This window comes from Takifugu flavidus, chromosome 16 (assembly GCF_003711565.1).
Source record: "Takifugu flavidus isolate HTHZ2018 chromosome 16, ASM371156v2, whole genome shotgun sequence".
NCBI lineage: Eukaryota > Metazoa > Chordata > Actinopteri > Tetraodontiformes > Tetraodontidae > Takifugu > Takifugu flavidus.
Genome location: NC_079535.1, coordinates 1,727,901 through 1,872,079, shown reverse-complemented (window position 1 = coordinate 1,872,079; position 144,179 = coordinate 1,727,901). Strand labels below are relative to the sequence as shown.

Genomic DNA, 144,179 nt, shown 5'->3' with positions numbered 1-144,179 from the left:
CATGAAAACCAGACTTATTGTCATTGTACTCAGCCCAACCTGGTAGGCACCTTGGTGGCCAAGCTATAAATAGATATATGTAGACTAGATGTCTTACGAATGAATAAAGGCTTTGACTTCAATATGCTAATATGTGCATAGCTTTTAGGTGTTTTTTAGAGAAAAAAAGAGATGATCTGATGTTAAGTCTTCATCTAAAGATAATGTAAAAAGGTCCCTTACATGATGTTGCTGGAGTGAACTGGAGTCATTAGTTGACTGTAGCAACGAAAATACCTCCACCTTAACCGATGGCAGGCGCGGTGAGGTGGTGATATCCCAGCAGATAAGGTCCACTGTCAGTCATGGCGACCCCGGGGACATTGTGACATTTGGTGAGAGGCGCAGCGAAACAGCTGCTTTTCTGACCTTTCACCAAAGCTTCTGTGACTCCATATCCATGGTGAATCTCTTTCTCGAACTCATTTTAGGCTCTGATTACAAGTTGAACAAGGTGCTTGGGATCGGACTTTTTTTTTTCTTTACTTAATACCTACACATTGCCGAGAATATTTCATTTTGACAGAGAAGTCTGTCAAATGGATGGCGGTGTTTTTATTTTGTGAATCGTGAATGTTAAAATATAGTGTTATATCCTATATTCATGTTATTTATTATGTTATCGGGTAACAAATGGTGTTTCTAATTGTACTATTATAATAAATTAGAGAAGAGAAAATTAACTTTATTGTAATGTGAGAACCAGATACTCATGACAGGGGCCCCTTTTCTAACACTGCCATCTAGTGCTAATTGAAATTACGGCACCACCTTTCCAGCAACTTTAGGTTCCAGTTGATGCATAATTAAACCAATGAGTGTCTCACTTAGAAGTCAACATCTATACACATATAAGCCCTCAACAATGTAGAATTGATTATTAAATCCAAATAATAAAATGAGTTCAAATCGCACTATTAAGATGCAGAGCGAGTATCCCTGAAGCCTTCATGCACTGAGTGAGTCCAAAGTCGAGAGAAGTGTGTACTCTCTCGAAGCTGGCAGCATGGCTAACGTGAACACATGTACGCATGTCTCTAGAATGTTTGGTGGCCTTGGGGCTGAGATTTAGGTCATTAATTTTGATTCACTGTTCCTTCTTTGTTCTGCTCACTCTCCAAACGCCGTTTCCTTTACTGTAGTCACTGAAGGAAATGAACGATCACTCGAGTGTGTGTGTGTATGTGTGTGTGTGTGTGTTAGAGAGAGTAGCGAGAGAGAGAGAAAGAGAGAATAATAATAATGCTGTCACTGCAGCAACAATGGGGAGGATGATTATCTGAACTGACTGTGCATAAAATACCTCAAATGTTCTTCCTGTTTGCACAATACATTGGAGATTAGACATGACAGAGGCTTCGGAGGAACCTTGTGGGCTCGTTCATAATAAAGTTTTGAATAGAATGATGCAGCCCTGAGGTTTATTCATGCCTGCAGTGTTCATATGGTTCCTAGAGATAATTTTTTCTGACCTTGTTCGGACTAGACAATGCTTTGTATCATGTAGAATGAACCATAATTACTACTAGTGTTGAGTAGTAGGTAACACAAAAAGATAAATCACACAGCAGCAGTTTAGTCAAATAGTAGATGAAACTCTTCTGCTGGACACTCAGCCAGGCCTTAATCGTCTCCTCTCCCCTAATCTTCTTCTGTAGGTGACAGGAGCCATATTTTAGAGACACTGACTGACATTCAGCCCAGACCACAAAGATGTATTTGAAAGACCCTTTTTAGCCACAGTGACTCACCACTCATTTGTAAAGTTCAGGCTGGGCAGAAAACCTAAACCTCAAGGACCTACCTTTAACTCCTGCACAAACTCTGGTCATTTGGCTGATGATAATGATGATGATGATGAATGATGATGATGACGATAAGTAAAAAAGTGTCTGTGGATGCTTCTGCATTATAAATAATGCCGTACTGAAACAGCTGCGGTGTCACACATTAGATTGTGCAGACCTCTTCTGTAATAAGTGCAGCACATTGACAAATCGCAGCTGCAGCAGCAGCCAGCACTGCATAAATAAATAAATAAATAAACCAAAGGAAGACACTGCAGCTACGCTCATGTTGAATTCAGGGAGAAGAAGACAAAGGGGCAGTTCAGCAGTGCTGAGATAGAAGAGAGACATGGAGGCTATCCCAGCTGCCTCTGGTGATAGACAGACGCCCAGACATGTTGGCAGCTCATCGCTGGGCTCATCGCAAAGCACACCCTGACGTGTCAACGTTGACATGGCAACCTGTGCTTTCAGGTATAAAGTGAATCACAAATGGCTCTTTGAGGTATAAATTTGCATGTTTTTTTCTCCCGATGTGGCTCTGTGGGGTCGATATTGTCGCCAGAATGTGAACCTAAGTGTGAATTGGTGGAAGCAAACTTCTAATAAGGCTGCAGCAGCTTAAAGTGGACACAAAATGTCAGTGGCCTCTTAAGTGCTGCAACGCTCTCTGAGTTCAGTTCACAGCTAACTAGTTCTAGATAGCGCTGGGGATTTGCTCCCACTAATAAAGTCATGGGTTTACAATTAAAATTCATCTTTTTCCCAGAGCCCGCTTTCCTTTTCTTTTAGATTGCCAATTAAGCGGCGCTACACAACTATATGTGAGCCAAGTCTAACAATAGTGCTAGCAGGCTGTAGGAAATGTCCCCAAACAGCTTTTGTAGAAGGAAAAAATGAATCAGGAGGTAATAAAACAATTTCAATGTTTAGGCTCCAGGTTTATGTGAACTTGGTCTTTTTAGTCTTCTTAGTCTTTAGTCTTCTTTTTCAGTCCTGGAATGTGTCATAAATACAGTTTTCACAAAGAATGATTCCCATGAGCCATATGATCCAGATTGGGGGGGTAACTAATCATCCCCCGTGTGTAGCTGACTCTTTCCTTGCCCCTGAACCTCCAGTCTCCTTCCACCACCATCAGCAGTTCCCAGTAAATGCTCATCTTTTCCAGAATGTTTCTGTTCCTTCTGCTTGGAACTGGAGAACACAGCAAAGTGTTCCAATTTCTCAGTAAATCTGTTCGGGTGGATTGATTATTTGGAAGGTGTCTCAGATTTGTGATGTACGCCATTCACACAGCTGAAATGGGCTCTTTCCTAGTTACAGTGAAAGCACCATGCAGTAAAAATATGGATTTTTGACTGAACAAGCTGTATAAGATTTAAGAAAAGATGGGACTGTATCCAGCCAATAACAAAGAGCAACTTATTTGGGAACCTCTTTTTCATTTTTTCCCCCTGCTCTTAACATCTTTCATAAAAAGGACAAAGCTGTTTTTTTACTGTGTGTTAGATCTAAAGTGGACAGCAAGCAGATTATGAATGGGTTTCTTTTTCCCCCCATAATATTGTATCAATTTGACAGGTCAGTGATTAGCCTTCAGTGGGTGGGGTATTGGGCAGCAAGTCAGCAATTTGCTGTCAACGTTGACATTTTGACAGTGGCAAAAAAATAAGTGCAAAGAATCAGAGTTTGGGATTTTGACAAATTATGCTGGCCAGACCACTGACTCAACTATATTTGTCCCAGAAGGCCAGCTAGGTTTGCGGAGCAGAGCACAACCTGCTATGGATTAGTTCAAACAGGCACAGGAAACAGCCAACTAGCTCTTAGAAGGTTTATTTTAAATGAGAGAAGCTTCAAAAGCTGCAAGGAGGGCGGGGGGGAGGTATGGTGTCCTTGAGAGTGAAGCTAAGAACAAAAACACGACTACAAAATCTCAAAGGTCATAAGAAACGAATCTCAGAGTCCATATTTGCCACTAAACTGATGGAACGATCAGACACTGGTGAACAGGAGTCATTGGTAATTAACAGCAGGTGTAACTGTCACCAGTGCCAGCTGTGTGAAAGAGGCTCTACCACGCCCCCTGGAGGCAGGACCGAGTAGGAACAGGGAAAACAATCCAAAGAAACCCAAAACAAACACCCAGGACCCGAACACAACCAAACATGAAATCAAGGGTCACTCAGAGAACCAAGGCCTCATATTCCCAAATATTGTGACTTGCATGTCTTGCATGTAGCGTAGCATGTATAGCATATAAGCAGTCTTAATACAAGGTTATATAACGTAGTAGGTTGCGTTATAATCAAAGGTGCTTGGCTTTGAACTTTGGAAGATCAAAAGACCCTTCAGACTCTGGAACATCATCCAAATTTAATCATTTGCTTCTTCGCCTTTTATCAACACTTCTTGAAAATGTCGTTAAAATCCGTTGATAACTTTTGGAGTTATTTTGCTATCAGGGAGAAACAGGCTGGCACATAACCTCCTGGGCAATGGTAGCACCCCAGTGCAAAGAAGACAAAAATAAAAATGGCAAATTTTACAGCGCGCCCAGTTTATGTGACATTAAATGTAACAGAAGCTGTTTTCTTTTCAGTACAAATTATTTAATCATTACTGTTATATTAGAAGATAAAAATAAAATCAGAATCCTGTATTAAATATTAAAACTCTTCAGATTCGCCTCATTATCCCTGCATGATGTCCATAATATTTACTGTGCAGCAGATATTTAACGCAATCTGTCTACTGAGAATTCATCAAAATCAAATATTGAACCGGCAGCTAATGATGTTAAGTTAAACAATGATTAATCAATGTTTTCATCCGACTGGTCTCTAGTGAAATTAGGACAAAAGCTTCAAGACAAATAGACTCCACGTTGCTAGGCAGCACTTTCCCACATATCCTTCTCTGACATCATACACAGTGTCCTGAAATCTGTCACAGGTTGGAAAGGAATGATTCGTGCACACATGGAACATGTGAACGCGAACACATGCTGTGGAGGCATCATTGTTCTGCGTTGTTAGTTGCTCATTAGTGTTACACGGGCGCCGTGTCACCGTGTCGGATGTCGGGGGCTCAAACTCCTCAACACTTTAGAGTCGTGGCTCGCATCCTTCCGTGGCAGCTGCAGCGGAGAAGCCCTCTCAATCTTTCACCCGAGGGTTTCACACATTAGGATAGAAGGGCACGGTAACATTAAAAGACCTCCCCTACAACTGCTTGCAACACCCAAACTGTTGGGCCTGTTGGACACGTTTCCAGCAGGGGTTCAAAATTCTTTAGACTGTACAAAGTGCATCTTGCATAGAAGATCGAGTTCTAGGCGAGAGCCTTGTGCTTCAACTTGCCTCTAATGGGAGCTCCTCTTGCTTTTCAATTCAGTTAAAGGCAACGCTTATTCGCGGGATTACCCACAGGAATTACTGTGCCTTCAGGTATATTATTGTTAGAAGTTTTGATATACGACTTTTGATATTAGTTCGTGGTTCTTGGTGAGAGTAAATCAATGACACTGCATTCAGGACAGGTGGAGTTTGTAGAAAACTGTTTTTAACGCAGATTGTAGCTATGGGGGGAAGAACGGACCCTGGGTGTGTGTACATTTGCATTTGTTTACAATAAATATGTAATTTATTCCACACGCCTCTGTGACTGAGAATGTAGAACACATCAAGATGATAAATCCTGATTTTCCATCCGCGGCACAATAGCTTAAAATGGTTCATTGTGCTGGGAGACAAATGGTGAATTGCACTTCTGCTGCTTTTTGGCAGCGCAATCAACCGCCTCAAGGATAACCATGCCTTGCACCCGTGTGGAAGGAGAGGGCGGGGATCTTAAATTAAGATGTCCAATAAAGAGAAAAGGTGCTGTTTGAACAGCTGCAACAATGAGGAAACCCTCCAATTCTAATGCAATCAATGGTGCCAGCTTGATGATGTCATTGTGTCATTCGTTTAAGGAGAGCAAAGAACTGACCATCAGGCCAGTAGGTCTTTTTTTAAAAGGTTTCTGTAATAAACACGTAAATACTTTAAGGGTGGTCAGTAGTAATAATATCTGTACTGGTGGATGATTTAAAGGTGACACAGTTTCAAGTTAAGCAGCCAACAAAGCTGAGAATGTACAGATACACAATTACAGTGTGTCGACTCTAAACCCGTTCTATAAATAGAAATATTGGAGGTGTTCAAGTTTAGGCAGGCTTCTGGGGGACATTGTGCAATCTTTTTAAGCAGTTGTGTCAGATTTGAGAACATATGAGTATAACTAGAAATAACGGCATACTAATTAAAAAACTGAAGGTGAATGGAGGAATGAGATCAATTATATATGTGCCAACCTGTTGTGTATAATCATAATCTTGCACAGGATTCAGGGTGACAAATTGCTTTTGTCAATTCTTGTTGCATTAACATACCAACTCATCCGTTTTCAAATGTTCTCCTGCGTGCCGGGCCAGGAATAATGGCTTGTTTATTTTCCAATCCCTCGCTGAGTGAGTATATTGACCTCGTTTCCATTTTTGTGCATATTTCCAACACTATTCTAAATAAACTTTAACATGATTTGGATTTAAATATTTCCAGGTGATGTTTATTACGCAGCTCTGTCGAATTTATCTGGGCGTGGTCACCAAAGAATCAGTTTTGTTGCAAATAGTCAAGAACCGGAAATGTGCTGAGGCAAAAATAGAGCACAAATTTAACTTGAAGCTACCAAGATGGTATTAATAGTCTAGCTAGAGCTTCCAGCAGTATGAGGTAATACCGTGTAGGTAAGGAGGGCCGGAACAGGAGGCCTCCATGAACAAGAGTCATTGGGCAATGACACACCTGAAGACACATTCTGGATTGGACCCATGGCTGGAGCACAACCAGGCACAAAGGTCCATTTTGAGTCATTTTGAGTCAGACCTGCTCACCAGGTTGCTCGCTGACTTTGGTGACTTTATTGAGATTGTTGTCTGTAGCTGAGCAACAGCACTGCTAGGTATTGTACCAAAGCCCTTTCGGGGTCACAGGGATGGCGCACACATGGGCGAAGGCAGGGTCCACCCCTGAATGGGTCACCAGTTCTTCGGAGGGCCCTATGTGAGCATTTGTGGGTTCGGTACCTTGCTCTGTGGCATCTTCCCCACTACCAGAACACCACCATGTTCCATGTTCTGTTCGCAGTGGTCTCAAACCAAGAACGCTCCACTTCATATGTCTCTTTTCTTTTCATGCTATTAGATGCATTACTGTTCAGTAATTAGCTGAGTTCTCTCCCTGGGACTACTTCTATGTTTACACTTTTATTAGTTTTGTGTTAACAACTAGATATACTTTTTTTAATAACTGAAACCAAAACAACTCTTTGTGAGAGGGTTCATCACTGAATTATGAACACAATAAAATGATAAAGTGAGCACCACCTCTACACATGTAGTCATTTGATGCAGTTTTATTTGGATGTACAGTATATCTCGGTGCCACCAAAACAAACAAATAAAGCCATCAATAAAACAAATACACTTAGAAACATTAGTAGGTAATTACCAGGTTTTAGTTTCCAGTCTTTGGATTCCAAAATTTGTGTGAAAATGCTTCCTAAATTTATGTGTATCTATCCTACCATTTATTTGACATATTTCTCATTCATATGAGGCTGTTTCTGTTCAACTCAGCCATTTAAAGTAGGCCAAAGCAGTTTTTTCTACATGACTCTTTTGGCAGTGGCATGTGCCACCTCTAGCCGCTGTCCTTCTTTCTCATTTATTTTCTCATTTCCTTTCATTCAATTCAGGAGACATAACACAGCAGCAAGATTGATATTTGGAACTGGACTATTTATGATCTGTTCTGTAATGCTCTGCCAATACACAACTCATTTGGGTCAGTAAAAGAACATGTGGACGAGGTCTCGACACCGGTTTGTCTCACTCCGTCCAAGTCTACTCATCCTCACTGGGATCCGTTATAGTCTATTGAATATCAGACCGGATGAGTTTGCTCCTGGCATCTCTCATTGGACTTAGCCTCTCCCGAGTCAGCCAGCCCGGTTATTCCTCCTCATAAGTTGTGTCTTTCTCATACAACCGTTAGGCCTCCTGTAATACGCTTAAACCCTATAATAATGTGAGTGTAAATTCTACCCACAAGCTGAGGTGGTGGATAAAATAATATAAAATAAGGGCTTGCTCAGATGTGCAATCCCTGAGCTGTAAGGATTTGCAGAAATCCCAATTGTGCAGGTTGCAGACTTCCTTTAATTATTTAAATGAGTTTAAAATATTTTTGAGGTAGAGACTTTGGGCATGCTCGTTTCTGTCCAGAACACCATTCTCCCTACTTCTAAAAAAGGTCTATTTCATATTGACGAGGAGTCTGTAGGAAAAGGAAATATACTTTCTTATACATATGGTGCCAGACATTCCTTGTATTAGAGATTATCGGATTCTGTCCTTGTAATTATGTCTGCGGCTGAAATAGTGGAGCATAAATGGAGCATTTAATTGTTCTAAATTCCCCCATAGAGGTCTGTCTTTTTTAGTCGAGAAAAAGGATGCTTCCTGGTAGAGCCTCATTAGGCGGTCTCGGGGTTTTCATTTCACATTTCACTTTCGCTTGCCGTCTTGTTGTGGTCATAATGAGCCCATGATTCGCTTTGATTCAATTATACGATGCAGCTCAATGCATCCGTCGCATCCTCACTTTTTCATTAACTAACTAATAGAAATAGATCACCTTGATATTTTTTTAGTAATATGAAATGGTAAGTATCATTTAATTGCACTCCAATAATATAACCAATTCTTTGGACTCTGAACAAAAAGAAAATGGCCTTGCCTTGTTCACAACAGAATCGAACATGGTTGCTACACAACTAGCTTCTCTTATTAAATCCATCATTGGTCTCAATGTACAACAGCAATCATTTGCTGGGATGGGTTCTTGACCCATGGTTCCAGGGTCTGTAGCAGGTAGCGTATTCTGACATTCTGGACGATGCTGTAAGGCCTTAATGCTGTAAATCCTTGGCTATGAAGGCTCTGATACATTAGGTGGTCTTCTAGGCTCTCTTAGATGGAGATGACAATTACTCATTGTGGACTCTGGGTTGGGCGTTAGCTCAGAGGGCCACCATTTAATATGGTTCTGCATATTAGTTATGATTATGAAGTATTTCATCTTTGCATGAACACCTTTACAATTAGTGTGGGTCTTGTCCAGCTGTCATTTTTGGGGGCCCTTGAAAAAACCAAATTGTTGCTACCGTAGATATCTGCTTTTAAATTATGTGCATTTTTTAATACACTGGCTACTGCTGCCATGCTGCATATGCGTGTCATTCGCCCACATTGCTTTGCCTGAAATTTACCACTTTACTGTCCATCAGAAGTGGGAAACAGAAAATCAACCTTCGACATTGTTTTATGTTCATTTAAAAATCCGTTATGTGACCCAGCTGCATTGTTTCAGAATCACCCTATTAGGAATCTCAGTGCATCCTCAAAACATTTGTTTTTGGCATCCTTATTTAAAGAGAGCACCAGTTTTGTTTCTAAGTGCCTCTAATGTTGAACAGCTTCCTTGGCTTTCAGCTGACTGGCCAGTAGCTGGTGGCTTTTTCTATAGCTAATCTAGTCTGCTTTTTTTGTGAGTATAGTATTTAGTTTATATTTGGTTGACACTTTGGAGCCTATTATTGGGATAAATTCTTAACACACCTTAAACCAACACTATAATCATATAAGACAATCTAATAAGACACAAGATAATCGGCGATTGTCATCCTTGGTCAGGAAGGAGGGGGGTTATCACGAGGAAGAACAACCTAATTATCATTATGTGTGTTCCCCACTTTACTTTAGTGACATCATCAACCACCTTCTGTACCTGTAGTTACTGGCCCTGATTCATGTTGTGAGTTTTGTTTAATATTTTGTCCCCCTCTTGTGTTGCTGACATGTTGCTAACTGTCACAGCTCTTTTAGCTTCAGTTAACTTAAGGTGGTGCTTATAGTAATTCATCCATCTTCATACCCCTATTGTACCCCTTACGGAGATTTCTTGAACTCTCCATATGTTTTACCTTTCAGACCCGAGTATCATTTCACATAAAGTTATCCATTCAACCTATATTATTTGACAAATATAGTTGGAGCTTGGCAGCCTCTCACTGGATCCACTTATTTAATTTTACATGATGTTTAAAGAGATTTCCAGTGATGCCCCTGTACAACCAGGGATGAAGGCCCTGAAGACAGCCTGCTATACAGATTAAATAATTCATTTCCAATTATCTAACTAGTTTTGTCTTCCCGCCTCACCTTGAAAATGGCAGTTGTACTGCTCAAGGCCCAAGTGCATACCCCTATTTGAACACACATCATGGTAATATTAATAGACTTAAAGTGACAAACCCTAAAGGGCTCCACAGAGTAGCTTTCATGACTCAGAGAGGAAAGACAGGGAAACAGAAACAGAGAAAAGAGTTTCTTTGTCATTTTACATCGTAAAGTAAGCTGGGGAATAATTGTGCTGCACCACGGCCGAGGTTTGGACAGGAGCAGAGGAGATATTGCCTTTATATCACTGAGCACAGCATTAATATTTTAAAGAAGGCTGTCCACTTTCTCTGACAATGCTTATTGAGTTAAATTTACATTAGTGAGAAGCACAGTGTAGATTTTGGGCCCTGTAATAAAGCTGTCAGACTTAAAGAAGCTGTTTACTTTGTTTACTGTTAATGTTGTTTTGTGAAACAGACCCCTGGTTACACATATATTACTTTCACTTAAATTGTTGACAGGTTTTTCAACTTTACATTATCCCATCAGCTCGCTCCGCTGTGATTCTGTCCCTGTGGTCTATAATAAAAATGACTTTTTGAACACTGTTGAGGCTTGTTAATGTGGATCGTTTATGGCTCATTTCTGTTGAAACTTAGAATTATTGTTACTATTACAGCTAAACATTTGATTTGGTTGTGATCTAAAGGAGAGAGTTGGGTTGCGATCTGTACCCAGACCTGGATTGTTAATAACTAATGATATTCTCATTTTAAAAGTGTCGCGTCAGCCTTTAAATAATGTTGATGTTTACATTTTGTGTTTTGGTCTGTGGCTTCGCCCTCCACGTGTTTCCCAAGGCGGCAACATTTTGGCATCCAGGTTTGCAAATGTCTGACAATAATAAAACCTAAACAACCTTGTTCCAACTCACAAACATGTTGTGAGAAAGGCAGGAACCAAACCACGAACTGTAAAGGACAAATCAGATTTAGCAAACTTAAGAGACAGAGACATTTCAAATATTCTCTACAGTCGAAACACTATATATGCATGTTTGTTCATAGCATGCTAGCCCATGCCTAACTAGCAGCCTTTACTGTATGTGTGTGTGTGTATGTGTGTGTGTGTATGTGTGTGTGTGTGTGTGTGTTTGGGGGGGATTGGGAGTCCATGCTTGTGATGTGATTGCAGTACCAGTTCTGGCCACAAACACTGTAGTTTCACCCTACATTGGGAACTTTTCTAAGTACTTCAAAGCTTAATCAATGTTTACAACATTTCCAGCAGTTTCTCATTTATTTTCAAACCATTTGAAGGCAAATTAAAACTGTGACAACTGTAAATGGAGAAAGGAAATGCCTATATGCTGCTAGGCTGTTATGGCATCCGACCGAAACTCTTTCACGGCAACTTCAACTGCAGCAAGCTTATATTTAAACAAGATTTTCATCTCTGCAGGTTCAACCATTTGTAAATCCAGTATTTGCTGCAGATTAACTTGTTTGTGTGTTCAACGAGTAGTTTTCCAAGTCTTTATTGAGGTTAATGTAATGTTGATGTTCATCAGTTGATGATATCAACAGGCCTTCAGGGAATTTTAAATTTCTCTGAGTCATAAAGGCCATTCTGCCAGTAATGAAATCAGTTCAGCAATTAGGTTGGAAGGAGCAGGTAGCCACCACCACACTGAAACTCTTTACTCTGAGTTAATTAGTTGCTTGAGGAGCAATGACCTCTGGAAGAAATGTCCAGAAAGTTGTGTTTGTGTATTCGAATGTTGCATCATCTCTGTAAACTACCCTACCATGTAATCTCATGGTTAATTTCAAAGATTCCTTTGATCTGAAAGAAGTGAAATTACAAAGAAAACACTTACAGGCAACTCCCATGCATATTAAAAGCTATCAAGTGGCTGCACATAGTAAACTTGTAATGAGGTGAAAATGTAGTTCCTCGCCTTTTATGGCCTTAACAAGTAAAACTATGTCGTTTCTTTTTCTTATCACATGAAACAAGTGCTAGTACCTTTGTAATTAAGGTAATAATCCGTTACTCTATCTGAAATTGCCACTTAGATTTTATGCTTATTGATTGGTCAGTTAAATGGGACCGGCATAAAGTCAAACTTAAAGCATCGAGAGCCCACAGAGACTGTTCCCACTTGAGTCAATACAGAATTTTATTTCCCTTCTTGCAGATAAAATAGAATATACCTTCAACATCGTCTGTCCAAAGGGGAAACTTGCAAAGAAACATGCATATACAAAGACACATTTACCCACAATATTCCAAACAAACCACACTTTTATATATGCACTAGCAATGTGCATGGCAGTGTCATACATAATGTTCATGAAACACACATACAGCTTATCAGTGCTACAGCGCTTTGACTCACCCATGTGAGACCAGCTATGACCATGACGGACTGCAAAGCTGAGGGAGAGAAGTGTGCGCCACTTCAATGGCCCCCGAGAGGGTAATCATTGGCGTGTGTGAGCTCCACCGCTTGTGTATGCAGTCCCCGAAGAGAGGGCCATCACTTTCAGGGCTGTGGCCTCAACACGGTGGTCGGTGTCGGCATGTGACTGCTCAAGGACCATGGAGCATCTGCCAACAACAGTTCACTGATAACACCTGCAACTTCCACATTTTTGCTACCCTGTTTCTTACAATGTGCAGTGGGATTTGTGTATTTGAATTGAAAGCAAAAATTAATGTTTCTTTCCTTGGCCTTTCCTCTTTCTACATTTTATTTGTATTTAAGTTTATCCAGCACATCTCCAAACAGAGGGAAGAAATTGAGTGATCACACATACAATCATATCTGTGGTCAGTTTGTGTTTTTGCTCGTGTAAAGTTCCATCTAGTTAAACATTCCTGCACACCCCTATGCAGAGTTAAAGAGACTGTGACAGTGATGCTCGTTCTCCCTAAGATTCTTTCCTCACATTCAATTTTAATATTTTGAATATTCGTGAAGATATTCAGGTGTTGCTCCACAGCCACAAGAAAGTTTTGTTGAATGCAACACTGAAACAGACTTTAAATATGATGGAACCTTTGCTTAAGTGTTATGGATACAAGAGTGTGGTCAGTGACCTCCAGTTATTGCTTGAAGATGACACCTCGTCTTACTTGGCTTACGATCATTGGGAAGCAAAATATTGGATGGATGGATGGATGGATGGATGGATGGATGGATGGATGGATGGATGGATGATGGATGGATGGATGGATGGATGGATGGATGATGGATGGATGGATGGATGGATGGATGGATGGATGGATGGATGGATGGATGGATGGATGGATGGATGGATCTATCTTACTCCCCTTCTGGGAGTATAGCACGTGTCCAGGACACCAAAATAGATGCAAGATTCATTCATCAGTCTCTTACAAAAACTATTGCAACTAATCATGGCAAAGACTGAAATAATTTAAAAAAACAATCGCTCCAATCACTTCCAAATGGATGAGAAGAACATGGATGCTTGTACAACAGAGGGAACAAAAATAACCACCAGGATGAACTGTATAGCAGCAGGAGCCTGAAGATAATGAGGACCAAAAGGTTATGTTGGGGAAGCCAATAGAACCGAGTCCTACAAAGGAATTACTGCCTACAAATAAATGATTGAGTCAACATCAAGAAATTTTACCAGTGGCTAAAATAGCGTAGCCTAAATGACAGTCCAGTGTCTCTGATTAGGGCAGTGAAGAGCTTCTTGATCAAAAGAAGCAGGGACCTTAAACAGGAACAAATATTCAAGGTACATCTGTAGACAAATACACTCTAGAGATCCAGCAAGAAGCAGCGGGTTGTCAGATGTGATCTGCTAGTCAGGCATCATCAAGATGTTGAGATGAGGAGGGGAGAATATAGAATAATAAATTAGAACAGAGCAAAGGCCGTGTGAGACTCCAAGTTGCAGACTAATGTGAAACGACTGTCTAATGAGGCAAACAGAGTGATAGTTCACAAGGAGCAGAAGAAAGTGGCAGATGTTCTGATCCCATCTGTCACTGACACCAGGAAGTAGGAATATTTTGCAGAATACACAGGCTCACGAAGGCTAGAATATATGTGGGAATTGCAAAAAACATGTGATTACAGAGGTGACTGAAAGCAGCTGCATCTCTTCTGAAATGAGGGAATTCTGACTTCCCAGTTCGATATAAAACCCAAGGATATGCAGCTTCCCCGCTGAAGATGGTGTGTACCGCTGACCTGTCAGGTCAAGGCATTTCTGAGGAATCTCCTGTTGAAAATAGTGTTCTGTAAAGGCTCTTTGGCAATGCGCCCTCAGTATTTGTGGTTCATTGATAAATTCATGAATGCCCTGTTTGATTGGGAAATCTGAATTCTGGGCCTGTTAAAGCATTGTGCAGTTTATCTTGCTGGGGAGGGTTGTTGGCAACTGTGATTTATAACCTGAGTCCATGGATGGATGGATGGATGGATGGATGGATGGATGGATGGATGGATGGATGGATGGATGGATGGATGGATGGATGGATGGATGGATGGATGGATGGATGGATGGATGGATGGATGGATGGATGGATGGATGGATGGATGGATGGATGGATGGATGGATGGATGGATGGATGGATGTCCCCCCAACATTCAACATTTAATCCTGAAATACCTTCAGGATTAAATCAAACTTGAAAGTCAGCTTCCAAACTTAATAGAACAGGAGCAAAGAACCGTGTACAGAGTGACTCTGAACATTTAGGGGGAAGCGGCCATAGATGCTGTCTACAGGCTCACTTTGGAGCTGGTTCTGTGTCTCTGTCTCTGGTCTAACAATGGTCCCCTCAAAAGAAAAACACCCCTCTGACTTTCCTGTCAAGCGCAAGAAGAAGAGGAACAGCTGCTTAGAGACGTTTGAGGACAACATGGACTCAGTGAAAACACAGTGCTCTTGAAGTGAGTACTTGTTGTGTAGCCGCTTGACTGTTTCGTGATACCAAGACACGGCTGTAGAGGGATCACATGTTTCAATTCTCCGATGTCTCATTCAGAATCTCGACATCTTTAAAACAGAACTCCTTGTAAGGATAAATGGAGGGTGTCTCTCACTCCTCACTGAGCACTCTGTCACTCCACTAGTAACCTCCAGGATCAGTGTTGTGTCATGTAGGAGTTAATCATAGGTTCAGGTTGGGTTTGATTGACTGATTGGTTGATTGATTGATTGATTGACTAATCCAGCCTGCACCTTTAACATAAGAAGAAAACAGGAAGCGGCTGACATTTAATTCAAAATGCCAACATGTGGTTGTTATGCGTCATTTTGGCACATTAGAGATCCTTTTTAAAGTCTGAGTGCAGCAACATTACTTTTATTTGGAAAGCCTTTTGTTTTAAATTTTAGTTATGTCCGGTGAAGCATGTGCTGTAATGAACCCGTGACACTGGAATTACAAAGAATTCAGGAGGAATTACTTTGTGCTGCGCAACAATTGTTATTAATTCTGCAAAACAAGGAAAGTGTTACTGTCACATCAGCCTGATTGTATTTATGTGTGACGAATCTACAATCGCCACAGTCTTTAAAGCTTTTAAAGCCTCATATAATCATCCTCCTATTTGCATGTGGCACATTCCCATCATAGGACAAGATTTGCTTCATTTCCCACTGGAAAGGTTTACACTTTTCCTGACATCCAGCAGGTTTGTGCCACTGAGATTAGCTTTTTATTCTGGTGCTGAGTTGTTGTTGTTTTTTGGGGGGTTTTCTTTTACTGTTCCTTTGTGCATCCAGAGCACATCCTGTCCTTATAAACGGAGTCAGCAGAGGGGAAAGTGAAGGAGAGCGATGATGCCCTGTAGGAGGAAAGAGGGGTGACTGATGATCCATCCCTGCTACACAGTCGGTTGTCAGTGTATAAATGGCTTCAGCCTCGCAGCCATTCAATCTAAACTATAGCGAGCGAGCAGGATCTCGCTTCAATTCTTAATGCCGTGCAGTCGCGTATGTCGACTTTCAGCAGAATCCAAATGACAGATGTCGACAGCAGGCCTGATATATGTTTCCCATCACCTCCACTTGCTGATTGAACTGATATTACATTTCCCACCGTCTGCTTTGATATAAATAGAGTTTGTTTAAAACCAGCCCTGCCCATAATGCAGCAAGTACCTACAGTATACACGCCATGGCCCAATTCATTTCTCTGAATGCTTTGAAATATTTATTTCCATATTCTCATAATGCATTAATTGGCCTGCAAAGGCGTCCATACATTTTGCACAGTCCATTTGTTGTTTGGTTGTTGTTTGGACAAGACAGCACAAAAGGAGGAGTATGAAGGGGGGAGGCAGTGAGGAAAAAAGAAAAAAGCAGCGGCTGAAACTGTACATGGAGCTCATTAAAACCATAAAATAAATCACTGAAATCAGCTCAGTGTGACAGCGAGGGCCCAACAAAACTGTGCCATTGTCTAAATAGCTGCAGCTCAATGTTACTGATGTTACAATGTTACAGATTCATGTGAAAACGCTGCATCAAATGGGGCCTGTGGCCACCAGGTCACATGACTCCCTATTTGGATTACCAACAACAACATCCTGTCAGCCTGACACCACCCATACTTGCACCAGTGGAATCCAGCAGAAAGGATCGCCATAGCAACTATTTGTACACTGGTATATCAAGGCATGCGCAGGCACACAGTCTGTTTGCCAGAGTAGCAGCACTGGGACAACAGCCCTCGATCCTCTATTAAGGAAGAGGTTTGAGAGGAACCTGACAGCAGATGAAATGATAATGCAACCCCTGAAGGATCCCACAGGATCTTCAGTCAGAGAGTTTGCAGCCATTTAGTTGGAAAATCACCCCAAACCCACTATGGAGCCATGCAGCAATTCACTGTGGCTGAAGCAGATAACTGCATTTTTCCGTCATTATTCCGCTCTCAGCCACCTGACAGGATGGACCACCTCCCAGAACAGGCTGAGTGGTGAAATAAGGCGTTTCCACAGAAATCTGTGGAGGGGGAAAAGGTTTTTAGAAAGGCTGTCATGTCTAATACCGTCTCAAACAGTGTCACAGCAACAGGTCAACCATCACCGCGCAGTTTAACAAGCATGCACGAAGACGAGGAGCCATCAGATCTGGACATGTGGGAGGTGGAAATTTATTTGCTGTTGAATTACTACATAAGGAGGCAGATGATTAAGTGACAACGTAGGCACAGAAACTAACTACGCAAATCCAAATCTTCCAACCCCATAGCCTGTTTTCCTTCCCTTTCCGGTTTAATAAATGACATTATTCCCTCCTCCCTTAGCTTCAGCCTTCTTCCCTCATCCTTCAAAACAGGTGCAATCACACATATACTCTAAAACACCAACCCCCACATCCTGAGTAACACTGGGGAACAATTTGTAAAATAAAAAATAATTCTGTTGAGTTAGTGTTAGGTTCAAATGACCTAAAACATGAGAGAAACAAATGAGGCAAAGACAACAGCTTTAAGTTTTAGTTGCAGCAAGGAGGACGGAGAGATGTGCTCAGTTACAGATCTCCAGCACGTCCTGAGGCACAACTTCCGCCATCCTTCTTTTATTGAAAATAGGAGGTCCCTAGTTACACAGAATTCACATATGTTTAAGGGAGGGGGAAAACACAAGATAGCAGGTCCCAAACAAAGCAAAAGACTGTAAATCATAATGGTGAGATTATACGTAGGTCTTCACTGATTTGATTAGCTTAGCTCGCACACAGCACATTCTTCCATATCAGACAGATTAAAAGAACACCTCCTGGGTCATTGTCAGGCCCTAACCTTAACCCACCTCCTGGGTCAGGCCCTGCAGCTCTATCTCCAGTCAATGTCACTTCCTTACAGCAGCTGCATTTCTGTCGCCCTTGACCAGAGAAGTACGAGTTCACACATCAAGCATCATGAACATTAAGCATTAGCAAATAATAAGAAACATTAAGTAATGAGAAACAATATAACACAAATAAAGAATATAACAAGGTAAAAGCAAATAAGAGATAACTTTGATATAATGGACCTAACCGTTAGATTTTGATGCTGATGAAAACTAAAACTAGCATGCTGATTCCAAAATTGAACTCTGTGTTTTTCAAGCATGTCAAGCTTCCTCTCCAGATAAGCAAAATTCCAGTGATTAGTTGTTTTAAGAATTGCCAGCTGATAATGATTGGACTCATCTACAGTTACGTGGCATCTTGTTTGTGCAGTTACAATAGAAACAGTGCGGTTAGAGCTGTGTGCAGCTCCCAGTAGGTCAGTACTATTAATATCCTATAGGGGATACTTTTAACTATATAGATCAAAAACTTGACATGATAGAGGAAAACTGAGATCGGTTTTCGATTCCGCACCCAAAAATTAGTTGAAAACAGCTGTCAGACCCAACTCTCCAGTGTTCTACAGTGTCATTTTTGTCCAATTTCAAATGCACCAAACATCTCCAAGACTGCGGCAGGCCAGGTTCAACAATCTCAGTCTGGTTTCCGCCCCTCACACAGTGCAGAGACGGCGTTGATCCAAATCACAAATGGTCTACAGCAGCTGATTCTGTGTTTTTAACCAAACTCATTCCTCTTGGTCTGACTGCAGCATTTGTCATTCCACACTCTATCCTTCTTGACAGATTAGCTTCCATTGGGTCCACTGGCACTATCAGTGTCCCCCAGGGTTCTGTCGTGGGCCCCCTTCCTATTCCTTATCTCCCTCTTACCCTCGCTCACATCTTTGGGAAACTTGACGTGTAATCTCATTTTTACGCAGATGACACCCAGCTCTGCCTGTCCTCCAAACTAACTTCCCCTTCCCTTTCTATCTGCCTACTTGAAATAAAAAAACAACTGGTTCTCCTTCAACATTTTAAAAACTTAACAGTGACTGAGGTTCTTCTCGTTGGCTCTAAATCTACTCTGGCCAAACCTGTCGATCCCACTCTAACCACTGACGGCTCTACATTCACCCCATCCCCCAACGTTAAGATCCTGGGTGTTCTTGATAGCACTTTATACGTTGAAGCCCACATCAATAACATCACATGGTCCGCCTTTTCCCCCTCCATAATATAAATCATCTTCACCTTCTCCTTACAGCCAGCGGGACCACTATTTCCACCCATGTTCTGGTAATATCCTGTATTGATTATTGTAATTCCATCCTCTTTGTCCTTGAGCTTCAACTGGTCCAACATTCCACCGTCCTCATCATCTCCAGAACTCCTTCATCTCATCGTATCACTCAAGCCCTTCAACAACTTCAGTGGCTCCTCATTAAACACCGTATTAGCTAAAAACAACCCTGCTATTCACCTTTAACACCCTTCACAATCTTGCACCCTCTATTTTCTGAACTCCTTCACATCTACACTCCCTCTCCTCCTCTGCCCTTCAACTCATCACCCACCCTCCCGCCTGCCTGTCTACTGTGGACTCTCAAGCTTTCTGTCATTCTGGCCCCCATATGTGGAACTCTCTTCCACAAGACCTCTGTCTTTCTCTCTCCCATTAAAAAATCCAGTTTTAAACATCAACCTTGTAAAATAGTGTGTATCTTTGACTCTGTACAGTTTCCTGAACTGCTTTTACAGGCACCCATAAATCTGTGTTGTTATTATTATTATTATCATTGTTATTATTATTATTATTATTATTATTATTATTATTATTATTATTATTATTAAATGTTAATCACGTTTTAATTAATGTATTAATATTAAATAGAATAACTGAAGCAGCTGAGAAGTTAGAGGATAAGCTCAATGAACAAACACACCTTATTCACAGATTAAACTAGAAAATGATTTAATGATGATTTATATATGCAATATATAGGGTACACAGACAGAGAGGCAGGCAGGCAGACGCCTGCTGTCCTTGGCAGAGGTAACTATTTGAATTCCACCCCAGCTTCTCCATCATTCCAGTACAGATGGTTAACTGCTTACAGGTACATTAAACATTGATGTTGACCCGCAACACCCTGTTTCTGCTTAAAAAGCATCCAGATGGCAGTTTGGGCAGAACAGGACTGAAGCTATGTGCCTATTGAGAGGATGACTGTACAAGAGGCTTCAAGTAAAACTAAATATGATTGAAGTTGGCAAAGATAACTAACACTCCCAACACAACCTGGGATTTGAATAGTTTGAATACCCAAACCGGGAAAACTGGACTAAGACGGATGGACGAAGAGGTTTACCTGTGGAGAAGATTTCTTCAGATTAAAATGTCATACCGTCACCTTCAGAAGGAATTATAGTATTCATGAACATTCAGATGTTGAAAAGGCTACAAAAAGACACCCGGCTCATTTCATAATAAATAATAACCCATTGGACAACATATTTCACCCCTTGCCCCTTAATCTAACGTTTACTATCACAGCTTGATGCTAACCCCTTATGCTAAACTAATCCTAAACAATCAAAGGGTTTTAAAGGATTTAAAGTTGTGAAGACCAGTGGAAATGTTCAGATGTTCCAAAAATGTCCTGAATTTGTTATTTTTGTATTTGCGGTACGTGAAGGAGCGCATAAACGCACAACACACTGAAATACATCTGACATGACACAATAGAGCTGCAAAATCTGCATTTTTCTGCAAGTTATTCAATGACACTCCAGCCTGAAAGGGTCAAGAGGATTATTTTATCATGCCTACTTTGGTTCTTCTTCACTTTACAGAGCTTTTCAGATCATTTTCCCGTGTGTGGTCACCGTGTTTCCAGCTCATCTCACCTGTCCTCTTCTTCCAGGGATGGGACATCTGCACTGTTAGCCTATCATCCTGCTGTCCTGATTAAACAGTGTTGCTGCTGGGATGCACAATCACTGGCCGAGGTTGTTTCATTAGCCTCGTGAGCACCAATCAACCATTCTTCATCCAGCGCCACCTGCTCAGGACTGCTGCACCATTTTCACTTGATCTCCTGGATTCTGTCAACAACTGAGACTTCTGATCTCACAGTATTTTTAGACGATGCCTCTATGATACGGAGCATCGTTGAATAGATCATTGTATCAATTGTATCGATAAATCTTTCTGCAGTGTCAGAAGTGCCTGATTTTAGTATTTAACCTTAGCCACAATGCTAATATGGCCACGTTGTGCATTTCAAGTTTGCTTTTGCTCTAGTGCATTTGATAAATGTGCTGCTTTGTTCTGTAAAAAAAGAAAGATGTTTAGGTTTATATTGCTCCTACATAAACACAGTATATAAAAATGTGTCAATATATTCTCCATTCCAAAACCCCTTTGTTTTATATTTTCAATTTTCTAGCTCAGTGATTCCACCTTGTGTTCTGTAAATGCCCTTGGCATACTCATGGTTGGGAAATATAGATTTGAATATCACCGTCGGCTGTAACTTTTAACAGAGGAAATAAGGTACAAAGTTTAAAGCATTAAATGTGCCGTTTGCATGGTGCTGTGCAGCCTCCATGAAGAGTGCATCTAAACTACAATAATAGATCCAAGAAGGAAGGTTAGAGACTTGAAAAACCTTTATTTTCTTAAACTTTTGCAGCTTCCATTGCCAGGCCGTACAAACTTAATTGAACCGAACGCTGACCTGAACACAAACAAGAAAAGAGTTTGTGCAAAGGCTTACCTCGGACGTGCTACATTCATTACATGAAAGATAGCGTTTTAATAGAAAAGCCTAATAAAACTGGTCAGGGCATAGAGTTGGCTGAGGTTAATTTCATTTTCTTCCCTCTCCGCTGGCAGAGCATTATCTCCACTGGTACATTTAAAAGGAGCCCTAATTGAATCATTTGTATGGCGGAGGCATCGGAAAGGCCACATGATTTAAAACCAAAGAGCATCAAAGAGAACATCTCAGTAACACAGGCTTCCAATGAACTGCACTTTAAAGGAGAATTGGAGTTAATAGAGCTGAGAGTGACGATTAGCACTTTTATATTAAGGACATTCAGGATAATTAGTCAGCATTTATAGGGATAGAGTCAAAGTAATAATTAACTGAGCATTACAACACAATTGTTTCACATTTAAATGAACTGTGAGAAATTTATCAACAGAGAAAGAGTGCAGAATAGGCACCATTAACATTATTTTATTTAGACTAACTCTAACTGGTCTTTTAGAACGCATCAAAACTGATGGGTTGGTCCTTAAAAAGGGCCCCTGACTCAATATTACACAGGTTAAAGCCACAGTTTAAACATCGGCACAACTCCTCAATTTAGAAATCCATGTGTTATTTCCAGATATTGGGATTAAATTTGTTAAGGGGACAATAAAACTGAGGTTAACCACAAATGGATGCAGTTCACTTGTGAATGAACATGTGGACATTGTGGATCCACAATGTTTGTTTCCTTTTCAGGTGCTTCCACACAGTTTCCTTCCCTCCATGTATGGAGGACCAGGCTGGAACAGCAGAAAAGTAATTGAAAATGTAAATATAATTCTGTGGGGAGAGAAAAAAATTTGTGTGCAATAAAACAAACGCAATATATATAAAACTTAACTTTCCTATCACATGTGTGACAATCCTTCCCTTTTATAAATGACTGATTCAGAATCAATCTGTCACAGTGGCTGTAAATATACATCAAATGTAGTCAGTCATCATTCTGTTAAAAATATCTTTAGTGGAGTATTTTTGCATGCGTTTTCTAACCTATATTTTTCCACCGGCTGCATTTACTTTTACCTAAATCTGCATGAGATGTGCCATTTTTAAGGAATTATTTGTTTAGCTTGTCTGCGTGGTCCAGGTCATGTCTCCGGGTGGGAAATGTCTTCCTCTGGAATGCCAAGCAGCTGCCGCAGCATGTTGGTTACAAATGTTTGTCACCGATGGGAAAGTTTGTTTCAATGTCACCAGTGAAACTGAAGCGGGATTCATCCAGAGAGGGGAAAGAGAAGACGGCAAGGTTAACCAGACAAAGTGCAGCGCTTTCCTTTCAGTTTGCGGCTGTCTAGAACGGTTGAAGCAACAATCGGTGAGATGGGAGTAGAGAACTGAGCAGATGAAGACAGAACGATAAGGATGTGGTGGGAAAATGAAGTGGGTTAGCTTAGCAACTAAAGCACCAGCGCCTTCTTTGACCTCGCTAAGAGTGGACGTCACGGAAAAGCAGGAAATATAATGTATGTTTCTGTTCGGCGTACATGGGTGAGCACTTGAAGCTCACAGTAACATTTCTGCTTCTTTGTTTTCTCTCAGGGTGCCTCCGAATCCCAATTTGATCTCCAAATTCAGCTCCATATCAGCAGTTTGGTGGTGGTTGAACTGTATACAGAGCATCAGGATCTCTCCTGTCAGCTGCTGTGGCTGCTGCTGCTGCTCACACATGGTTTTCAGAACAACCTCCAGAGTTTTGACAGTTTGGGGAGAATGTGCCGACAGCTTGCAGAAAGAGATGGGATGGTGTCACATTCTCCGGATAAGCACATTGGCACCGACTGCTCACGGTAGGCATCACAGTTTCACACTGGCAGTGTGATAAACGAGCACATCCTCTGCGGCCTGTTCCAGGAACTAAAGTGACCTAATGATCGTTCTCCTCTGCGATGGAGAAGATTGAGGACATTTCAAACTGTAAGGAGTTCTCAACTGCCATCTGAGTGCTCTGGTTGATCCCACTGCGATGTTCTTTGCTGCGTTACTAAAGGATGACGTCAGAGCAAAGTACAGAAAGCAAAGCTAATTCATCCAGAAGGTGGATGCAGGTGGGCTGCTTGGCCCTGGAGGGCCTGGAAGGGTTAGAGGGTTTTGGTCTTTCATCTGTGTAAAGGTAAAGTCATTAAACCTAAAAGCTGACCCAGTTTATTAAATGGAAACCCCACAAGCTCATTCTCTACGGCTGATTAGTTATTTTATCAGCGCCATCAACTAAGGTGCTTTCACTGTTTGAATTTAACATAACAGCGGCCATAATTTCCATCACAGTAGGACGGGAGGAGAACATGACTCGCCTCTAACCACCATTCACACCCTTCATAATTGGTTACCCTAGAGCAGCAAAAACAGATGTAAGAAATCCCGATTTGACAAGTGACTGACAAGCAATTAAGGATGATGTTTTTTTCCCTCCCTCCCTCCCTCCTCTGCTTCTTCTTCTTCTTTTTTTTTTTTCTTTTTATGTGTTTTACCCTTGTCCTGTCCAGCAGGGAGGCAGCAGCTTTGGCCTTTTTTGTGTTGGATGGATTTTGCAGAATGAGCTTGTTGAACTCATCCTGGGTCATGATTATATTAAAAATGACCCAGATAAGATTATGAATGAATATTGGAGCTGACCACAGGAAACCCCACAAACTAACAATCACAGCAAAACAACAAAACAATGACAGCAGAAAAGCAGAAACAAAGGAAACAACTTCTACCAAAACAACTAATGACTTAAGAAACTAAGAATAGAAAAGAAGAAGAAAAAGGGGAAAATAGACAGGGCAATGGATGAACAATACATATTTATACATGCATTAACTCATATATGTAAACATATACGTCCACACACACATACACACTCATTGCATTTACAGAAATGCAAAGGTGTTGGAATCAATCTGTTGCTTCTTATTCAGTGTATTCATTGTGTTGTGGTCCACTGCTACTAAAGTTTCATTTTTTTATTTTTAATGCATTACAACTATGCCTTGAGTTGGATATTGCTCACTGCTTAAGAACCTAAACTTCTGAATTTGAGGCCACTCCAGATCCACCTCCACTTGTCTGCGGCATAATACTGACCTCAGGTGGACACACGAGGAACTGCACCTGTTAAGAAGGCTTCCATGAAATCAAGGTAAAGATTAATGCAATTACATCATCATCAACAACAACAACTTTATTTATAAACTGCTTTAAAAACAACCACAGCTGGAACAAAGTCCTGTACATAGATAAGAATAGAACATTTCAGCCATTCATCTTTCTCATTTGTGTCATGAAATTATTATTTCTTTCAGACCATTAACTAAATTTTATAATTTTGCATCACCATGTAGCACCCTGCTTAGAGTTTGGAGACCTAGCTACAATATATATTTGTGCTATCCTCAAAAGAAAGAAGCAAAGGAAGCCGAGGATGGCATGGCCCCAGGCTGACAAGGAAAATATCAACTATTAACAGGTGCTGTCTAATCAATCCTCAAAAGTGCTAAATATTATTTTAAAAAATATTGGTTTCTCTCATCTTTTCTCCTATTCACTGTGTCCAGTTAAGATGTGGAATTCTTTATTTAACCTGATGAAGAACACAATTGCTCTGAAAACACTGTATTTAAACTCTTAAAATAAACCGGTTGTGCAGAGATTCTATGAGGATGCACAAAAGCTTGACAAGACCGATTCGTTTTCCAAATTAAATTAATTACTTTGCAGATCCAATAAGAGAGAAATTAATCTTTTTTTTTAAATAAGTGATGCACTCTTACATGAATCAGACACTTGCTCCAAAACACATTTTGATAATTGCATAGTTCCAGGTCCAAATGTGGTTTGGACCTGCATTTTCTTCATAAGTTTAATAAGATTTTTATTACTATTTTTGGTATTTTGGCGTTCCTCCGGAATCAACATTTGGTCACGTCTTGTTCTCTGAACCCTCTTAATACCTGAGCTACATAGAATTGATGTAGACGCTGAATGTAGACGTGCTGTTTTGATCACAGGACATAAATTGTGTGCACAATTATGAGCAAGTTCTATTTTTGAGGATTAGTTTTGTTACTGTACAACTAGAGTGCTCTGATCCAAAATGGTAACAAACCCTCAAACCTGAACATTTAAGTAGTAGAAGTGAAATTATGGCTTTCTTAAGAGAATATCTATATACTGTACAAGCAATTATTAGGCAACTATCAGTGTGCACAATTATTATGCAACTAAATGAACCACACAGATTTTCCTATCTTATGTGTTTATTTTCACCTCTTTAAGTGAGAATAATAAACCAACTCAAAATTTACAAATAAACATTTCTAAAATCTAAAAATGTCTTCAGGTATTTTTTGGCCCATTCTTGACGTTTCGACTTATGTGTCTTGTCCAGAGGGGGTCGGGTTTCAGCCTTTCTTCCCTCTACCATGTCTCTGAAAACTGAACACCTCACACTTCTTGACACTCTGGGAAGGTTGTAGTTGTGGAATATGGCAGCACTGGAGGATAATGGTTCCTGGTAGCTTCGTGTTTGATTCTTCTCCAATATTTTGCGCCCATCTCTTTTGAAAATTCTGAGGAGAAAGAAAACACAGTGCCTCAGTGATTCCCAGAACCAGAACAGTATCACAGACCACAGAACTAGATCAGGGTGTCATTGCTCAGGCAGAAATGTAGATAAAAATAATAAAATCCTGTTACCCAAACAAGTGCAAGAACCACAGTCACAAATCAAGAAAAGGTCAAATTTACTAATAAAATAAAATAAAATAAGAACAATAGCACATCAGCATAAAAACAAATATACATAAAGCTGGAGCCTGAGGACAATGTATCCAAAATTGTACAAACACACAATAACTATTACTCATATAATTCCGAGGACAAAAGACACAAAATCCTCAATGATTCATGAAACTGTTTCACAGATCACAGAACTATATGAAGGTGTCTCATGCAGCACTTTGAGTGAGGTTGGATTGTTTATTTGACTCCTGATACCTGGCATCTCTTAGCTTCCACCAGTGCAACAATATCAGGCGTCACCTTCTAAGTGACAGCAAACATCAGGACAAGTGGCTGTGCGTGAGCCTTGAACGCAGCTTTGTTTAATTAATGCTCATTACAGAGAAAATCTGCCTACAAAGATAGGACATGGACAACAGCTTTGCAGTAAGGGCTGTCAAGGTAACCTGGCAAGAGGTTCTGATCAAGTGTGTCCAGGTATTATAGGGTGTTGAGCTCCTTAGGCCACGCCCCCTCATTACTTACATACACACATACATACACACACACACACACACACACACACATACATACATACATACATACATACATACATACACATACACACACACACACACACACACACACACACACACACATACACGCATACATACATAATACATACATACATACATACATACAGTACATACTCACTCTGCTTATCCGGGGTCGGGTCGCGGGGGCAGCAGCCCAAGAAGAGAAGCCCAGACTTCCCTCTCCCCAGCTACTTCTTCCAGCTCATCCGGGGGGATCCCCAGGCGTTCCCAGACCAGTCGAGAGACATAGTCTCTCCAACGTGTCCTGGGTCTCCCCGGGGGTCTCCTACCAGAGGGACATGCCCTGAACACCTCACCAGGGAGGCGTCCGGGGGGCATCCTAACTAGATGCCCAAGCCACCTCATCTGGCTCCTCTCAACGCGGAGGAGCAGCAGCTCTACTCCGAGCTCCTCCCGGATGGCAGAGCTTCTCACCCTATCTCTAAGGGAGAGCCCAGCCACCCTACGGAGGAAGCTCATTTCGGCCGCTTGTACCCGTGATCTTGTTCTTTCGTTCATTACCCAAAGCTCAGGACCATAGGTGAGGGTAGGAACGAAGGAACACATATACACATCACCTGATACATCCAATAAGTGTTCATGTTTATACAGCGTGGAGTTGGAAATTATGGATAAAATGATGATATGGTCAAAATATTCACTTGTCTTATAAGTGTGCACACAGTGTGAAGTAAAATGTATATGTATTGAGCAGGTTAAACTTGTCATGTGATGAAAGAATTATAGATTAAAACTGTTTAAAAAGCATTTATCAACACTTTCAGTTATGAAGACAATGCGTCCTTATGACCAGGAAACATTCTTAAACAAATATGTTCTCCTGCTCACTTTAGCATATAGAATTATGTACGCCATAATTAATTTATCATTAAGGCTTGATTGATGTTGACTCTAGGAAGCAGGCAACAAAGTCATAATTGCCTCTGGTGTTGTGTTTCTACGGCTTTGCCTCATTACTGGAACAGATGCTGACTTCAGAAGGTGCATGTCTCCATGTGGATCATTGGCCTGTGTTTGACTGCTGACAGAACAGCTGCAAAATAAGTGGAAATTATAGCTTCACTTCCAAAATATGCTGCTTGATGAGCAGTAAAATACACATTACATTGTTTGCTGCAGCATCTTTGGTTTATAACACACAGCAATGAGTGTTTGAGAAGAACAGGAAATAAAGATTGTGAAAACCCTTTATTAATAATGGATACATGGATGGGATGAATAATAAAAGCCCTTTAATAATTAATGTTAACTATATCAGATGATTAATGTACTCAAGTCACTGTTGACTGTGTACAAAGATTTTGATGTTAACCTCCTAGTTATTTATTACATTATTGATTGAAAATAAAGTGAGCACATTTGATTGATACAAATTATTAAACATAAATGACATAGATGTTTAAACTACAATAAAAGGTAAAAAAAAACAACACATTTTTTGAACCTCAGTTTCCTTTTCAGAATAAATATGTCGAGTCCAGAAACGCCGCCTCAGACCTTCTTCATCCGTTTTTTGGGTCTTTGGTTGAAGACTGGCGACGACCCCATTAGGGAGTCAGGCGAATGGGAGGCGTAGCTGCCATCCGATGCTGCGCCCCCGGGAGAGTGCGCCATGGCACCTCCTGAATCACTCATGGTGGACATGGGGCCGCCTTCCTCAAACACGTCTCCACCCAAGACACTGTGATGGTGGTGGTGGTGATGGTGGTGGTGATGGTGGCCAGCAGCCTGGCTCTCCTCCCCCTCCTGCGGTTCCATTTTGACATGTGGCCACAGAGGTGAGTTATTGGCTCCGCCCCCACCTTGTAAGACAAGATAAGTCTATTAGAAAAGAATATAATAATCTAATAAATGATATGATCCATTTAGGTACTCAGGGATCTCCCCCTTTTTTTTAAACATCTGTATTAAAACCAAAAGTTCAGTTCATCTTATGATACACTGAATTCGGATTAGAACAAATAACTGGTAAAAACGTGGTATACTGAAAAGTACGGAAGCTCAAATTCAACTGCAGTTATTATGACCTTTGTTGCAGTTGGACTCTGTTTACTTAAACACAAAATGCAAGCTGGGAAACACTGATAGGCTGCGTTTGTACAGAGGCGATAAGGTCTCCACACCCCGTAAAAGGCTTTTCTCAGACCTTTTCCCAGTTTTAATGTGACCTATTAACAGTTGAATACAAAGTGAAAACTGAAATTTCAGAAAAACCTACAGTAACCTGGTTGCATAAATATGATCAAACTGTCCAGGTCCAGTCATCGAGAGCCCCCGATCCAGACGGGTTTTCCATCTGGCTAGTGAAAAAAATGCTTCCATCAAGGAACCGGGTGACAGACTGTCATTCTTGGTAGGACAAAAATCCTGGCTGAGATGTGGCCCTCGAGGACTGGGTCTGGACAGCAGGCAGACTGTTTGGGTTAGAGCGTTTCAGCATGGCGCCTCGTTATTTGCCCATTTCTCTCAGCAGAAGCACTCCAGATCAGTCAGAAAGCCTCAGATCTCCTCACAGATGTTCAATTTGGATTTGGGTCTGACGGTGGACGATGATGCAGAGCTAGCCTCGTATAAGCACCTGCTCCCAGCTGAGCAAAATCTTGACTTCTTCAGACAGAACACAGTCTCCCACAGGCTTTAGGGAGACTTCGCGTTCCAGTTTTAACGAGACATCATCTGCTGACTGTTTTCACTGTGTTCTATGGCATCTACTGTCTTCTGGCTGACTGATCTCTTTAAATGAATCCCTCTGATGCTTGGGCAGCTCTTTATGAAGCACAATTTTTTCCTTATAAAATGCAACTAAGAAAATGGCCAGAAAATACTACTAAAATGGTTTAACTTTATTTTGGATTAATTAGAGCAATCTGAGATTATGAAATTGAAACCTTTACTGTTAGCTACAAGGATCAACATAACAAAATAACCATGTTAATCTGCCTATCAATGGTAGAAATGCAATGCTTAACTATAAAAGCAAAAGCATTATGTACCATTGAACTAATGTAAAAACCTCACACTTGCTTTAAAATTATGGTCTCTTTTTAAAACCCAATTTAATCATACAGTAGCCTATCATCTATAAATTATATATTTAATGTTGTATTACTTACTCTATCATATTACCAAGCCCAGGCTTATGACTGGGTCATAATAGGCTTGACTGACATTCCACTAATGAGTAAAGTCATAATGACTGGTACTCAAAATTAAGCTTGGACTGTCTCACCTGAGGTATGAGGAGAATTGTCACCATCCAGGCCTGATGTCAGTCTCTCATTGTGGGTACAAAGGACCCCCATGGGTAAGGCTTGGTCCCCAGAGGCCAGATCAGCCTCAGGCTCCTCGCTTACTGGGAAAGAAATATCACTCATGGGCTCCTCCTTGATCCTAATAGGTTTGGAGTCTTCTAGAGCCTTCTCAGGGTTCACCAAATGCTCATACTCCTCAGACAGATCCTTGCACACCTACAAGTGGAAAACTACAGGTAGCCACATTTCACTAGTGAAAGCCATCAGATAAGAAGTCAGATATGTTGCATCTATAATTATTGTTTTAGTTTCCAAAAACAAATGAAGACATCTAAAAAAATGTAACAGGAGAGAGAAACGTGGACTAAATGATGCGTCAATGCAATTGTGTCACGCCAAATTCACCTGGAGCATATAGCTGTGGTAGTCTTTAATCCTGACTTGCCAGAAACGTTGCAGGGCCAGCACGCTGCCGATGCCCACCTCGTGGAAAACTTGCTCCACTACATCCGGAAAGGGACTGGCTCCCAGTCGAGCCTCTCGGTCTACCGCCACACGCAACAGGCGGGTGATGTGCAAGTAATGTTCATGGACCACATCAGTCAGGGTTTCCAGCACACTCTCCTGGGCCAACTCAAAGCCGGCATGTGCCAAGACTGTAGCCACTGATTGATACAAAAGCTGCCTACAGGAGGGCCAACTGAGTTCTATGACAGGCTCACCTTTGCCTCTAATGATTGGAAGAAAAACAGATGAGAAAGTAAATGTTGATTGGATGTTAAACTGACATAAAATAATGCATAAAATAATGACCAAATATGCCACTGAAGATCAACAGAACCAGATTGGTGAATTGGATATAAACCTCTGACAGAGGAATATTTGTGAGAAGTTACTGGAGCACTTCTGAACAAATAAAAGACAGATGGATTTACTTGTAAAAGTCACTTTCAGGGTCACTGTGACAGAGCTGAAAGGGCTGCCGGGGGCCTTTGCAGTCCGCAGGGAGCAGATCGTCTGGTAGAACAGGAGGAGTTGGAGGATGCAGGGGCAGGTTGACATCACCGTCTTCCGACCTGCTGCCACCTTCAGAGGACACCGAGCTGTGCCCCTGAGCCTGGGCCTGGGCTGCTGTCAGGAGCCCCCGTAGACGATGTGCATGCTGGCACAGCTGCACAGTGTGAATAGTCAGACTGCAGGGCTCCGAGGGGATGTCCAGCATCGTGGTGGGTCGTGGGCGCTGGGCTGAGGGCTGGTGCAGCGGAGGGTCCTGCATCTCTACTGAACGGAACTCTCGCTGAAGTAATTCAAAGGAACTTCGACTGGAGGGAACCCCCGCGGGCCCAGGGATCTCACCCCAATAACGCATCATGATGAGTTGATTTAGTCTGAAATCCAGGAAAGTTAAAATGTTTATTGCCGAACAACTGTATACAATGTTAAAACTTTAAAACATCATTGCTTTACTTACAATTATTTTACATTACATTATTAGTACTGTTTTTAATAAAATAATTATTATAATTATAACAAAAAATATATTCGTGTTTGAAGTGCATATTCCATTCAAGGTGTATGATAGTAATATGTCAAATAATTTCTTTAAGGAGATGCATATTTTAAATATTTGTAATCACAATTTTATCGCAATTGCCTGTACTGCTTAGATGGTTGAAATGGTTGGGGGAACATCATTGATATATTAAAGAAGTTCAGTGTGTTTCAAACATAGAAAAAAGAAATCCAGGCGAGTGGAGCACAGCGACAGCGTTATCACATGTCTACGCAGTACACAATGCAACAAATCTCATTTGTTTGGTTAGTAACTTTTAGGATCAGGAAAACTTCCTCAGGGACTCACTGTGAACAAAACTGGCGAAATATTTTATTCTCGTATGCATCCAAAACCAAAGCAGCTCCAGGTCCTCGCTGTTTGTACACTGCGCATGCTCGAAACTGGACCCGTCAGTGAAAGAAGGTTCCCGTGGATGTGCCTGCTTAAATGTGTTGCTGTTTATTATTATTATTATTATTATTATTATTATTATTATTATTATTATTATTATTATTATTATTATTATTATTGCTGCTCCTATTTTCAGGACCTGAACTCAAAGCTGAGTGCGTGTTGAGCCGCATTTTGTAATAACGGTGCATTTTGTAATAGACGTCCCAAATGTAATAACTTTTTTCATTTTATTTTGTAATAAAGCCGCATTTTGTAATAAATTGCCCCAACGCATTTTGTAATAAATTTTGCCGCATTATGTAATAAGTTATTACATTTTGAGAAGATTATTACAAAATGCACTTGCAACTTTTTTATTCTCTAGAAAATGTAATAACATGGTGCATTATGTAATAATACCTATTATTGTTGTTTGTTAAACAATGAATTTATACAAGAGTGACTTTTGCTGTTTTTTATGCAATTTCCCTTAGCGCTATGTAGCCCAATAAATCTATGTATGACAGAATACTCCAAATATAACTTTAGTTGCCTATTTGAAGTTTTGAATTATATAGGCCAATAACTTGTGGCCAAATTCAAAGCTCTACATGGTCTGTCACTCAGCCAGGGAGGGGAGGGCAGCTGTAATCTGATTGGCTACTGCATCAGTTCTACAAAGATCATGGGCTGCTTGCATGCTTAATTGAGACAGCCAACATAGTTCAATATGATGCCAGGTATGAAAAAACTGTGCCAAATATTATCTGTGCAATTGAATATATGGAAGTATAAAGACATTTTGCAGTTGATCTAAAGTTATGTAGACGTTTTGCCCTTGATAAGAAATTATATGACTGAATTTAAACCTGCATTGTCCAAGTTATGCTCACTGCATTAAATCTATGCCTCTCAAGTTAATAATAAAGTTAATAACTTAAAGCAGAACACATCTGAAGGAAAACTGTGCATGTGCAAAAAAACTACACCGCATATGGTCTTACACTGGGTAGAACCCTTCATTTTTTATTATTTTGAGTGTACATTATAGGGTTTTTTATCAGAAGGAATAAATAAAACTGCCAATAAAACTTTGGGGTTGAACTTTTTTTTGTCATTGTAAGAACATCAACTGTATTTTGCAGATCTTAATTAATTTGGATAACAAATAACTTAATAGCTGTTTTGCTCTAAAATGGCTTAAGATGAATGCCAAACTTTACAGTTCCAAGCTGTTTCAAAGTTTGCCTCTGTTCACCCCTCTCATGTTTTATTCTGTGGGCAGATCTTCATTGTGAACAACAGCTTTGATAGTTGTGCTTCGCCCTTCACTGTAAGTCTAATTACGTAGTTTAATTTACTAATTCACTTCTTCCTAATTTAGCCATATGGAGAATATTGGATAAGAGAGCAATACCTTCCCTGTGTGAAGTCACTGAAAACCATTGGCTGAATGAGTGAAGCTGAATACCTAACATTCCATGCAATGAATTAAAACAGTCATAAATAGTAAGCATTGAAATAGCTATTAAAAGGCTAAAAATGTTATAACAGGTGTGAAAACAATAAATTTGTTAAAACCTTGTTTTTCAGTATTCCTACAAAAGTAGTGTCCTCTTTAATGATAGCATCCTTTATTGAGACAAATCTAGGGCTATAACATAAGATCAACATTCATAAAGCAATTTGAATTATGGTACTGTGATGCCGCAGGTGGGTGGGGGGTTATCAAAATAATTAAAAAATAATAAAAAATAATCAATATACCTTCTTAAATATTAATTCAAACACAAAAATGGTTCTTCATGTCGGATATAACTAGTGCGACCCGGCTGCGAAAAAAGACACATTCTAAAAAATCCAAGACAGCACCATCAAAGAGAGGCCTAAACCCACTTTTGTTTCAGTACACACACACACAGACAGACTAGAGGAATTTATGTCCATGGAGTTAAGCATTCGATAAGACCTTGACCCAGATGGAAATTGTCAGTTTGCAGACATGGCTGACCAGCTATCCACCCTTGGAATATTTAGATCACCAGAAAGCTTCAGAGATGAAATTGTCCAAGACCTCAGGAATTATCCATACATTGGAAATGGAACACTCTTGATCAACTTTGTCGATGGCAATGACTGGGATGGATACTTGGAAAGAATGGCCAAAACTGGAACCTATGGTGACCACATTACACTGCAAAGAGCATCTGAAATTTTCCAGGTCCAGTTTCTTGTAATTTCCTCTCTGGGAATCAATGCCTCAACTATTGTATCAGAGTCAAACGTCCCCTAGAACTTGTCCCTTAATGTGCACTCGTCTCTTCACATAAAATGTCCCAGGCGTCTTTTTTTTTACCCAAGAAAACTGCGGCGCGCGACCTTTTCCAGGCAAATGCAGAGCTGCAGGGAAATGAGGTTTTTTTGGCTTTACAGTCAATCAAACGGAGCCGCACGACTGAGCCTCCTTCTCGTGACCCGGGGAAAAAAAAGGAAAACACAGAAACAATCACTTCAGTTAACGCAGCTCACGCTTTTCTAATGCAGTTGTTATGTAAGATATTATTAATTTGAGTGGCTCCAGGTAAAAAATGGGCTGCGTTTGAACTTTACAACAGGTCGCTGCAGCGCTTGTTTTGACGTGTGTGTATGCGCTCACATTTACCACATATCGAGTACCACAACCATCCTACAATCATGTCTCATTCTACCGGTTCCAAATTTTATAGCGTTTTATAACGTTTTGAATCAGTTACGGTGGCCGAGAAGTGCGAAGCACTTTTATGAAGCCGGAGACAAATTTACATTTTAGAAAATGCTTTTACAAACAAACATTTTTGCAAATGCCGAGACAAAATTACAAGTGACGGAACACTTTTACAAGCGGCTGGAACACTTTTACAAGTAACTTTTTCAACCGGAAAGGGAATGTATCAACTGTCGAATAGAACTGGAAGTGATAAAAACGTTCATTGTGACATTGTGAGGCCAAAGTAGATAAAAGGCTTTAATTCAAAGCCATTGAGCTTTGATCATAAATTGCTTAAAATAAAAATTGAAACAAAAACAGACAATAACCATTATAGGTTAAGCTGAAAAACCACCATTACCTGAAGACAACTCATTTCTCTCCAGTCGCATAGATTTTTTGATTCAGAATCAGATCAGCCTCATTCTTCGATCACTCAACCGAGCATCACCCTCTAAGATAGATAAGGTACGTACTGACGTGCACACTGGTTAAAGTTAGAAAGGTAAGTGATTGGGAGTTGATGATTGGGATCAAGTTGAGCTCTGCTGGCAACTCGACCAAATTCTAAGTTAGGTTGGTTTAATGCAAGTCACAGTGGTGGGGGCGAGGCTTGTGTTCCTTGTGCCGGGCCCTCTGAAACTGTAGCCTAACTCGGCCTTGCTCACGCCGTAATGATTGGCAGGGGCGTGAGCCTCTCACCTGTGCTATTCTTGGCTGGGGAGGGGGCTGGAGCAGCGAACGGATCTGTCAATAACTTTGTTTAAGTTTGAGTGGTCATGGCAGTGGCTTTTTTTTGTTTCTGATTCAGGCTTCAGAAGATGGGGTGCTGCTTTAGTGGGGAGAGTACTACAGGCGAGTGTAGTGAAAGCATCAGTCTGCCAGACTCCCCGTCCTACGGTGGACGGAGCAAGATAACGGTGGAGCTCAAGCAGCCCAAGCTTGCATGCCCACAGCATGCAAGCTTGGATGAAGAGGTTACAGGAGACAGCAGTAAGAAAGAAACTGAGGTTTTTGGGAATCCTGATATCGTCTCTAATCTTACCACGGTGAAGACACACGAAAAGAAGCCGGACCAACACACAATTATGGATCCTGAGCCCAGCGTGACACGTGGTGTCGGGCCCATCCTTGAATCGCATCCCTGTGTGGCGCTGCCCAGACTGAGCACAGGCGAGAACAACACTCCAGATGGGTCAAAGCCGTCCAAGCCGGTCCGGTCAACCTTCGTTGGGCCACCGTCCGTTGCCGTCATGGTGAATGAGGCGTCAGGTGACCAGAAGAGGCCGACGGTAGATCCAAAATCTCAATGTGACGATAAGGACGAGGAGGAGGTGCGTGTTGAAATACCAACACTTCCACCTGGACCAGACACTGGTTCAATACCAACACCTCCTCCTGGACCAGACACTGGTTCACGACCAACATTTCCACCTGGACCAGACACTGGTTCACTAACAACACCTCCTCCTGGACCAGACACTGGTTCAATACCAACACCTCCTCCTGAACCAGACACTGGTTCACGACCAACACTTCCACCTGGACCAGACACTGGTTCACTAACAACACCTCCTCCTGAACCAGACACTGGTTCACGACCAACACTTCCTCCTGGACCAGACACTGGTTCACGACCAACACTTCCACCTGGACCACACTGGTTCACTAACAACAGTTCCTCCTGGACCAGACACTGGTTCACTACCAACACTTCCTCCTGGACCAGACACTGGTTCACTAACAACAGTTCCTCCTGGACCAGACACTGGTTCACTAACAACACCTCCTCCTGGACCAGACACTGGTTCAATACCAACACCTCCTCCTGAACCAGACACTGGTTCACGACCAACACTTCCACCTGGACCAGACACTGGTTCACTAACAACACCTCCTCCTGAACCAGACACTGGTTCACGACCAACACTTCCTCCTGGACCAGACACTGGTTCACGACCAACACTTCCACCTGGACCAGACACTGGTTCACTAACAACAGTTCCTCCTGGACCAGACACTGGTTCACTACCAACACTTCCTCCTGGACCAGACACTGGTTCACTGGATACTGATGTCAGGACCTCAGGATCTCAAAATGTCAAAAATCTTATTAAATTGTATGGTCAAGAACATCGCCCTGGATCCACCAAGTCTGACTGGCAGGACAATGCAGCTCTCAAACGCCCGTGGCTTCCAGATAATTCACGTGTATGTAAAATCCCGAATTTACGGAAAAACCTAATTTCGGCTCAAGATGCACCTGAAGACCTTCCTCCTGGACTAGACACTGGTTCACCGGATAGGACTTCGTCTCAAAATGTCAAAAATCTTATAAAATTGTACAGTCAAGAACATCGCCCTGGATCCACCAAGTCTGACTGGCAGGACAATGCAGCTCTCAAATGCCCGTGGCTTCCAGATAATTCACGTGTATGTAAAATCCTGAATTTATGGAAAAACCTCATTTCAGCTGAAGACGCACCTGAAGACCTTCCTCCTGGACTAGACACTGGTTCACCGGATAGGACCTCGTCTCAAAATGTCAAAAATCTTATAAAATTGTACAGTCAAGAACATCGCCCTGGATCCACCAAGTCTGACTGGCAGGACAATGCAGCTCTCAAATGCCCGTGGCTTCCAGATAATTCACGTGTATGTAAAATCCTGAATTTATGGAAAAACCTCATTTCGGCTGAAGACGCACCTGAAGACCTTCCTCCTGGACCAGACACTGGTTCACCAGATCCTGATTTCAAGACTTTGTCTCAAAATGTCAAAAATCTTATAAAATTGTACGGTCAGGAATATCGCCCCGGATCCACCAAGTCTGACTGGCAGGACAATGCAGCTCTCAAATGCCAAAACGTCATTTCGGCTCAAGACGCACCTGAAGACCTCGGTACCCCTTGAACTGGCCATCAGCACGGTGGCACTCGATCTTTCCATCCATTACCTTAATTAAGAATTCAGACATGGTTTTGGGGGGGGTGTTAAAATTGGGTTTAGGTTAGAAATGTGAGGATGTCTGTATATGTGTAACACACATATCGCCAGTTTTGTGAAATGATTAAAAATGTAAAATTTGCAGCCTGAGCCTGAATAAGGGGATCAAAGGTGAACATCCTTCTTTCACTCTCTCACTCACTCATTTGCTACCGCTTGTTCCTCCACTGAGGGTCGCGGGGGGACTGGAGCCTATCCCAGCACAATGGGCGGAGGCAGGGTACACCCTGGACTGGACGCCAGTCAATCGCAGGGCTAACACTCACTCACTCTCACTCATTTTCTACCGCTGTTCCTCCACTGAGGGTCGCGGGGGGCTGGAGCCTATCCCAGCTCAATGGGCGGAGGCAGGGTACACCCTGGATTGGTCGCCAGTCAATCGCAGGGCTAACACATACAGACACACAACCATTCACTCTCACACTCACACCTACGGGCAATTTAGAGTTTCCAATTAGCCTAATCCCCAATCATGCATGTCTTTGGACTGTGGGAGGAAGCCGGAGTACCTGGAGAGAACCCACGCAAGCACAGGGAGAACATGCAAACTCCACACAGAAAGTCCCCAATCAATCCCAACCGGGGATCGAACCCGGGCCTTCTTGCTGTGAGGCAACAGTGCTAACCACCACACCACCGTGCCGCCCGACATCCTTCTTTCTTTATCTAAAACCTCATTCAGCAGTCCGTCTTCCCAAGGATGCCTCTAATGGGGTAAAATGGCCACATGGTCTATTCAAACAGATTTTCAAATAAAGCCAATTTACCAGTGAGAGGAGTGTTGAGCCGCATTTTGTAATAACGGTGCATTTTGTAATAAACGTCCAAAACGTGTTAACTTTTTCATTTCACTTTGTAATAAACTGCCGCATTTTGTAATAAACTGCCCCAACGCATTTTGTAATAAATTTTGCTGCATTATGTAACAAGTTATTACATTTGAGAAGATTATTACAAAATGCACTTGCACTTGCAAACATAGATTGTCACCTTTTAGAAAACGCTTTTACAAAAAAACGCTTTTACAAACAAACATTTTTGCAAATGCCGAGACAAATTACAAGTGACGGAACACTTTTACAAGCGGCTGGAACACTTTTACAAGTAACTTTTTCAACCGGAAAGGGAATGTATCAACTGTCGAATAGAACTGGAAGTGATAAAAACGTTCATTGTGACATTGTGAGGCCAAAGTAGATAAAAGGCTTTAATTCAAAGCCATTGAGCTTTGATCATAAATTGCTTAAAATAAAAATTGAAACAAAAACAGACAATAACCATTATAGGTTAAGCTGAAAAACCACCATTACCTGAAGACAACTCATTTCTCTCCAGTCGCATAGATTTTTTGATTCAGAATCAGATCAGCCTCATTCTTCGATCACTCAACCGAGCATCACCCTCTAAGATAGATAAGGTACGTACTGACATGCACACTGGTTAAAGTTAGAAAGGTAAGTGATTGGGAGTTGATGATTGGATCAAGTTGAGCTCTGCTGGCAACTCGACCAAATTCTAAGTTAGGCTGGTTTAATGCAAGTCACAGTGGTGGGGGCGAGGCTTGTGTTCCTTGTGCCGGGCCCTCTGAAACTGTAGCCTAACTCGGCCTCTCTCACGCCGTAATGATTGGCAGGGGCGTGAGCCTCTCACCTGTGCTATTCTTGGCTGGGGAGGGGGCTGGAGCAGCGAACGGATCTGTCAATAACTTTGTTTAGGTTTGAGTGGTCATGGCAGTGGCTTTTTTTGTTTCTGATTCAGGCTTCAGAAGATGGGGTGCTGCTTTAGTGGGGAGAGTACTACAGGCGAGTGTAGTGAAAGCATCAGTCTGCCAGACTCCCCGTCCTACGGTGGACGGAGCAAGATAACGGTGGAGCTCAAGCAGCCCAAGCTTGCATGCCCACAGCATGCAAGCTTGGATGAAGAGGTTACAGGAGACAGCAGTAAGAAAGAAACTGAGGTTTTTGGGAATCCTGATATCGTCTCTAATCTTACCACGGTGAAGACACACGAAAGAAGCCGGACCAACACACAATTATGGATCCTGAGCCCAGCGTGACACGTGGTGTCGGGCCCATCCTTGAATCGCATCCCTGTGTGGCGCTGCCCAGACTGAGCACAGGCGAGAACAACACTCCAGATGGGTCAAAGCCGTCCCAGCCGGTCCGGTCAACCTTCGTTGGGCCACCGTCCGTTGCCGTCATGTGAATGAGGCGTCAGGTGACCAGAAGAGGCCGACGGTAGATCCAAAATCTCAATGTGACGATAAGGACGAGGAGGAGGTGCGTGTTGAAATACCAACACTTCCACCTGGACCAGACACTGGTTCAATACCAACACCTCCTCCTGAACCAGACACTGGTTCACGACCAACACTTCCACCTGGACCAGACACTGGTTCACAACAACAGTTCCTCCTGGACCAGACACTGGTTCAATACCAACACCTCCTCCTGAACCAGACACTGGTTCACCAACACTTCCTCCTGGACCAGACACTGGTTCACGACCAACACTTCCACCTGGACCAGACACTGGTTCACTAACAACAGTTCCTCCTGGACCAGACACTGGTTCAATACCAACACCTCCTCCTGAACCAGACACTGGTTCACTACCAACACCTCCTCCTGAACCAGACACTGGTTCACGACCACACTTCCACCTGACCAGACACTGGTTCACTAACAACAGTTCCTCCTGGACCAGACACTGGTTCACTACCAACACTTCCTCCTGGACCAGACACTGGTTCACTACCAACACCTCCTCCTGAACCAGACACTGGTTCACGACCAACACTTCCACCTGGACCAGACACTGGTTCACTAACAACACCTCCTCCTGGACCAGACACTGGTTCAATACCAACACCTCCTCCTGAACCAGACACTGGTTCACGACCAACACTTCCACCTGGACCAGACACTGGTTCACTAACACAGTTCCTCCTGGACCAGACACTGGTTCAATACCAACACCTCCTCCTGAACCAGACACTGGTTCACGACCCACACTTCCACCTGGACCAGACACTGGTTCACTAACAACAGTTCCTCCTGGACCAGACACTGGTTCAATACCAACACCTCCTCCTGGACCAGACACTGGTTCACGACCAACACTTCCACCTGACCAGACACTGGTTCACTAACAACAGTTCCTCCTGGACCAGACACTGGTTCAATACCAACACCTCCTGAACCAGACACTGGTTCACTACCAACACTTCCTCCTGGACCAGACACTGGTTCACGACCAACACTTCCACCTGGACCAGACAGGTTCACTAACAACAGTTCCTCCTGGACCAGACACTGGTTCACTACAAACAGTTCCTCCTGGACCAGACACTGGTTCAATACCAACACCTCCTCCTGAACCAGACACTGGTTCACTACCAACACCTCCTCCTGAACCAGACACTGGTTCACGACCAACACTTCCACCTGGACCAGACACTGGTTCACTAACAACAGTTCCTCCTGGACCAGACACTGGTTCACTACCACACTTCCTCCTGGACCAGACACTGGTTCACTACCACCTTCCTCCTGGACCAGACACTGGTTCACTGGATACTGATGTCAGGACCTCAGGATCTCAAAATGTCAAAAATCTTATTAAATTGTATGGTCAGAACATCGCCCTGGATCCACCAAGTCTGACTGGCAGGACATGCAGCTCTCAAACGCCCGTGGCTTCCAGATAATTCACGTGTATGTAAAATCCCGAATTTACGGAAAACCTAATTTCGGCTCAAGATGCACCTGAAGACCTTCCTCCTGGACTAGACACTGGTTCACCGGATAGGACCTCGTCTCAAAATGTCAAAAATCTTATAAAAATGTACAGTCAAGAACATCGCCCTGGATCCACCAAGTCTGACTGGCAGGACAATGCAGCTCTCAAATGCCCGTGGCTTCCAGATAATTCACGTGTATGTAAAATCCTGAATTTATGGAAAAACCTCATTTCGGCTGAAGACGCACCTGAAGACCTTCCTCCTGGACCAGACACTGGTTCACCAGATCCTGATTTCAAGACTTTGTCTCAAAATGTCAAAAATCTTATAAAATTGTACGGTCAGGAATATCGCCCCGGATCCACCAAGTCTGACTGGCAGGACAATGCAGCTCTCAAATGCCAAAACGTCATTTCGGCTCAAGACGCAGCCAGAAGGTACCGGCTCAAGACGCACTGAACTGGCCATGGACATCAGCAGGTGGCACTCGATTTTCCATACTTAATTCCATCCATTACCTTAATTAGAATTCAGACATGGTTTTGGGGGGGGGGGGGGGGGGGGTGTTAAAATTGGGTTTAGGTTAGAAATGTGAGGATGTCTGTATATGTGTAACACAAATATCGCCAGTTTTGTGAAATGATTAAAAATGTAAAATTTGCAGCCTGAGCCTGAATAAGGGGATCAAAGGTGAACATCCTTCTTTCACTCTCTCACTCACTCATTTGCTACCGCTTGTTCCTCCACTGAGGGTCGCGGGGGGACTGGAGCCTATCCCAGCACAATGGGCGGAGGCAGGGTACACCCTGGACTGGACGCCAGTCAATCGCAGGGCTAACACTCACTCACTCTCACTCATTTTCTACCGCTTGTTCCTCCACTGAGGGTCGCGGGGGGGCTGGAGCCTATCCCAGCTCAATGGGCGGAGGCAGGGTACACCCTGGATTGGTCGCCAGTCAATCGCAGGGCTAACACATACAGACACACAACCATTCACTCTCACACTCACACCTACGGGCAATTTAGAGTTTCCAATTAGCCTAATCCCCAATCATGCATGTCTTTGGACTGTGGGAGGAAGCCGGAGTACCCGGAGAGAACCCACGCAAGCACAGGGAGAACATGCAAACTCCACACAGAAAGTCCCCAATCAATCCCAACCGGGGATCGAACCCGGGGCCTTCTTGCTGTGAGGCAACAGTGCTAACCACCACACCACCGTGCCGCCCGACATCCTTCTTTCTTTATCTAAAACCTCATTCAGCAGTCCGTCTTCGGAAGGATGCCTCTAATGGGGTAAAATGGCCACATGGTCTATTCAAACAGATTTTCAAATAAAGCCAATTTACCAGTGAGAGGAGTGTTGAGCCGCATTTTGTAATAACGGTGCATTTTGTAATAAACGTCCAAAACGTGTTAACTTTTTCATTTCACTTTGTAATAAACTGCCGCATTTTGTAATAAACTGCCCCAACGCATTTTGTAATAAATTTTGCTGCATTATGTAACAAGTTATTACATTTTGAGAAGATTATTACAAAATGCACTTGCACTTGCAAACATAGATTGTCACCTTTTAGAAAACGCTTTTACAAAAAAACGCTTTTACAAACAAACATTTTTGCAAATGCCGAGACAATTACAAGTGACGGAACACTTTTACAAGCGGCTGGAACACTTTTACAAGTAACTTTTTCAACCAGAAAGGGAATGTATCAACTGTCGAATAGAACTGGAAGTGATAAAAACGTTCATTGTGACATTGTGAGGCCAAAGTAGATAAAAGGCTTTAATTCAAAGCCATTGAGCTTTGATCATAAATTGCTTAAAATAAAAATTGAAACAAAAACAGACAATAACCATTATAGGTTAAGCTGAAAACCACCATTACCTGAAGACAACTCATTTCTCTCCAGTCGCATAGATTTTTTGATTCAGAATCAGATCAGCCTCATTCTTCGATCACTCAACCGAGCATCACCCTCTAAGATAGATAAGGTACGTACTGACGTGCACACTGGTTAAAGTTAGAAAGGTAAGTGATTGGGAGTTGATGATTGGGATCAAGTTGAGCTCTGCTGGCAACTCGACCAAATTCTAAGTTAGGCTGGTTTAATGCAAGTCACAGTGGTGGGGGTGAGGCTTGTGTTCCTTGTGCCGGGCCCTCTGAAACTGTAGCCTAACTCGGCCTTGCTCACGCCGTAATGATTGGCAGGGGCGTGAGCCTCTCACCTGTGCTATTCTTGGCTGGGGAGGGGGCTGGAGCAGCGAACGGATCTGTCAATAACTTTGTTTAGGTTTGAGTGGTCATGGCAGTGGCTTTTTTTTGTTTCTGATTCAGGCTTCAGAAGATGGGGTGCTGCTTTAGTGGGGAGAGTACTACAGGCGAGTGTAGTGAAAGCATCAGTCTGCCAGACTCCCCGTCCTACGGTGGACGGAGCAAGATAACGGTGGAGCTCAAGCAGCCCAAGCTTGCATGCCCACAGCATGCAAGCTTGGATGAAGAGGTTACAGGAGACAGCAGTAAGAAAGAAACTGAGGTTTTTGGGAATCCTGATATCGTCTCTAATCTTACCACGGTGAAGACACACGAAAAGAAGCCGGACCAACACACAATTATGGATCCTGAGCCCAGCGTGACACGTGGTGTCGGGCCCATCCTTGAATCGCATCCCTGTGTGGCGCTGCCCAGACTGAGCACAGGCGAGAACAACACTCCAGATGGGTCAAAGCCATCCAAGCCGGTCCGGTCAACCTTCGTTGGGCCACCGTCCGTTGCCGTCATGGTGAATGAGGCGTCAGGTGACCAGAAGAGGCCGACGGTAGATCCAAAATCTCAATGTGACGATAAGGACGAGGAGGAGGTGCGTGTTGAAATACCAACACTTCCACCTGGACCAGACACTGGTTCAATACCAACACCTCCTCCTGAACCAGACACTGGTTCACGACCAACACTTCCACCTGGACCAGACACTGGTTCACTAACAACACCTCCTCCTGGACCAGACACTGGTTCAATACCAACACCTCCTCCTGAACCAGACACTGGTTCACGACCAACACTTCCACCTGGACCAGACACTGGTTCACTAACAACACCTCCTCCTGGACCAGACACTGGTTCAATACCAACACCTCCTCCTGAACCAGACACTGGTTCACTACCAACACTTCCTCCTGGACCAGACACTGGTTCACGACCAACAGTTCCTCCTGGACCAGACACTGGTTCACTAACAACAGTTCCTCCTGGACCAGACACTGGTTCACTACCAACAGTTCCTCCTGGACCAGACACTGGTTCAATACCAACACCTCCTCCTGAACCAGACACTGGTTCACTACCAACACCTCCTCCTGAACCAGACACTGGTTCACTACCAACATTTACACCTGGACCAGACACTGGTTCACTAACAACAGTTCCTCCTGGACCAGACACTGGTTCACTACCAACACTTCCTCCTGGACCAGACACTGGTTCACTACCAACACTTCCTCCTGGACCAGACACTGGTTCACTGGATACTGATGTCAGGACCTCAGGATCTCAAAATGTCAAAAATCTTATTAAATTGTATGGTCAAGAACATCGCCCTGGATCCACCAAGTCTGACTGGCAGGACAATGCAGCTCTCAAACGCCCGTGGCTTCCAGATAATTCACGTGTATGTAAAATCCCGAATTTACGGAAAAACCTAATTTCGGCTCAAGATGCACCTGAAGACCTTCCTCCTGGACTAGACACTGGTTCACCGGATAGGACTTCGTCTCAAAATGTCAAAAATCTTATAAAATTGTACAGTCAAGAACATCGCCCTGGATCCACCAAGTCTGACTGGCAGGACAATGCAGCTCTCAAATGCCCGTGGCTTCCAGATAATTCACGTGTATGTAAAATCCTGAATTTATGGAAAAACCTCATTTCGGCTGAAGACGCACCTGAAGACCTTCCTCCTGGACTAGACACTGGTTCACCGGATAGGACCTCGTCTCAAAATGTCAAAAATCTTATAAAATTGTACAGTCAAGAACATCGCCCTGGATCCACCAAGTCTGACTGGCAGGACAATGCAGCTCTCAAATGCCCGTGGCTTCCAGATAATTCACGTGTATGTAAAATCCTGAATTTATGGAAAAACCTCATTTCGGCTGAAGAGAAGACGCACCTGAAGACCTTCCTCCTGGACCAGACACTGGTTCACCAGATCCTGATTTCAAGACTTTGTCTCAAAATGTCAAAAATCTTATAAAATTGTACGGTCAGGAATATCGCCCCGGATCCACCAAGTCTGACTGGCAGGACAATGCAGCTCTCAAATGCCAAAACGTCATTTCGGCTCAAGACGCACCTGAAGACCTCGGTACCCCTTGAACTGGCCATCAGCACGGTGGCACTCGATCTTTCCATCCATTACCTTAATTAAGAATTCAGACATGGTTTTGGGGGGGGGGGGGGGTTAAAATTGGGTTTAGGTTAGAAATGTGAGGATGTCTGTATATGTGTAACACAAATATCGCCAGTTTTGTGAAATGATTAAAAATGTAAAATTTGCAGCCTGAGCCTGAATAAGGGGCGATCAAAGATGAACATCCTTCTTCCTTTATCTAAAACCTCATTCAGCAGTCCGTCTTCCGAAGGATGCCTCTAATAGGGGTAAAATGGCCACATGGTCTATTCAAACAGATTTTCAAATAAAGCCAATTTACCAGTGAGAGGAGTGTTGAGCCGCATTTTGTAATAACGGTACATTTTGTAATAAACGTCCAAAATGTGTTCACTTTTTCATTTCACTTTGTAATAAACTGCCGCATTTTGTAATAAACTGCCCCAACGCATTTTGTAATAAGTTTTGCTGCATTATGTAACAAGTTATTACATTTTGAGAAGATTATTACAAAATGCACTTGCAAACATATATTGTCACAACAATCCAGTGCTTGTACTTGGTCATGTGGCAGAGGGGCATGGAGAACATTATCTGAGTTTGGAGGGACCAGTCACACCATTTATAGAGCAAGTTTTGGATGCTCAAGCAGGACAGTTATATGACGACAACAACACACTCACCACTGCAGCCTGCCTCACCAGATGAATCTGACCCACCTATCCAGCCTGCCTCACCAGATGAGTCTGACCCACCTATCCAGCCTGATGAGCCTGAGGACCGTGTTCTGACTACACCCCCTGTTCAACCTGTCCTACCAACTGAAATGTTTCAGTCTATTATCAAAATGACCCTTGAGGATGACATGTCAATGTTTGGGACGTTTAACAGAGTGTCTCAACATTTTAAAGACATTGCAGATCGATTCCAGGGAAACATTAAGCCAAAGCCTTGGGTTGGACGTCGTTGGAAAGCACACATGTAGTGTACAAAGGTTGTACAAAGCAGCAGGGCGCTTTGGTGGTGTGGCATTAAAACTCAAGGAGCTGTTTGGGAAACATTCCAAGTGGTTTATGGCTTGGCTGGTAATTAGACATATTAGACATGGACAATTTGAAATTACAGATATATTTTGGAAATAGAAATTTTGTTGTTTGTTTAGCCTTTTGAGGCAATTTCATATTTGTTTAAAATTAATCTTAGTGGAGAAATTTGCTGGTAACAGCAGCTCTCTAAACAAGCAGAAGACACTTACGTCCCTGGTTCTGCCTTGTCTACCAAGTTTTCAGGTCCCTATGTTCTGGAGAAGAAGGTTTAATGACACCAACTTCATCATTCAAACTCCGGACCGCAGGCGCTGAAATAGGTTGTGTCATGTGAACATGATGAAACCTTACTACTCGCCTGGGAAGGATGGGGGAAGCGACCCGGTTTCAACTACAAGTGATGTGGGCTTGCCGGTATCATCAGTTGACACGGTGAGCTGCCCTGAAGAAGATGGGTTGGTTATGCGTGGTGCTACACCCCCAGGGGTCCCACTAAAGAATTCAGAGTTGCTTTCTGATTCGTCTCACTTTTTGTCCCACCTCTCAAGTGACCGTAGTAATGATATTAGAGAGCTGATATCCAATTTCCCCAGTTTGTTTAATGACATTCCTACTCAGACTTCGCTAACCCTTAACCTTCCTAAATGTGAGTTTGGAAGAGGTTCTGCCTTGTACCTTGGTCAGCAGGTTGGCGGAGGACAGGTGCGCCCTTCTGATCTAAAGATTGCAGCCATTACTGTGTTTCCTGCCCCAACAACCAGGCGGGAGTTGCGCTGATTCCTTGGTATGGCTGGATTCTACCGTAGGTTTTGGAAGAATTTTTCCATCGTGGCAGCCCCATTGACTACACTAAGCAGTCCTCAAAAGCCATTTGCTTGGTCCAGGGAGTGCCAACAGTTGTTTGAGGATCTCAAGATTCTCCTTAGCTGTAACCCCGTCGTGTCCGCTCCCAATTTTTCATTGCCATTGAAGTTGGAAGTAGATGCCAGTGCTGTCGGGGCTGGAGCCGTTCTTCTACAAGAGGATCCCCAAAGTGTTGACCATCCTGTAGCCTACTTCTCAAGGAAGTTCAACAAACATCAGCTCCGGTACTTGACAATCGAAAAGGAGACGCTTGCACTGTTGTATGCTCTGCAACATTTTGAGGTCTATCTTGCCTCTAGCACAAAACCTATAAAGGTTTTTACAGACCATAACCCTCTTATTTTTCTCTCAAGGATGTATAATAATAACCATCGATTAATGCGTTGGTCTTTAATCGCCCAGAATTACAATTTAGAAATTAATCACAAAAAGGGGTCCAAAAACATTCTTGCGGATGCGCTGTCTCGGGCACTGTAGGCAGAATATAAAATTGTCCAACCTTGGGAGGGGATGTTACGTGTCAGGGGAGTTTTTGGTGTTTCTTCTTTGTGTTCTTTGTTTCCGGTGACCTCCCAGAGTGGCGCCATCTAGAGGCTGAGAGAACTGGTGGAACACCAAAAGGCAGGCAGTGCTGGTGATGAGGAAGATTGACACCACCTGTGGACTCCCAGGGTATCTTAGGATTGGCTCCCCTGTGTCTATCTGACCAATCACCAGTGGAGTCCTGCTTTTAAAGGCTCTCCTCCCTTATTTCATGGGGGCTTTCTCTCTCGCTCACGGTTGGACAGGAAGAGTTTGTGGAGGGCAGGTGGGACTAGGTAAGGACGGGGTACCCCATACATTGCCGCACGTTGACATTCTGTTTGTTATTTACACTAGGTTATGGGCTGTGGCCACCGTTGTGTTTTTGATGTTTTAAGATGCCCTGTTTTTTGACTTTTATTTTGGCACAGACCCGTTTGTTCCACCTCTCCCTCCACTCCTGATATATGCATGTGTTTACTGTTAAGAAATAAAGCACTATCTTGACAAGCTGTATCAGTCTTTCCCTGGTGGTCTGTTAGTCTTTACGTTAACCCCCCCCAAAAGGGTTGAACGTAACAAGGACGATGACACTAACTTGGCTGTCCCCACCACCTCAGGTACCAAAAAGCACAATGTAACCCTGCATTAATCTGCTGCACGTGTCCAGTCGATGTGTCGGCGGCACACTGTAAACATCAAAGCGGAAGGTTCGCTGACCTTTGTCATGTCCCTGAGAGCAGCACGCTTCAGCTGAGGCGGCTCTTTTATGTAATTGTCCATGGTAAGGTCAGATTTATTTTGTCTCCCTTGGCTGTGTGTTGACACGTGTGCTTATGGGTGGTTTAGAGACACATCAGCTAGACACTAGTCTGGTTCACCTCCAGTGCTTGTTTTTGGCCCGGACCAACCCATAGTAAGTTTTGAATGACTTTGGACACAACATCCATTTTCACCCTCAGTTGTTCATCCACTAAGCAGCCTGAGGGAATCTTGGAATGAAAGCTTCTGCCAATCAGCAGCTTCCACCCTATGTGTGGATTTTTTTGCCTGCCCACAGGCTGCATCGTCACCAGCAATTAATCCAATGAAATACTGGTACATAACCTTTTCAAGCAAGTCAGACGCTAGCTGTTAGCTAATATAAAACATAAGTGTGAAAAAGTATTGACTTAACAGTTACAGGATAACCATAACATTTTACCCAAAATTTTCTGGCCTGGTCACCGTTTTACAATGACTGATGGCATAACAGATGTAGGCCATGTGGGGCTAGCAGAAAAAAGGCTAACAGAGACCAACAAAAATAGTTTTGTCCAAGAATCAATTTTATTTAATGGAAACCTTGGGTTGGAAGGAAAAAAACAATATTAGAGATATTCTACCTCCAATAGGGGTATGTTAACATTTTGGGTTGTCACTAGCCTCTATTGCACGTGCTGCAGTCATAACTTGGTATATGGGCCAACGGTAACAACACAACTAAATAAAAACATTTGCACCATGTCCACTTCACTACTGGCAACCCACAGAAACAGGATGCTTTAGAAGCCTCTAGTAGCTCATCAGTAGAAGCAAGGTCACCTTATATAACCTCAGATGTATCCAATTGATTCCCCTCATACTCACAATGATGTCATCAATATTCATTACAGGCACGTCTACAGCGTCCCTGAAGAGGCGGCTTGAGCATTTTGTGACCACCCTGAAAGGGTCGTTGCATGAGGACGACTCCTTTGCTGCCCATCTCCACTTGCCCACAGAAAGGAGAAGCCACTGGGCGTCAGTGTTCCTCTCCCCCATCTCAACTTGACAGCTGCAGCAGGACAATGATTTTTAATCTGTTGTGTGTCTCTTATCTCAAGTAGGTAAAACAACTTTCGCAGCAGTGCCAAAGAGTGAAAATGTCCAAGTTTAGACAATTCATAATGTGAATTAATAAATGTACTGTATCATCCTCTTAATCACTTTATTCCCTGGATGAGTTGCCAATTCATCACAGGGCCCTATTTGGTACCTTGCTCAAGGGTACTTTGGCAGTGTTCTTAAGGTGTTTTGGCACCTTCCCCTACTACCAGAACACCTCCTGCACTTGGCTTGAACCAAGAACCCTCCTCTTCTCAGCCCAGTTCCCAACAGACTGAGCTACCACCACCAATAAATGTATTATTATAAATATTTGTTATTGTATCATTACACGTAATGTTCATTTGCACATCAGCCATTGTTCTAATTCTTAATTTTAAGTTTATATTGACTGTTACAGTCACATTTTTTACACCAACTGGTGTAAAACTGCACATTTCAGAGGCCTTTAACTGTGGGCATCCTAAAGCTCACCTGTGCAATAATTATGCTGTCAGATCATCATGAAACACATTGGTGAGGTGAATGGATGATTTCAGCAAAGGGCAATTGCTCATTAACAGATTTAAAGATTTGACAATATTTGACAGGAACACCTTTTGTGCACATTAAGTCTTAGATCTTTGACTTCAGCTCATGAAAAATGATGTCCATCTTCCAATCTCCAATAAGATATTACTCTATTACACACTAAAACACACGCTCTACCCCATAAACCCCGGCTAATTAGATGGAAAATGGAATGGAATACAATGGAAAATCCCATGAGGATCATGATCAGCCTGACGGGCAAAAGATTGTAGCCAGGATAGCAGCGTGACATGTGAGTGAACCTTTTACAGAAGCTGGTGTCTCTGATTAAGGAGGTTTTTAAAAAAAGGTTTTCTCCAAAGTGTTTCCAAATCAAAGCCATGGCTTTGATGTAGTCAATCATCATAGCAACATTTTATATTGTCCTTTATTAAACTAACTCAGACTGAGGAGCTAGTCAAAGCAGCACAATTAACAGCGAAAGGACGACAACTCCAACGTAAAATGACAGAACCAAACGTATTAGAGGGATTGTCGATGCACGAGCTGAAGCAGCGCATCCAGCAGCAGCAGGCCATTATCGATTCCCGGCAAGATGAGAACATGCGTCTCGATTCAGAGTATGAGGCGTACAAACAAGCCCGGGACACACTGAAAATACAAATATCTGTTCTCCAAAAGAAGATCAAGAATGCAATACTGCCCTGTATAAGTTATGACACGTTTCGGTTACAGCGGAAGACTGAACAAATAAATGAAGAAGCAGAGGAGCACAAGACAATCCGCCTTGAGATGGAAGAAATGATTCCGAGAAAAACAGAGGACAACGAAAATGAGGTAAAGAGAAATCAGCAGCTCCTCAAGGAGGTGGAGAAGTCCAAAACGGATTGGGACATGTTGGAGCTGGTGGCTGAAATGACCACGAAGTTTGAAGACGGGCAGGGCGTTATGAGGCACGTGGAGGTTCTTGACCAGATAAAAACAAAATACAAAGAGAGGCTGTCTGCAGCATTTGAGAAGGCTCAACAGCTGAGAGAGGGCCTCAAGATGGTGGAGAACAAACATAATTTGGAAGCATCACAGATGGGCATGAAGATGTCTGATCTCAAAGTAGAGAAGCTTCAACTGCAAGTGACAGAAGAAACCATAGACACAGAGTATGACGATGTGTTGGATAGAAAAGAAGAGTATTTTGGACCGACGCAGATTGAAATGGCAATCGTCAACATCCACGACATGGTGACACCCCATTCAAACAAGAATGACGCAAGTGACCTGAAGAGCATGCTGGAAACAATCCAAGAATTCATCACAGATAACTATGAGATACTGGAGCAATACAAAAAACAATATGGAAGCCTGGGAAAAGACAAATGAAGGATTAACCATCGTTTAAAACAAATAAGCAATGATTTATCTGTCAAAGTTGGCTTCCCAAAGGGCATCCATCATCTGGAAATAACGTCTTTAAATTTCCTTGACTTCTTCCACCTGAAGTACGCTTCCCCGTTTAAAGACCCCGTCATCACGACTCAGACAAGAGCTCCGGTCAACAGGGAGCCCGCCGCAACATCCTCACACAGCCAGCTACTCTTTCATGCCCTGTTGACAGTGTAAAGGCCTGGGATGTAAATGTTTAGCTTTAATTCATAAAAAAATCCCAAAAATGTATCATACAGACTGTATCTATGAGTGCTTGAATAAATGCATCAGCTCTATAAATTTAAACTTTGAGATTCTGTGCAGAAGAAAGGAATGTCCAGTATAACCTATGGAGGTATCAACACCAAGCCGTGCAGCCTATCAATTAGCTCCTGCATTTGCAGCCGATTGGCAAGTCTATGTCTCAGCTTTCTGTCCCACAGCAGAGTCTTTGTGCACTGAAGCAGCTGCTGAGCCTCAGATATCGGCAGCTCATCTGGAAGTCTGCGCTCTCTGGTCGCATTCTCTGCTGGGCGGTTGCTAGAGTTCACACTTTTGAGTCTGGGTCGGTAGACCTGGAGGAAGGAAGGTACTGACAGGAGTGGGAAGAGCAGAGGAGGAAGAAAGGGGCCGTCTGCTCTCCCTGAGAACTTCACACCTTGTCCACTGTCCTCTGGCTTCTCCCTGTTCCTCCTCTCTTGTGTCTGAGATGAAAGGAATATCATTTAGACCCAGTTTTGAAAAATAAAAGTCTGCACCGTCCAAAATAGATTTTTAGTATCAAATAGGTAGCATTCAAAAATCAGCAAAACCAACTTTCTTTAAAACATCGTTTAAAAAGACATCTAACTTTCATAAAAAGCTTTAAAAATACAACAAAAAAAGTTTCCACAGATACTGCAACTTATAAAAGAGGGTAAAGTACAAAGTCAAAAATCACATTTAAACACAAACACAAAAATTAAAATGGTCAAAACAATAACCGGAGAGAACGCGTTGGCGTGCTGCACACCTGTACTCTGGGCAGTGTTAACAGCATTTCCTCCAGAGTTTCCAGCCCTCGCTTTCCATGATAACACTCTCTTCTTCCATCAGGCACACACGGCAGCTTCTCGACCAGTGGATCTGTCAAACTGGAGTCGAACACACTGTCCTAAGCACACACCCGACAAAAAACCAAACGCTTTAATCAGCAATAAACATGCTGCAAAAATATAAACCAAATCACGACCTCTGGTCCTAGCAAATGTCCAGTGAGGTGGGTGACACATCAAAGCCCTTTGATTACTTTGTGGAATCCGTATTCTTTCATTACTTTTGCATTCAGAAATTCTGCTTTACTGTGAATTCTCCACAAAATGAGAAGAACATCATGATAAAATGAAGAACATTTTCATTTTTAACTAAAGTTGGGATGAAGATAATTCACAATATAATTTGTTTTTGCTTCTTTTGTGTGCCCATGTGATCGTATGTTTTTCAAAAACATAAAGTACCTAAAATAGCCAGCACTGCAAATGACTCTTGCCACATTTGTAAAGTCACTTTTTATCTTAGTGTCTTTGAAACCTACCATCCAGGTCCAGAAAATGGTCTCTGCTTTTTTCCAGGACAGGTATGCTTCAAGGAGGTCACAGAGCTGCCAAATGCACATGCAATCCTGTAACACACACACACACACACACACACACACACCACACACACACACACACACACGCACACAGACACAGACTGTTTACTACAAGATAAATGATGAAATGATGCAATTAGGATGGTGCAGCACTGACTGGTCAGCTCGTCACATGAATTTTTAACATAATAGTGTTTCTAAATTGATGTAAAAAATTGTATTACCTCCTTTATCAGTGGTGAGCTTTGATTGCAAAAAGATATGGAGGAAGGGAGAAGGCCCAACACAACCTTAAAGAAAACACATATTATAGACAGTCTGCTAATGGGTTAAAGTTAAGTTCTTAGCTTCATGCATTAATTGGTTTATTATGATCTTGACATTGGAAATAGAGACTTGAATATTTTTAAATGGAGTGCAACAAAATTCCATCAATATTTATTACTAAATTATTCAGATGTGAATGTCTTGAAAAGTGCTGATAAGTTCCTGGTATCTTTACGTTAGTTATATTGGTGGGAGTGAAATAAATGTTCTCACTGCGTGAAGCAAATGAGCTCTTTCTTCCTGCATGGACAGTAAACTCCAACCCTGGTGTCTCAAACAGCCAGTCAGCCACTGAAGTCTCCTCAGGGATGCAGGGTCAAAATGAAGCTCGCTGGAGAGCTGAAGACTGGCCTAATAGACACACACACATGCACGGACAGAGTTCATAACACCAGCATTCCCCACATTTATATTTGATCTATTTAAATCAGTGCATACGTGTGTAGGCGTGAGCAGCATTTTGTCCAACTGCTGGACTCTCTTTGTGAGCAGTTTCTCCAATGATCCTGTAGCGATGAGCCAACCCAGTGCCAGGAGCAGGTCTCTGCTGGTCGACCTCTCTCCTCCGTGCCCTTTGTCCCCCGACCCTTTATACATCCAATCACCATAGTATCCAGTCTGCCAGAGGCCGGCAATGACCTGTTTTCTGAGTTCACCTGTGCAAAAAAGAAATATAAGGAATTACATTTCACTTTAATGATACGTTTTATCCATTCCATCAAAAGGTCACTGACCACCTTCCATGCCGTCCTTACAGGAAACAGTCCCAAATGTTTGCAGGATCTCCATGAGGAGCTGCAGCAACTGACCTTCCTGGAGAGAAGAACACTTTCTTTGCATCATGTCATTTTGATTAGCACAACAAAGTTTCCTCTGAGATGTTCGCTTTTATAGCAAGACCAGGAATGTTTCAAAGTGCACGGACCACTAATAAGCGTGAACTCATCAAAATAATAATGACTGTACCACATCAGGTCCACCGCCAAATTTAGCCCGCCTGAAGGTCTCCGGTGGGGGCACAACTTCCAGTCCAGCGGCTGTCAGCAGTCTGCACAGAGCCGCGATCACCTGCTTCATTTCCACGCTTGCTGCGGATTTACCTCGCTTCATTATTTACTCCGCATCTGTTTTTAATCCAAACCGAGAAATCTACACGAGAGTCAACGTTCCAAGTCGACTTCAGACACGTTTCTTCCCCAGAAACAACATTGTTGTTACTCGACAAACAACAATTTCCGGGTTGGATGTCGTTGTCAAGGAAGTAATAAGAAGATGTGATTGACATCTGTGTTGACAAATCAGAGATGTGGTTTTGGGCGGGTCTTATTTTTTCCGTGAATCATTGCTTTACACTCGGAGGGGATGACTGTTGGTAAATGAATTGATAAAAACATACATTTTGGTCAATTTAAATTTAATTTTGGACTATTTATGTATATATATTTATATTCATTGTATGTGAATTTGTTTATTTATGTATTTCTGTATAAGTTTTGGCTGACGGTGCTGAACTTGTAGGATTGGAATAGAGATTACACAGAAATAAAAATAAATAAGGAAATGAGAAAATACAGAAATACATAAATGAAGAAATGTGTACATCTTCTAGTACTAATTATCATCATTACACTTTTGAAGTGAACCTTTATTTACAGCTCATCACACACACATCAGCAGAAGATGTGACTTGTAACTGAAACCTTGAGTTTGACTCCACAGCTCATTTCCTGTTTGCTCTGTTCCGACATTGGCCAGTAGTTCCACTCTGATGTATCCGATATCCTCAGTATCCCTCAAGGCTCATACGATCAGGGCCAGGGAAACTGAGCAGAACTCCAAATGGAAGACCTTAACATTTGTGCCAGTGTCATTAAATAAAAGATAAATAACAACCTCTGTATGTCTGATCCCTCAATTTAGGAGACAGTTGGTTTGTCGAAACAGAAATACAGCTGAGGAGACAAACAGCTGGTGTAGTTTATTGGTTCCATTGTGATCTTTTGGGGTTTTTTTTAGACTTTAGTTTTGTTCTTTAAGTACAAAGGTAATCCCATTAATACCACTGGCAATCCGAGGCCCAGAAAATGTTTATCCTTCTTTTTCAGTCCTACACACAATTTTGCCTCAACTTGCTTGCAAATTCAAACTGATTATACTGACCTTTTGTACATACGTAGATCACACAGACAAATTTCATATCTCACTCTTAAAAAACAGGTTTTTCAGTCCGACTAACTGATGTTTTAGGACCAGGCTGTAGTGACAGTGATTCATGCCTTCCATTAACTGAAGCCTCACAGGTAATGTTACAGATCAAGTGTCTCAGAGTGTGCATGCGTTTGTGTGTGTGTGTGTGTGTGTGTGTGTGTGTGTGTGTGTGTGTGTGTGTGTGTGTGTGTGTGCGCGCGTGTGCATGTGTGTGTGTGTGTGTGTGTGTGTGTGTGTGTGTGTGTGAGACAGCATAAAGGACAGGAAAGTGGCCCCATGTGAATCAGTGATGGGATCCTTTGCCAAGAAGAGGACAAAACTATGAAAGGTTCTTTTGCCCGAAATGACTTGGACAGACTTGGACGATGGAGACTCAATGTCAAGAAGAGGAAAAGTCAAAAATTAGACCCCTGCGTCCATTGGATGGAGAGCAAATTAGCTGAAGATATGAAAATACGGCCACCAGCGCAGATGAAGACGGCTGCAAAGTTCCCCAACACAGCCTACATCCTGAGCAGATCTTTAAATAACCCTCAACGGACGACAGGCCTCTCTCTACCTCCAATCAGTGGATCCAGAAGTTCAGCTGATCCTGCTTCAGTGCACAGACTGGAGTCAGTCAAACCACAAACCTCTCATGGAAGCGGGTTGACAGGAACGTCCATGTTTGGTGTGTTTGGAAGTCAAGGTAAGACAGTTATTCTGCAATCAGAGCCATGCAATAAAACCCATGTGGCCCTTGGAGGAGCAAACAAGGCAGTAATCTGGCCAGCCAGTCAGCTCCGTCAACCACCTCCCTCAGTACCTGTTGATTCTGCAATACGGCCCAAGAAGGGCTTTAGTGGCCCTGGTTCTGACCGCAGAGGGGGTGAACATGATGCCAGGCTCTCAGATCCTAAACAACAAAAGAACTTGTGCTCCAGTGATTCAGCTGTTGAAACCGAATCGGAGGGCTCTTCAAACAAAGATGGACCGCAGACGCAGACGCTGAAGGAGGGCAGCGATGATGACTACTACAATGACCAAAGGATCGGTGAATGGATCCTGAAAGTCAACTCCAGCCTTTTCTCGACGGGGAATAAGGAGATAACAGAGCCAACACATGCACGGGAGCATGACATCGCAACTATAAAGATAACGTACATTGGAGAGTGAACCAAGCTTTGTTAATTAACTTCATTCTAAAGGTTTACAGTGGTTAGGATGGTCCTGGGTTCAAATCCCCTGTGCAGCCAGGCACTTTTCTGTGTGGCGTTTATATGTTCTCCCTGTGTGCATCTGGGTACAACAAAGCTTCACAGTGGACTCTGCATTTAATCAGTGGACTTGCATAAGCCAGATACTGCTGAACCTTTACCATTTGTAGCATCACCATTGAATCTGTGTGAGGTGTATAGAGACAGACAACCAATACAGAATATAACAGGAAATCCCAATAAAACAATTCTGTTTGATTCTCTATAACTGCCTGCAGCACAGCCATTAAATGAACAGACCTAATTCACCTCATCTTCTTATCCACTTTATCCCTTTCAGGGTCACAGGGAGGGTACACATGGGCAAAAGCAGGATGAGTTGCTAGTTTCTGCTATAAAGGTGTTCTGGCTCCTTCTCCTACTGTCAGAACACCTTCCAGATTTTGTCTGCATTGGAGCTCAAACTGAGAAGCCTCCCCTTCTCAGCCCAGTTCCCAACAGACTGAACTAGCATCACCCAATGATAATGTTAACAGTGACCAATGGAAAAAACAAAAATGACACCTTTAACATTTTGCAAATTTGTTATTTGGTGCTTCATAAAGCTTTATGTTAATGTAAGTTGAACTGAAACATTTTTTTTCATTGTAATTGTTTGTTGTTTTTTTTTTAAATTCTGCTGATAATGGGCCCTTCAGTGAGTCCAGACTTTTAGTCAGATGAGCTGATTTGATACAAGGGCGTCCTCTGCTGGAAATCTGTCGTTGGCTACAAAAGTTGGGCATGACGAACAAACACACTATATTTTGTTGTCTCTGTATCTTGTTTCTCTCTTAGTAAATTATGTTGCCTCTTAAGTCACTTGTAAAGTATAATGTAAAGGTAACACAACATTTCTGTGCCAGATTACGGCTTCGCGCATTTAGACAGTAAGAAGACAAATGAAAAATGACATCATGGAGATTGCAGGAAAATATTCAGAATGTATCAGCCTATGTGAAACAAAAGAAAAACAAATGAACCAAAAAAACATTTCAAGTCCACAGCTGAACAGTTTTGAAGTGCAGATAGCCTCTTCTGGGGGTGCTGCTCTAATCCTGTCCTCCAGGGGACGAAAGAAGACAGGAGTTTTCTAACGTTTAAATGCCTTTTATTGATATTTCAGAACTTTTCTGCCACAATGGACAGCTGTATTTTGATTTAACAGATAGGGAAGATTGCATTAGACTTAGCATTTTTTAAATGCAGCAGGGAATTTACAAAAGTTGTAAAATGTTAAAACAAGATTCTTTTGCTTTTTAAAGAAAATATATCCTTAAACATTCTGCACATCTGTGCATTAAGAATAAAAACATTAGCTCTCACATTGGTAAATCTGTGTGAAAGGTTTTGTCCACAAAGGGAGAGAGCGTTGGACTTTGAAATGTGTGTGTGTGTGTCTGTTTGAGTGTGTGTGTGTGTGTGTGTGTGTGTGTGTGTGTGTGTGTGTGTGTGTGTGTGTGTGTGTAAACATTAACAATAGTCAAACAAAACATCAACCATCTTTCCCCCCTAATACTATTGATTAGACCTGGTGAGATAAACTATGTTGTTTAATTCGACATCTCCATTTTCATGGTTTCAGATTTAGACACGGGGTTTTAAAAGTGTGACCCTCTTTTTTACATTCTGCACGTTTTTATTTGTTTTATCTATAAGATTCCCTTCACTGGAGAACACGCGTCTTTGGCAACATTTCACTGACACTGTGGGCTTTACTGCATTAGCATTTCCTAATTCATGTTTAATGTCCTAAATTACTTTTTTGTGACTGTGATTCCTGTAAATTCCAAGTTTGAGGAACTAACAAAACATCAACATGTTTGGCCCCCAAACCTTGATGGCCAGGGTCAAAATGATGGGGGGAAGGTGTCATGATGATTTGTGATGTGATTCCATCATGAGAATCCAAACATTTAATAAACATGATCACAACTCTCTGTTGATCCCAGACTCGTTTTGTTCCTCTGACTGCAGACTGATCCATTCTGGCCAGCTGGCTTTCCAGATTTCCCTGATTTGTTCGAACCTTTCTGCTGATTGGTTTGATTTTATCATTAGTTTTGGATGGTTTCCCATCTTCTCCCTTATTTGCCGTCGCTCCGTCCGTTATAAATAAATGGTGCGTTCACGTTCCCAGGTTTCCAACTTCGCTCTGCGTCCACACTTTGGTCGCGTCTGCCTCTTCGCTCCGTTTGACGCTTTCTGACATTTATTCCAGCAGAGGACAGGCGCGCACACACACACACGCACACGTACACACACGCACTCCTCCTCCTCCAGAGGCGCAGCAGCAGCAGCAGCAGCGCTGCCCTGTTTCTATGTATGTGCCGGCTCAGTACCGACAGAGGTTGTAAACATGGCGGCGGACGGGATGGTGCTCACCAACCACGACCATCAGACACGGGTGGGGATTCTCACAGGTAAGGCGGCCTTTTGAGATCGAACCGAAGCGAATCCCGGTGCGGGTCGTGCGCCCGTGTGGCGTTAACGTCGCTGTCACGATGCGAGCCGTTTTCAGTGCCGAGGCTAGCTGCTGGTGCTGCTCCATGCTAAGCTAACCGGTTGCTAACGCCAACTGCATTTTGACAGCCCCGACAGATGTGCAGCACGTCTCCAAACGCTCTGGTCTGGCTTCTAAGGTCCCACAGCTTCCAAAGTCTTGGACAACGACGTTGTCCTTAACGTCCAATGGTCGGTCGGGGTATTTAAATCGGCGTTAAGTGGACAGCAGGAAAGAAAAGTCCTCGAAAAGATTTTCAAAATGAAGGACTTGTTTTATCATCTAGCGGTTGCTTTCTGGTTTTGAGGTTAACGCAGGTTTGCTTCATTTTTGGGGTCTTTTGGTGGTGCGGCGTGTCGCTACCTTGCCACAATTAAATATATATTTCCCCCAGTGTGGCGTTACAGAGCCTACATCAGCTGCATTATTCATGTCTCTTTGCAGATCCGATACGTTGGCCTCTAGCGGGGATGCGCTTTTATTTATATTCCTTATCGGATCCTGGCTCATTCGCTCTTATATGGGCGTAACGTGTCTTGATTTTATACCCTATTATTTTATTTACTAATGAGTCGTGGTTGTGTTAGCCCGACCTTATAGCTGTTATTTGGTGGGGGGGGGGACTCGGCGTCAAATCGACATGAATTCGGCTTTGCAGGTTTCAGGTTTGCAGCTTTAGTAATGACCTCGGCTAATGCTGGATGGTGGTGTAAGAGGAGAAAATGGAGCAGCGTTCGGTTTTGCAGCCACCATTCCAAAAGCTGCTACCTGCTTCCCGAGCGTCAGTGGACGTGAGAGTCATGTCAAAACGGTCGCGGCTAGCAGCGACTAGCATCCCGGCTAACAGCCGCTAACCTTCCACCCAGCTGACAAACACAAGCTTCCATCTAAAGTGTGTAAGAGCTTAATGCACACCTACTGCAGACGACAACTGTCAAAGGCCAAGAATTAGAAGGCATTTGCCGATTTATTATTGCAAATAGGAACTGTTGACAGGGCTTTAGTCTCCACACCGAATGCGGGTCAAAAGAATCCCCACAGTGGAACAATTAAACTCATTGGTTTGTCAGATGAGTGACTAGAAAGGCCTTGTGAGCACTGACAAGCATGTTGTGTTTGGATGTTTCATGGGAATTGTTGCCAGTGAGACCACGTGACTGGGAAGACCAGATTGGACCAAGTTGACTTGAAGCAGGATTTGCTGATCCAGATCCGTGTGATCCAGGACCCACAATGAATCTGAATGTTGCGTTAGACCTGGTTTTATGACAGCTGTGCTGTCAGGAAGAGAACATGTATGCACATATGTACGGTTTCCGTCATTTGTACTCTTAGTTTTAGGCTCAGCACTTTAGATTTGTGGTTCTTCCGGCACCGTTGATAGATGCCACGCTGCTTCTGCTGCGTACTCACTATTCTCTCTGTAAATTGTGTCACGTCACTGTCTTTCCTTCCAATTTTTAAGGTCCTGCACATCTATTTTGTCCTCATCCTATCAGACATTGTAAACATTGAGTCATAGCTGTTATTTTTAACATGCTATTTTGTGTTCAATCAGGTCTCCAAATACACTTGAGACAACCAGGGAAACCCTGGATTTGAAGTTTGAGGACATTGTATTACTTCAAACAAGAGTTTTCTTTTTCCCTCATAGAGCTATGAAGCGTAAAAGCCTCAGCTCGGATTTAGCCCCAGTTATTGAATATTTGTGGATTCGTATGAGAGTTTGCTGCACTTTCCTATTTGATTCTGTTGTTTTTGCAGGCCACTCATGTGTTTGGCCTCCATTAGCATATTTGTATTCCACCAGTTTGTTTCCAGTCCCGCTGAACTAAGCTAACAGCCATGTTGTCTCAAGGTTATCATCTGGACAGTCATCCAACAAAGTATTTAAATCTTTCAGGACAAGAATCTGCTGTCTGACCAGTTCAGGTTAAAGATGCACATTTACAACCCCAACTTTTAACACAACACCTCCGATTATCCTGATGAAGAAGGGGGCTGTCTCAATTACTGGACAAATTTCCTTTCTTCTCTGTGTAGAAACCACTCAAACTTCTTAATTTCTATATATTTTCCCCACATCTGTCTTGAGTTTCATTCGGAAGTTATGAATACCACCTTAAAGGTCGTGTGTTGGGTTTTCTTTCAGTCAGTGACAGTTGCTTCAGGAACCTGGCTGAGGACAGAAGTGGAGTCAATTTAAAGGACCTGGTCCATGATCCCTCACTGTGAGTAGATCTGTGTCTTATTGTCTGAGCCTCTGAGTAATAGAAGGATTACCCAGTATTCAAAACAAAGCAGGCTGATTCTCCCATCAGGGTCTGGCTTTGAAATGGAATATAAATGAAATGGAAGGAGTTGTCTTGAAATGGGCTCTGAAAATAAACAATCCCAGCACCTGTTGCACTGTTGTCAGCTCCTCTCGTTGCTGCTCCCTAGGATTGTTAGCTGCAGCAGGCTGGTCGACAAGGCAACCCTGGAGCTGTGGGTAGATCCAGGTCCAGCTCTGTATGCCTTCACAGTGTTAGTGTCTGGGCATCGGCTGTGTGTTCTTTGGTTGACGATTAAAATACGCTGGATAGACATGACTTCCTCTTGAATAAATGAAATAATTATCAATTGGGTGTATTTCCTCCCAGCCCAAACTCACATGAACAAAGCATGAACTGAAACCTTCAAACACAGGTTGGTGCAACACTGTAGTATTATGCATTAAAAAAACAGGGGAATGTTTCTGTTCTCTGTTTAGTTTAATCAAGTCATTTTGAAATCATTTTCTGTGAATCCCATAAGAGCCTCGAGGATCTTTGGAAAGCCTGATGATCTGCTCCAACATAACATTCAGGTGTTCTTTGTGTTACCGCTGCAGATTAGGGGGCGTCATCGTAGCCTACAAGATAGTTCCAGATGAGATTGATGAAATTAAGGTAACGGAGACCCTCTAATATGCCACATGTGGACTCTACCACTTGTGTATTGATGTATCAGAGCTTGTGTGTGTTTTACACGGATGCAGGAAACTCTTTTAGAGTGGTGTGACGACCTTGAGTTGAATCTTATTCTCACTACTGGAGGAACTGGATTCGCGCCACGTGACGTCACCCCTGAGGTACGAGTGCCTGGATTTTACAACTTTATTGTGAACTGTGCATGTGCAGAACACATACCAGCAATAAAGCCGGTGATATAGGAAACGGTCCATATTTCTGACAAGTAATTTGTGGAGATGCAGTAACCGGGCAGACGAGCTGTTTAAATATTGCAACTAAAAGCGGACGATTGCGTCCCAGGCAACCAAAGAGGTGATCGAGAGAGAGGCTCCTGGAATGGCTCTGGCCATGCTGATGGGCTCGCTGAATGTCACTCCTCTGGGCATGCTGTCCAGGTAATGATCTTTTGGTGTCTCCTTTAATAGTTATTCAGACATGCTGCCCACAGCAGGAGGTGCACCTCTGTTTTCTGCTCAGTGTGGATCAGCTCCTCTCCTGGTCTAATCTCTGTTTTACTGCCATTTCTTCAGGCCTGTGTGTGGAATCCGTGGTAAAACTCTGATCATCAACCTGCCAGGGAGCAAGAAGGGCTCTCAGGTACAATTCTTTTGGGTTTCATCTCACAAGACTTAAACAAACTGGGAAACGTGGGTCATTGAGGTGAAGTTCATGACAGAAATTGGTTCAAGCTCAGTGGGGCCGCTTTGTCTGTATAAAATGGTCTGTTTACGGTGTTGCTTTTAAATGAAAAATAATTGTTTTATGTATGAACACTCAAACCAAAAGCCATATACTCAGTGTGTTGTGCAGCAACACAGAATAGTGGAGGTGGTTTTAAACGCTGTCAAAGACTATATCAAACAGGTGTTCATGGACGCCTGAAAGCTTTAAATGTTCAGGCTGTGACATCATAAGAATCTGAAGCAACGGATGTGAAGACAAGTGGGACAGCATCATTTAGAAGCGCTGCCACGTCTCCTTTTGATGTTGAGCCGTCTTATCTTTGAGTTTGACAGGCTTTTTGAATGGGTCTCCGGCGTTGTTGTCTCGCAGGAGTGTTTCCAGTTCATTCTTCCCGCTCTGCCGCACGCCATCGACCTGCTGCGCGAGGCAACAGTTGGGGTGAAAGCCACGCACGCCGCCCTGCAGCAGCTGCCCTCCTCCTCCCCGCCGCTGAGCAACGCGCACAGCAACGCGCACTCCAACACACACACCATGGAACGCGGCACCCAGTGCGAGGAAGAGGAGGACGAGGAGGACGACAGGAGGAGAAGCCGACACGCGCACAACCACCACCATCACCAGCACGGCTCCTCGCACATCACCGCAGCGGCGATCGCTGCCAAGGTAACGGCGAGACAGGGCCGTTCTCATTTGTGACGTCATAATGGAGTCATTTCATCTCATTCACCTGTCTGTGTGTGGGGACATCCCTCCCTCTGTCTGTCTGTCCTTTTTGGATATCCCTGCATGCATGTGTGTTCATCAGACGAGCCATGCTGTGATCATGGCTAAAGGGGGTCCCTACCTGCCCGGACACACACCTGCCCCTCCCTCTCATTTCACTTGTTCCTGTTCCCATGACGAGCAGGTGAGACCCTCACACATGCACACCCATCCTCCCCTCCCATTCTTTGTTGTGCAGATATGGAGAGGTCTTTGAATGCACTTTGATCTCAAGTGAATCAGTTCATATTTGTAAATCGAGTTTTGATTTGAATGTCTGATATTAACGGTGGTTCTTTATGAACATGGCTAACAGTCCACAGGCCATATTATCAGTAATGTTACATTACAGTCAGTTTTTCTTTGGTGTGGCCAGAGATTGTGAATTGCGAATTAAGGTGATTTTTATTGTGAAAAAGTCTGATAAATCTCACACACACACATACACACGTATATATAATCTGTCCAGCACTTTCTTATAAATACAATTTACTTGTAGGTCCATAAAGATTTAAGCAATTACGTAGATAAATTTCATCTTTTGCCTCAATATACCAGCATTTGGAATAAAACAGCACGTGATTGAACTGCAGACAAACAACTGGTCTGACTGTTGCAGCCATTTTATACCTCCAGTTTTAGCATCAAGAATTAGGACTTCTGCTTTAAATCACATGACACAGGAGATATGGTTGAATTTATGGGTTAAATTTAAATTTTCTTCACTGTTTGACTGGAACTAACACAGTTAGATGGATGCAGCATCACCAAAAGAGTTAGACCATCACTGCAAGGAGAGATGATCAAAACATCTTTGGAAGTACCAAAGATGTACCGGTAATCAAATCAAGAATTTTGTACATAAAATCCATTGCTGACATCAGTGATGGGAAATATCACAGAATACCATGAGTTTCTGAGGAAGGAAAAATGAAAATTCTTTAAAGTTTTAGGCAGATAAAAAAACAGCAATTCAACAGCTGGATACAACTGGTGTTGTTTATGGAGGCCAGACTTCAAACAGTCATTAACAGCAAAGGATCTTTTGTTAATCCAGGATTAATAGCTTTTTTGTTTTGTTTTTCCCCCAAATGAACACGAAAAGTAAATACATATCTGCAGATTATCAAATTAGAGGTTTTATTGTTTAATTTACACGCAGAAAAAACGGTGAACAAGCCAAAATGTCCATGGTTCCACTGATGTGATATAACGGTAACAATAAAGATTGAAAAGCTTATTAGAATTTAAATGATTGTCTATCATACAGGAAGCCGGTGAGGCCCAGAAACCATAAAAAAACTTTGCTGCAGTTCAATAATCCAGTAAAATGGCTCGGCTAGTTTGGGACTTGGCTTCAAATTCCTGTCTAATCCTAATTTCACGTGCATTTTTTCCATCTATTCAAGTGATTTACATGTAATTTAATTTGCATGACATATTTTTCTACACACAAATGTTTAAATGACTGTGCTGCAAAGCCATTAATCATGAAATAATCATTTTGTGCTACTACATTACCAATGGTAGAAATAATTAGAGTCACGATCAGGTCAGTGAATTTGAGGGAAACACAGACTTTATTATCCCATGTGAATGTGCCACATATGATGTGAGAGCAAATTCCGTAACCCAATGATCCCCCCCCTTTGCTAAGGGAAGAGAAGACTCAATAAACTTCTCACAGCAGATACTTAACTACTATATTCATCTGTAATCTGGTTTAAATCATTTAAAACTACAGTTTCAGTGAATCCCGTTTTGATTCTACTGCTTTAAAGTAAAATGTTAAGTTGTGCATTAAGTGTTGTGATGAAAAACAGATTTGTGGGGAAATTCTTCGCATTCAAATTGAAAGAAAATGCATGAAAAACCACATTTGCTGTTTTGTTTTGGTTGGATGCTGAAGCAGTGAGACTGATGCTTAATGGAACATTTCATGAATATGGATAAAGCTTTTGTTTACTGTGTGTGTGTGTGTGTGTGTGTGTGTGTGTGTGTGTGTGTGTGTGTGTGTGTGTGTGTGTGTGTAGATCCCAGACTCGATCATTTCTCGAGGTGTTCAGGTGCTTCCTCGAGATTCGGCCTCTTTAAGCTCCACCCCTTCCGAGTCACCACGGGCAACACAGGCAAACTCCCGCCTTTCCACCGCCTCATGTCCGACCCCCAAGGTACACACAAGCTTTCACTCATGCACGCAGAGCATCACAAAGCCGTAACCGTAAATCCAATTCATTCTCCTACCAAATCCATATAAAGGCGTGTTGGCATGACACAGCAGATCCAAATTCTAATTTTCGCAGGGTAATTGCTGCATGATGGAAGTTTTTACTCATTGTTTCTGCCTCTATTGTCCCTGTGAATATTATCCTGCTGTCCTTCACAAATATAAGTGTCGTTTGACATTAGAATTGAAATCCCTAAATGTGACCATGAATTTCATGTAATTTTTTCACTTCCGCTCTTACGTGGTTCTGCATGAGATCTGCGTTGGTAGTGGGGTTTCAGCGTCTTGGCTCAGAACTTGCATGGCATTTTAGAGCCCGCAGCCATGTTCACTTCACTTTAGTGAAATGCTTCAGGGCCTGGATTTGAATGGGAGTGAATGAGTCTGTGAGAAATGACTCAAGTTGTGGTACATTCACATGAATTAGCGCAACAATCCCCGTTGAACGTTCGGTTCAACTGGTGTTATGCAGCCATCTTTTGAATTTGGTGTAAATTTAGTCCAAAACAAAATAAAACATCCAATTTGTGTTGATGGAAAGAAACAATGCTGATGTGCTCATGTAGGAACTTTTGTCTTTGTACCTAAAAGCAGATCCCAGCACTACTTTCTTTAATTTTAAAAAAGAAAAAGCTTCTATATATATATACCAAGATGTAACAATTCCCCTTCAGAAATGAAGTTTTCTCAGTTCAGTTGAGGTTCCTCGTTTACAAGTGAACTGCAGGCAAAGTTCTAATAATCAGTGATGGACTAATAAAATGTAGAATTCATCACACACACACACACACACTACATAGGAACCTAAATAAACAGGAAGTGTGGCAATCATTGTCTGATAAAGTCAATCAACGAATATATGTAGCACCCTGACTGTGGAGAGGAAAGTTACTGTACTGTGTGTAACTTGATGAACAGGGCACTGAGGTCTGGGACATGAGGCCTTGAACTCATCTCAGCTCTGGCTCAAAAATAATTAAAATCTCTTGATGGCATGCAGTCAGTAACAAGCCTTTTTCATTAATTGCAACTGACCCCAGTTTTCATTAAAGGGGCTCCAGGACTTGGAGCTGCAGTCACCAAAATGAATTGGCCACGTTTCTTTGCGGTGGTTAGCACAGTGGCCTCGTAGCTTAGCACACTCCAGTGTCCTGTCAGTCCAATAACATGCAGATGAGGTGGATAGGGGACTCTAAATTACCCTGAGGAACAGCGTCTGTGCTTTACAGTGTCCAGGGGATCCGTGCACACGGCATTACTTTGAAACCTTTCCTGTTTAATATGACTACACGCTTTACAATCCTATTTGTTTTTAGATTTTGCCCACACAGATTTGAGTAGAAGCAGGTTTTTATCAAAACTGGACAAAAGAAATGCAGAAGCACAAAACTAGAATTAATTTCATGGTTGAGTTACCCAATTTAATTGATAGCATTTCTATCCTAAGCGTAGTTTCTGATAATATTGCGCAGTTAAGACACAACACAGAGGGGCTGTTGCTTTAAACATGGCTACGACGAACACAACTAGAATATCTCTCTGTCTCTGTGCAGGTTCAGTCACGATGTGGCAGTAATGAGAACATTCTAAGAGCCAGTAAGTTGTGTGTGTGTGTGTGTGTGTTCTCACCGTCATCTCTTCTGTATGCTCACCTCTTTTCTCTTTAATTTTTGTGCATAGGTCACAGTGCCGTGGACATCCGCAAAGTGGCACGCCGTCATCGCATGTCTCCGTTCCCATTAACATCCATGGACAAGGCCTTCATAACTGTTCTAGAAATGACACCAATCTTGGGAATCGAAGTTATTAACTACAGAGGTGAGGCTTTTGCATATGTGTGTGATTATTGGTGAATTAGACCAGATCAGCTGATTACTGACGTGACCTTTGTTCTTTTCTCCAGATGGTTTGGGCCGCGTGCTTGCTCAGGACATCTATGCCAAAGACAATCTTCCTCCATTTCCCGCCTCTGTTAAAGATGGCTATGCTGTACGAGGTGAGACTACTTATATCAGGCAGAAATACGAGTATTACACAGCCAAAGTGATCTGTTTAGCTTCTTAAACCAGAAACAGTTAAAGAATTTAATTACATAATAATTGTACTCAGGTGTAAAAAAAGTGCTGAAAGAAGCTGATGCTAGTGATAAAGAAGACAGATGGAACAACGTTCTGGCTCTTCTATGCAAACTTAAAGAGATGGAACCTACATGGAAAACTATTAAATTCAGCTGCTCTATCAAAGCTGAAGTTGCTTCAGTTCAGTTTTGTGCTGGGCAACTTTGCCTTCGCCTTCATTCACACTGCCGCCAAAGTGGCCTGAATCAGATTTTTTTCGCTCAAACGTGACCTGAATCTGCTTTGTTTCTGACAGCGTGAACAGCACAAGTCAAATCCAGTTCAGGTCACTTCCAACTATGGTTCTGAATTGGATGCGTACTGGATTTTTTTTTTTTTAATGCAACATGAACAGCCAGCATTTAATGCCAGTTTGACGTCTTTCTGGAGCAACATATGTTCAAGATTCAAGAGTACTTTATTGATCCCTTTAGGGGGTGTCCATCAGGGAAATTAGCATCTCCAAAAAAACGTACAGCACTGTACAAAATTTCCCACCACCATTACACACCATTAAACCTATTAAAGATAATAAAAATAGAATAAAATAAGAAATAAAATAGAATAAATTAAAAATAGAATATAAATATAAATATAAATATAAAACTATAAAAATGTAAATAAATGAATAGATGGCTGAATGAACTGAATGAATGGATATCACAGTATTATGTTATTCCAGTCCTTCTGTTGGCCCTCCTACCCCCCAGTGAGGAGTTGAACAGTCTGATGAACTTGGGCAGGCGCAGTCTCTGGCTGATCAGGCTTCTCTGGCTGTGGATGACAGTGTGCAGAGGGTGGCGGACATTGTCCATGATGCTCCGCAGTTTGTCAATAGCTCTCCTCTCTGCCACTGTCGCCAGAGGTTTCAGCTTCATCCCCACCACCGAGCTGGCCCGCCTGTTACAGCTCTGTGGAAAAGGACGTCATCATTACGATGATAAAAAAAGAAGACAGCAATAATGGAGTTAGCCAGTGGAGAGATAAAAAAGACTTGGAGCAGAATTAATTATTATTGGGAGGGGGTCACACTTCGGTGCAAGCCAAACTTGTGTGGTCTTATCGCAGTTGCTCACAAATTTGCTGCTGCACACTGTTAAACTGGAGACTAGCTTCAATGTTCTGTGCATGACATCAGGAATGTTCAACTGCACATGTGGCTTCACTTCAGGAGTGTAAGCTGTTCACATTGCAGTCTGCAGGCAGGCCACATTGAAACATGTTGTCTGAACACACAAACATAAAAAATGGGATCTTGGAGCATGGAGGCCTGCAGTGGGAACGTAGCCTGAGATGCTAGTTTCAGGTCTACAGGTCTAATCTCTGGAACAATAGAGCAATTTATGGTACCACGCATAGAATACTCAAACCCACGCACACAACAGCAGCTTGAGGACATGACATGATTTGTGAACCTGGGCTGGCAAATCCTTCTTCTAAACCTGATGGAATATTCACATACCGGTAGCTCTTCTGTAAAATGGCAATGGAGCAAAATTCCTTTTTTTCTTTTCAAGATATTGACATTTGGCCTGCGCTGGTGTTTCCATTCTGTGGGTGTTGCCAGTAGATAGCATTGATTTATGTGAGAATCCAAGATGGCAACAGCAATTCTCCTAACTAATCCACAAATCACTGGGCCACTAAAGCCAGAGGGGTCCTACATCAGACCTCAGACAAGTGTGCCTATGGAAAATCTGCTCCAGTACAAGCACAAGGATAAATTCAGTAGCTGCTACAGTCTATAGAGTACTAAAACCCTTCTACTCCAAAAGGATGAGGATGGGCAGGCGATACTTTAGCATTTGCTTATTTGCAGGTTAAATTCCATGTATGTTGTCAGTTGTTCAGACATTATTCTGTTCTCATTATTTTGTCTGTAGCTGCTGATGGGCCAGGAGATCGCTTCATCATGGGGGAATCGCAGGCTGGACAGCAGGTCACTTTCAATACATGATGCATTTAATTTTCATACAAAAATACTGGGGCATCTGCTTTATTTATACACTCTCTTTAGCATTTTCACTGCATGAAATATAAAAATAGTAATTGCTCTTTTCCTTGTTCTGTAGTTTCTTGTGTGTTGCATTAGGAATGTAGCATCACAATTTGGTTGCATTTTCTTACTTTAAAAAGTTACCTTTGTATAAGTGTTTTAGTTAATTCAACTTCTATTTTGTGAAAATGTGCATCTGATCAGTTCCAAAATATTTGCAGAGCCCAAATTGACATAACTTTTCCCCCTTGTTGTGAGGGGGGAAAGTCCCTCTGTCCAAAAAATGAGTTTTCTCTCTTTTTAATATCCATATCAGGCTGATGTGAAATGTCTTTACTAAAGTGGGACATTAGTTGTACTGTGTAAACATATGCAGAAAGGGAGATTTGTGGTATCATTTCTCTATTGGTTGTTCGCTTAAAGCGCTGTCACAGACCTCAGAAATAAATATGCATTGAAGTTGTCTGTGTTTGTAGCCCACTCACACAATAATGCCAGGTCAGGTGATGAGGGTGACGACTGGAGCTCCTATTCCTTGTGGAGCTGATGCTGTAGTCCAGGTAGAAGATACAGAGCTTCTACGGGAGTCTGAGGATGTAAGTAAACAAGCGCCATCTTAGTTTGGCTGTTCATGGTGGACTGTATCAGCCTTTCTGTCCTTCTTATCTCAGGGCACAGAGGAGCTTGAGGTGAGGATTATGGTCCAGGCCCGGCCCGGACAGGACATCAGGTAAAAACAAATGACCGTTAAATGCTTAAGAATTGCAAGGGATCGCAGAGTCACCACCAAAGCTGCTGTAGGAAGCTGTCGAAATGGCAAATAATCATAGAAAAGATATTCTTCTTAAAAAAAATGATTGTAACTGATTTGTAAAGTTCTATGCTGCCCTCTGACTATAAGCACCACACTGGTGGAAACAGCAAGTTAACACCTCTAGTGAATCTGCGTACATACGCCTCAGTTAGCTCCAGGTAGCAGCAAATATCTGGAAATAATTTCTTATTAGTAGCTGCACAGAGTACGGTAAATGCAAAACCAGGCGTAAGCGCACGTGCATGTATAAATGTTTGCCACGGTTATTGGTCCGCATGTCGAGCTGATGTGCAGCCAGAAGTCCATGAACCATAAATAACATGCAAAGTGGAAGGCAGTGACCTATAGACCAGGTTTGGTTGGAAGAATTTAGGCACGTCAGCGACACCCAATCAAAACCTTCCCCATTCACGGTAGCTTTGTTAAAGACATGATAATGAAAGATTGTAAGGATAACTCATATTTTCGATCCATGTGACCATTATTTTGAATGACATTAGCATTGAATGCGTTGTTTTTAGCAGTATGTCATTGCTTTACTCACTGTGTTCATTTGGTTAGAAATTAAAAGCTACTAATAGAACCACTCTAATGATTATTGCTGTAATTTATATTTGTCACAGTTTTTATTTATTTTTGAATTGCTCAACAGCCCCACTGACTAAATTGACCCTTCTGTGACTGTACAGGCCAATTGGTCATGACATCAGGCGAGGGGAGTGTGTGTTGGCTAAAGGAACACATATGGGCCCGTCAGAGATCGGCCTGCTGGCTACAGTGGGAATGACTGAGGTCAGCGTCCACAAGTTCCCTGTGGTGGCTGTCATGTCCACGGGAAATGAGGTACAAACAAAAGCACATTTTGAGTTAGAAAAAAGAAAATAATAAAGGAACTGCTCAGAAACTGAAAACTAGAATTGGCGTTAGACTACAAATTCCATACAGTTGCTAACAACCTTCAGTGCTTATCTTTAAAACAATCTATTTAAAATCTTGGTTTTGCTCTCCCGTAAAAAATGGCGTCTACCTCACAATTTGTTTTTATGAACTTGAACTACTAAGTGCTGAGACTTTAAGGGCGTCCAAGGTCAGACAGGATGCAAAGATACCCAAATGTTGTCTGTGTTTATGTGCTTCAACTGCCTGTGAGATTGGAATGAAGGCCATCTTTGACATGTAGGGAAAGTGGAAATCAAGGACTTCCAGCATGTTTTTAAAAAAACAGCTCCTGTTTGTGCATGTGCAGCTCCTGAATCCAGAGGATGACCTTCACCCAGGAAAGATTAGAGATTCCAACAGGTCAACACTGTTGTCCACCATCCAGGAGCATGGATATCCCACCATCAACCTCGGAATTGTTGGAGACAAGTAGGAAAGTTTTAGATTCATAAATATTAAAGGATTTCCTGTACTCCATTCAAAGTTGGTTGGAACAAAGGAAATGTGGTATCTTGAACCACGACTCTGTCAGTGATGAGAAAAGAAATGAGGTCATATGTTATCATTTCACTGATTTTGTAGAAAGTTTTTAAATCTAAACTGGCTTTTAACCCTTGGGGTGACTCGCGGTATGTACTATTTGAGGTTTGATTTGAGTTTAAGTTTGATTTCTGCTGTGAATGAACACTAACGGACAGTCGGTGGGCTTGATACACCCTGTGTGTGTTTGCAGCCCCGATGACTTGCTGTCAGCGCTGCACGAGGGGATCAGCCGTGCTGACGTCATCATCACCTCAGGTGGGGTGTCCATGGGAGAAAAGGTAAGCTCCAACTAATGAGCCCTCTCCTCAAACTGCCCTCACTCATTTGCTGACTAGTTTGTAAATTTCCAAGATGAAATGCGATGTGATTGTGTGTCTCATCAGGACTACCTAAAGCAGGTGCTGGATATTGACCTTCATGCTCAGATCCACTTTGGACGAGTCTTTATGAAGCCTGGGTGAGAATAGAGTTAGTTGGGGAAATTTTACTTGTCAAAGATTGGCTTCTAATCATATGATTTACTTTACTATGTTTTTCCAGCTGTAGCTAGCAATACAGTTAGCTACCACTGTTCTATTCTACTTGATGGGTTGGATTGCTGACAAATTACAGTAAAACAAACATACTTGCATTGTAAATGTTTATGTCAATTAAAGATAGCTTCTATTTAATACCAAAGTTACCAAGTTAAAATAGATTCATATGTCCGGAAGTGTGTTTGTGATTGCCTTAACAACAAATGTGGTAAATCAACAGAGTTTTTAGGAAACAGCATCACAACATTTTCTGCAATGGAGAATTTATGACCAATTTTATGTTTAAACAATGTTTTAATGATCCATTTCACAGTGCCAAGGCTTAAAAATCCAGTTAATTTAAACAAAGCTTTTGGACTTGATCAAGAAAAATGATGTTTTCCTATTCTTAAAACCCCCAATAATGAAGTGAGCCATGGCCCAAGTTTGCTGACTCCTGGTCAGGACTTTATGTGTGCACCAATCTCACTATTTCTAATTAGCATACCGGTAGATGTGTTACCATTGTTGTTGTTAGCCTGTACATTCTGGATATTTTGTTCTTATTGGATTTGTTGTCATGATTTTTATTTTTATCCCGTTTTTGCCCTTCAGTCTTCCTACTACCTTTGCCACGGTTGACATTGACGGAGCTCGCAAACTCATTTTTGCTCTGCCAGGTAATAGGGTAACCAACCATCGAGTTGCACATTGTGGTCCGTTGCCCCTGCAAATCTCTTACTATTGGGAACATTTCTTATTTTGTAACAACGAATGAATCATGGCAGATATGATAGCAAATATAACACCCGGGTTGTGATTTTATGTTATTACAGCTTGAGCCCCAGAATTACAAAGTTAGCTGTTAAATATTGACATGGACGGGGCCCAAAATGAGCCTTTATTTGTCTGGATAAATATTCTGAGAGCAGAGTGGCACTTATATCTGTAGGGTGTGTATTGAGTCAGTCTTATCTGAAATTCCACTGGTTAATCATCACACCTCTGTGCACTGTAAGCAGTTAGCACCCCAAATATTTAAAGGTATATGACTTTTTTCTTATTTTTATCTGAACCAGGCAAGAAAAAAATAGTATCCTTCTTTAGTCTTTGTATTTGGCAAAAAGAAACAGATGTACAGCTGGAAGGAATAAGACAATGCTATTCATTATATCTGGAGTAAACTGACTTACAGTTGATGTGGAATATACATCTTTCTGTTAAACATCTTTCTGTTAGTAATAAATTACCAAATAATGTGGACAAGTGATGGCAAAAGGGAGGGAGGCAGCAGTTTTACTCATACTTTCAACATTAGGAAGGTGCTCATGTCAGCTTGATAGTATTTTCTGTGGTTTTAAAGGTTTAGTTAGTAACAGAGCTGAGACAGTGAAGCTGTGTCTGCTTCCAAGGTAACCCAGTGTCTGCAGTGGTGACTTGTAACCTGTTTGTGATTCCGGCTCTGAGGAAGATGCAAGGCATTCTGGACCCCAGACCTACAATTATTAAAGCTAGGGTAAAATGCACACACATACACATATATGGATGGATGATGGATGGATGGATGGACGGATGGATAAATAGTAAATATGTCACGGTCACCCAGTTCCTGCGGGAGTCAATCCAGCCGGGATTCTACCTGGTTGGACGGAAAACCCGCCTGGACTGTAGCTCTCGATGACTAGCAATCCAATAGGTCATCATCACCCATAAATTCACCTTTAAATTCAATGTAGAAGGAGAGGTTAAATGTGTTATAGTGGTTGTTAGTAGTTATTGGAAATGCAGTTTTATGCTAAATACGGCTGCATGACTTCCAGCTTTCATGTGATGTAAAACTGGATCCTCGACCGGAGTATCATCGCTGCATTCTCACCTGGCATCATCAGGAGCCGCTGCCCTGGGCACAAAGCACAGGTAACCATGCATACATAGTTGCAGAATGGTGTGGAATACTTCCTGTATACATCAGTGATTTCCTCATTTAGAGTTTCTTCATTTGTAAATATTGTACACACAAACAAAGATTGTTGCTCCCTGTTTGTACAGGTAACCAGGTATCCAGCAGGTTAATGTCGATGCGGAGTGCCAACGGTCTGCTGATGCTGCCGCCTAAAACAGAGCAGTATGTGGAACTGCGTAAGGGAGAGGTTGTGGATGTCATGGTCATTGGAAGGTTATGATGCAGGTGTGACTTATCTCGGCTGTCTGTCTACACAAACACCTGTTTGTTTGTTTGTTTGTTTACTTGTTTAATTCAACTTTTAATATTTCTGCAGACTACAATCTAATTTGCTACCGATTACCATGGCAGTGCCAGGACTTCCTGTCTGGACAGGAAATTGGTAGGGGCAGGAAGTGATGCATGTCTACCTGGTCGCCATCAGCTGTGATGTCATATGCAACAGCCAGTCGGAGCCAGCAGAGGCAAAATCCTCATTGGTCTGCACTGAGGAGATCAGTGTATTTTAAAGAAAAGAAAAGATGAAATTAAAAAACATTAGATTCTGTAATATTATTATTATTATTATCTTGATGATATTATTATTATTAATATTCTTAATATTCGAATTAATATTCTTTTTATTATTATGATCATGATTCTGATTGAATATTATCATCTCAGTAGTAATCACACCCTCTTCTGTCTTGTTCATTTGCTTTGTGCATTAACCCTTTTCCCTGTTAGCTAGAGAGATATAAAGACCCGTTCCTCCCTTACCTCCTTATCCTTCTTCCCCATCTTCATTATTTCTTGTACTTCCACTTCTTCATTCTCCCTCTGTGCAGTAATTGTATATCACTTCCTGATCAAGACATTAACATGACTTTAAAGTAGTTGCATTTTCATTGCAGTTGGAAAGATAGTTTGTACAAGTGCAATATTTTAGTTCTTGCTAAAAATTGAAAAAGAGTTAAATATTTTGTGTTTTCCCCAGATACAAAGCTTACCAACGGTCAACGAAAGCCATTTAACTGACTGAATTCCAACAGTAGCCAACTTTACAGCAATGTGAGCTAATAGTGACCATACTGTAACCATTAATTTGGTTTTACTTTAACAATATGATAATGATAATAATTTAAAAAGAAAATATATATATATAGTATTTATTATATTAACTTTTAATAGTATGGTCTAATCCTGTATTCAGCAGATGTACAGGTACAAAGTTTACACTGTAAAACAATGTAAAACTTAAATAGTATAATCTTTGATATTTGCACTTTGACGATTGATAAACTATGGATAGTGTGATTGTTTTAATTTATTTCTCTTAATTTCTAGAGATCCTGTTAAAAGACCACAACCAGTGATTGTGCCAATCTCAAAGCAGAGAACCTTTTGTCAATGGACTATTTTCAGTTGGCATTAATACATGTTCGATGCTCTAGGGAATATTGCAACAAATAAAACGCCATATGCAAGTCAAAATGAACTACCGCACAGCGACGCGGATGCAACGCTTAATTCATAAGATGTGCTAATTTTGGTCCTTCCAGGAATTATTGTCATCTTAAAATTAACACCAATTATTATTCTGACAGCTTCTCTCCAAGCCGTCTTGTATGTGACAATGCTAATCTTGTTTGTTAAATAAAACCACAAACGAAAAGCTGTTTGAGCGAGTGCTGCCATTGACGTGATAGGAGATGTGCGCTGCGTTGTCACATGTATTGAAGTGAAGCCAGACTGTCTGGAGTCCGAGTGCTGCTGTCTTAAGTGGGGGACATTATTTGTGGACAGGGACCGGTTCCACAACATTTTTACACTAATTAAGTTATTTGCCAAACTGCTGAAAATTATGAACAACAGCTCGCTAAAACAAGAGAAATGATTCTATTTTGTCTAAGAGAAAGAGAAGCCGTACTGCAGCCCACCACCACAGGGCAGTTGTGATACTTTGGGTCCTCTTTTGGAAAACTCTGATGACAATTTAAAAAGAAAAAAAAGATATTCTAATAAACCAAGTCAGAGTCTTCATCACTTGGAAGCAGGGTGTCACATTGAGGTGCTTGTTAACCTTCATTACTGGTGTATTTCTACTGTATCAGTGTTTCGGTGCTTGTTAAAGGAATTATCCAATTTAATGGTTGCCAATTCCGTTCTGATGTCTTTTCAGCCTCCCTCTCTAAAGTCCTACTTCACTTTTTGCTTCAACCAGTCGGGCTTGATGGTTCTGATATCACACTGATGACTAATCTCAAGCTGTTCACTTATTAACAAGGATGATTTAAATGTCTTTTACTCCCAAACGTACAACAGTGTAGCAGAACTTAACTTGGAATTCTTTTGATTCTTGCTGAGTGTGATCAAACCTGACTGACATGTTCAAAGGTCTCATAATGGAATAGCTGCTAAAATGCTTGCTTTGATTTTATTATATGTACACAAAGGTCCACGAGGCTTTTCCCCCCTTAAACTTTTGTTCCAACATTGATCAGATACCTGATACGGATTCGTTTTTAATGTCGCAATTTTTCCCGAAACAAAAAACAGCACCAGTTTGAATTTTCTGGGTTTGAATTGCTTTTTCTGGTCAGTTGATTGAGTCTTCCTTCACTGTCCTTGTATTCTGTCTTGTCCTCATTCCCTTTCTTTTTTTACCCTTTCCCCCTTAACCTCATTTGCATGCTTATAAAGGGGTGCTTGTTTGTCCTCTTTGGGCAGGTTTCAGTCCAGGTGTGAGACCACCAGTGCAGCAACTTGGGTGGGATTTCTGATTTGACATAACAGCCTTTTGGATGGTTTTTCTTTTTCACGGAGCGAATGAACTTTAAACATCCAGGCTCTGGTACCAACGCTATCATGTCACTGAGTTCTCTGTCGGATGTTCTTCCCAGTTACCTCAAGTGCACCACACACCTTTTGGGGATTAATGCTGTTTTCATGCCAGTGACACAAAGTACAAGCACATGGTGACATTCGTTGCAGCTGTTTTGATGTTGTCATTCAGGGGGTGACCACATTCATGAACGCAGCTTCACCACGCATCCTGGCACCTGCCCATCGAGGACCACTTAAACCTAAATAGATTCATTTGAGTAAGAAGAAGCAGGTTATTGATAAACTGCCTTTGTGTGGAGTGATTCATAACAATGGACTGAAGTCAGTGTCACACTGCACACACTATTAACTATGACCAGCACTTGTAATGAAGCAATGACAGCATTCTACTACTACTGTATAAATATAATGAAGAGGATGTTTTTTCTGTAATGATATTATTGAAACTGAAGATAAATTAATAAAAAATAATCCTCATTATTCTGTATTTCTGCAATGGCAAGTTTCTTTTTATTTATCTGTCCTAATAATAGATTGTTGTTTTTGTCATATTTACCTGATGATGACAAAAAGGGAATCCAAAGTCCAAAACAGTTTCTTGCAATAATGTAAGTCCTAATATGTCTTAGATTAAATCATTTTTGGTGTCTTACATGAGAATGTATGTAGAATTATTCTTTCAGTGATTTACAACAGTGTCCAATATCCATTTGCAGAACTTAAATATTAGAATTGTGTCATAATTTATGCCCAATGGGTCGTTTTTCTCAAACACGGTCAATAAAGATTAAATTAAAAAATATTTATGAAGGGATTTTGAGTAATATTGCTCGAGAAACATTTTACACGTGGGCTTCTTGATGCTCTTCCAATCTTTCAAAAAGTGCTGTAATCAGATGTATTTATACAGTGGTGTGTTTACACGGAATGTGTTTTGGTCTTTAATGCAGTCAAGTCAACTAGATTTCAGTTACGGTGTGTTATATTACATTTAGCACCGCTTAAGTTTTAAAATTATGAAAAGAAAGTAGGAGCGCAGCCGGAATGATCACGTGGTACACCCAAATGATGTATGAACGTGTTTGATTGGCCTAAATCAGGAGTCCTCTCATCACTGTGTCCAATCAGCATCGAGTATTCATCCGGTTCTTGGTATGTTGTCTCCTCCCACCTCTGGGGTTGGAAATCAAATGACAGTCAGAGGAGGAGGAAGTAGGGGCGAAGGTTCGCTGATACTGCCCGACAAACCACCACCAACTGACTCAAACTGTGAATCAAAACAATAAACGCCCAACTACAACACGCTGCATTAAAACCCAAAATTCAACCAGGAAAGTCCGATCGGATTTAGCAGCAAAGGGGAAGGCGGACGGCTCCGATACGGGTAAGAATCCAGTGTTTTCTGTCTGGTATGAGGCGGCTTTGTTATCAACAGGTGCTACAGAAACGAGGGTGTTAGCTTGGTTAGTCAGAACAAATAACGCGTTAGATTCATAAACTTTAAGAAAAAGACTGACACACTTAAAGTTTCAGGCGGTAGCTTCTACCTGAAACTAAAGGGACGGTTTATAACCACCAAAGACTCGTCATCTGCGCTCATTGTGAATTAGCTCATAACTCATCTGCTATTAATTAGTCGGACTTGCGCAACAAAAAAAGCAATTTACCCCCCCTAACTAATGGTTTCATAGCTGCTGAAAACTCCGCCTCGGAAAGTGCTGAAACAAAACTGTATTTCCTCATAATTATAAGTGTTTATGAGTGCGGTAATATGTGGTTGCATTTCGGTAATAACTATAGTCAGTCAACACCTGGCACTACAATTAACATGAGAAATTCAGATACTCTTCAATCAAAGATGGATGGCACCCTAAAGTTATCGGGCTACACACGCATATATGTTAAAATCTACAATTTTGACCCATAAGAGTCAACAGCGATTTAGCCTGGGTCGTCTTGAGTATTGGCAGAAGGTTGTTTCCATTCTTTTAGGACACTTACCTGATGGGAAAGAGCCATAAATTAGTTAAAGGTGCGTTCAGGGACAGCTAAAACCTGCACAAATATTTGTTAAGCATTGTTGCCAAACAAGAAGCTTTACTGGCACTTTTTGTCATGTAGGTTCTCAGCTGGAACCTGATATAAACAGCAGATAGGAATCCTTAGTCCCATGTCATATTTTACCTGTTAATACCAAAAAAGAACTCCCTAAATACGCTCTGATCATAGTAGCCATAAGAGGAAAAATGGACTTGCATGCTTTGGGTGTGTTACCAGGTCTTGGTTGATTCCACTACGCTGCAGGTGCATACATAGCATTCATTGTTCATATTTGTAGCCAAGAAGTGCTGCACCCTCCATCAAAGTCATCCTAGGCTTGCATAATTCAAGGAAAACATCAAAATCAATGAAGCTACACCGGATTTTTAGACACAACAGTTGATGCTGTGATTCTCACTTTTAAGAGGTCCTTAAAAAAAAGAAGTCCCACTCTGTAAACACTGAAATTCTTTGAAACCGATCTCTGTATAGAACGTTATCCTGTTTGCCAACACACCTGAGAACACAGAAAGCAGCGTTTCAGCACGGCGGCAAGGACGGCCGCATTTGGGCCAAAGGCCAAAATAGTACTGAGGTCCTCTGTTGTGTGGAATGTTTTCTAGTGCTCATTCTGGATCGCTGATGGTTGCCATTGACACCAGGCCCGGGTTAGACTTGTGCAAAACCAAAATAGTTCCCAAAATAAGTATTTTAGTCTGACAGACTGACTGGATTAGTCAGATATATAAAAGCTTCTGATCCAAGTAGCTCAATGCTGCTGATCAGTCAGTTAAAGTGGTTTAATGCATCATTAGTGTTTTTTCTTAAAGGTTTTTGTTGTTATCTTATTATAATTTGTTGTTCTAGTACTATTTAATGGGTTTATATGAGTGTATACAGTGTAAAAGATAATAGTGTTATGAATAGTTTTTTGAGAACTTGTCCATAATATTTACACACTCAGAAATCATCCGTTGTGCCAGTATTGTCTGTCTAAACATCTGAAAGTACATGAACCAGAATGCTCCATCTATAATACCTGTCTCCAACTGCTCTGTTTTCCATCCTCTGACCATTACGAGCGTAGAAACTGTTATTTGTCATGCAGGTAGTGGTTAAGTTTTCTTTTCCAAGTAATGCTTCCCCCACTTAAGACCTCTCTCCTCCCTGGCTCGTGCACACTTAAGCACGGCCGCGTCACAACGTGATCATACAGCCAAATTAAAAGAGAGGAGATGGAAGATGAGAAAGACATTTATGATGATATATCCGAGGGTGCGGTGCTTTTCTTGGTAATATATCCCATCAGACGTTTACTCTACCACTAGTTTCTGCTAGTGTAGCTAACAACAAGGAGAGACTTGGAGGTTATCTCATGATTTAAAGTATTCTAATAGTATCCGAGTTTATTCCCCCTGTGTTTTATTTGTCTGGTACAGGCTGGTACAGACCTTTTTAAGAAAGCGAGTGTGAGTGAGAGACAGACAGGGAGAGAGAGAGAGCGAGATAAGAGGCCGTTCTGCTCCAGCTCTAAATGATCACATTAGGCTGTTGGATTTATTGGGGGGTTTGTCACAAAATGTGACATTTGTCACACTCTGATATAGTCAATGTAAAGAAAACTGGCCAGGTTGAGAAAGTGAAGCTGTTGCTCCTGATGCTTATTCTCAGTCCATCTATGAATTTGTGGTCGGGTAGTAGTGACACACATGGCTGACGTTACTAAGCCCTAATCTAGCAAAACCTTTCATTTGAAAACATGTCATAGGGGAAAGCAATGTTATTGGATGAAGTTCAGCAGGTGACATTTTATGGTAATAACATACTTGTCTCTGATAATAAAGGGGATGAGGTTCTCTTCCTCAAACCAACAATGATGTAGATTTTGTTTCTTGATTTGCTGTTCACCTGAACGTGTTTACCTGTCTGTAGCACGTCAGCCAAGCCAATTATCAGCGAAACGTGGACGGAAATGTTGTTAAATGTCATCCAAACTCATGCAGCTCTTCTTCAGCCCACTCCTCTTATCATCTTCTCCTTCTCCAGGCTCTTCATTTCAAACTGGCCTGTCAGACATGCTGCTTCTCCTCTTCTTTCCTATCTTATCTACCCTCATATCACCGTATTTGCCTTTACTGTGGATGTTTTGGTTTGGTTAACGCTGCTTTTAAGCCCTTGTTTGCGCCTAATTTGCCTCCACAAAAAATGCATTTTGTTGTAATATTAGTGTACTTCTTAAAGCAGAAACTGCTCCAAACAACTAAAGTATTTTTTTGTTTAATTTGATATTTTGACTAGATTGTGTAATGCAGTTATTGGCATTACTTTTAAATTTATGCTTTGGGGAGCTATAATTCCTGAAGAGGATAGTTTAGGATTTATAGTATAGTATTTATGTTTTTGTACAAACATACAACAGTACTTTTCAAAGGTAATTATGATCAATTATAACAGGTTTGAGTAAACTAACAGAAAATTGCAAACCCAAAGCACAGAATGTGGACTTACTTGATTGGCTGATTGCTGATTGGCTTCTTGCACTATATTTTGATATTTCTTGATTATTATTATTTGATGTGTCATCTCAATAATTTCCTGGTAGTATGTGCAATGTACTATCACTCTTGTTATTTTCATATTTGCCTAAAACCACCTCTAAAATTCCACTGCAGCCTCCTGACACAGTGTTTCATTGTTATACAGCAACTTTCCACTTTGAGATAATGTTCAAAGGTAAACATCAAGTTTTTAGCTGCAACATCACTCAGTCCTTTAAACATGTCACCCTTCTCTGCCTGTCAGTCATCTGACACCTTATTACAAAAAACAAACCCAGATTTTTACCCAAAACTGCAGTGTGGAGACGTACAGCAGCACCATTTAAGAGGGGTCTGATTTTGATTTGATTTTGCTATTACTAGTTATAGTTATAGTACCGTATTTTCACAACCACAAGGCACACCGTATTATAGGGCGCACCTTCAATTAACGGCCTATTTTAGAAATATTTTCATACACAGGGCGCACCGTGTTATAAGACGCATAGCATAGAAACTGTGTAGTGCCTGTGGTTTCATGACGCATTCACTAGATCGAGCTGCGCTAAAAGGAATGTCAATAAAACAGATAAGTCAGATAAGTCAGTCAAACTTTATTAATAGAATACAGACCGGCGTTCTCACAACTCCATTCACTCCCAAAATGAATAAACAGCTGTTTTATTATTTTTTCCCGAGTGACGTAGTGTTTTCGCGTAACACAGTTCGTTTAATAACAGCGAGTTATAACAGGCAGTGCAACATTTTTATCACAAGTGGATAGTGGAGTTTAATAAATCTTCGATTTAGTGCAACATTTTTATCACGTAGTACCGTTGCGGTAAATCAAATGTTAGTGCAAACACAATATACGGTAACTCGAACTCTCGAAGTAGTGCAAAGCGATAGCAATAGCAATATAACAATAGCAATATAACAACGTTGTTCAAACGGTAATGTCCATATTCACAGTATGACCAGCCTTGTTAAGTTGTAAACACACAAAAGAAACACGTAAAGATCACTTTCAGTTCATTCCTCATCCAGGAATCCCTCGAATTCTTCTTCTTCGGTGTCCGAATTGAACAGTTGTGCGAATACGGCGTCCAACATGGCCGGCTCCGTCTCATCAAAGTCGTCATCAGGGTCAGTGTCGCTGGTGTTGTCTGGCATTTCAGTGACAATCCCTGCCTTCCCAAAAGCTCGGACCACGGTCGATGCCCAGGCATTTACAATCCACTGGCAGATAGTGACGTATGACGCTCGGCGCCGTCTCCCCGTCTTGGTGAACGTGTGTTCGCCGTTCGTCATCCACCGCTCCCACGCAGTTCGCAGTTTTGAATGCCCCGTTGACACCAATATCTAGCGGCTGGAGTTCCTTTGTTAATCCACTTCTTGCTTTGTTTCCTCGGAAGCTCCGTTGAGTCTTCTTTACCTGGCGCAGGTCGTCTTGTTGCTTCCTCCACTTCCGCACCATTGATTCGTTCACGTTAAATTCTCTTGCCACTGCTCTATTTCCGTGTTCAACTGCATGACTGATAGCCTTCAGTTTGAACTCTGCGTCGTAAGCGTGTCTCTTGCAAGGAGCCATTTTGGGGTCTTTACAGACAGAAATGGTTTGGGACTGAATTTACTGCTGTTACCTCGGCCACGCCTACTGACTACGGTAGCCGCGATTAACCAATATTACCGTAATCCATACAAAAGGCACTCCGGGTTAAAAGGCGCACCGTAGATTTTTTAGAAAATTCTAGGCTTTTAGGTGCGCCTTATAGTCGTGAAAATACGGTAAGAGCAGTTTTATGTTTGTAGAACTTGTGATTTTTTCCATTTAAGTGTAATATTGGCAGCAGAAATATTCTGATAGCCCAGGTATGTTAATCTCATGAACAGTCGAGGAGATTACAATAATGGAACGCAGGGAATTGTAAAAATCCAAACTGATTAGCCTCTTTGAACAAATATGCGATGGAATTTAGGATGTTGGGTCTCCCTCAATAAAAGATGTAATCTTAAATGACCTCATAAAGATAAAAAAAACTGCAAATCTAGACTTTATTTGGGATGGTGTGTCTGCCCAGTGCCCAGTGTGTGTTTCTGTTGCTTCACACTGCACCTGAACTATGATTTAAGCCATTTTTCCTGTGTTCCTCTAAGTATTGCCAGAATTGGATCATTATTTACTGTTTTATTGTGTTCACTGTCAGCTGACTGACCTCTGGCAGAAACTTTTAAAGGTTAAACTGCTCGTCACTGAAATGCAGCCTTATCAGCAGTCACATTTAGCATATTTTCTGCACTGTTGTCCAGAAATATCTTTCAAAGTTACTGTTTTAAATTAGATCTTTTTATTCATTTACAAGTTGGCAGTCAATGTGGTTATTCTGGCCTTTGCTAAGGAAAGAGCCGCAAAAACCAAGCAAAGTCAAATGATCTCGGTACACAGCATGTTGTGTTGTGTATCCAACGCACTGTGAACATCCATCAATCCATCCTTCTGTCCATCTTCTCGTCCAGATCCAAAGAATCCGAGTTTACTGTCAGATAGGGATTCAACACAGAGCTTTTGTGCTCTGCTTGAACTTGCACGCTGCACTTTTGTTTTATGTTGAATTTTGACAATGAAAACATGTAAATGCGGTGGGTTTTGAGCACACACATCTACCCCTCCCCCATCACTGGAATTCTGTTCCCAGCACCGCCTGACATTCCTCACTGCTGCATGGGACGCGTGTGTGTGCGTGTGTGTGCGTGTGTGTGTGTGTGTGTGTGTGTTTATAGGCGATATCCTATCAGCAACATGCTGTCGTGACACCTACAGATAAGAAGATATCATCCGTCCATCAATCTTCCACATGTTTGTCCTCTCTGTGTGTGTGTGTCTCTGTCTCTCACTGATTATTTGCGTCTTGCTGGCCTCGTTTGAACCCCCACTGATTTTTGTCATCCATAACCCCTCCCTCCCACCACCCCGTCCCATAATAACATGTAACTTGTGCACACAGAGGAACCTCCTTCTGCTGACAAAGCTGTTGTCATGGTTATGAGTGCGAGTGTGAGGACTTTGATGACGTTATATTGTTACGCTTGGACTGCTGAGAGAAAGCCGACCATTGAAGTAGAAGTGACTCGAGCACCCTTTACACGGCTCCTTAGACGACCTTTTAGAGCAGCATCTGTAGAAACGTTAGCTGAGCCGTGGGAGTCAAAACGGTCCCATGGGCATGAATCTGTAGTGTTGATGGAGGAACCTGAAATTGAATGTTTTTTTTAAATTTATTTTTTATTGTGTTGTAACGTCAGAAACTGGGTAATATGGGCCGATGCAGATTTTTAAAATAAGAAATTGGCCCATCTCCCATACCTTTTTTAAAATCACTGCATTGTGTTTTGTTATCATTTATTCCACAGGTAATCAAAGAAATAATAAAATAATAACTTGATTGTTTTAAGGTTATTCAGCCCACCATTACAGTATATGTGAATGAGGTCAAATTCATCTTTCTCTTTCCAGATCTTTCTCAGATCTGGTGTAAAACTCGGTCGATACGGTCTGTCACTCTGAAAACACACATGATCGTTGGACTTCCAAGTTAAACACTACGAGCGGTAATATCTCGCGATCGTACGCGACCACACGTCCCTACCACGACCCTCAATATCAGCTGCCTGTCGGAGCCCGATGACGCTGCTGCTGCGTTTTGGTGAAGGAAGTAGTGGACGCAAAACCTCAAAGTGTCTCGTCTCATCTTCTTAATCACTTTATCCCTTTCGGGGTCATGGGGAGGTTACACAACGGGCGAAGGCAGGGGCCACCCTGGATGAGTGGCCAGTTCATCACAGGGCCCATGTGAGCATTTGCAGGTTCGGCACCTTGCTCAAGGGTGCCTCGGCAGTGCTCCCAGAGTGTTTTGGCACCTTCCATGTTTTGTCCGCAATGTGGATCGAACCAAGAACTCTCCGCCTCTCAGCCCAGTTCCCAACAGACCAACGCCCAACATGGCGTGCGTGACAACGCCAAATCTGCGGAAAGGCCGATGCCAGTCAACGAGGGGAAAATCAGCCGATGCTGATATTTAGTCAATATCAAGATTCATTCCTAGTAGAAAGATTCGTGGAGTTGATCACTGCAAATTATATTTGGACCAGACGTGGCTTAAACATTGCTTTACGACAGGGGTGGGGAACCCTTTTCATATCGAGGGCCATTTCAATTTTTATAAAGGCCTCCGAGGGCCATACTATTATGAACACATACCTAGGGATGCAAAAAAAAGACAACAAAAAAAAGTCTATAACCACTGTGTTACTAAGTCTCATGATTGCTGCATTTGAGTTTGAATTATTTATTTAGCACACATGCATATAAAATCACCAAATAAATAGAATAAAATGACAAGTAAAATATGTTTTCATGATCATACAAAATAAAAAGAGGTGCAGAGTTGAGGCAAGAGACCCGTAAGGGCCTGTTCGAGGCCTCTACTCACAAAAACTGCAATACAACAAGATAATCAAGAAAATAAATGAAAAAGAAAGAAAGATAAAGACAATAACAACAACAACAACAACTAGAAAGCACTCGGAGAGCGCAAACCTCCGCCAAGCGCAACAATTCCTGGCATATTGTGATTTCCACTATAAATATTAGTCCCACATATACTTTGACTACATATTTAGATTCCTTGACCATAAAAACATACCGTTAGCCACTGGAATCATAACGATATATGTCTTAGTTCAATAGTTATTCACGAAAAGAAATTCACGCTTTGAAACAATTTTACTTTGTCCGGCGCGAGCGCCTCAGCGGCGGCTACGAGGCACGTTCATGAACTCTCCTTTGGCGTGAGGTTTCAGCTTCGTGGCTATTAATTCACTCACCACAAAACTTGCACGCGTAATATTCTGTCGGTACATGGTCGTGTGAAAGCTGCTTGTTGAGCCTCCAAACTCCGGCGAAGAGCGTTAATTTTATCCAAACTCATCTGTCCTTTCAACTCATAGAGTTTAGCGTGTTTCGCTAGGCATTATTCGTCCGTGTCAATCAGTCCAGCCCACTACGTACATCACATGCTGTGTTCACTGACCCTGACCTTGACTCGGACATAACATAACCGTCTGTTTTATCTCAGAAAACGGGAAAATATTTCCTCGTTACGAAAGAAATTTCAGGATACCAAAGGCAAAAATACGCTACCGCTGCTACTCGCAGCTCGCGGAGTTTAGCGAACGGTCCCACTGTATAAGTGCACATATAAAATATAAAAATCTTATTGCGTTGCGGGCCGGTAGAAATGGTCTCGTAGGCCGTATACGGCCCGGAGGCCGGAGGTTCCCCACCCCTGCTTTACGAGATGCATTTGTCCAAGGTGGACAAGCAAAAGTATCACTACACATTGCGCAAATCTGATTTATGACTAGTTTCAGCCTTTGGTTTAGACATGACTCGGAGTTCATCTGGCAGCTGTAAAATATTTCCCAAAAAATCTCAACATTTTCAGATATGAGCTGTTTTAATGCTGTTTAATTTATTTGTATCCGTTCTTCTGTCCATTCTAGGTCAATCTATCATGGCAGTCATGTTCAGTGAGCTGCCGTCTTAGACTTGCTTCCCCTAGAGAGATACAAACAGTATCTGAACTCCTCTTGAATCAACACGCCTTTGACTCTGGGGTGTGAGGGATGACTACTTCCCATCTAAATGGCCACGTGGCTGGAGAGGGAGGAGGAGAAGGCCGAGGAGGAGATGAAGAGCTGAGGGGGGGACAGCAGCACCGGGAAATGGCTGTAGATTGTCCAGGAGAGCTGGGGAGTCGAACGCTACCGCTGCGTCGATCTGCACAGCTGGAGAGGATACGACAGCACCAAGTACGTGTAAAAATGCCAACTCACTGTTGCTCTGAATCAAAACATCTATTTATCCTGTATTTTAATGTTAAATGCCACTGAAATTCAAAACAAATGCAAAAGCAATATTTTATGCATTGATGAATTGGGCACTATTTGCAGAATACAGGAAAAACTTTTTAAAAAATCGTGATTCCACAGAATGAATATGTTTGTTTGCACCTGTGCCAGGAAGATCTTCGGCGGCGTAAAGAGGAGGAGGGCCGGCAGCTGGACCTGAATGCTTCTCTAAGACTCAGGAAACTCTCCCAACATCCTCACATTGGCATTGACAATCCTACATTTCTCCAAGACTCACACACACCGCTGCAGCCGGTGCTCAGTAGCCAGCACACACCTGCTCTACTGGGTAAAATGCAGATTTTTACATTTCCTTTTCAAGCTGAAGTTGCTCAGGTATTAAATAACGCAATCACCGCCGTTTGCTTGATTTAAGAAGTAATCATTTACTATTAAGTAGTAACACTTAAGAATTTTAAAGCAGTATATTATGATTATCCAGGTTCCATTTCAGAAAGTTAGCTTGCTTATTGCAAGAAGAATGTGAGACATCAGGAATGGTTCAGGAAAAGAGGAGGGAAGGGGAGACTCATGATGGGAACTTAATTAAAAGTTTGCCAGGAGTGGTCCTGTTGACACGCAGAGGTAAAGCGTTGCAGCAAGTTGCAGTCTTTGATACGAACGCTAATCTGCTGGCAGTTGTACCTTTAACTGTAAGGTCATTCAACAGGAAAGGCTCCTTTAACTGGTTGTTTTTTCTTCTTGATTTGAGAAAGCTCTTTCCTTTGTTTTTGATTTTTCTTTTGCTTGCAGAGTTGGAGGAGTTGCTGCTGTCGCTGAAGCAAGTCCGGGGCTGCCTTGCTGACCAGCAGAGTCAGAATGACATAGAGCTGGTTCTTACCTTGCTGCATAAGGTAATATAAAGGGAATTAAGATCGGAAAAGCTCGCAGACAGTATGTGATTGTGTTGTTTTTCAAGATTTCCTGAGCTTTGAGGTAGAAGGTATTTGTGCAGCAGCGCACTCCCCACTGACTGAGCTAGGAGATCCGTGACAAGTGGGGCCTCACAGATTCCCACACAGGGAAAGGGAGGCTGAAGGCTGTATGTAGGCAGCTAAAATATTTTTGGAACTGCAAGTACCGATATTGCTGATATTAAACTTCGTAAGCTTCTCTCAATGCTTCAAGTTAAAAAAAATAACTTTACTGTTTCGGTCCGATCAGTGTAGTAAATAAATGGGATGTTTACTGTTATTTTGGAAGCATTGTTGCTTTCTAAGGTGTATTTTCAAGTCATATATTCTCAATTATGTTCCATGATTTGACTTTTAAATAATAGCTATTGGTTTGGATGCCAGAAATCATTGACAAAATGATTTACTTGCAAAGAGTTAGTGTTACCCAGACTGAGATTGTTTGATTTAACAAAAAAAACTACAACAGAGTTTCCAAGTGTGATGGAACATCCTGGTATTTTCTCTCTGGTAGTCTGATTTCCAGTCCGCGCTGAAGATACATAATGCAGTGGCCGCCAGCATGCACCGACCTTCTCCTCCGTACCCACACACAGAGCAGGCACTTCAGCTGGCCATGGAGGTAACATGATTTTAATGAATCCAAAAGTAACACACACACGCGCACACACACACACACACAGAGCTCTGGTCATTGAGTGCTTAATAACAGGGACAGAGACAAAGAAGCTTTGTTCAGCATCAATTAAAGCTGAAACACTGGTTCGTACCCTGCGTGTACTTAGCAACACACATCTTTGCATATAATCACGCAAACATTCCTCAGTCTTTAGATGTTCAGCAGAAGCTTAGCAGATTTTCTCATAATAATCATTTAACTTTTTGGTTTCATTTCACTTTTCAAAAGAATTACTCTGTAAAACAGGATTTTACTCTAACGTTTGTAAAGAAGGTAGAACATTTTGTTGCAGTGCACTGATTTATGATTCCTTCATGAGTCATTTCAAGGTAATATTGCAAGTGTAAACATGATTATGAAATTATTATTCACTTTTTTATTTACTTAGTTGGTGTTGAAAAGTTTTACTGCGATAACTCCCCGTTCCGTGGTTAAACCTCGTTAAAAATAGGCACATATTTTCTGCTCTGTGTGGGTTTCTCCACCCCCTGCCCTGTTTTTGGCTTTCAGGAAAATGAGCTTTGGCTCTTGTGCTCCCAGAAACATGTTTCTATTGTAAGTGCTTATTGGACAGAAACAAAAATGTAAAAATGTGGCCGTGCACAGAGGTGCATGACCGGGATACAAAACATTTCATGTTCAGCTCCTATTGCTGTTCGATTGGGGCCCCTTGAAACACTTTGTAAAATCTTTTAATTTTTGGACCACTTTTCTCACATATATTCTTTATTTCTTTCCAGCTTACTTAACAGATTGTCAACATTTGGTTGTGTATTCTTTTTGTAGCTGTTGTTTTTTTACACGTCTCCTCAAGTGGAATGTTGGGTCATACCTCCAAACTTAAAATTGTTACTTCTAGTAGATAACTGCTCATACACTGAGGATAGGAACTTATTTAGACTTTAGGCCTAAACACTAGAACTGATTAATACATAGAAGGGAATTAATAGCCTTTGCAGAGGATATGGGATCTCATTTTTATTTTTTGGTTTTGGAAATGACTATGTTGATCCGTTTTATACAGACTGGACTGAAGTTGTGTGAGAAAATAGTTGGTCAGCCTACTTAACTAATGAGGTTTTGTAGTTTCTATCCTGGTGGTGTTCAAACTAGCAGGACATTCCCTTAACCTGACAAAAAGAGTTTGTTAATTGAATCACATTCATGGCATGAACGCAGGTCAGAAGTCTCCTCCAGCAATGCCAGAACAAAGAAGGACTGGAACTACACAGCTTGCTCTCAGAGATACATGTGCAGGTAGAGGCACACAAACACACACCAATGATCTTCCTTGGATTTTGTCTGTATCAATGGAACCTTATTAAGATTCCTCTTGTATGTGTGTTTGTGTTGCAGTCTTTGCTTCAGGCCCACGACAGCATAGCAGAGAAAGAAATGGAGCCTGAGCCGCTGCCCACCCAAGGAGAGACGCTGACCCAGTGGGGAGGAGAGACTGTCAAGATCATTCGGATAGAGAAGGCCAAAGACATACCACTGGTGAGAGCAGCACTGCTTCACTTAAGACTGTTGATAGAGGAGATCCTTCTTATCATTTATTTAACAAATTCTGCTTAAGGTTCTCTCTAGGTCATTATTCTAAGGACAGTCTGGTCGATTTCAACAAGGGGCTGTACGTTCCTAATCATTTAGGTCTAAAACTACAAATAGGAAGGTTTTTCTTTTTAAATTGCTCCTGTTACGCAGTAGGTATGCCTGTCCTGGATGGATCCCAGGTTGTTCCCATCTCAAAACATCTCGATTCACAGGCAATCTCAAGGGGTTTCATTACTTCAAGAAAGCGGACATTTTTGTAAACTTTGCTTCAATGCGAGAATCGCAGAGACTCATGTTTTCTCAATAATGGGAGTACTTCAGACTACTGTGGCGTCACGTAGCTTTTTTTACAGAGTGGTGCTCGCTTTGCTAACGTGGCGAACACCTTCTACATCTGTCTGGCTCTTACAGTATTTGCTCATTTATTACACCACACGATACACTGTCTCCTCTAAGTTCAGTCTTTATTTGATTCTTTAAATCTGTTACAGATTCAGTCTGGTTAAGAATAAATTACTCTCTTTCGTCAGGTTCTGTCGCAGGCCATCAAAGGAATGAGGCACCTTTGACTTTTTCCATATTTGAGCTATATTTCAATCTTCTGAATCCACACTTTCCCTTTTCTGGCGAGATTACTTTCCAAATCATAGACAGCATCCATTTTTCCCTTGACTTCTGACACCATGTAATCTACAGTATGAGTCACAGACCAGGCAGGTGTGGTCAAGCAAACTGCACGTTGCTTCCCATTGCAATCCAACAAATTAGATCAGAGACTATTAGAGTGCCACAGCTTAATACATGAAGGAAATTCAAATATTTTTTGTCACGTTTGTGCACATTAATTTTCACATCCAATTTTCACAAGTGCCCCAAATATTACATTTGTTCTTCCTGGATATGTTTAAATCTATTCAGTGATTACAACGGTTACTGCTTGAATAGCAAAACCAACCTCAGCCATTTTTGGCTTTTCATAAGTGAAATTAATAATGAAAATGGTATTTTAGTAATATGTGGCTGATGGAAAAGCACACAGTATGTGAGTTAACCAGGGTAATCAATAAGCTCTCTGTCTTCTTTACATTGTACACTACTTTCACTTTTTTAACTGATGAGTAGCTTTAATTATTCTGATAAATGTGCCCCACAAATGTTGTAATGACTTGATCTCAGCAAACCAGAATGTTCTCTATTGCCGTTTATGTTTTTTAGGGGGCGACGGTTCGTAATGAAATGGAAAGTGTAGTGATTAGTCGGATTGTTCGAGGAGGGGCAGCAGAGAAGAGCGGCCTATTATCAGAGGGAGACGAAATATTGGAGATAAACGGTGTCGAGATCAGAGGAAAAGATGTCAACCAAGTCTTTGATATTCTTGTAAGTATGAACATATGGTTGCTGCGGCACTGTGAGAAAATCTTAGATTATCATATGCAATCTAATCTCCAGCATCAGCGAGTTAAACCATTTTTCCGCTTCTCCATTTTGTTTTACATCGTTCGACCCTGGCTCAACTCCACTTACACTTAAACACGTGTTTTGATTCATTATTTAAATACACATGAATGCAGCCGAGACTATAAAAGTATGTTGACCGCTTGTTTTTCTGTGTTTATATGTTCACATCAGGCCGACATGCACGGCCTCCTGACCTTTGTGCTTATTCCCAGCACTCATACCAGACCCCCTCCTGTAAAAGAGAATGTGGTGAGTTCCTCACTGCCAGGCTCCTATAAAAGAGTGTATGTTACAGTTTTGGAATTGAATTGTCTAAAAGTTTTCCTCCCAACTTTGTGCTGCGTCTCCTCCAGGTCCATGTAAAGGCTCATTTTGATTATGACCCGTCGGATGACCCCTACGTGCCATGTAGAGAGTTGGGCCTGTCCTTCCAGAAGGGAGACATCCTTCACATCATCAGCCAATCGGATCCTAACTGGTGGCAGGCCTACAGGGATGGAGACGAGGACAACCAGCCACTAGCTGGACTAGTACCAGGTGGTGCTTTTTGTCAGGGCTGATTGTTTTCGGTCAGGTGAACACGACCTGGCTGACTGCCTCTGTCTACAGCTAAATCTGTTTCATTCTAAAAGTGTTTATTATTTTTCATTAGGCAAGAGCTTCCAGCAGCAGAGAGAGGCTATGAAACAGACCATAGAGGAGGACAAGGAGCCAGAGAAGTCTGGTAAGTGTCTTTTTGTTTGTGTATGTATGCGTGTATATACACACATACACACCTCAAAACATAAAGGGAACACTAAAATAACACATCCTAGTAAATACTTATATAAATACCTACATACCGTAATTTCTGGACTACAGAGCGCGCCTGATTAAAAGCCGCATAATCTAATTTTAGTAAGAAAATCAATTTTGTACTTATACAAGCCGCACCGGATTTTAAGCCGCAGGTATCCCACGTAGTACTCCTCCTGTTCCTCCTTGCACAAAGGCAGACGTAGCAGTCTGCTGCTGGGTTGTTGCCATTCTACAGCCTCCTCCATGTCTCCTGATGTACTGGACTGTCTCCTGGTAGCGCCTCCATACTCTGGACACTAGGCTAACATCAGCAAACCTACTTGCCACAGCTCGCATTGATGTGCCATCCTGATGAGCTGCACTACCTAAGCCACTTGTGTGGGTTGAAGACTCTGTCTCCTGCTACCACTAGAGCGAAAGCACCTCCAGCATTAAGAATTGACCAAAAAGAAAGCATAGGAACTGAAACGTATTGGGGGTGTCATGCTAATCGCCTCTAATTTGCACCTGTTGTCTAGCCTATTTGCACAAGTAGGTGCTTCTATAGGGGGCAGTTTGATTTCACACAAGTGTGCTTGACTTGGAGTTACATTGTGTTGCTTAAGTGTTCCCTTTATTCTTTTGAGCAAATTTGTGGTTCTAAAATGTGACTGGTGCTTGTGTTCAGGAAAACTGTGGTGTGCCAAGAAGAACAAAAGGAAGAGAAAGAAACTGCTCTACAATGCCCATAAGAATGATGGTACAACTTACTTGTATTTTATTACGCTGTGTCATCATTTTCTTTGTGTCATAAAAACAAAGTGGAGCATGCATTTTCTCGATGAAGCCAGTATTTCAACTAATCCATTTGTAAATGTGTGACACAATCTGTTGGTGCACAGTGGCAGCTGTACATGTGTACTCAAGTGTGCAAATACTCATTTCCCTATTTGTAAATAGTACGTGACACAATCTGTAAAAGCAGATGTGTATGCCACCAGTTGGCACTAGCGCCCAGTGGGTCCAGGGTAAACTGACATTAACTTTTGCTGTTTGACAATTTTTAAATGAGAACTGCTCAACTTTAACAGTCTTTGTTAAGAATATTTTATCCTTTCACAACATAATTGTTGTTATTTGTTGATTCTATCTTTCCATTTGCCAAGATGTCGACAATGAGGAGATACTCACCTACGAGGAAATGGCTCTGTATCATCAACCGGCCAATCGGAAGAGGCCGATCGCACTGATTGGTCCGACGGGCTGTGGACAGGCAGAGCTTAGACAGAGACTGCTGAACAACCAACCAGATCGCTTCGCTGGAGCCGTACCTCGTAAGATCACACGTAGCCGTACACAATCGTACACTGATGGAGCAGCCATCTCCACCTGCCTTTCATTGTGTGTGCAGACACCACTCGGAGCCGTCGAGAAGGCGAGCAGAGCGGCCGAGATTACCACTTTGTGTCCCGTCAGACATTTGAGGCCGAACAGACTGCAGGTACGATGCCAAGATCTGGTCTACGATTTCTGGTCTTTCTTCAGATAACGGATCTGGGATCAGTTACACGAGCCGTACACTAAATTTTTCGTAATCAGGATGGATGGAGTGTCCAAAACATATGTTTTGCCATATGTTATGAACGCTCGGGTGAAGAGAGGAGCAGAGCTGTCAACTGATCACTACCTGGTGGTGAGTTGGATCAAGTGGTGGGGGAAGCCACCGCGTGGACCTGGCAGGCCCAAACGCTTAGTGAGGGTGTGTTGGGAACGCTTGGTGGAGGAACCCGTCAGGCTGGTCTTCAACTCCCACCTCCGACAGAGCTTTGATCGTGTTCCGGTGGCGGTAGGGGACATTGAGTCTGAATGGGCCATGTTCCGCTCTGCCATTGTCGAGGCGGCCGTCATAAGCTGTGGCCGCAAGGCCGCTGGTTCTGGTTGTGGCAGTAATCCCCGTACCCGATGGTGGACACCAGAGGTGAGGGGAACCCTCTCGCTGAAGAAAGAGGCCTACAGGTCATGGCTGGTCTGTGGGTCTCCGGAAGCAGCTGACCGGTACAGGTTGGCCGAGATGGTCGCGGAGGCAAAAACTCGGGCGTGGAAGGAGTTCGGTGAGGCTATGGAGGAAGACTTTCGGTTGGCTTCGAGAAGATTCTGGCAAACTGTCCGGCGCCTTAGGGGCGGCAGGCAGCAACTTGCCCACACCGTGTTAGGTGTGCGTGGGGATCTGCTGATGTCTCCTGGGGCAATTATCCGGCGGTGGAAGGAATACTCCCAGGAGCTCCTCAATCCTACCAACACGTACCCTCAAGGTGGAACAGAGTCAGGAGACCAGGAGGTGGACCATCCAATTTCCAGAGCGGAAGTTGCCGAGGTAGTGAAACAGCTGCCTGGCGGCGGAGCTCCGGGAGCGGATGAGATCCGCCCGGGGTATCTTAAGGCTCTGGATGTTGTAGGGCTGTCCTGGTTGACACGCCTCTGCAACATTGCGTGGACACTGGGGGCAGTGCCCCCGGTCGTGGAACCACGGATCACCTCTTTACCCTTGCTGGGGTGCTTGAGGGGAGTTGGGAGTTTGCCCAACCGGTCCACATGTGCTTTGTGGACTTGGAAAAGGCTTATGACCGGGTCCCCAGGGGCATCCTGTGGGGGGTGCTCCGGGAGTATGAGGTGGATGGTCCCTTGATGAGGGCCGTCCAGTCCCTATACCAAAGGAGCAGGAGCTTGGTCCGGATAGCCGGTTAAGTCGGACTCGTTCCCAGTGAGGGTTGGACTCCGCCAGGGCTGCCCTTGGTCACCAGTTCTGTTCATAACTTTCATGGACAGAATTTCTAGGCGCAGCCGGGGAGTGGAGGGTGTCGAGTTCGGTGGGCAGAAGATCTCGTCACTGCTTTTTGCGGATGATATAGTTCTTCTGGCGCCATCGAACAGGGACCAACAAATGCTGGGATGGTTCGTGACCGAGTGTGAAGTAGCAGGGATGCGGATCAGCATCTCAAAGTCAGAGTCCATGGTCCTCGCTCAGAAAAGGTAGAGTGCCTTCTCCGGGTGGGGAGGAGGTCCTGCCCCAGATGGAGAAGTTCAAGTATCTCAGGATCTTATTCACGAGTGAGGGTAGGATGGAGCAGGAGATCGACAGGCGGAGCGGCGTCAGCAGTGATGCGGGCGCTTAACCGATCCGTCGTGGTGAAGAAGGAGCTGAGCCGGAAGGCAAAGCTCTCGATTTACCGGTGGATCTACGTCCCAGTCCTCACCCATGGCCGACACTCTGGGTCATGACCGAAAGAACGAGATCGCGGATACAAGCGGCTGAAATGAGTTTCCTCTGCAGGGTGGTCAGGCTCAGCCTTAGAGATAGGGTGAGAAGCTCGGACATCCGGGAGGAGCTCGGAGTAGAGCCGCTGCTCCTCCACATCGAGAGGAGTCAGTTGGGGTGGCTCGGGCATCTGGCTAGGATGCCTTCCGGACGCCTCCCTTTAGAGGTGTTCCGGACATGTCCCACTGGGAGGCGGCCTCGTGGCCGGCCCAGGACCAGGTGGAGGGATTACATCTCTCACCTGGCTTGGGAGCGGCTGGGGGTTCCCCCAGAGGAGCTGATGGAAGTGGAGGGGAGAGGGCTGTCTGGGCATCCCTCCTGAAGCTGCTGCCCCTGCGACCCGGATCTGGATAAGCATGAGAAAACGAAACGAAACAAAAGATGGATGGAAAAAACAGAACAGATAGAAAACAGTATTTGATACAATTGTATGAGGTTTCACCTCTGAAAAATCATATGAGGAAAAGTCTATTGGTCAAATGAAATACATGTGAAGGTGGAAGGTAGGTTCTTTTTAAGGCACAGATCTGATGAAGGCAACCAAAAAAACGTAAATGTTCTAAAGCGCTGAGGTCTCACCGTCCATCTCATTGCATTCTAAAATTAAAGATGTTGAGAACCACCAGGACTCTTCCCAGAACTGGCTCAAAGGTCACTCTTGCTCAGCGCCAGAGATCCTGTACGTAGATGTAGCATTGTACAATTTCCTAAAGATCAAGATTCTCCATCGCTTTTTCATTGGAGGGTTATTGGGTAAAAGCTGACGTATGATTTATTTTTATTTTTATTTTTTTGTACATAAAATTAGAGTAAAAAGATCTGTAAATTTTCCAAGTGGGTTGTAGACGTGCAGCACAACATTGATCATGTGGTTTACCAAGGTAGAACTTGGATGGAATTGAAGATAAATGATGGCTGGAAGCTTCAGATATGTTGGTTTTACTTCCAGGGAAGCTGATCGAATCTGGCGAATTTGAGAAGAATCTATATGGGACGAGCACGGACTCTGTGAGGCAGGTCATCAACACTGGAAAAATCTGTGTGCTGTGTCTGCACACACAGGTGCTCAACACACGTGCACGCGTACGACATTACAGCACATGGACTCGGCAGAGAGATTTCCTGAACTGTGTTTGTATTCCCAGGCTCTAAAGGTGCTGAGAAGCTCTGATTTAAAGCCGTACATCATCTTCATAGCCCCACCCTCACAGGAAAGACTCCGAGCCCTCCTCGCTAAGGACAACAAGAACCCCAAGGTTTGTTTGACCATTCTCTGCATCTACACCCAAATAAGACTAGAATTAGGTCCTCCATCTCTAAATGCCACGGTAACATCTGTATGTGTGTGGTGAACAGCCTGAGGAGCTGCGTGACATCATCGAGAGAGCCCGAGAGATGGAGCAGAGCTGCGGTCACTTGTTTGACGCCATCATTGTCAACACGGACCAGGACAAAGCCTTTAATGAGCTGCTGCGACTCATCAACAAACTGGACACTGAGCCCCAGTGGGTGCCATGCTCCTGGTTACGCTAACACTCACAACACACACTCGACCACCAGTCACAGTGTTGATAGTGGGGGACACATTTCCAGAGGTTGGAGTAGATACCGAAATGCTGTGACAGCGGTGGAGCAGAGTGTTGGGGTTAAAATAAATCTGAGATTTTGAGTGTTTTGGACTAACACTGGCATCATTTTAATAAATTGTTGTTATGTTGTAGGGTCATTACAGAAGTCACAATATTAGAGGTGCAATATGTTTGATAGTTGCTAGGTGAGTCTCATTTTCTCAGATCGTGACCCCCCCACACACACACAATGCCAGTATTTGATAGCTTCTCGTATTATGCGTTGCACCTTCAGTAAACTCTATAAATATAGACATGTGTGACTGTTAGCCTTACAACAACAAAACATCTTGTGATATTTAAATCATAACTTAAAACTTTGTCGAAATGCTGATTTTAATGCTGCAACTTTATTTTTCTATTTTCTGGAAATATTTCCCTAAAATTCCCAATTCAACCATAACGGCCACACATATTGTCTTCCAAATAACTGTTGATTATATTGAATATATGCTCCAAATTGGTCCGTTTTAAAATGAAGACTTTTCTCTATTCTAACACTGCTTGGTTAATGTTTATACTCTGTGTGTTTTGGTTTTTAAACCCCAAACATGTAGATCTTCTCGACTGAGTCCAAAATATTAAAAAGTAATCTTTAACTCTTCAGCACATCAAAGTCCAACGTTACTGTTGGTGTGTTGAGTTAATGACCCATTTCTGTGTAAATGTTGAAAACACTAATGTGGCTTCTTGAAATCTCAGATTTTATAGTTGTTGTTTAACCCTAATTCTCTGCTTTCCTTCAAAAAGTGAAATTTCTCTGCACATAATCAGCATCTTCTAGAGTGTATTGATCTTATGGCACTGATAGCGACACACACACACACACACTTTGCCTATAGACTGTCCTGAAAAGGAGGAAAATTACTCTTTGATGTTGAGCGTGACCAAACCGTTCTTTTTTTTTTCCCTGTCTTTTGTGTTGTTCCTCGGAGAAATGCACCCTGTAATCATTTCAAGCATTATGTTTGAAGAGTATTTAAATTATGACGGTCATTTTTATTCTTTTTGACTTTGCTGAGAATCGGAGAGATTTTATACTCAGGCTTCCTCTATATTTGTGGCTTGGAGCACAGAAAGTGTACAAATTGTTCGACACTACTGTGAAAGACCCACAGAGTTCCTACGAATGACCAAAACCACCCTCTCACATTCGGTTTATACTGGAAACAGCAATGGGTGCGACCCCGCCCTCTGCCTGCTGGTTGCAACTGTGCGAACATGGTCGTCCTGGTGATACACTTAACAATAAACACTAAAACAACACACACTGCACTTGATGTTTCTCTGCTGACTGTTGAATCTTCTGCCTCATTTCTGAATCAATGTGTCTGATGTTTTCCATTCCTGTTTGATCACATTTAAGTAGAAGTGACCTCTGCAGATTCACAAAAGCCTTTAAGTCCTAGATTTTAGTCATGCTTCCTTATCAGCACACGATGCTGGAGTCGTGATATATTTAGTGTGTGTGCGATTGAACGTATGTGTCTGGATTTGTCTTTGAAGACGGTGAAGTATTATTGTGACTCAACGTAGGCCTGACACTGTATCACTGTTATCACCGTGTAGAGCAATTGTGTATTTGGAATATGAATAGATGTGTGTAGTCCAGACAGCACCAATGGACGGCAGGATATGACTCCCCCGCCTCAGCAGAGAGGGAGTGTGGGGGTTTGGGTAACATGAAACTGACTATATTGAATGTAAAGTTTATTGATACCACTTCATGTTTATGAAACGCCACTTCTTCCTGAGGAAAAAAAAACATTTTGTATGAATATTCACAATAAATAAATAAATAGATAATTACTACAAATCAGTCTGTTTTTTTATTATTTATTTAAAACCTGGAACAAAAATAAAAGCAAAATTTTATTTTATGACCATTAAATGAAACACCAGTTTGTCTACGTTTGTTGAGTTCCTCCAATTTTGTAAATGTACACTGCTCAAACAAATTAGAGGAACACTAATCAGAGTATAGCAACCTATCAGTCAAACTTCTGACACTGATCTGGTCAGTTAAGTAGCAGAGGGGGTTGTTAATCAGTTTCTGCTGCTTTCTTGTTAATGAAATCAACCACAGGAGCATCAGAGGGGCAACAATGAGACGGCCCCCAAAACCTGTACCTGGACGCTACAGAGGTTGCACAAGTAGTCCAACTCCTCCAGGATGGCACATCAATATGTGCTGTTGCAAGAAGGTTTGCTGTGTCTCCCAGCACAGCCTCAAGAGCCTGGATGACATTTCTGACCAAACAATCAGAAACAGGCTCCATGAGGGTGGCCTGAGGGCCCGATGTCCTGTAGTGGACCCTGTGCTCACTGCCTGGCACCGTAGAGCTCGATTGGCATTTGCCATAGACCACCAGAATTGGCAACTACACCACTGGCGACCTGTGCTCTTCACCGATGAGAGCAGGTGTAACCTGAGCACATGTGACAGACGTGAAAGGGTCTGGAGATGCCGTGGAGAACGTTATGCTGCCTGCAACATCATTCAGCATGACTGGTTTGGTGGTGGGTCAGTGATGATCTGGGGAGGCATATCCCTGGAAGGACGCACAGACCTCTACAGGTTAGATAATGGCACCCTGACTGCTATTAGGTATCGGAATGAAATCCGTGGACCCACTGTCAGAACCTACGCTGGTGCAGTGGGACCTGGGTTCCTCCTGGTCCATGACAAAGCCCGACCTCATGTGGCTAGAGTATGCAGGCGGTTCCTGGAGGATGAAGGAATTGATACCACTGACTGGCCCCCACGTTCACCTGACCTAAACCCAATAGAACACCTCTAGGACATTATGTTTAGGTCCATCTAGTGCCGCCAGGGTGATCCTCAGACTGTCCAGGAGCTCAGTGATGCCCTGGTCCAGATCTGGGAGGAGATCCCCCAGGACACCATTCGTCGTCTCATTAGGACAAGCACAAGCACGTGGGGGCCACATAAACTACTGAGAGTCATTTTGAGTTGCTACAGTGACATTTTGGCTAAATGGACCAGTCTGTTGCATCATTATTTCACTTTCATTTTTAGCATGTCTTTGATTTCCCCCCTCTATGGGGTGATTATTTTCATTTCTATCAAATTATGTGGCATCATTTTGTTACTAATACATCACCTACTTTTTATCAGGAAAGATATTCAAGATCATCATCCCCCCCCCCCCTTTCCCATCCCCCACCGTTTAGATCTGGTGTGTTTTCAAAGTGTTCCCCTAATTTTTTTGAGCTGTGTACAATTTTAACCCACCACTCATGGACTGAATATAATAAAGGGTGGGGGAATACTAATTGGAAAGGTATCAAATGTAGCACATTCAAAGTGTTATTACCAGGCCGGCTTTATTTCTTTACAATCACTTGTTTGTCTCCATTATTAAACAAGCCACTCAATTTTCCAGCAGGAGTTGTAGTAACTAGTTTAAGCCACGTGGGCGCGCTGTTCCCCAAATGATCAAACGACCATCGTTACGTTTTCTCTGCCTTCTTTTGTTGCACATCCTTTTGAGCCATAATAACATCGTTTAGTATATGAGCATGCATTCTCTAGCTTGTATTTTCAAATACATGCTCACTTTTTAACAGTGTTAATTGTTAAGTCATTTTCTTTTTATTATAGAGCGTTTCAGCCAGTGTTTTGAAGAGCAATAAGCCCTTTAAAACATCATTACAGCATTTATGTCCTACATTTTTATTGAGTTTCTGATCGAGTGCTCCTAAAACTCAACAGTTTGATGGATGGATTATTGGATGGACAACACAATTAAAATTTCGATCTAATCAAACACAAAGCAGTCACACTCAACGAAAGGGTTGTTAAATAAGGTATTATATTGTTTAAAGTGAAACAGAATTTTAACCAGTTCTGTTGGACTGAATGCACAATAGGAGTAAAAAAAAAAAATCGAGGCTCTTGATTTCGATTTGCAATTAAAATACAAATAAATGGAAAAGAAATGACCAAATAATAAGTATAGTCTAAATTAAACCCTGATAATCAATATTATGTTGTCAGAAAGATAGTGAATATGTTTTCTAATTAGTTAAATTTGGACATGAAAGAAGTAAGACCAGATATTTAATCTAGATGCATTGAACTTATCCAAATCAATGATTTTATTCTTATTCTGGTTACCCAAAGCGTGGTGACACGTTCTACTAAGGCGACTTCATCTTTCCTTTGATGAATCCTCATGGGGATGTCGTTAGACTTACTGAAACTAATTATACCCAAACTCTGCTTTGTAATTGGCTGATTTATCAAATAGGGCGGGACTAGTGTTGTCGCGTTTTCTGATTTGGCGGTTATCCTGTCAGTCACCCACTCCCGACGTATCTCAGACAGGTTGATGGAGAGAACAAGAGAGAGGTATAGAGATGAACTAGGGATGGAGCTAACAGCGGAAATAACTATTTTCAACACGGTCTTTCTTTCACTTGTGCATCTCACTTTTTAAATCACTTTAAATGTTTTTCTTACTTCGCGGCAGTTGCGCCACTTTACGATTCGAGTCTTGTATCCCTGACAACGCGAACAACTGTCCTACGAAGTTTGGATCAAGTGTCCTACCTTGTGCTACACGAGTCGTTGATTTGCGCTAAACTGAACTGAACTTCCGCTGTGGGACGCATACGTTTTGTTGTGGAAACCTTTCCAGACTTTGTATTTATAGTTAACTTATTATTTTAACTATTATCAATTGTTGAGGGATACGGGAGCGAGCAAGACAATAGTATGTAAGCGAGCTCGTGCAGGGGGATCGATGCCGTCTCGTGCTTTGTTCTGCCTGGTGTGGTGGGTCCGCCGCGAGACTTTGGCGGGTATCGATTGATTGACGGGTGGATTGATGATCGCTTGGTGAACAATAACCGGAGCGCGAAGCCGTCGGAGCAGCCATGGATGTCACCCTGTCCGAACTGCTGGCTGCCTTCATGGAGTCACCGCTGGTGCTGTGGGTGAGTTCACCTCTGTAGAATCACTTTCTCTTTTTAGGAGCGCTTCAAATGGGCACCAGATCGAACGGATGGAAACGCTAAAAGCACAGATCTCAGCAATCAAGTTGAAAATGTTGGAGGTGTTCAACCTCTGTGACCGGCTGGGCTCTCTTGGGTTTTCCATATTTAGAATGAAACGGAAAACCAATTTCTGTTTCACAGGTTTGCAGCTGCAGATGGTTTGGCTGCTGCTCTGTCCGCACCTCTTAAAAGACTTTTGCCGTTGAAGTATCAATAACCTCAGGATAATCTGCTCAACTTTGGAGATGTGGTACCAGCTCTAAAATTTGGTTGTTTTAAAATGACTCTTACTTTGTAAGAGTTATTAACTCACTCTTGATTCAAGCATTATGGTGGTATCGCATTGAAAATTAATGAAGTGAACATACATAAATACCAATGTCTGGAAAAGCACAAGTATGTCATGGTACTAAATACAGTGTTTAGAACTACTTTACTCCTGGTTAAAAATCAAATTGTCAACTGCCAAGTAAATGGCAATTGATGTTTTATAAATGTCAATTTACATTATCACAAATGGGAAAACGAGCATCTTAAAAACTGCAGAAAGTTCTTTTTTTATATATGTAAATGCAATTTTCTACTTTCATCTGGATAAGCAGGTGTTTCCACTGGAATAAAAAGTCTAGAGGATAAATCTTGAAATGTACTCATACGTGTATACATTTTCCCTTGGTTTTCATCACACGTGATGGTGTAATGTTCATGATCAAAAGTGTTCCGTTTAGGGTGAAATTTGTTGAATTTCATATATTCTGATTGTCTGTCTTTTTGTTTTGGAACCAAGAACAGGTGCCATTGCAATGACCTTAAAGTTTTAGTCCATTATTTCTGAAATGCACGAGAAACTTTTTTTGAAAAGTAATTCATGAGGTAATCTTTAATCTACTGTTTGCGCAATCCGGGCTCCCAGCCCAGACACGAAAGGCAGCAGTCAACAACGTATTAACTCTGTAGTGCTTCCTGCTACCCGGTGACCTCACATCCTGTTTTCCCCACTGGTCATTTTAGCATATTGTGGCTGAACGACATAAAGGAGTTGTGCTTGGCTTCAGCAGGGCCCTCGATCCCCTCTCCTAACTTCCACTGTTGCATCTGAACGTTGCTAAAATTTGTGGTTGTAGTGGACAGCTTCCAGCTGTGTCACAGCAACCGTGTCAGCATTTTGTTTGTCAAGAGGGGGAAATAAATCCCCCTCTTCTCAAGGAAAATAAATCCTGCTTTTATTTTCTAATCATGTGTTAGTTCTTCTTTGCTTTGTCTGCAGCCACTGAATAAAACTCTGTTAATGGAAATTTTCCTTTCAAAGGCACCAAAGTCAGCCCAGCTATTGAGCCGAAAGTTGTTGATGACTTTCTTTTCTGCTCGTAGGTGCGCACAATGGGTCCTTTAGGTTCGATTGATGCAGTGGGCTCCGAGGAACGGGTTAATATGTTCATGGAGCTGGTCGACGGTGTCTTCCTGCACAAGATAATGACACAAATGTAAGTATTTCTTGCAGAAACCCAGAATTTTTGTGCTTTGACAGATTAGTTAATTACCTCAAATTGTATCACTTTTTTAAGTGTGTTGGTGCAACCACATCCTGACTTGCTGGTTTCAGGTTGCGCTACCACATTCAGATGTTCTTCGTGAAATGTCTCCTCATGGTCTACAGCATTTCCTCTCTCCTCTGATCGTATCTGTTTTCAGTTTTTACTACAACTCCAAAAAATGCAAAGCTTTTGGTGCAACAGGTTTAGTTTATCCGCATTTACGCCTTCCAGTTGACCTGTTCACTATTAACTGAACTTAATATGCAATTCTGCACATGCTGGATGTATTCAAGGGTGCTGAGTAAACAGAAGCGGCGCCAGATTAAACCTAAAACAACAGGCAGAGTTTAACAGTGGCTGATGGCAGCCCAGTCCATACTGGAATTACTGACTATGAGGGGAAATAACTCTGCAATGACGGAAGATGCAGGAGGGTTTTTAGTTCAAGGCTAAATCGGTTTTATTTGGAGAAAAAAACCCAACATTCATTCATTTTGATGAAGTTCTTATTTTTATTGTGGGTCAGCAAATCTAGAATCCATTTTTTCATTTGGTTGGTTTGGTTTGATTATTGTATTGAGTAGTTTTTAGTTTTTTGAGTAGTTTGAGAAAAAGACTGTTAGAAATGCATCGGGTGGTCACCCAAATGTCTCTCTGTGATACCAACCAGCATTACTCACGTGTGGCATGAATACTTTAGTTCTGAGGGGGCTGAGTTTTGCTCCCATGTGCTCATCAGTGCTTGTGTCCTTGTGTGGAATCAGAGTTACTATCTAGAAGCTCCTCAGGCCACAGTCAGACCACATTTTCATATTGTCTCCAGAAACAATAGCAATCATCCTATTGTTCCTGACACAGAATGTAGGCTGGGGGGATGTTAGTGGGGGGGGGGCTTGGTAGGGGTTTATGGGAAAGTGGGTTAGAGGCCAGGATGGATCATTTATTAATATTAAATGATGCAGTTAAGAAATCAGTCAGTTAGTGAAGCAGTTCTTTCAGTAAGGCCAAGTTGTTTCTCTTTTGCTTTTCAAGGTAGCTCTGAGCTGAACTTTGTTATAAAGGTCAAAGGTTTTGATTGACATGATGGATGACTAGAGGAGTGTGCTGCAGTTGCAGCAATGAACCGAAGCCTTGCTGTTGTCTTACTAGCTGCTAATCACTTGAAAGCTGCCAAACAAATGTTCGAGCTTCTTTCTGTTTCAAATCAGACATCAAAATGATGTTATACAGTCATATGTCAGGTAGAAAATGTGTATTTTGTGAGCAGACATCCTTCTCCAAAGCGATTGTTACTCTGCTGGTTGTGTGTCTGCTGAGAGTGGAGTCCCAGAAAATGTCAATGTGTGTCTCCATAGTGACCCCAGCCCAAATAATCAGAGGCTGAACAAGAATGTGAGCAATGACGTGTCTCTTCGTCTTCACAACCTTTCTGTCCTCACTGGACACATCAGGACATATTACCAGGTAATTACACACACACACACACACACTTTCAGACACACACATTAGTAATGCTATGGTTTTATTACTTAAATATTAAAATTTCTAAAATTGTAATACTTAAATATGAATTTATATCAGTAGAACTCCACAGTTCTAAACACAAAAGGGATTTCAAACAGCATGCCAGATGCTTAAAGGTTCACGTGATTAAAATCTAATTGCAAATTGACAGATTTTATATCAAGTGTACCATCAAGCTCCCGTCATAAGCCGGTTTCACACTGCGTGAAAAATGAAAAGACCCCCGTCATCCAAGAGTTGTTGAGGCATTTCTTCCCAGGTCAAATGACCCTGCAAGTGACCTTGGAAATCTGCGGCTCGGTTTGCATCGCCTGCAATGTGAAAGGCGTCCGATGTGCCTGCCTCTGGCATTTTTCAGTGGGCAAACTGTTTAAATACAACGATCCAGAAATCTTTTTTTATCGATAATGGCAAGATCATGAGATCCGCGAGCTGCTCAGCATCTGCAAAATGTTGAGATTTGGCGTGAGGGGGGCTCTGTTTGATTGGGTGGTGAGAGCAAAAGCCAAATTCACACGTTCATTTGTTTTAGTTTACTCGAACACTGCACTTTTGAAAGCAGACTGACTCTTGGTTGTATAAAAGATTATTGAATCAAAACATTTTCAACACTACAATTATATTTAACTGTAAAAATCTCATTTGTTCCGCAAAGGATGATGAGGTTACCCAGAGTACTCAAATGTATCATTCTTACTGGGTGTAATTTCGCCATTTCAGACACGCTAAAGCCTTCATATGTTGTGTGTTTGGAGTGGGTATCTGTGTGTATTTGTGCGCTTTCAAGTGGGTCATTCTTGGCAGTACGGGGTTAATCTGTCTGTGATAGTTAATCTCTAACCACTGTGAAAACCCTTGACACATAAACGCCACATGCATGTAGGAGCGGGTGATATTTACAACCTTTAGTCAGGGTGTTGTTACCGTAACCGGAAGTCTTTCCTCACAAGCTGTGAGCTTGTCTCACGTGAGGATAGTCAAAAATTCTGGTCACCTACTGTCCATAACAGCCCTGAGATACATGTGTGAACTATTGTGAACCCTCCAACATATCTGAGGGCAACACAAGGGTTTCCACCAGTTCCCTTTCAGAATGGTGATACAATCACTGATACAAACTGGGTCAAAAACTGGGATTTGAAGATGCAATGTGAGGAGAAATGAAAATCAAAATTACACCTTTTACTTAGGACTTTTTTTAATATGTGTGTTTGTCTGTGTGTATATAAAGTGTATTAAGTTATTATAATCCTCTAAAGCATTTAGTTGCTAAATACTACTAATATATTTTTTATTGATTTATTATTTTATGCTAGTCAAACTGATTAATTTATCTTCAATTTTCATCAAAGATTTCTATCTCCACCCTGAAATTTAACTCCAAATGCTAACCCCGCAGAGATGGTCAAAGCTCCAAACAGGGGGTCCCTGTTGTTTGGGGAGAAAAACAAAACGCACGCACACACACACACACACCACACACACACACACACACACACACACAGCTGCTGCTCTGTGATAGTTTGTCTTTCTCTAATTAGATGATGCTTCAGTAGACATACTGGCTGGTCCAATGAATCCTTCCACTCTCCTTGGTGATAACAGTGTGTGTGAGTGTGCGCGTTTGTGCGTTTGGGTGGGTGGTGTCAGTCGCCTCCCTTGTGTTCTCTGAAACAGCAGCCACCTGATACCACAAGCCTGAGCTGTTTTTTTTGTTGTTTTTTTTTTACATTGAGCTGGTGGTTTACTTTGCAAAGGATTTTTGTTGTACTTTTATTGTCCTAAAATGAGCGGAATGATCATGTCAGGGCCGGCCTAAATCTCTGCGAAATGCAGAAACTATTTTGCATTTACTGAAAATGTAGAACAAAATGGAGACAAATCTCTCATCAAACCAGTCGAAAATAATGAGAAGAAGCCCAGAAGGCTGTTACATGTTTAGTTCTAATCGGAGAGTGACGAGAGTCTCATACAGAGCAGATTTTGTTGTTTTCTAGTAACTTAAGCAGCAAAACTCTGCTTAAACTGTCCTTCACTCCCCTCTCATTTTACTCCTCCTTGGTTACCGTGGGAACTTCAGAACAAAGCCCAGATCCTTCATTGGATGTTTTGAACTCTGTATCCTCTGGCCTACTTCACATCTACACAAACGCTCACACAGCCCCACGGAGTGGACGGTAGTGTTGAGTGCGTAAATTAGATCTTGTGTATTTTCCTTTTCTTTTCCGGATACAACAATTGTGTGATTGTTGATGGGGAGGCAGGAGTGCTAGTCTTTCCTCTGGCAACAGAAAAAAACTCAGGGGAGAGATGGCACAGGGCTTACTGTGGAGGAAGAGATCCACCTCCATTTGTCTTCAAGTCTGTCACCCTTGGAATAGACATACTTTGTTACAAGAATCATAAAATCGACTAACTCTCAAATTTCTTCTTCTTCCCCCATGAGTCATGACGCACAGGGCAGTCATTCTTTCTGCATTTTATTACCCTCATGCACTATACAAGTTTGGGTGTGTGTGTGTGTGTGTGTGTCTGTGTAAATGGGTCATGTTGCTGGCCAATTGATCCCTTGTCAGTTTGAAGTGTTAGATCCTGCTGGTGATGTTGCCGGGGGATAACTTTTATGGATATGAGAAGCTCTCCCTTGTACTGGCACACACATCAAAACCATTGACTTTAATCTTATCCCAAATTTTCCATTAGACCTCCATCAGACAAGCGGCTTCAGTGGTCAGAACAGTTGTCTACTGTATTTGACAACTGGGCAGTTTTTAAGGTTGTTTTTTGTTGTTTGTGTTTGATTCTTCCTTGTATGTATTGTAAAGAGGAGGGCTCCCAATGTCCACCATGATGGTATTGTTTTAAACACAGCCCTGGCTGTGGATTCACTCTAGTCTATAAATCCAGTTGTTATATTAATACATCCTGTGGGGAGGCATATTGTGAAAAAATCTAAGGCAGAAGGCATAGCTGCAAAGACACATCTGGATCGAATGGACAGATTTTTAGTGAATCGGCCTACAGTTAGTGGGCAAACAGAGTCTGAGGTGAGCAGAACGTGAAAGAACTGAGATCGTGTTTATTTAAAGTTTGGATTTTTATGCACTCTCATGGTGCTCCATCCCCGCCGTGTTGTATTTGCAGTGCTGTGCTAGCAAATCACAGTATGAGGTCATGTAAACACTGGTGTCATTTTTAGACTATGTACCCATGTTTGGGGTCCAAGCTTGTTGAGTTTTTGAACAGGAATTTATAGGAATTGCAGACACAGAAAAAGTCATAGTTGGACAGCACAGTAGGCCACTGGAGCTTCACAACATTAGAAGCTGCTGCTAACAAATTGAATAAAATCTCCCTGTCACACAAAAACAAGTGTTGGAAGCTGCCTGTAAGTTCAGCTGGATGGGTCTACTGACGTTGCTAATGCTGCATGTGCTTTATATTAAAGATCTCAGTGTTGAGGACACGGTTCTATTTCACCATCCTCCACTAGTTCGCATTACTGCATGAGAAATCAAGGCTTTGAAGGATTTTATCCAACAGGGTCGTATTGTTGGAAGGCACTGCTCTGGGATATGTACAGCATTTTGAGACTTAAGTTTTCATTTTTTGGAAACCCCTGCCCAAGTGTAATTTCAAAGGATCTCAATCGATCCTTTGCTGATCCCTTTTAAGCCGCCACAGCCTCTGTAATGTATCACATGTGAAGTCATTAGTGCTTGTAGGTAAAGTCAGTGAGCCTGTTATAAGTCATTACTAATTAAAGCTAATCAAATCATTATGCTATGATTTGTGCACCATAAAGCTGATTTAATACACTACAAGGACTCCAGAGAATGCCCTTGGTCTCTTACACTATACAGCCTCATAGTTGCTTGCACACTAATCAGTCATTAGTCTTTTACATCTCTGTACACAACACCAAGTTTTATTTTGCTAACCTGAAAGAAAAACTTTTTTGTCTGACCTAGTGTGGATACTTTGACCTTGAGGTTCTTCTGGTTTTAAACCAGGAGCTCACCTGTAGTTAGGACTAAGGTTGGTTTCTGACAAACTCAGGATTTAAATCCATGTGTGAGCTATTAAATGCATCATATATTGGTACAATATGAGAACACCAAACTACAAGATAAATGATGTTAGCTGGGTTGTGTTTGTGCCCCACAATGGTCACAAAAGTGTAAAGCAATTTTATTTTTATATTTAATGATGATTTTCTTTTAGTCCCAGCGATGGAATATAAAAATATCCTTTTAAGTTAACCTTATTGGCAACCTGACTACTAATTATAAAAAGTTCTAACAGAGATTTTGTTTCATCTCAGCTGGAAACCTAAATACCTGCTGGGCCTTTAGACATCTGGTAGCTACCCTGCATGTTTTATTCACACTAGTGTGTGTGTGTGTGTGTGTGGTGTGTGTGTGTGTGTGTGTGTGTGTGTGTGTGTGTGTGTGTGTGTGTGTGTGTGTGTGTGTGTGTGTGCACGTTAAAAAAAAAGCCAGATGGAGCTTCTGACTGGGTTTCTTCTTACCTGCTCCTGCATGGTTGAGTGTAACATTATCTGCAGGTTTTACTCTGCTTTGATCACTTTAATGCTGCCTATGTGGCTGAGTAGGAACTTGGCAGTACCTCATCTAACAGTGACCAGCTATAGACACTCGGTGAATACGGAAGACATATCTCGATTAATTCCTGGTCCCATAGTTACTAAATATATTATTAAATGTGAATATGGTTCATTTTCTATAAGTCAAACTACCAGTGTAGCCCCAGTTCCAGGACAACAGTGACCCATACATTGTCGTTCTCTTTGGTTTTGAGGCATTCATGTGTTTACTTTCATATATAACAGTGTTCATCTGTGCCAAGACATCATCATTTCATTAGAGTTCAGAAGAAGAGTTTTAAAAGCATTTTGCGTCTTGTATGTTTTCATGTGTTTTGGGAGGCAGGAGAGGATATTCAGGAATGGAAAGCATGCCCTCCTAGTGGGCTGTTCTTTTTCCTGACTGCAGTGCATGCGCACACACACAGTCATTGTGAACGCCAGCAGGGTGTTTCCTCTTGGCTGCTTTCCTATACACACACGCACAGACAAGTAGGCACACCGGTCTGGGTCAGTAGGCCTCCTTTTTTATCCCTAAAAACAAATCAGTTTATTTTGATCATAACTGAGCTACACCATGACTGAGACACTGAATATATACACTATATATTCTATACACTGAAGCGCAAAGGCTGTCAGGACAAGAGCAACTAGCCTCAATATATTTTGTCAACTTGTTATCACATGGCCATATTGTTATCAACAAGAAATGATGTGATATCCTTTATACAGATTGGACTTTTTCTAAAAACTCTTTCAGGCTGTAAGCGTTCTGGTGCTTTTATATATGAAAATATTGATTACTATTTCAGCAGTTTTGATGGTAAAATTAAAACATTTGTCTGTCTCCTTCACTGCAGGACACTTTACAGCAGTTAATAGTTATGCCTCTTCCTGACATCCTCTGCATTGCCAAGGATCCAATATCAGGTAATACTTTCAAACTGCATCTAATAATAATCATCATGTTACAATGCAGGTTTTCTCTGTTTTTGTATAAAATCAGTCATATGTGTTTGCATGGCTCTTTATCTTGGTGTCATATGTGGTACATTTAGGGGTCTGCAGCTGTCTGTCTTGTGGGTCTGTAGTGTTTAGATCACATTCATTAAATATTCAGAGCTTCAGGTCACTTGCTTAATTAACACTGTATGTATATATATATATATATATATATATATATATTATATATATATATATTTATTTATTTCTTTTTTTTTCTTTTTTTTTCCATTTTAGTTTACATTAATTTTACAGTATTCAGTCAGAGCAGCTATTTCATCCCTTCAGGTTAATTGCTAAAAAAATGTAATTCTTATCCAGCAATGGTGCCCTGTTCTGTCAGAAAACATAGTGTCATGTACCACAGTCTGACCCGTGACTAACGCATTTGAATAATTCATTTTTTTCTGACCATATGTCTTATTTTGACATACACTTTGTCTCTGTGTGTTTTGTTGCCTTCAGCTAAGAGCATGGAGAATATGAAAAGGCTTTTGTTGCTGATGTTAGGCTGTGCTGTCCAGGTAACACAAACACACCCTTGTATGGGCGCGGACACACACACACACACACACACACACACACAGAGCAATCAAGTTTACCACAGTTTCAGCCAAACGCAAGGTGGAACAGAAAGATCATGCACTTACAGGCACATCTCTTTGAGAGATGGTTGGGTGATCTTTATTTATAGCTGCACTGTTGTGTCCTTTCTTTATCCTCAATGTCTTCTATGCGACTGTAATAAATGTATTTACATTTTATTTGCCTTTTTCTTCCCTCCCTGTCTGTACTAACTCTACTGGTGCAAGGACAGAGGAAGGGAGTGAAAAAGGAGTGGTTGATGAAAAGATAGAGGAAAGACGACGATGCCAAACTGCTCCCAAAAGCAGATGTCATTAATTGCAACATTTCAATAATGCTAATGCCGATGATGATGTTGTTTTTTTGTTGTTTTTAAGTGTGAACGTAAAGAGGAAATGATAGAGAAAATCAAGCTGCTCGATATCGCGACCCAGGCTGCCATTGTATCTCACATTCAAGAGGTCAGTTGAATCACAATCTAAATTTGATAAACCATCATCGCTTGTGTTCATGTTTCCTGCAACCTGACTGAAATGGATATACACGTTCTATTCCTACTTCCTAAGTTTGAAAGTCGATATCATGTGAGGACAGCTGTAAAGCACGTCCCAGCCCCATCATGGAACATATAACTCACCAAATTGTTCGCTTTAGCCAAAGCAAGTATAGAAACATAAAGAACAGGAGGAAGTCCCAGCCCAAAACTCCAAGCTTGTGTATCAGTAATCAAGTTTTATAATCAGCAATAGCTTCTCTGCTAACAAACAGTCAAAAGGTCAAAGGCGCTGACAAAACGTTAATGCGTTTATTGAAAACTTGCTGGCAAAACTAAATTTCTACCAACAATCATTTTTCCTGCCAGATTAATAAATGCATAGTAAATAACCTTAGTTCTTACTATATGCATGTGCCAAAACAACAGATGCATCCTGGAATGTGGATACTAAGCAGATAACTATCTATAAATAGCAAACCTGTAAATTAGGGCTTGAATCTCTCTAGTGATTATGTTCTACAACTAAAATTATGTCCATAAAGTTTTAGTCTCTTTAAATATTTTATTAGATAGTTATTTGTGCAAACTGAGTTTTGTTTTTAATGCATCAAAACACCAAGGAAGCAGCTGAGTTTCAATGAGGGATTCATATTTATGGGCAGCTGTCCATGTGTGCAGTTGTTACACACAAGCCTGATTATTTATAGTGCTCATACCATTAATGGGCTACATGTCTCTACATCAGCAAAACTTTTTTTAACATTGCAACACATGCTATGTACCATTAAAATACAGCCAAGAGCATTTTTTTTTAACTAATTAAAAATTGGACGTTTATATTCTTGTATTTACTCCGCTATGTGGTCTTGTTTTGTCCCAAAGGGGCTGTACACTTGAAGTAAATTACACTTATTTACTGTAGTTTAATGAACATATATAATGTATTTTGTGTATTTCAGGTCACTCATAACCAGCTTAACGTTCTTGACCTCTCTTTGCTGGAGGAAGGATCAACAATTGCACAAGAAGACCTAGAAACTCTGTCACGCAACATGGCTTTGTCTCTACGGCAGCTGATTGACCAGAGAGACAAAGGCAGTGAGGTACTTGGACTCACATTTGCTGCTCCACAAAGTATTGGTATAAACTCGAGTTTTCTGTGTTGAAGGGAAAAACTTAAAATGTGTAAAAACCGTTACCTTTTGTAATTCCAACATGAGAAGTAAACGTGATTTTTTTTTTTAAAAAAACACTTGTCTTGTGCAGGTGATTTTGGATTTGACCCAAGAGAGAGACTACCTGGCCAGTCAACAGTCCCCGGAAGGTTGCAGAAACCTCAGCATGACCAGCCCCGACCGTGGGCAGAGCTGTGACGATGTGGAAATGAGCAATGGTGGATCATCAATGGTGGTAACTGGATTGACCAAGGAGGAGAAGCAGCATCTGGCCGTGGAACTCGCCGACACCAAAGCCAAGCTCCGCAGATACAGACAGGAAGTGTGAGTGTTTCTAGTTAAATCAACAGGTTTTGTCCAGGAATTCTTACTCAAGCCAACAAAACTACTTCAATAATTCTGTCCAAACCGTGAAAGTTATGATTACTTGTACGGTAATGTGACCTATTCCATACCTATGCAGTAATGTAGAAGTGTGTCTTGCTGCTTTAAGGTTGGACTTTAGTCATTCTTCTAGCATCTGGAAGTCTTTATACAGCCAGTGCAGCCTGTTATTCCACAGCTACATGGTAATTATCTAGTGGAGACATCTATTTTTGGGAAAAACTATAGACTTAATCACCATGCACAAAATACACATTTATTTACTTAAATATACTGAAGGCTATTGTTTATTTATTCATCCTGATATTTTTAGAATGTGACATATCTCTTAGATGAGTATACACTGATATAGAAATGACCTGGGTGCGGTCTTGATTATACAATGTAATGTAACAAATGCCTGAAAGGTTGTTTTGTGTGGGTTCATAGAGAGGAAAAAACAGAGCAGTTGATGGACTCAAAACATGAAGTGGAACGTCTGGAACAGGAGCTACAGAGGTTTAAACAAGAGGTAAACAGTTTCCTGTTTCTAGCATTTAATGCTGGGTCCACTGGAGGAAAAGAGAATGTGTGACTAAGGCAATTGAAGGCATAAGATACACTTCACAATTTGTTTTCAGTATTTTCTACAGGCTTATGCTATTTGTCAAGTATTTGTTATGATGTTTAAGTTAAATGAGATATATACAGTATTTTCTCATATTGCACAAACACTCTTCTGGTTCCCATCAGGGAAGAAACTCATCCTTATTATATTACAGCGCTAAAAATGTTACTATATTTGTTGTTACTAAGCATTTTCATCGATAATAACACATTTTATATATGATTATGATATTGATTGCAACAGTGTCACTGGACAACCCCTTATTCTGGTTGTGTGTTTGGATTAGAACCAGTCACTTTTTTGCGAGGTTCGTTCAGTCAGAGCGTACCGTGATGAGGTTGACTCTCTGCGGGAACGAGCTGCACGGGTTGACAGACTGGAGACGGAGCTTTGCAGATGTAAAGAGAAGCTCAATGATGTTCACTTCTACAAGTCCAGATTAGAGGTAAGCATACAAATGTGCACCAGATGGCAAACTCAAAGCACAAAGCATCAACCAATGTAGGCAGGTGTGCTCAGAATTGTGACACAGAAATGTCTCCTTGTATGTTTAATCTTATTCAGGAGCTACGGGAGGATAACCTGACTCTTATGGAGACAAAGGTGTTGTTGGAGGAGCAGCTCTCAGCCTCCAGAGGCCGCTGTGAAAAACTACATACACTGGAGAAGGACAACCTCTTACTGCGAGCTAAATTACAAGACCTTGAAATGGTAATCTTGAGATGGTTTATATTTTTGGCACTGATACTATGAATAGAATGTGAAGCGAATCCCTTACCTGAAATGTAGCATACTTCACTATATTGTTTGTCTGGCAAATAAATCACCTCCCCAGCTTTAAAACTTGTTAAAGCACATTTTAACATGTGTTCAAGTGGGGAGTGAAAAGAACAACAAATGATGTTTTCACCAATTATTTGCTCCGTGAAGAGCAGTAATGATGATACTGGTTTTTATGAAAAGGCATGTTTTTGGTCTTGTATTCAGCCATAACTATAAATGATTATATTTTATGCAATTGAATAGTCACAGTTTTAACATTGAATTTATTCACTATGCTTTTAAAATGCTTGTTTTGCAGGAGAGGGACAGTGAACGTCGAAGGCTAGAGGAACTTGTTGAGGAGAACATGCTTCTGGAGATTGGGCAGAAGCAGAGCATGAACGAGTCGGCTCATTTGGGCTGGGAGCTGGAACAGCTGACGAAAAACCACGACAACTCTAACGCAGAAAGTAATCAATCACATGCTGTTTTCTGACATCCTGAAGGATGATGTTCTGTTTGAGGTCCATTTCTTGCTAATTTCTTGTCCAATCCAAACGTTTCTCTGATGTAGCGCGTAAATCGTTGGTGCATGAACTCAATGAGTGTGTCTCCAGCCGGGTGTTAAAGCTGGAAAAGGAGAACCGAGAGCTTCAGTCCTCAATAGAGAGACTTAAAGAGGATAACCACATCCTGGAGGAACAGCAGCTTCATTCTCAAGAGCTGGACAGGGAGAACCAAAGTCTCAGCAAGAAGGTTGGAGGCAAATGTTTCATAGCACTTCACACACTTGATCAACAAACCCCAGATGAAAAGATCTTATACCGTTCCAATTAATTGTTTATGCTGTTTATCCTAATGTCACCCCTCCCATGTTCCACCTTAAATTAAATTGTGAGCTGCATGGATTTGTAGCATTTATCCATAATCATGTTAAGCTACTGGGTTTTGTTCTGAGTTGACTAGTTTATTTTATTTTAAAGCTGGAGCGTCTCCAGGGTCTATTGGACCAGGAAAGACTGACCAATCAGGACATGGAGTCTCTGGGGGAGGAAATTCTTAAGGAAAAACAGAGTCTGGGAAGGGAATTGCACACTCTGAGGGCTGAGAAAGACAGACAGGTATTCAGCAGACTTTCAAAGACAAGACACCATGAATGTTTGATAATACAAGGTCAGGAATTTTACTTTATTCACTTCTTTTTCCAATCAGATCTCAGAATTGGAAAGTGAGAAGCAGCACCTCTCTGAGGCAGTTGCATCCCTTCAGGAGCGGGCTCAGTCAAACAATGAGGAAAGGGTCCGTGAGGTGGAAACTGAAAACCGTCTGCTGCTTCAAAGCAACACTGATACAAGTTCCCGACTTGCCAGTCTAGAGACCCAGCTCAAAGTGGCCAATGAGGAAGCAGCAAGGCTGAAAGAGAAGGCGGAGAGGTGTGAAGAGGTGGAGAGGGAGGTGTCTAAACTGGAGAGGAGCAAGGATGCCTTGAGTAGAGAGGTTATACATTTACACTGAAAATCTCTCAAAGTTTCATTATATAGAAACACATTTTACCTAATGGGTTGTTGTGCCATAAGATATAATAAAATGTCCTTTATCCTAAACTTGGGAAAGGAGAGGAAGGTCTCGATAATTTTGTGAAGTGAATTTAATGCCAGTGAACAGATTTTGTTTTTTCCTCCTAAATTTGCAACACTAAGATTCAGATTTCTTTTTTTAAAATCTGTTTTTGCCATAACTGATTGCAAGTTGCTTGATTTATTTTCTAGGTGGTGTCTTTGCGTGCATGCAGTGAGAGGTCAGAGGCGCTGGAAAAGCAAGTCTCGACCTTGGAGCAGGACATTCATAGACTGAAGTGGGAGGCAGAGGAGGCTCAACGAGACATTCAGCGCCTTGGGAGGCACGAGGCAGAGAGTAGCCGCCTGTCAAAAGAGAACCTAGATCTGCGATGCTCTCTGGAAAACATGCGAGCCTCGTGTGCCCGCCTGGCGACCCTGCAGGAGGAACACAATAAGGCACAGAGAGAGTTTCAGGACTTGCAGATGAAGCTAGAGGAAACCCAGGATGAGGCACAAGCAGAGAAAAAGAGGGTAGAAAGGCTAGAGCTGGCTGTGTCTTCTCTGACCCAGGAAAAACATAAATTAGCCGAGCAAATACAGGCAAGCAAAGAAGAGAGGGAAGAGTTGGAGAAGGAGAGGCTGGAGGCTCAGGCCAGAGAAGAGGAAGTGAGGCGGGAAGTGGAAATCTTGAAGGGGGAACAGAAGAGGAAGGATGAAGTAGAGAAGGAAAAGTCAAAGCTTCATTTGGACCTAGAGCAGTCAGAGAAAGCAAGAAAACACTTGGAAAAGGAGAGCTGGAGGATCAGAACCCTCCTGGAGGGTAAAGAGTTGGAGCTAGATGAGAAAACCATGCGTCTAAGTACAGTGGAGAAAGATAACTTGTCAATGAGTCAGGATGTGAACAGGCTGAAGGAGACGGCCGTTAAGGCCAAGGAGCTGGAAAAGGAAAACAAAGAGCTACAGAAACAAGCCACTATTGACAAGCGCACTTTGGCGACTCTGAGAGAGGTGAAGTCAAAATTCTTGTTATTGCTAAAGTCATCTGAAAACAGTTGGCATAGTTCAATTGTTTATCATTAAAATGAAATGAATACTGTTTACTTTGCAGATTATTATAGTAGTTAATTTACCAAATGGTAGAATTAACATTGTTGTTTATTCAAATACATCACAAGTAGTAAAAACACGATCACTATTTGACCTCCATTGAAGAAAGAGAAATTATATGTAAAATCAAAGGACTTAAATGTTCAGTCAAAGCTTGGTCCAAAAAGGTCTTAAAGTGCCTTAACAGATAGACCCAGCAAATAAGACTGTCAGACCGCTGCCCACATGTCAAAGTGCCTTTGAGCAAGACATTAAAGCCGAAAATGGCTGTTCATTGAGTGTCCTCTCTTATCGTTGTTTTATGTGTTTGTGCAGGAGCTGGTGACTGAGAAGCTGAACCTTCAGCAGCAGTCTGTTGAATTGGAGAGGCTCAACGAGGAACTGGAGAAGATCGGATTAAACAGAGAAAAACTGCTGCAGCAAGAGCATACGCTGGACGACAGGTATTTCCTCTAATGCTGAAAAGCTTTAGTGCAGGTTAAAATGTTGAGAAATAAACAGTGGTGGGATATTGATTTTGATAACTATGTCAGCAGGTACAGGTTGCTGGAGTCCCGGTTGGAGGAAACTGTCCAACAGACAATGAAGATTAAAGAGGAGAAAATCTCCAGTTTAGAAAAGAAAGTGGAAGAAAGCAATGCAGTCAACGCTACACTACTTGCTGAACTGGCATCTGTAAGGACACACATGCACATTTTTAAACTACCTTTTTAAACCTTTATAGGTTTTCTTTCTATAAATCAAGATTATGGCCAGTGTTTTTGAGTATGCCGTCACTATTGCGTTTAGTTATTGTGAGCATTGAACTGGACTCCTATATCCCATAATATTGCTTTCTGATTCAGACTCATCAGATGTTGTCAGCTTTGCGTCAACATAAGAGGATCAGAACTCCCATCAGCACCAAAGAAATGAAGGTTCCGCCACTGCCGAGTTGCTACGACTTAAAGATCATCTTATCGATGTTGAAAAAAATGTAAGATTCTTTTTTAATTAATGACCCACAATGCCTTTATTTTGTTTTTCTTTTATTACATAACACAACATATCTGCTGAATATTTACCCAGAGCCTATATAATCCATGCAAAGTTCTTTGTCTACTGTGTAAAGTTATTTGAACATTATTTTGGGTTATTATTTTCTGCAGAATGCTTCCTTGAAGACAGAAACAAGTCTATTGAAGGACCAGCTCAAGCAACTGGAGAACCAGAACACATCTCTAAATAACCAGATGTTAGCGCTGCAGCGACACACCACTACCCTGCAAGAACAGAATACAGCCTTACATACAGAAACAGCCAAACAACAGGTAAACAATACATGGTCACCCATAAAATGCCCTTTAATAATTCTTAAATAAGGAGCTACTAATGAATCTCAACATATCATAGGTGGAGAACTCCACACTGTCCTCCCAGAGTGCTTCGCTCATGGCCCAGAATGCCGTGCTTCAGGGCCAAGTCACTGCCTTGGAAACAGAGGTGGAGACATGGCAGCGGCAGCGCGATGAGGCCTGGCGGGGCAGAGAAAGCGTGCTCAGTGATCACGATCGGCTGCTTAGTGTTCATGAGAGGCAAGCGCACGAGTACGAGCAACTGATCTGTCAGCACACCACACTAAAAGGCAAACTGAGAGCAATAGAGAGTGAACATCGCACACTACAGAGCAAGTAAGTAAATGATGTGCACATCTAAATGTATGTAAATGTGGCCAGGAAAAAAGTGACTGTGCTAATATGCTCTCATTTCTGTGCGTGGCTCGATTCTGGGTGAATATTTTGATAAACTAGGCACTGTGCTTATATGAGGACATTTTGTGGTTGATTTCAGAAATAACTGCTTACTGTCTGTATGCAGGTTTTACGTTTTGGTGCAGCAGAAGGACAAGTGGGATGAGCAGGAGGGCTGCATTCGGAAAGAAAAGGAGGAACTTACCCAGCAAATCCAGAAGAATCGACTCCTCCAGCAAGAGAATCTGCAGCTGAAGACGGAAGTGGACAGGTATACAGTTTGCAAGCTCCAATTACAGCGACCCGAACAAATTCCAGATTTACAACATGCACAAGTCAGGGAAATTCTAGTATATTTACAGTAGTCACACTATGTAAAGGATTGATAGAAATAAATATTATTTTTTTCTTATCTACATGGCTGTTGCCTTGTCTAGCTCAACAAATGACATCATTGCTAAATTATTATTATATTCAACAACATATTCATTTCAACAAGAAACAACAAAATTGAAATGGATATGCTGTTTGTGAAGATCCAACCACCACATTCTAGCTTAGACAACTCGATTACAGTAGCTTCTTTTGCAGCAATAAGCCACCTCAAATAAATAAAATAAATAAGTGTAGCTCTAAATGCACCCTATTTCTGACTGATAGGGTTTGTTCCTAACATTTGATTTTTTTGTGCCTTCAGGTTTACCGAGAGTCACTTACAGCAGTCTGGACAAAGTAAAGAGTTCCAGCAGCACATTCATGAACTGAAGGGCTCATTAAGCTCTTCAGAGGTGGAGGTTAGTCAGTGGAAGGCACGATATGATACACTAATGGAGCAACATCAGGGTCTGGATCTGACGATGACCAAACTGGACAACCACTGTGAGGTAAAAACAGCTTTTCCTTCATTGGGAGACAGTAGTGGAACTCAAATATCAGCAGAAGTTTAACAGAGTGCTATATAAACAAGATGTTTCATGGTTCTCTCAGAATTTATTTGCTTGATTTTATTTTTTTATATTGGGTGACACAGTAGTTTTAATAAGGTTGTGGGTTCAAATCTCCTGGGAGAAGTGTTGTGTTTGTATGTCTGTGTGGGTTCTCTCTGGGGAATTTGGCCTTCTGTTTGTATGATCTGGCGGCTCATCCAAGAGGAGGGAGAAATGGTTGGGAAAAGATGGATGGAGGAATGGATTATTTACTTGCAGTTCTGTAAAAAGCCAGTGGAGGTCAGCATTGTTCAACGAAGTGTGTGTGTGTCCGTCCGTGTGTGTATTTAGTTGTTGAGTCGACTAAAAGGCAACCTGGAAGAGGAGAACCACCACCTCTTGAGTCAGATCAACCTGTTGAGTCAGCAGAATCACACACTGCTGGAGCGGAGCATGGAGAGTAAGGAGATGTATCACCAGGAACAGAAAATCTATATGTAAGCGTATCCATCATTTAGGGTTTAAGACATGGACCTCAGCTGGATCCTACTAATACCACTGACTTTAGTTCAAATACCATCAATGTGTTTTTGTAACTCTGTGTGTCTCCACTCAGTGATAAGCTGAACGCTCTTCGCCGGCAAAAGGAAAAGCTGGAGGAGAAGATCATGGATCAGTATAAGTTTTATGACCCCGCACCTAAAAAGTAATGTTTTTATCTCATCAAATGATCATAAGTAGTTTTCTTAAGTAGTTTTTCAGTTCATTCAAACATGTGTCAGGTGTTGTGTGTCACCTATTACTGTAAAGTGCTTATGAACTTAAACTATGTTGTTGTGTGCTGTCAGGAGGAGCCAGTGGTCTGGAGCTAAGGCGCTGGCCAAACTGATTAAACCCAAGAAGGAGCACAGTAGAGAGAGGGGGGGTGACACTGACAAGGATGGAGTCAAAGAGAAAGAACACACAAAGAGCCCACCAGACATCCCGCTGCCTGCCCCACCTCCACTCCTTCCCCCTGAAACACCTCCTCCCCTTTCCCATTGGACTGCAAATGACAAGCAAGATGGAGCGCACACCCACAGTAACCATAACCACCACATTAGCACCCCTAGCCCTGGACCTTTGAGTCCAGCACTCACTCCCATCAATCGAGGTAAACACACACACACATACACACACACACTACGCCAGTTCATAGTGGTCACTTGGACACGTACTACCTCTGTCTTCCTATAGAGGGTGCTGCCGTACAAAATTAGTAACAGTTCATTGACTCAACCTGTTCGATTTTGTATTTTTATGCCAACAGTATATAGAGGTTCCCTCTAAGTTTTTGAAATCTGTTTATGGTACCACATAAATCCTCCCTCCTAGTGGTCATCCCGTTAGAAATGATCATGACTAACTTTAATAATAAATATGGGCAACGTCAATCTGATTTGCAGAATCCTATATTACCGGTAAATGACAGTAACAAATATATCATTACACAGTAATTCTTGTTTTATTGAGTTCAGCTTCATAAAAATAATGTATAGTCAATTTGAAAAAAGCGCTATAGCGGTCTGCATACTGCCAGTTGGCAAAGTAGTTTAAATTACAGTACTTTACTCCGTATTTAGACATTGGGAAGAATCTGAGCTGCCAAAACTTTTATCTATGTTTAAAAAGAATGTGGTGTGCAATTTGTTCTGCAGTCTGATAAATATTGTTCTACATACTGTGTATCCTGAGATCACATAAAACCCCTGACAACAGTAGTGACATCAACACCATAACAACACAAAGTGCTCTGCTTCATTTGCCCAGTTAAGTGTCACACAGTGATGATGTGAAAGTTGTTGCCCTTTACCACGGTGGCACTAAAACATGGCCAAGGCTTTAAATCCTATCTAACAAGGAGTAGCAGATAGATGCAAAGTTAAACATACTTATTCTTTAATAAATCTCTCCTGATAGTAGATCTCTGTTCTAATGCATGATGTAAATACTATCGTCTTTATTTCTTTTATATTGCTCTAAACTTCAAAGAACTTCTGCTCATGGTTCAACTTGTTTCACACTGTTTGACAGTTCGGCTTAAAAAAATTCCTTGTTCATGTTGAAGTCATGCCAGTCTGGAGAAAAATGTTTCACTTTACACTGGCATGCTCGTGGTTAGCTAAAGCACCTCACTTTCTGAAAGGAGTCTAGTGTCATTTTTGTGCGCTCATACTTTAATTCAGAGTGAATTGGGGTGAGCCATGAGCCTTTGCATGTCATTTATTTGGTGATTATTTCCTGTTCTTGTTTAATTTCTCTGGGTTTTCTTGCATGGTGTAATTGTAATTTAAAAATATGCTAATCACACTATCACACGTAATCTTTTAACCAGTTGTTTTTGGATTTTTTTTTCCCTTCACTGTGTAGTGTTTGATCATTTTCTTTATTTTCTTCTTCTCAATCTCAGCTCCTTCTTCCCAGAAACGGTTCTCTTTCCTTCGCAGTAAAAGTCAAGACAAGCTCCTCCCCCAACCCTCCTCCTCCTCCTCCTCTTCCTCCCGTCCCTCCTTGTCTCTCACCAGAAGACTGCGATTCTGGTCTTCCACAGACATCGCAGCTGACACCATCACTAACCAGCCACTGTCGGCCATCGGGGGATTCTAAAATCCTCTTCGCCGTCATGTTTTAATGACACATCCCTATCACCACCACCACCATCCACTGACTTACCGTTCAAGAACACTTATCTTTGAGACTCTAACAGAAACATGTAAATACACTCTCTAAAACACTGAATGTGGCACATTTGTTGCCCTCCTTAAACACGCACACTCACACATTTGTGCCCTGTGAGCCTGACAGTACTACTAGTAAGTACAGTAGTGTGTAAAAGGATGTGTGTCTGTCATTGCACATTGCATCTGGCTTACCTGCATCTATCAGCATGCCTTCAAGACTTAAATCTTGATACACAACTTGTGCAAGGAATATTTTGTATGTGTCTGCAGCTTCCTTAATGTTTCTAGTTATTTAACTGAGCATGTGTCCCAGAGAAGGAAGACCTTCTCTGTTAACAACAGAATGTGTTGTGGAATGCTGGCTTTGCTTTGTTGCTATGACAGCTTTGCTGCAGAATGTTCATTCACTGGTCATTCAGCAGTGTCGTCAACCGTCCTGCAACGTTATCACATCTCACGCAAATGAGTTTCACTTTTTCTCACATTTTCGACCACGTGTTCTCTTTCTGAACTCTCAGCTATTTAAAAACCTGCATGAGAAGTTAAACCCATCATCACTCTATAAAAAGTTTTATGCAAAGTCAAGACATAAATCAGTACTGAAACATTTCTTTTTTTAAACCATGGTTTACCGTATCTCTCTGGTCCAGTGTGACCTCAACATGACTAATCATGAGGTCTCAGTAAAAGCAGCTAATTCTCACAAGTGGCCATGCAACTCTTCACATATTAATTGCACTAAATTAGACTGCAATCTTCAAAACTCATTTTTCACTTATTAGACTATTATTGTACATCCCATCACATGATTCAGTAAATCCACAGGACAACTGGATGCTCTGTTGTATGTTGTGATATTTGTCCCTTCTGTGTCGGCTTAATACACTAAAAACCAGCTAAGGGTGATGCTAACTCACCCAGCATGCTTGAGTCACTGACCATGTATATTTTGTTGCTTTCTTGTTACTCTGTTTATGCTCGTGCTACATGTTTTAGGAAGTTATATGCACTTCATGAATTGTTTCCTAAAACATTGATGGTTGGTCTACAGGTTTGGCTGAGAGGAGCCGGGGATTTTATCGTAATAGTACTGGCAGCAATGAGACTATCAATGGAGAAGATGGGCCAGCAGGTATGGCTACACCACAGAATAGTATCTCATGGTTTTCTTCCTAATCAAATCCAAATTGATCAGAGTTGGAAGCTTTGATGTTAAGCTTTAGCATCACACTAAAAAGTAACTTGACAGTGAGCTAAAAAATGTCTGTACTTTCCAAGCAATTAGCATTTGCCTTATATTTATAGCAGTCAATGAAAAGGGGAAACACCTGTTAGGACAGATGAAAACTCAAGGCGAGACCCAAGAAGACAGACAAGAAGGCAACTTTAGTGAACTAACAGTTTATTTACAAAAATATTTAAAACGGTGAAGAAGAGGGAGCGTGCTATACGTGGAGACGACGATGAACAAAGTGTCAAACCAAAACCCAGTGAAGTGCTCGTCGGAACGGGAAGACGTGGTGACAAAAGACAAAAAGAGATAACGGAGTCAAAAAAGGCAATAAGCTGAATTAATCAATGTCCAGAACACCCAGTTTCCCACTGGTACTGGTGAAACAATCTGATGCCAGACAGCTGGTGCTGGCTGCTTTAAAGGGGCAGCCAGTCGACCAGGTTAGCTGCAGGTGTGGAGGCCCCCTAGAGGACAGAGCACAAAAACACAACACACACAGACCAGACACGGGATCATAACAGCTGGGTTTCAACATTTGCACATCCTCAGCTAACAGGTGGTTCCACGCTACCATATTGCAAAGTATATTGTGCTGGTAATTCTGAAAACATGCCTTTATGTTGCACTAATCTCTAAAACTCTTTTAAACCAGGTCAGATCCTTAAAGCTCTGAGTTCTACTCCAAGCCAACAGTCATCTTCCCTAAACAACTCCAGACCGGGCCCGGCCCGCAGACCCAGAGGCAAGTCAAGCTGCGCATTGATAAAAACGTATGATGCGAGATGCAAACGTAGACGTCTGACGGTTGTGGGAAATTACAGGACCGTTTCATGAGGACGATTCTCACCACAACACCTCAGACTCCTTCTTCGGTCACCACGGCAACGCAGGATGTCGTCCGGGTTCAGCGGACTTCAGCCACCACACTTCTAGCTCCAACTCCCCTGTCAACTGCAGAGGTGTGCAGGGTGTTGAACAGAAAACATCCTATGTATCCATGTTGTTTAAAACTTCTAGATGAGATCAGGTCTCAACAGCATGCAAACGTATTTTACAGTATTTACTGACTGGCTCCACTAAGTGAGACATTTCCGTCTTCTCCAGATATTTCCGATCGTCAGGTCTTCTCTGCCAGCCTCTCTACTGATGATGTCATAGGTCTGAGCCAGTCTCAACCGAGTCTGTCACGGAGCTCCACTCTTCCGTACGACCATGTACCACAAAGGGCCCAACCTCAGCACAGTCTCAAAACGAAGGCTCGTCCTCACTCTCCCGGGAGTGAGATGGTGACACTGGAAGAGTTTCTACAAGAGAGCAACTTAAAGTCCCCTCTTATGGTAATATATATACATACATTTATATTACAAGTTTGACTCGGGAGCCTTAGAAACAACTCTGGCTAAGCTTTTTCTTTCCATCATGTATCGACCTGTTTGAGTCAGTCAGTCCAGAGGAATAATGAATGCTGTGGTAACTTCTAAGGAAATCAGAGCTGAGTCACATCCATGTTGCTAAGAAAGTAATTGATGGATTATTAAGTAATCGCGGTCATGGAACACTGAAATGAAAGTGCATATTTTAGATCCACTTCACGATGGTCGATAATCACACGCGAAGTTTCTCAGTGTCTAGACGTGAACGCCCATGTCAGATCAGTGGGAGAACGTTCACATCAAAACCAAGCGCCTTCAACAGCCGTCGTAATTCTTGGTGAAACATTAGGGGCGGGGTTTTCATCGCAGCTTCCCAGACGAATCCCAGTGACAAATTCAAATCTGCAAACTATAATGCCGATAAAATCAGAAGGTATGAAAGGAGTTGGCACATGTCCCAACTCAATAATAAAGATAACATTTTAGACAGTATGTTGGAATCTACTGAAAGACCTCTTCATTCATTTCCATCTCCACAGTAGAATTCCCACACTCTACTTCCGCCTCAACATTCCCGACAACGTTGTCAGACCCCCATGTTCACTGTCCCATCAGCTCTTATGTGTTCTTCTGCTGCTATTTCAAACTAAACTTACTTGATTGACGTCTGTCCGTCTCAGAAATGTCATCAAATGAGCTCATTTTATTGGTTGGCAGCAAACAATCTCCAGGACTGTATAACGTTCGTGACAGAATCAGAATCAGATTTATTTATTGCCATTGTTCATGTAATACACAGTATTACACAAGCTAGGAATTTGTCTCGGTGTGACGCTGCAACATTCAACATAGAGAAGACAATAAACACTAGAATAAGATAAATAAGATAAGACATATACAGTATATATATAAATAGTAAGTAAATAGTAAATCATGACTAATGATCTAGGGAACTATTTCCTAAGGTTGTCATGGTGACAGTGTGGTCACCTGCTGTGGGCCTATGTAGTGCTGTGAGTTGAATCGGATCAGATTATTGGATCAGAACTTTTCTGAATGAAAACACCATCTGATTTAGTCATGGCGGTCATTTTCCATGTGATCTAGGTCTGTACAGGAAGCAAAGAAGACCTGGTGGCGGATTATTTCGCCAGAAATCCCACCTCCTCTGTGCCAGCTAGCCGGGATCAGGTGGCTCCCACTAGCTACGTCTCGCCCACTGTGAAGTCATCCAATCAGAAGCCAGGTCAGAGTGTCAAGCCCTCGCCACGCCAGCCTGTTGGCCAGTCCCCTTCTTCAGGCCTGCCAGCTCCCCAGAGGACTGGCCAATCACTCAACAGAGCTTTCAGCCTGGCCTCCGCTGATTTGCTGCGTTCCAATGGACCCGACGCTTTTCGCGCCAACGAAGACCAGCATGACGCAGTTGTCCGCAGACAGGGCTCACACGGGAGAGAACGGCCACTGTCGGCTCGCCTGGCAGCCGATCAGCACGGAGACGGCGGCTTCCTAAACTTGCCCATTCACCATTCCACTTCTCTCAACCTGCAAACGGAAAGAGACAGAGAGAGAGGGAGGGCGGCCATGTCTCGAAACCACGGGGAGGTCGCCATGGTAACCCCAGTCAGAGCTGTGACAGCCCCCGATGAAGCCTCTGGGCATGGTCAGGTCCATTTAGGTGACTCAGCCCATGGGAAGAAAGACGGTGAGAGAGGGAGGTGCAGCTCCGTGGAGCGCCCAAAAAGCACGCCAGCCTCCCCGGACCCCAATAACGACCCCCAAACTGTGTGGTATGAGTACGGCTGTGTCTGAACACAGCGACTGTTGGACCTCTGTGGGTAGAGATGTGTCTGAAGACAGCGCGGAAATCCTGGAACTGCTCTGGTGTTGAAACGAAGGCTTCATGGGCTGAGCCCAGACTTTCCCGTTATCAAACACATGCAACTGGAAAAGCCACTGTTTGAGTCCTGGATTCAGTTTGGGTTTGTTTTTTTTATGTTTCATTCATAATTTACCACCTGTCTTGACATTTTTTACAGCACAAGTAGTCTGGGGTTTTTATTTTTAACTAGATGTCATGTTTTTGAGCTCACTCTTTATACAGTCGATCCAGGAATTCCTCATGTTGTGATCACAGCAGCCCGACACGTCATCAAAATCACAGCCTTGTTTGTGGCTCTAAATATGCGAATGTCTGTGTAATTAGCATCTCACATACGTTAACCAGCCAACCAAAACATATGTGGGACACTTTCAAAGGCAGCGCTAACTGCTGTTTTTATCTTTGATGAACTGGAAACAACGAACAATGAAATAAGACTGAAAAAGGACACTTGGGTTCAGTATTTTTTAACTCTGTACATGTCTGGGATTCATTGTACACGAAGGGGTGCTTGAAGGCCAAATGGGGACAAAGTGTGTGTGTTCTGTATTTTCAATGGTTTTGAGATCAGTGGCTGTCTGGCCAATGGATCCAGGTGACGATGGGTGCTCTCTTCTAAGACCAGAACAGCAAAAACTGGTTCAGTCCATGAACCAAACTCCCAAACTAAAACTTTTTTACCACAATAAAACTAGTGTTCCCAAATCAGGAGCCCAGGAAACTACCAGCGATTTCTGACTCCATAAGTGAAAACTGATCAAATGACTCTCTCCTTCCTTCATTCTTTGCAATCTCCCAGAATGCAACACTCTCAGGCTGGGCCAACACAGGCTTCACGTGCACCTGCTGTATGAACAGACGTCCCCCCTGAGGATGTTTCTGACTTATGAAATGTAATCATTGCACACACACGTGCGCTCACGCATCCTCTCACAGGGTAACCCGTGGTTTAGCTGGGTGTCTGACTAGGTTACCCAGCAGGGGTCGGGCGATGCGGTAACCATCTCTGGCATCGCCATAAATATTTTTCTGTTGTTACATTGGTCCTGGGAAAAAATGCACTATTGGGTATGTTGAGGTGGAACCCTTTTTTTTAAATGTGACTGATGGTCCCTCACACTCACAAGCCAACATGAAGGCGGTTGGTCCACATATTTCACACCTCCAGTCATCTCTTTCTCTAACGCTTAATTTAATAGATGTGATTCATTTAAAGATGTAGCCAATGTTAATGTTTCCACTGGAGAATCCAGGAGGACTTTAGCATCAGCGCTGGCCTGACTGTAGCTGGTAAAAATACCCCGTGGGTATGTTTAGGAGCAAAAGGAGTATGTAGAGGTGGGAGCGGGTGATCATACTAACAAACCTCTAATGCCAGCCAACTGACCATGACGGTGATGATGTATCGCTGACGACGTGGAAAATTCAAGCTTAACTGGAAATCGATACCAAAAATGTGCTTGATTGTTCCTTTAAACCGTTGTAAACTGTACTACTGCTGTGAAACAAATGTTTCTGATAGTTTTCTAAATAAATTTACAGACGTCTTTGACCACGAGCAGATTTAGGTTGATGCTGTCTCTTTTCTGTTTACTTGGTTTACTATTAGTATTTAAGTCTTCTGTCTGTCCGTCACTTTTATTTTCTTTTTTGTCTAATTTTAGGTACAAATTTTCCGGCTTGGCAGCTTTAACAGAAAATCTACGCTGAACAGATTATCATTGAAAGCTAATCATCCTAATCCCACTAACCTCTTAATATTGCCTGTTTTATGTCACCTTAAAAATATTCACTTCATTCTTAGCTCAACAAGTGAGCAGGATAGTTGAAACGAACAGTTAATAAAGATGTTCTCATGACTTATTTTTCATTATATGAACAGCGATTTCACAACAGTGTAGAAACAACATGGGGCAGATGTTTTAAAACACTCCCATAAATTTACATTTTGTCACATAGTTGGCGAGTTTGCTGTCGCGGTATGTGCGTGGAGAGAGAGAGGTGCGGGGGGGTGGTAGAGAGAGGCACTGAGAGAGAGAGAGCGATCAGTTTGGTACAGACCATCATTCCGGAAAGAGTCGGTAAGAAATGATCGCTTTTATGTCTTTAAATATTCATCAGAGGAGCTGCTGTGAGAGTCTTCCTGAGCCTTTATGATCATTTTTTAATTGTTGCTGCCATTCAAATTCCAAAGTAATCTTGCTACTTATATTTCTGCTGGGATCTGTCAGCTCTGACATCACCAGCACAGCTCTTAATGGTCTCCGGTGTTAGAAACACGAGTGCATGAATTCTCTCTGTGTGTCTCTCACGCTTTGGTTCTTCCTCTATCACACATCCGCAACATCCGTTTTTTATGTGCTGTATGTGAATTGTTCAGGAAACTGAAAACCGACGTGTTTGTGATTTGCTCATGTTGGGCAAGCCATGTGCTGAAGATGTGCTCAAAGTCTGACCACATTGCGTGTCACAGCAGCTCGTGGGCCAACGTGAGCCATGATGCTTATTTGGGGTGCAGTTTGCAGCTGGATTTCACACCCGCCTTTATTATTGAGGAGTTGGATGGACAGAATAAAGGAGCTGCTGTAACAGCTCATGTTCTTTTCAGCCTTTCGTCCATCGGCAAATATTTATGGTCCACAAACACATCATATCTAACAACAACTAACACCAACAGCATGTGTGAAGCAATAAGATGGTAAAAAAAAAGCTTTTGAAGCTGGTTATCACAGTCAGTGTGTCGTTTTCAAGTGTTTTTTGTGTTTTCCTCATCTTGGCTTTTGTTTTACTGGCGGTTACAGTCCTCCTCCTTTTCCTGGCTTGGCTGTTGCACGCGGTACAAGAGCTCGCCTCATGGTCTCACATTCACATTTGATATTCTGCAGCATCAGCCGTCCCTCGGGTCCCTGCCCAGATGCCGGTTATTGCTTTCCACGTGCAAGAGCCTCCTTTTGGTCAATAAAAATGTTATTTGGGAGATTTATTTATTCTTTTGTTTTTACCCTTTCATTTATTTCTGTATTTTCCCTTTTTTTTCATTTCATTATTTGTAATTCCAGATTTTTCCATTTCTTTTTGTATTTCTGCGACATTATCTGCTAATTGGGGGGTGGAAGTAAACTCAATCTACAGCAGGATTAGTAGTCAGGTCAACCATAGGAAGTGGGCAGAAGCAATCTATTCTTACCAAATTTACCTCCATTTTAGCACCGTGGTGAACTAAAACATCCATTATTCCTCCCGGACCAGACTTTTGGTGCGAGCTTCTCAAAGGCATCCGTTAATGGTCCTTGCTGATGGGTAATTTGGGCTCCTCTGACAGACGCCTGTCAGCTCGGGATCTGGACAATTTTGAAGAGGAGGACAGGTCTCACATTCAGGCTGTAATTTAAAAAAAAACAACCCCAAATATGAGCCAGAAGATGATTTACTGTTGGAAAAAGTGAGCAGCTCCACGTCAGTTAGTCAGGAAAGCTCATTAACATAAATATGACCACGGCATCGCACTAGCGCTGCTGCTACAGGCCCAACATTCATTCATTTATTTAGTCTATGAAATGATTGTATGAAGCTGAGGCAGTTTGTTCGAGCATTATTCTGTGAGGAAAGAAGAGAAAGCTCCACAGTTCTTGTGCAATTGAATATTTCTGTCAGGCTGTAATGACCATTCTGGATTCTTTAGGATGTTTGGTCTCTAACAGCCGACAGGGTGACGGCTGTGGCAGTGGAAATCTGTTGGCCGCAGAATGTTGACATTCATGGACCCTCTGTTTGCCTGATGTATAACTTGCTGCTGTTGTCATGGTTACGGCTGTCAGGTTCAGTAATCAGGGAAGAATAATAACGCTCAACAAGCTGTTGGGAAATAAGTTAAGATATTGATCAGAAGGTTAATCTCCCAGTCTTCGATCTGCTGTGGAGGCTGCATGGCATTTATTTATCTATTTATTTATATCATTTACATTCTTACAGCAAAGATGAAGTAATGTTTCTGTAAACATAAATCAGCGGAGGTATTAGAATGTGATTTAAACTGCAGTGTAAAACTGGTCAAACCACTGCTAAACTTTTTAAACCCAAAGACTTTGTGAGATGCAGTTTAGTATTTTTTAGTATTTTTAAAATCAAATGCTATGATGTCTCCAAACACAATGATGTGTGTCAGATTTTTAAAAACTGTCCCCTGAGCTTAGTTTTATTTTTTATTAAAAATTTTCAGGGTAAGAAATTAAGATTATTAGATAAAATTTACAGGCCATCTAAAACAAGGTCATTTAAAGGTTGTTGCCTGCAGAAACAGCAACTTTAGCACACAAATCCTCAATATAAATGATTATTTAATCATCTGTAAGCCAATAAACAACACTAAGAATGTTTATTCATTATGCTGAAATATTTAAAATTAGGTCCCTATTGTGTATTTTGAAGTCATAGGTCAGTATTCTGATGGAACACTTTTGTTATGTTAAATTAATGATCCTATATTGCTAAAACAACAGCGTCGTTTATATATGTGGGTGCTTTCACACCTCTTGGCTCCTATTATAAAGGTGACGACCTCTGTGAGAATCGAATGCAAATGTGTTACTATATATTCACGCTACTGAAGCATTAAAACATTTAGGTGTCACAACTGGTGCAGACAGATGTTCATGAAGCACAAACAAGTAGCCACCTTTGTAATTTAGAGCATAAATTCATTCATTTAATTCCCAGTTAAAGGTCAGACTGGCAGTTTCTGTACCCCAGCCTATTGTGGGTGATAAAATGGAACCATGCAGCAAATATCTGATTGTTGTTATTGATTGCATATGCCTCACTCTTTGTTGTGCACCTTTGGATGCTGTGGCAACTTTTAAGGCACTGAGAGGCTCTGATGTGTTGCAGGACCAAGCTCTGGCATGTTATTACACCAGAACTGCGTAATGCACACTGGGTTAGGACAAATGGCGTCTTTAGTCAGTTTTAAAGTGACAGAGATGAGCAGTCAGACACATCAGAATCATCAAAGTCAACAGAAATCTTTGTTCTGCCCATGTGGGATGAATCCACGTGTGTGTGGGGGGTTTTAACATTGTGGGTTTGGTTAGTTTAGCTCACTTTTTATTTGCATTGTCTGTTTTGGGTACCACATTTTTTTCTTGGAAGAATGTAGTGTATGAGAGATTTCCCAGGGACCGTCTCTCCTGATGATCTGGAATTTTGTGTTTTTATCACGTGGATCTTCAAGTATTCTGTATTTCCGTTAGCTTCCATGTCACGTGACCACCCAGGTTTGCTTGTGATTGTCCAGCAGAGAAAATGACCGGCATGTACTCGCTGTTCTTCTCCTGCACGGTGCCATATTGCTGTAGCGTTGCAGCTAACACACAATGAGTTCACAGGATGTAAGTTTGTGTTTCTGACCTACAAATAAAGTGAAAGACAGCAGCGTTCAAGGATTCCGTGTCCCTCCACAGATTCTGGGAAGTCACTTGTATGAACGTCGTCATTTCTTATTTTCCAAACAACATTTGTCAGTTGTTGCCTCAGCGCAGAAACCGTGGCCATGAGACCGATTGGATATATCCAGGATTATTAAAGCAAATAAACCCATTGAGGAGTCCCATCAAATCCAGGACTCAGAAGTGCCTCAAAGCCTCCATCAGAGCCTGGGCGGACGTTACTGAGAGGTCAGAACAAAAGGCCATATTTTCTCCAGAAGCCTCAAACAAGAGCAGCATGAAGAGTCAACGTGTTTAATCACTTCAGAGAGCAACGGAGACTGTAGCTTTTACCTTTATCCAGGCCATTTATCACACGGGTGTCTCCCAACCAATCAAAGCTCCACATGTCCACCCATAATCAAATCAGAACAGCGACAACTGTTGTTCGCATTGACCTTAATTCAGCCTTGTTTACGAGCCTCCGTGTGAATGTGAGCATGTTTGCTGCTGCCAAAGCCTGCAAAGCCGCGCTTCCCGTCCCGTAGAACAAGCGCTGTGGCGACGGCCATGTGCCAGATCCTGAAGGTGTGAACATTTTCACTCCAGACCGTAGGATGCGGCGTTGATGGTCCCCACCGAAGGGGCTGATTTATATGCTAGCGACCCTCCAAACCCAAACACAGCAGAAGGTTGAAGTCACGGTGGAAACACAACCTGCATGAGGAGATTTGCTGTCTGGTGACACCATTGTCAGATTGTGAGGATTGTTTTGTTGCCATGGTTGGTGATTGATGATGTTTTAGAAGATCAATGATTCAATAACCTGCTACGTCTGAAGGAATCACAGGTGTTTGGGTGTAGATCCTTACAGTCACCCCGACCCTTCTGTAGCACACAACTGACCAGTGTGCCAATTTTTTGTAATCAATATCACTTTTCACTCCATCATCTGTTGCCCTGACAACAATTCCTTATTTGTGGTTGCTTTGTATAATCAGAAAATGTCTTAATTACATGAATATAATGTGATATAGCCGATAGCTCCATAGAGTAAATCCTCTCTGCTTCCTCTCACATGAACACGACCGTGTCGGAACAGATTATAGAGTAATTGCTTCATCTCAGAGCCGCTGAAGCCATTCAGTGGCTTATCTTTGAATCAGTTTGGCTGTGTCCTCACCACTTAATTTATATTGTCTGGAAATCCACTGTGACAGCATGAACGCCACAGGCACAGCCCTCCAACCCCGAACAACAACGGTTGAATAAAGTAATCCTGAAGGACACATATATACACAAACTTCTATCCAACACCCTACTGTAAATGTGAGATCAGTCTTTAAATCTCTTCCCGGGACAAAATGAAAGGATTTCATCTTTTACAGGAGCCCTGGTCACTGACATCAGCCCCAGGAGGGTTCTGGTTGTGTCTGCTGTTGCCAGCGTGTCTGAAAGGCTCCCTGCCACCATGCATCGGGTAAACGTGCTCTGATGCGAGCGTGACGGGGTCACCATGTCTGAAGAGGACGTGATTAACTGCACCATTAGTCATGAAATCCACCAGTACGTCTTCTCCGGCGTCTACATTCTCATTCTGCTGGTAAGTGCGCATCCACACCTGGAGAACACTCCTCCATAAAGCAACGAGATAGCGAGAGATGCTCAGATGACATCTCCAGATTAGCTTTTATTTATGAGTGTGTGAGATGTTTCATAGGGTTGAGTGTAGCGTTGCCTCATCGCAGCCACGCACGCAGCCTGGCTGAGCCACAGCTGCAGGATCGCTCTGCCTAATGTGCTGCTTTATTGTTAAAACCAATGTTCTTTAGATGAGGGTGTGTGATCATCAATCCCAAGGACTTAAACCGTGCATATAATGTTAAACTCAGAGCAGCAAATCTGGGTGAAACGCTGGAAATCTATCTCTCTTTTTTTGGGGGGGACATTGATTTTAAACTGGATGCTCAAATCGGCTCAGTGGTTTATTGCAGCTTCACGCTTTGATTCCATCCTTGATTCATGCTCCATGTTGGGCTGAGCTAGACTGCTCCAACAGGCAGGTTCGTGGCTTTTAATGGAAGGCTCAATTTCTGTTATTTTGCGGGTTTTGATTTTAAAATGAATTTATTTGCTTTTAAATGCCATTACTGTCTTGCCCCGACCTCTGGCACTCCAGGTCAGCAGGTCAGTCTAGGTGGGTTTCCCCCAAATAAAGGAGAAGGCTGAGAGGGGACCACGCTTTCTGTTGCTGCACCAGCTCCCCTTCAACATCAGCCAGACTGACTCACTTCCTGTTTTTAAAAGCCTCTTAAAAATTGTAATTCTATCTTTGTGAGGACTTTAATAGATAGAAATACATTACCCAGTCCCCCGACCCTGACCCTAAAGTCTGACCTCAACCATAAAACTAGGTCTTAACCCTCAAACAGTCCTTTGAAGTTGTGAGGACCAGCCAAAATGTCCTCTTGCGTGCACACACACACACACACACACACACACACACACAAACTTACTGGCCTACTGGCTTCTAGTGATCTGGCAGAACGCAAACACAGTCATGCCCAGGTTTTGTCCAATTCTAAACCTTTACATAATAAATAAATAAATAATATATTCTACCTCAAGAAATGAATTGTATTTGGTGACCAATTGTGTAAAGGTAGCTGTTGTGTGCCATGTTTTAGTTCCTGTTTTCTCTTGCTTTCAGATCGGCGTTCCCTCCAACCTCTATGCTTTATACCATGCAGCTGTGCAGCTGAAGCAGAAGAATGAGCTCGGAGTGTATTTGATCAACCTCACTGTGTCCGATCTGTTGTATCTGGCATCGTTACCACTGTGGCTGCAGTACATCTTCCAGGTAAGCTAAACCCCGTCAGGACCGGCTTGATGTCTGCTCTGTTCTTCACAGTTCTTGTCCTTGTCTTATTTTGAAGTCTAGTGTTTTTCTTGTCTTCCTGCCCAGTTTCCCCCTGTGAGTGGGTCGCCCGTCATCACATGTTCTGCCTGTGACTCATTGTCCCCCCCCCCCCCCCCCCCCTCCTTTGTTTAAACTGTATTTAATTTAATTTCACTGTCTGATCATCTTCTGGTTCAACGTGAGCGTTCCAGCTGTTTTTCCTTTGAGTGTTTCTGATCAGTTTCTGTTTTTGACCTCTGAGTCTGTCTAGATCATTTGTACCTCCGCCTGCTCATCTGCCCACTAAAGGGCTAAAGGGACTCTGTTTTTTCCCTGAACCCTGATTCTGTACCGGTTTGGTCAAGCCTTTGAGTACTGATCCTGATAAATCTGCTCCGTCCTTCTGTCTCAGATAAATCTGGCTTCTCTTCCATCTGTTGACCAGCTTTGTCATTTCTTTTATGGAACTGTGCTGAGTGTAACCTGATAGATGTGCCACTTTATTTCAACCAACAAGTGTAGTTCCATAACCCACAGAAACCCATGAACCTGCATTAAACGTAACATGAACTGAGACTCACTATCTATCATGAATTTCAGTTTCCCTTTGGGGATGAATAAAGTAAATCTTGAATCTTGAATGAACTTGAGCCATGAATGAGCTTGTGCCATACAGAAGATTAAAAATGGATGCTGGTCATGTATGTAATGAAAGAGAACATGACACTTTTCTCTTTTTTCTGGACTTCTATACCCTTATTGGGGTCATGGGGGGGCTGGAGCCTATCCCAGCTCCACGTGGGCTCATTGCAGGGCCCTATGTGATCATGTGGGAGTTCGGTACCTTGCTCAAGGGTAGTCCACATCAGGGCTTGAACCTTAAACTTTATGCATTTTAACCAGTGCCCTACAGATGAAGCTGCCACCTCCCCATAACCATTAAAATCATTTTAAAAACACACATTGTAATGGCTTAATAAAATAGAAATCTAAACAGATTGATTCTGTTGTAATTATATATATCTGGAAAAGCCCCCGGTTGGGTTCACTTGTTCACTTGATTTTGGCTGCAGTTATGTTTACATTTGAATGTGTTTCATGTCTGAATCTCAGTGAATGAATAATCTTGTTAAAAGTAAATTATCTCTACAGAAGTATTGTATTTTTTGTGTGATTTCTCATTTTTTGCCATTTCAGGATGATGACTGGCGCCACCGAGAGTGGTTGTGTCAACTCTGCGGCTTCCTGCTCTACGAGAATATCTATGTTAGCATAGGTTTTCTCTGCTGTGTCAGTCTGGATCGCTACCTGGCTGTGGTCCATCCTTTAAAGTAATCAGCACCTGTTGCAGTTTTCCTTCACTTCATACGGAGTTTGAGTTTCTCACGTTTGCCCTTTGACCTGTTTCTTGTTCTTGGCCGCAGGTTCACCTCTCTCCGCTCTATGAACACAGCCTGGTTCATTAGCGCCTTCATCTGGTTGAAAGAGATCGCGGTGGGTATAGTCTTCTTCCACCACAAAGAACTTAGCCAAACCCGCAGGAACCAGTCGGTGTGCTTTGAGCACTACCCCATGAAGCCATGGGAATATCCAATCAACTATTACCGCTTCATTATTGGCTTCATTTTCCCACTGATTATACTGACGGTGAGATAACATCTAATCTATAAATGCAATATTGCTTGAATTCAATGCAACAGTTCTTTCAGGCTGCATTAAAAAAGTGCTTGGATGAAAATTATGTCTTTAATATCTTAATCTATGGCCACATCTCAGATGAGATAGTGAATTAAAGGTGAAAGTTTGTTAATAGAGCTTCCTCAACATCACCCATCCTGGGAGCCTTGTGAAGAACTGGTGTATGAACACAGCATAATTCATCATCTAGACCCTTAATGGTCTCTAAAATAATCTTTCTAAAACATTCTTAAAGATGTTATTTCCTGTCTGACAACAAAATGAATGCTGTATCTCAGTTCATGTCTTTAAGAGTCAACAGACAGCTGCTGCTGTGTTGCGCCTGTACGACACATCACTCTATAGAACAATGAATTATTGTGGCAGAACCATTGATATAAGAAGCACGTCACTGCTTCCTCCCATTGTGTGAAGAGGCCAAAATATCCCCAAATATCCCAAAATATCATACACCACTGACACAAGGGCATGGGTTTGTTCGCACCTTTGGTCGGGACATCCTGAGGTGTTCGCCAACTGTCCGACTTGTGCTGATAAAACATGTGAGATAATATCTGTGGAGTGAGACCAACCGGAATTTCAGCTGTCCTGTGTTCCAAGTATCACCACTAATCAAAAACAAATTGTACCAAATTTATTTAGAGCCCAAAATCACAGTTTTAACCTCAGAGGGCTTCAAAGTCACAAGGACAGTGACATTCTCTGTCCTTAGACCCTTGAACTGGGTCAGGACAGCACACACTGGCCTCGCTGACTTCTCTCTATGCAAAGGAGCTGCTACTCTGCTCATAGTCCATCACACATGGCTGAACTTCTCACCCTATCAGGATGGGAGACAACCTTCTGCTGTTTCTATCTCTGATCTTCTGTTCTGGTCATGAACCCTCGCTCATGGGTGTGGATGAGAGGAGGAACAGAGACCATCTGGTAGATTGAGCGCTTTGTTTGTTGGCTCAGCTCCATTTTGGTCACTGGTCTGTGGTAGATCTCACCTCCTGTGACCCCTCACACCTTTTACTAACTTCTTCAGGCTACAATCAACATTACTTCTTGTCAGTTAAGGGATATTACTGATTGGAAATGATAAGTTTTCTTTGATTCAACGAAGGGATCTTTCTGTCCAGATTAGCTACCTGTGTGTCCTTCGCACTGTGAGTCGGAGTGCTGGGACACAACCTGATCAGAAGATAAGGATCAGACAGTTAGTCAGCAGCACCATCCTCATCTTCCTCATCTGTTTCTCTCCATATCACATGATCCTGTTGGTAAGAACCCTGTTGGAACGGGACTGCACCTTTATTGCAGGTTTGTTGCCAGGAAATAAATATACCGGTACTGCAATAGAATGCAAGAATTTGTGGTTGTGAGTACTGTTGTTGTTGTTCTCCAGGAATATTCAACTACTACCACCTGTCGTTGCTGTTGACCAGCCTGAATTGCCTTGCTGACCCTGCTCTCTACTGTTTTGTGAGTGAAAGCGCCCGCCACGGACTCTACAGAGTGTTCAGACCTGTTGTCAGGATACTATTCTGCTGCTGTCACCACGGCAATGTCAGCTCAGGCAACCCCGCCACTGAGTCGCACGAAGTCGCCACCGAGGAGAACAACAGCCATCCAACTGTGATGCTGCTCACACACATCGGTACTGCCAGCGACATCAAAACAGACATAATTGGAAAAAACACCATCTGTTGAAAGACTGTTGAAAACAACACAGAGAGGAAAGCAGCTAAAATGATCAAGTGATGCAGCTGAAATTCAAGATTTCGGAGGACCTCAATTGACAGCCGAACTACCTGTGAAGGAATTTCAATAAAAAAAGACACCCCAGTCAGCAGCTTACTCTGTATTTTATAGGATAAAGCCTTTTAATGACTTTACAGAAGAGCAACATTACACATAAAAGCTCATGGGAACTAATAACAGATGCACTGTTGTTGAAAAAGTGTTTGTTTTGTGAAACCGCTGCATAACAAAGGGGAATTTAAGCTGTGACCAATTATTTATTCAGTGGTTAATGAATCATTCATATTCTTTATAAATGATTACTAGGAGCGCAGTCACCAGCGGTGATGAAAATTGATTTGTGGGATTTGTGTTTGGCTGAGTTCAACATACTTCAGCCAAAATGGGCGAATCTAAAGATAGTAATGGTAAATTTACACATTAGATCCTAAATCAGATGTTTGTATGAACCTTTGAATGTGTAATTGTTACCTCACAGTACGAAAGTTTTGGGTTCTGTATTGAATTTGTATGTTCTCTTCTTGTCTGCCTGGATTTGGTTCTGGCACTTTGACCTCCACAGTCAAACTCTGGAGAATGTAATTGGCTCTGGGTATGGAGGTGTGACAGAATAGTTTGGTCCTTTAGATGGACGGGTGACATGTCCAGCTCCCCCAGTGTGTGTTGAGATGTTTTCTGCAGCTTATGTGCTCAGTTAACAGGTTTGTGGAAAACGTGTTTGATGTTAATATAATGTAACTGCTGTGGGTTTGACATTGCTATTAATAATGTGTTTCTGAAGTATTAGCTGCATCCTTTTGTATAGAAGGCTGAGAAAAAGTCTGAGTCTTTACTGCTATCAACTCTGTGAGTCCATTTGTTATAAAGTGTATCTTCCATAATGCAGAAACAAAAGTAATGTCCTGGAGCTGCGGATATGAGGAAATGGTGATGTGAGTTTTCCAGTGAAATAAACAAGGAGTTCAACTCATGCCTATCTATTCATTTTTGTGATTCTTGATGGTGACTAAGCTCTCAAATCTGTTCCTTTAGTCATGGTGTCTTCTTTTATTGATCTGGTTAGATGTCCTTAGTGGAGAATAAAACCAAAAATGTCAATTAAAAATAAAATGCCACAACCAGAGAATATGTAAATATTATAAAAATGTGGAAGTTCACATGCAGGTAAAGTAGGTAGCAACAGTTCTAACAGAAGGTACGATATATTGCAACAGTGGCAAGAAAAAACTCCCCTTTAACAGGAAGAATCCTGTCAGGTGATCATGTTTCTGGACCCCGGCAGCCTTGGCCTATAGCAGCACAACTATAAGATGTTAACTTAATAATTACACGACCCCCTAAGTATGATAATGTGTCTGTCTAGGATAGTAACTGAAACTACAGAATTAGTGACAGTAAGCTTTTTCAAAGAGGTAGGTTTTAAGTCTATTCTTAAAAATAGAGATGGAGTCAGCCTCCCGTACCTGGACAGGGAGCTGGTTCCATAGCAGGGGGGCCTGGTAGCTAAATGCTCGGCCCCCCATACTACCTTTAAAGACTCTGGGGACCACAAGTAGACCAACATTCTGAGAGCGGAGCGGTCTATTGGGCTGATAAGGTATCACTAGCTCCTCCAGGTAGGATGGAGCTTGGCCTCTGAGGACCTTATAGGTCAGAAGAAAAAATGTAAAAATTATTCTAAATTTAATTGTCAGCCAATGAAGAGATGCCATTACAGGAGTTATGTGATCTCTTTTGTCAATACCTGTCAGAACTCTGGCTGCAGCATTTTGGATCATCTGGAGGCTTCTTAAAGAGTTGTTTGGACACCCTGATAATAAAGAATTACAATAGTCCAGCCTGTCTCCTTGTTTCATGGATTAATCTGTCATCAGCATAACAATGAAAATTTATTCCATGCTGCTGAATAATGTTTCCTAAGGGAAGCATGTACAAGGTGAAAAGGATTGGTCCAAGTACAGAATCTTGTGGAACTCCATGGCTAACCCTACTGTAGGCAGAGAGAATGCTGTGGACATGAGCAAACTGGTATCTGATAAATATGATCTAAACCAGTCTAGTGCTGTCCTTTTGATCCCAATCATATGTTCCAGTCTCTGTAACAGGATGCTGTGATCAACTGTATCAAAAGCAGCACTGAGGTTCAGCAGAACCAGCATAGAAACCAGTCCATGATCTGAAGCTATGAGAAGATCATTAGTAACTTTAAGAAGTGCTGTTTCTGTGCTGTGGTGAGCTCTAAAGCCTGACTGAAACATCTCAAACAGGCTGTTCCTCTGCAGGTGCTCCAGTAACTGAGTCACCACAGCCTTCTCTAGAATTTTAGAGATAAAAGGAAGGTTGGATATCGGCCTATAATTTGCTAGTACGTCCGGATCCAGTAAGGGTTTTTTAAGCAACGGCTTAATCACTGCCACCTTGTAGGACCGGGGTACATAACCTGTCACTAAAGAACCATTGATCTGGTCCAGGATAGAACTGCCTATCAATGGTAAAACATCCTTCAACAGGTGTGTTGGGATGGGGCAAGGATTAATTAATAACTTGTAGTGATAGATTGCTGCCACTCCCCCTCCTAGACCAGTGC

At 42.1% G+C, this 144,179-nt stretch overlaps 6 protein-coding genes and 1 long non-coding RNA gene across 13 annotated transcripts; 4 read left to right on the top strand and 3 right to left on the bottom strand.

The window, feature by feature from the left end:
* Nucleotides 1–17,616: 17,616 nt before the first annotated feature.
* LOC130540247 (uncharacterized) lies at nt 17,617–18,307 on the bottom strand. Its single transcript, XR_008954340.1, has 2 exons — nt 17,936–18,307; nt 17,617–17,899 (listed from the first exon to the last, which is right to left on the bottom strand). It is a non-coding gene; the product is annotated as an uncharacterized LOC130540247 (long non-coding RNA).
* A 9,978-nt stretch (nt 18,308–28,285) lies between these two features.
* On the bottom strand, nt 28,286–32,323 carry supt7l (SPT7 like, STAGA complex subunit gamma). The gene is made up of 5 exons (XM_057059390.1): nt 32,223–32,323; nt 31,297–31,749; nt 30,767–31,091; nt 30,340–30,577; nt 28,286–28,912 (listed from the first exon to the last, which is right to left on the bottom strand). Exons 2-5 carry the CDS (start codon nt 31,731–31,733, stop codon nt 28,602–28,604), a joined length of 1,311 nt encoding a protein of 436 aa, XP_056915370.1. The 5' UTR covers nt 31,734–31,749; nt 32,223–32,323; the 3' UTR covers nt 28,286–28,601.
* Nucleotides 32,324–49,933: 17,610 nt separating this feature from the next.
* Nucleotides 49,934–55,743, bottom strand: tedc1 (tubulin epsilon and delta complex 1). 2 transcript variants are annotated; one of them, XM_057058133.1, is made up of 8 exons: nt 55,369–55,743; nt 55,140–55,215; nt 54,841–55,058; nt 54,616–54,753; nt 54,300–54,365; nt 54,019–54,105; nt 53,458–53,598; nt 49,934–53,149 (listed from the first exon to the last, which is right to left on the bottom strand). In XM_057058133.1, the coding sequence occupies exons 1-8, from the start codon at nt 55,510–55,512 to the stop codon at nt 52,793–52,795; spliced, it is 1,227 nt and encodes a 408-aa protein (XP_056914113.1). In that variant the 5' UTR covers nt 55,513–55,743; the 3' UTR covers nt 49,934–52,792. The 2 variants fall into 2 exon arrangements, with proteins under 2 accessions (XP_056914113.1, XP_056914112.1); XM_057058132.1 differs by having other exon boundaries at nt 55,137–55,215; nt 55,369–55,731.
* A 4,251-nt stretch (nt 55,744–59,994) lies between these two features.
* Nucleotides 59,995–79,214, top strand: LOC130539650 (gephyrin-like). Of its 5 annotated transcripts, XM_057058127.1 has the most exons (24): nt 59,995–60,268; nt 62,501–62,579; nt 63,221–63,278; nt 63,368–63,460; nt 63,642–63,736; nt 63,872–63,938; nt 64,395–64,688; nt 64,831–64,932; nt 66,821–66,958; nt 68,568–68,610; nt 68,695–68,832; nt 68,918–69,010; nt 71,015–71,070; nt 71,604–71,723; nt 71,799–71,857; nt 72,631–72,784; nt 73,188–73,309; nt 73,614–73,701; nt 73,807–73,880; nt 74,554–74,618; nt 75,351–75,454; nt 75,759–75,855; nt 75,988–76,126; nt 76,218–79,214. In XM_057058127.1, exons 1-23 carry the CDS (start codon nt 60,205–60,207, stop codon nt 76,119–76,121), a joined length of 2,337 nt encoding a protein of 778 aa, XP_056914107.1. In that variant the 5' UTR covers nt 59,995–60,204; the 3' UTR covers nt 76,122–76,126; nt 76,218–79,214. The 5 variants fall into 5 exon arrangements, 3 of the variants coding, with proteins under 3 accessions (XP_056914107.1, XP_056914108.1, XP_056914109.1); XM_057058128.1 differs by lacking the exon at nt 64,831–64,932; XR_008954189.1 differs by lacking the exons at nt 75,351–75,454; nt 76,218–79,214 and having other exon boundaries at nt 75,988–76,039.
* Nucleotides 79,215–79,899: 685 nt separating this feature from the next.
* Nucleotides 79,900–101,416, top strand: pals1a (protein associated with LIN7 1, MAGUK p55 family member a). The gene is made up of 17 exons (XM_057058131.1): nt 79,900–80,111; nt 88,867–89,175; nt 89,386–89,563; nt 90,028–90,128; nt 90,703–90,810; nt 92,047–92,124; nt 92,224–92,364; nt 93,637–93,798; nt 94,051–94,128; nt 94,233–94,416; nt 94,532–94,603; nt 95,345–95,416; nt 95,823–95,990; nt 96,068–96,157; nt 98,922–99,034; nt 99,118–99,228; nt 99,329–101,416. Exons 2-17 carry the CDS (start codon nt 88,990–88,992, stop codon nt 99,503–99,505), a joined length of 2,019 nt encoding a protein of 672 aa, XP_056914111.1. The 5' UTR covers nt 79,900–80,111; nt 88,867–88,989; the 3' UTR covers nt 99,506–101,416.
* Nucleotides 101,417–103,953: 2,537 nt separating this feature from the next.
* LOC130539836 (protein Daple-like) lies at nt 103,954–131,384 on the top strand. Its single transcript, XM_057058466.1, is given in 32 exon segments — nt 103,954–104,562; nt 105,994–106,106; nt 107,513–107,621; nt 113,148–113,217; nt 113,755–113,813; nt 114,252–114,335; nt 115,330–115,473; nt 115,637–115,869; nt 116,359–116,440; nt 116,823–116,981; nt 117,101–117,247; nt 117,618–117,768; nt 117,873–118,054; nt 118,282–118,419; nt 118,511–118,795; nt 119,068–119,865; nt 120,280–120,407; nt 120,498–120,639; nt 120,810–120,843; nt 120,846–120,940; nt 121,113–121,274; nt 121,357–121,634; nt 121,822–121,965; nt 122,392–122,578; nt 122,972–123,117; nt 123,237–123,326; nt 123,469–123,773; nt 126,392–126,472; nt 127,227–127,316; nt 127,396–127,533; nt 127,679–127,911; nt 129,055–131,384. Coding segments are annotated over 32 exon segments (5,769 nt in total). The 5' UTR covers nt 103,954–104,502; the 3' UTR covers nt 129,757–131,384.
* Nucleotides 131,385–131,563: 179 nt separating this feature from the next.
* On the top strand, nt 131,564–142,562 carry LOC130539837 (ovarian cancer G-protein coupled receptor 1-like). 2 transcript variants are annotated; one of them, XM_057058468.1, is made up of 7 exons: nt 131,564–131,907; nt 136,638–136,852; nt 137,960–138,109; nt 139,346–139,479; nt 139,573–139,642; nt 140,971–141,151; nt 141,237–142,562. In XM_057058468.1, exons 2-7 carry the CDS (start codon nt 136,766–136,768, stop codon nt 141,539–141,541), a joined length of 927 nt encoding a protein of 308 aa, XP_056914448.1. In that variant the 5' UTR covers nt 131,564–131,907; nt 136,638–136,765; the 3' UTR covers nt 141,542–142,562. The 2 variants fall into 2 exon arrangements, with proteins under 2 accessions (XP_056914448.1, XP_056914447.1); XM_057058467.1 differs by having other exon boundaries at nt 139,573–139,795.
* The last annotated feature ends 1,617 nt before the right edge of the window (nt 142,563–144,179 follow it).

What these genes read in the sequence shown, in the direction of transcription:
- pals1a (XM_057058131.1), top strand. Translation starts at nt 88,990, where the DNA reads ATGACTACTTCCCATCTAAATGGCCACGTGGCTGGAGAGGGAGGAGGA. An exon ending in GCACACACCTGCTCTACTGG is followed by an intron (nt 89,564 to 90,027) that starts GTAAAATGCAGA and finishes TTTTGCTTGCAG; the next exon opens with AGTTGGAGGAGTTGCTGCTG. An exon ending in CAAGGAGCCAGAGAAGTCTG is followed by an intron (nt 94,604 to 95,344) that starts GTAAGTGTCTTT and finishes GCTTGTGTTCAG; the next exon opens with GAAAACTGTGGTGTGCCAAG.
- supt7l (XM_057059390.1), bottom strand. Translation starts at nt 31,733, where the DNA reads ATGATGCGTTATTGGGGTGAGATCCCTGGGCCCGCGGGGGTTCCCTCC. An exon ending in CCTGAAAGTGACTTTTACAA is followed by an intron (nt 31,092 to 31,296) that starts GTAAATCCATCT and finishes TCCAATCATTAG; the next exon opens with AGGCAAAGGTGAGCCTGTCA. An exon ending in ACCACAGCTATATGCTCCAG is followed by an intron (nt 30,578 to 30,766) that starts GTGAATTTGGCG and finishes TTCCACTTGTAG; the next exon opens with GTGTGCAAGGATCTGTCTGA.
- LOC130539650 (XM_057058127.1), top strand. Translation starts at nt 60,205, where the DNA reads ATGGCGGCGGACGGGATGGTGCTCACCAACCACGACCATCAGACACGG. An exon ending in CCTCTGGGCATGCTGTCCAG is followed by an intron (nt 63,737 to 63,871) that starts GTAATGATCTTT and finishes CCATTTCTTCAG; the next exon opens with GCCTGTGTGTGGAATCCGTG. An exon ending in TTCTACGGGAGTCTGAGGAT is followed by an intron (nt 71,724 to 71,798) that starts GTAAGTAAACAA and finishes TTCTTATCTCAG; the next exon opens with GGCACAGAGGAGCTTGAGGT.
- LOC130539837 (XM_057058467.1), top strand. Translation starts at nt 136,766, where the DNA reads ATGTCTGAAGAGGACGTGATTAACTGCACCATTAGTCATGAAATCCAC. An exon ending in TCTACATTCTCATTCTGCTG is followed by an intron (nt 136,853 to 137,959) that starts GTAAGTGCGCAT and finishes TCTTGCTTTCAG; the next exon opens with ATCGGCGTTCCCTCCAACCT. An exon ending in GGACTGCACCTTTATTGCAG is followed by an intron (nt 141,152 to 141,236) that starts GTTTGTTGCCAG and finishes GTTGTTCTCCAG; the next exon opens with GAATATTCAACTACTACCAC.
- tedc1 (XM_057058132.1), bottom strand. Translation starts at nt 55,512, where the DNA reads ATGAAGCGAGGTAAATCCGCAGCAAGCGTGGAAATGAAGCAGGTGATC. An exon ending in GAGCTCATTTGCTTCACGCA is followed by an intron (nt 54,366 to 54,615) that starts GTGAGAACATTT and finishes GTTTTCTTTAAG; the next exon opens with GTTGTGTTGGGCCTTCTCCC. An exon ending in GCTCACCACTGATAAAGGAG is followed by an intron (nt 54,106 to 54,299) that starts GTAATACAATTT and finishes TGTGTGTTACAG; the next exon opens with GATTGCATGTGCATTTGGCA.